Source organism: Amphiprion ocellaris, chromosome 4, assembly GCF_022539595.1.
Source record: "Amphiprion ocellaris isolate individual 3 ecotype Okinawa chromosome 4, ASM2253959v1, whole genome shotgun sequence".
Classification (NCBI taxonomy): domain Eukaryota; kingdom Metazoa; phylum Chordata; class Actinopteri; family Pomacentridae; genus Amphiprion; species Amphiprion ocellaris.
The window spans coordinates 7,731,094-7,845,149 of record NC_072769.1 but is presented as its reverse complement, the minus strand read 5'-3'; the positions used below and the strand labels follow the sequence as shown (position 1 = coordinate 7,845,149).

At 40.5% G+C, this 114,056-nt stretch overlaps 7 protein-coding genes across 12 annotated transcripts; 6 read left to right on the top strand and 1 right to left on the bottom strand.

Moving 5' to 3' along the window:
* The first annotated feature begins 6,142 nt into the window (after nt 1-6,142).
* Nucleotides 6,143-25,245, top strand: LOC111569926 (adhesion G protein-coupled receptor E5). Its single transcript, XM_023272379.3, has 18 exons — nt 6,143-6,646; nt 11,419-11,496; nt 11,948-12,100; nt 13,798-13,938; nt 14,410-14,550; nt 14,791-14,931; nt 15,379-15,422; nt 15,646-15,756; nt 15,852-16,005; nt 16,091-16,210; nt 16,289-16,488; nt 16,586-16,753; nt 17,880-18,074; nt 19,088-19,305; nt 19,506-19,664; nt 20,679-20,847; nt 21,026-21,127; nt 23,119-25,245. Exons 1-18 carry the CDS (start codon nt 6,616-6,618, stop codon nt 23,158-23,160), a joined length of 2,367 nt encoding a protein of 788 aa, XP_023128147.2. The 5' UTR covers nt 6,143-6,615; the 3' UTR covers nt 23,161-25,245.
* A 1,581-nt stretch (nt 25,246-26,826) lies between these two features.
* LOC111569925 (long-chain fatty acid transport protein 1-like) lies at nt 26,827-41,217 on the top strand. 3 transcript variants are annotated; one of them, XM_055010152.1, is made up of 14 exons: nt 26,827-26,977; nt 27,060-27,237; nt 27,360-27,498; nt 27,585-27,840; nt 28,783-28,947; nt 29,541-29,610; nt 30,725-30,816; nt 31,196-31,305; nt 31,467-31,676; nt 31,765-31,891; nt 31,991-32,128; nt 39,231-39,395; nt 39,491-39,637; nt 39,726-41,217. In XM_055010152.1, the coding sequence occupies exons 2-14, from the start codon at nt 27,065-27,067 to the stop codon at nt 39,881-39,883; spliced, it is 1,950 nt and encodes a 649-aa protein (XP_054866127.1). In that variant the 5' UTR covers nt 26,827-26,977; nt 27,060-27,064; the 3' UTR covers nt 39,884-41,217. The 3 variants fall into 3 exon arrangements, with proteins under 3 accessions (XP_054866127.1, XP_023128143.2, XP_035804986.2); XM_023272375.3 differs by having other exon boundaries at nt 28,780-28,947; XM_035949093.2 differs by having other exon boundaries at nt 26,831-26,977; nt 27,051-27,237; nt 28,780-28,947.
* On the bottom strand, nt 36,149-46,079 carry LOC111569895 (E3 ubiquitin-protein ligase TRIM35-like). Of its 3 annotated transcripts, none has more exons than XM_035949095.2 (7): nt 45,733-46,078; nt 43,700-43,795; nt 43,368-43,604; nt 43,265-43,287; nt 43,048-43,166; nt 42,755-42,969; nt 36,149-39,631 (listed from the first exon to the last, which is right to left on the bottom strand). In XM_035949095.2, exons 1-7 carry the CDS (start codon nt 45,955-45,957, stop codon nt 39,614-39,616), a joined length of 933 nt encoding a protein of 310 aa, XP_035804988.2. In that variant the 5' UTR covers nt 45,958-46,078; the 3' UTR covers nt 36,149-39,613. The 3 variants fall into 3 exon arrangements, with proteins under 3 accessions (XP_035804988.2, XP_035804987.2, XP_054866128.1); XM_035949094.2 differs by lacking the exon at nt 36,149-39,631 and adding an exon at nt 39,781-41,681; XM_055010153.1 differs by lacking the exons at nt 36,149-39,631; nt 43,700-43,795 and adding an exon at nt 39,781-41,681 and having other exon boundaries at nt 45,733-46,079.
* A 10,936-nt stretch (nt 46,080-57,015) lies between these two features.
* LOC111569912 (procollagen galactosyltransferase 1-like) lies at nt 57,016-75,637 on the top strand. Its single transcript, XM_023272355.3, has 12 exons — nt 57,016-57,484; nt 62,286-62,396; nt 62,498-62,615; nt 65,161-65,295; nt 68,878-69,082; nt 69,177-69,296; nt 70,066-70,142; nt 70,233-70,339; nt 70,725-70,857; nt 73,332-73,459; nt 73,837-74,043; nt 74,154-75,637. Exons 1-12 carry the CDS (start codon nt 57,267-57,269, stop codon nt 74,422-74,424), a joined length of 1,830 nt encoding a protein of 609 aa, XP_023128123.1. The 5' UTR covers nt 57,016-57,266; the 3' UTR covers nt 74,425-75,637.
* Nucleotides 75,638-78,753: 3,116 nt separating this feature from the next.
* On the top strand, nt 78,754-82,921 carry LOC111569888 (nucleoredoxin-like protein 1). Its single transcript, XM_023272317.3, has 4 exons — nt 78,754-78,986; nt 80,837-81,107; nt 81,206-81,295; nt 81,433-82,921. Exons 2-4 carry the CDS (start codon nt 80,872-80,874, stop codon nt 81,806-81,808), a joined length of 702 nt encoding a protein of 233 aa, XP_023128085.2. The 5' UTR covers nt 78,754-78,986; nt 80,837-80,871; the 3' UTR covers nt 81,809-82,921.
* Nucleotides 82,922-83,612: 691 nt separating this feature from the next.
* On the top strand, nt 83,613-85,155 carry LOC111569889 (nucleoredoxin-like protein 1). The gene is made up of 3 exons (XM_023272318.3): nt 83,613-83,848; nt 84,104-84,193; nt 84,302-85,155. Exons 1-3 carry the CDS (start codon nt 83,613-83,615, stop codon nt 84,657-84,659), a joined length of 684 nt encoding a protein of 227 aa, XP_023128086.1. The 3' UTR covers nt 84,660-85,155.
* A 983-nt stretch (nt 85,156-86,138) lies between these two features.
* Nucleotides 86,139-113,192, top strand: LOC111569903 (adhesion G protein-coupled receptor L1-like). 2 transcript variants are annotated; one of them, XM_023272342.3, is made up of 26 exons: nt 86,139-86,974; nt 94,089-94,202; nt 96,356-96,569; nt 97,015-97,124; nt 98,180-98,194; nt 99,598-99,805; nt 100,575-100,839; nt 100,933-101,272; nt 101,351-101,644; nt 102,954-103,057; nt 103,203-103,388; nt 103,507-103,545; nt 103,646-103,826; nt 103,929-104,051; nt 104,235-104,452; nt 104,552-104,725; nt 105,342-105,554; nt 105,726-105,946; nt 106,102-106,168; nt 106,301-106,389; nt 107,796-107,964; nt 108,061-108,210; nt 108,293-108,389; nt 108,483-108,593; nt 109,866-109,889; nt 110,225-113,192. In XM_023272342.3, the coding sequence occupies exons 2-26, from the start codon at nt 94,133-94,135 to the stop codon at nt 112,210-112,212; spliced, it is 5,670 nt and encodes a 1,889-aa protein (XP_023128110.2). In that variant the 5' UTR covers nt 86,139-86,974; nt 94,089-94,132; the 3' UTR covers nt 112,213-113,192. The 2 variants fall into 2 exon arrangements, with proteins under 2 accessions (XP_023128110.2, XP_035804978.2); XM_035949085.2 differs by having other exon boundaries at nt 86,140-86,974; nt 109,869-109,889.
* The last annotated feature ends 864 nt before the right edge of the window (nt 113,193-114,056 follow it).

Below are 114,056 nucleotides of genomic sequence, written 5' to 3'. Positions count from 1 at the left end.
TGCATTTCAAACTTCTCTGTTAAATCAGTCAACTTTTGCTGTATAAACAAAATAATTTCATAGCTTCTACACTGAAATTTAAATAACAACCATGAATAAAATTCCACAAATTTATATGAAATCTGCAACACTATCGCTGTTGCTAGGCATGGTGTTGATTTTGTGTTGTTCTTTATTTGCAAATGTGGCCACAACAGGAAACCACAGGTGCCGAGTTTGCAACGTTGCCATGGAGACGGATTTGCTCAGCCGCTGAAATGATTGTATCCGCAGCACTTTTTGAACATGAACACCATCACCTGATAAAAGAAAAAAAAATTATCTGTGGCCTCACTACTGCAGAAACGCAACATGACAGCAGGAAAAGCTGACATTATGTAAGATGTGGTTGATTATATCATTACTCAGAAAAGTTTCATTTCTGCGCTAGTTGGTTTTAATACTACGGAGAGTAATGGCTGAGAAACATAAAAACACAGCTGCAATCTGAAGTGACTATCTAAAGTGCCTATGAAGTGTCCAACCCCTTTCTTCATCATGAAACCATGGTCAATTTAATTTGGCTTTTTTTGGACAAGAATTCACAACAAAGACTATTCCATGTAAAAGTGAACACAAAATTCTACAAAGCAAAATCAATTAATTAGAATATTAAATGCAAAACAAGTGATTACGTAAGTTTCCACTCCCTTTGAAGTGAGTTACCTAATTCAACACATGTGCAACCAACTGGTGCTGGAAGTCACGCAGTTAGTTAAATGGGAGTCACCTGCAGTGAATGCATCTCAAAAGGCTGTAAGATAAAGACACCTGCATCTGGAAGGTCCATTCACTAGTGAATCAGTACTCGTGGTTCTAATTACACCATGAAGACAAAACAGCACCCCAAGCAGGTCCGTGAAAAGAATGTTCAAAACCTTGAGTCCAGGGTTGGAAGAACATCCCTTGGAGTAAAGTTAAATCTATTGTTATGAAATAGCATGTGCACATATCCTGAAGAAGTTACAAGCTTCAGCAGCTAAGTTCTTTACCAGTCAAAGCTTTATGGGAGAGAAGCAAAGAGGAAGCCACTAATTTAAAAAAAGAGCTCATGTTAAATCTGGACTACAGTTCACCAGAAGACATTTGAGTGAATTGGAAGTCAAATCGAAGAAGCTTTTTTTGGTCTGATGAGACTAAAATTTAGCTTTTTGGCCATTGGACTACAAGATGCTGTATTTGGCATGGTGCACGGTGGTGGCAGCATCATGACGTGAAGGTTCTTTGCTGTAGCAGCCCTTGGGAGACTTGTAAAGGTAGAGATTGAGATGAATTTAGCAAAACAAGGAAATTCTGAAGGACAGCTTGATGCAGAAGAATTGTTTTCCAACAAGACAACAACCTGAAGCATACATCCAAAGAGAATGGCGGAGTCAGAAACCAGACTTCAATGAAACTGAGAATTAGTGACTGGACTTGAAAAGGTCTGTTCACTCATGATCCCTGTACAAGTTGACTGAGCTTTAGCAGTTTTGCAAACCAGAACAGGGTAGAATTGCAATGAGCACTGCAGACTGAAAGCTACTCACACAGGCTAAATGCTGAAATTGCAGCCAAAGGTGCATCTACAAAATTCTGACTTAAAGGTGGTGCACACTTAGGCAATTGAACCACACTTTTTACAGACTTATTCATAAGAATCTTAACTCAGTCACTATGTGAGGCACATGTGGCGACAGTGGGGAAGGAGAGCCTCCGGAAGAACCAGTTTCTGGGAGGGTGGCCATCTGTTTTGACCAGTTGGAGTGAGGGTAAACAGGAGAGAGAACAGGATAGCAAAGAGAAACCAAACAAACAGTGCACTGGAGAACAATAAACACTGGGAGGTTGGTGAGGCGATGGCCACAGATCAGAAATGTACAGCTCCAGGGCCAGAGATACCTTCAAAGAGGACAGTGCTATACAATGGCGGCAATATAAATGTATGGAGAAACAAAAAAAAAGAAGTGAAGGTATTATATTCAAAAAATATTTATTTCTTTATTTTTTAGAATATTTTAATGTTTTATCAGGAATGTTATAATTATCTACTTTTATGGAAAACACTTTGTATTGCATTTTACACATTAATATGAATAAATTAATTAAATTTGGACATTATTAGCATTATTATTGTTACTATTATTACAGACGTTTTCACTGGCTTAGTAAAAATTTAAGCGCACAATTGATCATATTACCCCTTAAAAACAAGCCCTTGGGTACTTTTTGTACATTTTGTATTTCTAACAAATCAAGTTCTTGGAGTATATGTTGTGGCCTAACACTTTTGCCAATATAACCGTGTAACCTCCTATAATCTGCCTTATAAAACAAACATATGCAGTTCTCAAAACTTAATCATGAAAAAAACCTTACTTGCACATCAGGACAGAAACTTTGCAGAGGGAAACGGGGGAAAAAACCTTCAATTACATCATGTTTCTGCACAACATGTGTCACATGTGGTGCTGCAGATAGTGGCCTACACATGAGTATATTTAGATTTACACACTGATCTCCTACAAGCTATGTCAGGAGTGAGGAGGGTGTTTCACTGTTTTATCAAATGAAAATGTGTCACCCAGGCGATTCCCAGCAGGACACTGAAGGGTCCACATAGCTGCAACGCTTTCTCAAAACTGTCTAAGGATCGCTGCTAGCTGCTACTCCAGTATAAATAACATTCACCCTTTTGACAGATCACATTTTTCCCATACAGTTCCTCCTTTTGGATGACTGATGGTCACAACAGGCAGACGTCCATTAAGTGCATGTGGGATTAATGCTCAGCGGCTGCCAACATGAGCTCATACACTCAACCATACACTCTTTCCATAAGGGAGCACTGAAGTGTACATTAGTGCAGTTGGTTTTCATAGTCTGACACTCACTAAGACTCAGACATAAACAAACAAAAACAGGTCGAAGTATCCCACTTAGACACTGAAACACACACACAGACACACGGTACGCCTGCTTTTACTTAGCCTTTTGTTTACTAGTGATGCTGAAGGGACGTGAACTTGTATTCTCTCATCTTCTTCCTGCCTGCATGTGACTGCGATTTGTCTGTCTCCATGCGTCTGCTCATTTGTCTCCGTTTGTCTGGCTTTCTGTCTGCACCAGTGACAGGGAGTCAAGACGATGCTCCAGAAAGCCGAGCCAGAGAAAGACAATGAGGAGGAGGAAAGGAGGTCACATCAGCAAGCTTTTCTCTCTGTGAAAAAGACGGGAGAAAGGCCGAGATTACACAACCAGCCTTTCTTCAAAACTGCATGCAACAGGAACCGATAACCTTTAATCTACACCACTCATCTGCGTCACACACTGAAGGCTTTTGCACAAATCTTGCGGTAGATGTTGCTTTGGTAAACTCAACACAGTTACCATGACAACAGAGAGCATCCACTTTTATAAGTAACAAATCTGCTGCACTTACTTATTATGTTATGTTCTTAGTCCATTCACCACGCACCACACTCCTCCCAGTCTCACTTGATTAAAAATCCCCCAAACAACCTTGATGTAAAGGTTTCTGCCTCCTCCTCCACAGCTGCTGTGTTTTGCATCTTTGTTTATGTGTCTTCTGGCATCAGAAGTAGAGCAAAATTCAACTAATGATTTACTGCACCTCGCTGCTAACAGTGATTATCCCATCATAGCACAGCATGTCAATACAAATAGCAGGGCTATCTGGCTCATCCACCTGCCAAAGCAGTGTACATGGGATTGTAATATGATAATCCAGATATAGAGTTTGGAGGGCGGAGGCTTATTTTTAGACTTTCCATAATAAAAAACGGAAGAGCAATAGTTTATGGTCAGTGCTCCACATTACTTTAAGTCTACCTTCCCTCTCTCCCAATTCGACTTTCCTACACAACTAAACTGCATTCAGCATTACATTTTGAGGGAAACATAATGAAAGAAATATACTTTCTTACCAAAAATAAGGTAGGATGGGGATTGTGCAGTTGTGATGACGTGCAGTGTTTATCAAACTAGTCGGATGTCCAAAAAACCTTCTTCCACTTGACTTCAGAGTTTCCCACATACCTTCTGGTGAACTCTTTTTTGACAGTAGCTTTCTCTTTTCCACTTTCCCATGGGGTTTTCACTGGTGAAGAACAATTAAAAATGACTGTATGCAGATCAGCTCCCATCTGAGCTGCTGAGGCTTGGAATCATAGGTGTCTTGGTGGATTCTCTCGCTGGTCTCTTTCTTGCAAAGTCTCACAGTTTATTTATAGTTTGAAAAAAAATAATTAAACTTGATTCAATGTTAAAAAAAAAAAACAGTAAAAGGGGAAACTTACCAGGAGGGGAAAATACTTTTTATAGGTACAAATGGCTTCCAGTTTGTAACAGCCACAGTGAAAACGAGGCTTTGCATCCCATCTGATACTTCAGCTTTGTTTTTACTTGTTTCCTTGCAGTTCACTTGCTACTTGGTCTGGTTTAGGAACCAAAATTACGTGATTCATTTCTGGAAAATATCACACTTTGGTTAAGTTTAAACACCGAAGCTACGTGGTTAATTTTAGCAAAATAGCTGTTTGTGTTAAAATACAACCCTTTCGCATCATGTTTTAAGCTTTTCGTCTATTTTCCTCTTTACCAGGGTGATGAGTCCTGACCCATCTAATACATAAATTGTTGGCGGGAAAGGAACAACTGTAAACAGTAAAATGAATAGCAAAGATATTTTGATTTGAAATGTGTTTGTGAAACGTCACAAACAAGAGAAATCTTCCAGAAAATCTGTTTTCAAAATGTAAATGAGAATCCAGTTTGGTTGTAAATGAATGTAATTTCTCAGACAGATGACTGGTTAATACAGTTACAGGTTAAGTTACCATGATTCATGACCAGCATGTCCTTTGTGCAGTATTTCCCCTGTGTGGGTGGTGGAAGGTGATGCTGTAGGAGTAAAACTAGAGCCTCTGTTTTTCATTGGATTCGAGATGTTACACAATCGGTAATGTTAGCCAAAATAACATTACAAAACATTATCAGTGTGTTCTTAATGCTGAAATATCAGGGAAAACAATAACTAACTTTTACATGACATGGAAAACCTGATGCTACTTTTTTCCTTATCAACATTATGTAATTATAACTAAAATCTGAGTAAACAGTGATTGTATATAAAGTTGTTGCCATCTTGGCATCTCCTCCTAATTTCTGGATAATCCAAAAATGAGGATAAAGGTGAAACATGACTGGAGCTATTCCACTACTGATGGCACTCATCTGTCACTCGGAACGGCTAAATCCTTAATTATGCATAGTTTTAGGCCTTAATACAATTTAAACAGGTAAGTTATATATAAATTCACCCTCTGCACAATTGTTATGTATGGGATGATAAGCATAGAGACCAGAAACATTTTTCTACTAGGGTGTAAACATGTTTAATTCTGCTATAAAGTCTGTGATTTTAACACGGGAGTCTATTGGAAGTAGCGTTTTTTTAAGTCAGGATCAAGTGGCCATTTGAGGAACTGCAGTTCTCTGCACTCTGTTGGTTTCATTATTTAATCCCAGAGTTTGCCGCTTCTGCTCATTCATCTTCTAGTTAAAGACTCCACTTCTTTGTGTAGTTGTTATGTGTTAGAGCGTTGTAGCTCAGAGCTGCATGTTATTAGTTCATAGACTTCCTTTTAATGATATATTACCACGCTGTTTTCCCCTGAACTACATCATTGAGGCCTCATTGCAGATTTCTCTTTAATAGAGGTCATCCTGCATCCGTCTCCATTCTGTTTTCTTGCTGTCTGGGTGGGGGGTTGAGAAAATGCAGAGGGCTTGTCACTGGGACTGGGTGAAGGGCTGAAGAAGGAACGAAGGAAAAAGTGGGAGGAGATGCAGGGTAGAAGTTGGGGGAGAATGGGAACGGATATAGGATTACTTACTGGCAAAACTCAAGTACAGCAGCAGCTGTTTAGATTGAGTGTTAGTCATCGCCGTCTCTTCAGTCGCTGGTACCCCCCTCCTCTCTTTTTTGTCTCTCATGAGAGTGTTGTGAATAGCTCCTGAAATAGAGGCCACTGGGGCGTAGAGGGAAAGCTGGTGTGGACAGAGGGGGGGTTTATGTTCGCAAGCAATGCGATACGGTGCCAGTGTGAGAAATGTGTTCACATGCAAAGATATGGAGTGAAAGGAAAGAGCAAGAGAGAGTGGCATGAGGGAGACAAGGCCTAACAGATAAAGTGAAAGAGAGGAAAAGGGAGAGAGAGAAAGCAAAAGACTTAGAGAGAGAGAGAGAGAGAGAGGGGTGGGGAATCAGAGGGAGAGCGAGGCGTGCTCAGACTGAGAGACTGATTCTGAGAGGAAGAAAGCTGGTGAAGGTTCACTGTTGTTTTTCCTGCCTCACGTAGAAATAGCCTCCACAAGAAGGACACATCTTTTTAATTGTTTCACTCTGATTCATTTTTTTGTGGATTTTAATGGGCGTTGGACTACAAATCCTTCTTGAACTTTTGTGAGACTTTTGTGAACTTTTAATTCATTACTGTATCAGATTTACAGTTAATTCACAGCTCTGGTTTTTCTGAAGTCAACATCTGTGTGGGAATATTGTCTGCCTTTGACATGGGGTTTGAAAAGGACCTACTTCTTCTTGGTGAGTCTATCAATGAGAGCATAATATGTGTGCGTTTAACTGGGTGGATGTGTGACTGCTGAGGAAAAAAAAGAAGCAAAAAGTAATGGGAAGTTCAAAAACTGTTTTACACTTCAGTTGAGGTACTTCTTCATTTTGTTAGATATACTGTTAAGTAATATGTGAAACTTATAGAAATTCATACAACTTGCCAGATTAGTGGCCTCTAAGTTTGAATGTCTCACTGTCAGTCACTAAATATAATGAATTACAACTTGTGGATTTGATAGTTGAAGTGGTAGCTTGTGTAAATGTTGTGCCTAGTTGACACGGGTAAGTCCAGTCATGTTAACCCTCCCACACAGTGAGCTCTGCCCCTCAGCTGTGTTTTCTTGCGGTGGTTTTGGACTAAGGTCAGAGTGACTGCTGTGGAGTGAAAAACCTCTGTGACCAGACTTGATATTACATTGACCAGGTCAGTCAGAGTAGCTCCTCAGGTTGTCAGCTTCGCATAAACCCAGAGCATGAATGAGCTGCTGCAACACGCGAAAGTCTGATGGCGCAGTGATTCATAGCAGGAAGAATCTTCAGGCCTAGTTTGAATAAACCACACAAGCGGTGTAGATTTGTGGTGCTGCTGGTAAGAGAGAGCTTCACCACAAACAGAAGTCATTCCATTTCAAGCGGATTTCAGGAACTAAGCTAAAATATTTAAACAGTGTGCTGCTTTAGTCCACCTGCTATCTAATTCCATTGGTTGAGATGTTATACATTATACAATACAGTATGCTGATCATGTTTAACCAACACACATAGGCATACTATTGGTAGGACATGTCATATCTAAAATAAAACTTGATGTACTGACTACCAGGTAAAACGACACCTCAAGTAATCTTTTATAAAGGGATTTAAACCTATAAAGTATTATTCATCCAATATTAAGTTTATTTATTGCATTCAGTCAAATTCTATACTAAAGAAGCAAACAGTAAAAAAACGAAACCATACAAAACAAAAAAACTGTAATATATTAAACATACTGGAAAATAATAATGAGAAATAACCATCAAATAGATAGATAGATAGATAGATAGAGAGATAGATAGATAGATAGATAGATAGATAGATAGATAAACAGATAGATAGATAGATAGATAGATAGATAGATAGATAGATAGATAGATAGATAGATAAACAGATAGATAGATAGATAGATGGATGGATGGATGGATGGATGGATGGATGGATGGATGGATGGATGGATAGATAGATAGATAGATAGATAGATAGATAGATAGCACATCTATCTTGTTTTAGCGAACAAAAACAAAATTATAGACGTAATATTTGTTTTTCTTTTCATTGTAGCTAATTTGGTTTAATTGTACAAACTAACAGTTTTCCATTAAATTAAAAAGAAACATTTGTGAAACTATAATACATTTGTGAATGTAGTTTAACAATATTATATGTTATAAAATCTTCAAAACAAAGACATTTTACATATTTTTAATGTTATTTCACATTTGACAATTCTGAAAAAATACAGGAGGAAATGTATGAAATAATAAGTAAAAATTACCAAAAATGATCTAACTTTTTCCTGTGGAGGATCACGGAGGGCTGGAGTCGATTCAAACTGGCATTGGATGAGAAGTGAGATACATCCAGGACAAATCAGCAGTCAGTTTCAACCCCAACACAAAAACATATACGATGCATGCTCATATTCACACCTCGAATCACCAGTCAGCCTACCGGGAATATCTTTAGGAAGAAGTTGGAGCTCTAAGAGAAAATCTGTGCAACACAGTGTGAACTTGCGAACTCCACACAGAAAGGCTGAGCAGCAGATTCAGACTTTCTTGCTGTGAGACGACAGCACTAACCACTGCGTCAACATTTCCCCGCAATTTATTTGTTTTATTTACTGATGAAGTCGCACTTTAGCTTCCTTTTCACATTCACACTACTCTTTGCTCAGCACTCAATACAACACAAGTTATTAAAGGTGCTCTGATCAAATGTCTCATTAAAAATGATCATCAAACACTGCAGTTTCCCTCAATGCTGATGGGTGTTTTAGCTTCTTTTGTGGTTCAGCACATTTTATCTCCAGCAGTGGCCAATGTCAGCCAAATCCACTGTGATCTTATCAAATAGCACAAAGATGAAGTTAGTTAGCAGCTTGTGAATGTAATGGTACAAAACAAACCAAAAAAAATCTACTTTTTTTCAGCACCTGTCTTTCATGGGTTAGTAAACTCAAAAGTTTCCTTAATTAATGTGTTGAGCGGTAAACATGTGACTGAACAGAACTTATTAATCAGATTAAATGAGGTCTGTGGGTTATATGCGTTTCATATCCATGTGAACATTTGCCTCACATGTGACATATGGGCTAAAGAGTGTTTGCAAAAACGGAAACAGTTCACTTAGAGAGAAGTCCAAATGTAAATCAGCAAGAGGTGAGAAAGAGAGAAGTGCAACACAGTTTACAGAGAAATATGGGGCAGAAGAGACACACAGTGAGTGCAGTGTATCTGACACACAACTATTCTAATTTACTGCAGAGCTTATTGGTGAATGAAGTCAACTGTGAGCGGAGCATAAAGTTGCTCTTTGAATATATCCAGGCCGAGTTTCTGTCTACAGATGCTTCATGATATAATTAGACACAGCCACAGTGCTTCACACACTCACTGTCACTGTCTGCCTTCCCTGCGGAGTTACTATGGGAGCTCCAGCCTCATCACACAACAACAGAAGGCTCATTGTGATCCAAGGAGGGAAACGCAGACGAAGGATCTGGGAGAGTTGAACGCCATGTGTACAGGCTGCTGTTTTCTGCCTTATCAGTGACTCAATAAGTCAGAAAAATGTGACTGACGTGTGTCTGAGTGCTGGTTGTTGGAGTTTAGCAGGAGGAAGAAAACAAAATCACAATATTAACTGTGTCCTCAGTCTTAGCTGAATGTGTTAGCACTAAACACAGTACAGCTGAGGCAGACAGGAACCTTTTATGTAGATGCATGTCCATACTGTAAGTCTAGACACTGAGACCAAGTATAATCCACATTCTCACTGTTGAGTCATATTGCCATTACCCTCTGTTCCCTACATTTCGCAAATATATCATCAATTATAACCATACTAAGCTTTGGGAGCTAGAAAAGAGCAGTGTAATAGTCTGAAATGAGATTTCTGAGACGTTTCTCTACAACTTCACAGAAAATGTACAAAGAATAAAGGCTAACATTACAGTTGACATTTTCTGTGACATTTTTCAGACACATTTTTCAATCTTACAATAGTAGAAGCACAATTTAGCATTCATCTTTAGAAAACCAGAAGAAAAGAAATGCTGCAGGTACATTTTCACCTTGCAAAGCATGACTGTTAGAAAACATGGACCAACTCAGCAGTAAAACTCTGTGTGTTTTCCAGTGTTTGTGTTTGTTAAACACTCTGTTGGCATGTTATTGGTCCAGACATGTGAAAATTAATGCAGTCTAATGTGACAACACATGCAATAAACGCTTCCTTCATTAAGAAAATGTCATTCACCTTTTGATACTGTTTTGTAGTATACAGACATATTTCTGATATTTAATTCTTCCCATTCATATCAGTGATGGGACTGAATATTAGAAACACCTCCGAATGTAACTTGGAAAGTTCCCCAACACCAAAAACTGCAGCTTCCAAAATGATCATTAAGTTGAATATCTTTGTAAATCCATTTCAAATCTGAATTCAGTGACAGTTTGGAAGATATGCCACATTGCAGGATTGCTGCATTAGATTCCATTAGTTATGCATAGTTTAATTCATTTTAAGGGCCGAGTGCCCTATCAGTCTCAGAAGAATAATGGCTCTTTACAAGGGCTTCAAAGTGCAATCACCAGTTGGAGAGTGTCTTTGTTTACTGGAAACCATTCACATGTTTGTGGTTCTTTCAACTATTACAGGTTCTTCATGATTATTTTCATTATTGATTTTTCTGCAGATTATTTTCAGAATTTTTTAATCAACCATTTGGTCTGTAAAACATCAGAAAGCAGCAAGAAATGCCTGTCACAATTCCTCAAATTCTAAGTCGGTAGCTTGTAATTTCTTCTGTCTGATCAACAGTTCAGAACTGGAGATATTATAATGGAAGGGGCAGAAATTACGCAGATTCTTATATGTACAGTTCATACAAATTTTTTATTTTTTTTTTAAATCGATAAGTGTTACTTGTTTGGAAGGGGCCCACAGGTTATCATAAGGTTTTATGGATCCATGATGTCCCTCGGAGTGACTGACTGTGTTTGGCCAAATGTTTTAATTCTTTGAATCTGACATTTTTGACACCTTATGTGTCTATAATCGATTAATTTAAGTTGAAAATTACTTAAGAACCATTTAAAATACGGCATTTACTGAACCAGGCGGTTCCACAAAGTCATATGTTCCTGACAGAAACTATTTTTGTCCTTTAAAGAACCATTTTTATAAAAAGAATTGTTCAGGGATTGTTCTTTAAAAAAAAAAAAAAAAGTCATTTTTGGTTCCAGTTAGTACATTTATTATGACCCGGTGTGAGTGTTATGTTCACAGGGTTTCAAATTTTGTTTTCCCCATCATCTGTAAAGTGGCAAATCAAGAATCACAGTCAGTTCAAACGTCCCTTCAAAAGTGAACCTATTGGGGTTTAATGAAATGAGCAAAGTTTTTAAAACCTTAGTAAGATTGTAAGATTATTGAATTATTATCAAAGTTATCGGGTCTTCTTTCTTTCTCTGCAGGATTAGTGTGTCTGCTGGGAAAATGTGTCTCTGACTGTAAATTTGGCTACTCCAAGAATGAAAAAGAGGAGTGTGTGGGTAAGTCAGCCATGGTCGATCATTTTAAATAATCCTGTACACTGTCTTGTTTCTGTCCACCAAAACTCAAGACAAGAACTCTCAGACACTAATCGTGTTCGTGTTATGCAATGCAATGCCGCTTGCTGGAGTCCAGCAGGAAAAATAACTTTTTTTGATGACATTCCCCATCGTTTTTCCATTTTAGGCATTTTATCCAGAGTTGATTACAATGAAAACAGCAGTGGAAGAAGTTTAAATTGTTACATCACTGCATTTGGTAGCAACCATACAAAGAAACACAAGATACTGAGCAGTGCTCAAAGGTGAACAAAGGAGCTGAAGAAAAGCAGATAATGAGAGCGATTACATAACATTTAAATATCAGACAAAAATGAAAAAAGCACTGCCACAGGAAATGTAGTGCTTTATATGTACTGATCTCTTGATGTTTCTGTATTCAAATCTACAGATACAGATGAGTGTAAAGAAAACCTGTATCCATGTGGGAACAACTCAAACTGCTTGAACACAGCAGGCAGCTACTTCTGTCAGTGTCTTTCTGGGTTCGAACACGGTGGTGGGAGCCAAGACTTCGAACCGTTTTCTGGACTACAGTGTCAAGGTAAGTGTGTGTCTGTCTGTGTGTCAGTGAGATGTGTCTCTCCAGTCTTTTTTTTTTAACTAACCTGATTGGGAGCTACAACTGCACCTGTCATGTTGGGTACACCAACGTCAGCAACAGCAGCAGCCCTGGACACTGTGAAGGTCAGCAGTGATGTTTTCTTAGTGTTCAAAATTATTTCAAGTGAAATTTTGGCTCCACCCAGTTGGTAATAAGTGGATTCTGATGTGACGAGTTTGAACTTTGTGTTAAGCTCTTATTTTCCATGTTTTACACAACTGCTTTTTGTCAAAACTCACCGTTCAGTTCACAAATGTGCTTTGTTAGAGTGAATAACATATTGTGAAAACAGACAGGAAACTGAGTGTGCACAGTGACTGTGAGTGTGAACGAGGAAGCTCATCACACACTCATCACTCAACAACAGAAGCATTTAAAAGAAATGAAATTTTCAGCAACAGAACGAGATATTAGACTGACAGTAATGTTTTTTGCTTTAGCTTGAAAATTATGAAGTAAATGTTGATTGCACAATGCAACGTCTACAGAACAATACCACCATTCCTTCAACTGGTTTTAGACATGTTCCTTATAAGCTTCTAAAATTTGTCTGTTGCCACTTTAAAGTTTATCAAAATAACTCCTCTGCATGGTGCTTATTAAGGCAAGCCAGAGTTATTTATTTAGCACATTTGAAAAGTGGCAAAGTGCTTCACGGTTTAAAAATGTGACTGACATGCCACATAATCAAGTTTAAATACTGCTGTTCACACCCTATAGTGTTGTTTTTGGTGTGAATTTGCTTGAGTAATTTACATATACAAGGTTAAAACCCTACAAAAAAGCATATGAAAGTGCAACTTTGCCTGGTTATAAGGAATTTTAAGGCTAAGATTCTACAATATTATTAAATATAGAGATTAACCTTAGTAATGTTGAGCTGAAATGTCAACTCTACAAAAATATACTTCAAAATGCAACAAATTCAAGAATTCACTGAATCCCTGATGAGAAAGCATTGTTTTTATTTTTATTTTATAATTAGTGTTTTTAAATACATTTGTTTTACTCAGCTAGTAGAAAACCATCATACCTTTTGCCACAAATAGTCTGCACTCAGACAAACCCAAAACCCCTGAGAGCAGTGGTTCAATTTACTTCTAATAATTTTAGAGAAGCGAGAAGAAATATGTTTGTTTATTTATTTATTTATTTATTTGGCTTGCTTGTTTGTTTGTTTTGTTACAAACATAGATTGTAATGGTGATGTCAGTGCATAATGGGAACAGATGCTCTGACAACAATCTTTGGAATTTTACACCAAATAAAGTGGGGTTTTTTGTAATGAACTTTTTCTAAGTTCCTGTGATGATCTCTAAAAAGGTCATACATTCTTGTGCGTCATCATGATTATATCTGACCTAAACCGCAAAGCCATCTCCAGCCTCCTGCTAGTTTTAATTGCAGCTTTTAACTATCCTGAAATGGCAAGACAACATCTCACGGCACTGTTTGCCAGGAAAGCTCAGAAATGCCTCTAAGATCCTTTTGCCAACATTGAAAGACTCACACGGTTGTGGAGATGTTTGTTCCCTTCTGGGCTTGGGCAATGCCTTCTATATTCAGACTTGTTTCCGCCTTTCTTACCAAAGTCATCATCCCAGAGGAATGACATCTATCTTTCTGTCCTCATGCAGATAGAAATGAATGCACTGACACTAAAAATAACAAAGACATCTGTGGAAAGAAAGGAACTTGTCAGAATGTTGATGGGAGTTACTGGTGCAAGTGTGAAGAAGGTTACACCAATTCTGGAAAAAACAGCACACCATGCTCAGGTGAGTTTATGCATTCTGTTTCCCTTCATCTCCTTCGCTTATTTCAGATAAATATTATATTTCCTCATATTCCTCATATGAAGGAACTAGAGGTTCACACCTTCATTACTTAACCTTGTAAACACAGTACAGTGTCATTCACACCATATTTCTGCCATAGCAGTGAAGGGACAAAAAGTCATGTACTAGTTCCGGTTAGTCTTCTAAGTCTCATTCCTTGTATTTTTGCTTTGTTAACTTGGTTGTGAAAGCCTGCTTTACATTCTGTACTTTCTGTATTGACTAACCTCTTTCCAGGCAGCCTGTGGTTCAATCCTGATCAGATGCAGTTTAGTACTGTTGCTTTTCTGTGAAGATTTTATCACACTCTTCTGCTTACTATGCATGTCGAAGTGGATGACTTGTTTCCGCCTGTCTCACCAAAATCATCATCCCAGAGGAATGACCATCTATCTTTCTGTCCTCATGCAGATATAAATGAATGCAAAGATGCTGAAAATAATAAAGACATCTGTGGAAAGAAAGGAACTTGTCAGAATGTTGATGGGAGTTACTGGTGCAAGTGTGAAGAAGGTTACACCAATTCTGGAAACAAAAGCACACCATGCTCAGGTGAGTTTATGAATTCTGTTTCCCTTCATCTCCTTCGCTTATTTCAGATAAATTGTGTAATATGTATCTTTATCTCGTCATATTCCTCATATAAAGGAACTAGAGGGTCACACCTACATTACTTAACCTTCTAAACACAGTACAGTCGGATGCATGTCGAAGTTGATGACTTGTTTTCTCCTATCTCACCAAAGTCATCATCCCAGAGGAATGACCGTCTATCTTTCTGTCCTCATGCAGATATAAATGAATGCAGGGATGCTGAAAATAACAAAGACATCTGTGGAAAGAAAGGAACTTGTCAGAATGTTGATGGGAGTTACTGGTGCAAGTGTGAAGAAGGTTACACCACTTATGGAAATGAAAGGACTCTATGCTTAGGTGAGTGTGTGCATTCTGTTTCCCTTCATCTTCTTTGCTTATTTCAAATAAATTGTGTAATAAAGATTATATTTCCTCATATTCCTCATATAAAGGAACTAGAGGTTCACACCTTCATTACTTGACCTTCTAAACACAGTACAGTGTCATTCACACCATATATATGCCATAGCAGTGAAGGGATAAAATGTCATGTACTAGTCCCGTTTAGTCTTCTAAGTCTCATTCCTTGTATTTTTGCTTTGTTAATTTGGTTGTGAAAGCCTGCTTTACATTCTGTACTTTCTGAATTGGCTAACCTCTTTCCAGGCAGCCTGTGGTTCAATCCTGATCAGATGCAGTTTAGTACTGTTGCTTTTCTGTGAAGATTTTATCCCACTCTTTCGTTTGCTGTGCATGTCCAAGTTGATGTGATAACAGTTGAATGTTTCACTTTGTGCCATCTAGAGCTTGACTGTGACAGCTTCAGTGAGGACGGCAGGCCTTCACAGGTAAGATTTACTGCACAATTATTAGCATAATCTTGCAACAATTAAAAATACAGAAAATGCAAAAAAGCTCTTGTAGAGGATTTATCTTCAAGTTGTCCTCAATTACATTTCAGCTCATTTTCTTTATTTCAAGCACCACTCTATGGCCTTGCAGGGTTTGGTATACATGATCTTCACTATAGCTGAATAGTCTCATTATTCTCTACGTCTCTTTTTCTCGTAGTCGCTTGGAGGCCTGGCAGACATTTTGTCCATGATGAGAAACAGCTGTTTGAGTCTGTCTAACCCAAGCACTGCTGCTGTAGGGAAGGTTGATGGAGAGGCGCTACTGGAGGTCAGAAAAAAGATACAAAACACACACTCACTCTTAAACCACATGCAAATGCAGGTGGTATTCTCAATGTCCCTCCTGTCCTGCATCTTGGACAGAAACTTTTCACAGCCACTGAGGAGATCCTGTCTCCCGGGCAACTGGACAGCAGTGACGGTGTGACCGAGTTGCTCGACACAATGGAGCACTCTATTTTGCTGATCGGTCCTCAGCTCAAAGCCAACCGAACCAAGATAGAGACCACAGAGACAGGTAGCAAAATTTAATCCAAAAGCTCATTATGTGATCTGCACATCTGAAAACAACTAAGTTTACCATTTGTTATCTTATTAAATAGATGTAGAGATTGCTGTTCAAAAAGGAAACATCCGGCCAACGGGACCGATCCATCTGATGACTGAAAACGCTAGCCTCGACACTGACTGGACAACAGCAGCTGGGATGGGGACGTACCCCGGTAACTTCTCCTCTCTTCTGATAAAAAAAGTCACATTTTTCAACCACAGTATATTCATAGTCGGAATGTCTTTTACAGGTTTTGCTCTGGCTGCACTGTTGACCTACAAGAACCTGGAGATATCCATGAATGAGTCTTTTGAGGATCTCAAAGAATATAAAAAAGATGGTGTGGAACCCTCCTTTCACGTGTCCTCCAGAGTTGTGTCTGTTGTGGTCTCCAACCCATCCACTCAGAAACTGAATCGCGCTGTTAACATCACTCTCAGACATCTGCAGGTGGGCCCTTCACAGTGGTCCCACTTTATCTGACGTGTCATTTCTCTCAATCACTTTCGAGTAACAGCACATCTTTGCTGTATTGGTTTTGGTTTAGGACAAAGTGGAGTCCTCTGAGATGAGGTACATCTGTGCATACTGGAATGAAACAGGAGTCTGGTCCACAGATGGTTGCTCACCGCAGCACTCCAATGCCACACACACTCTGTGTACGTGTGAACATCTGAGCAGTTTTGCTGTTCTCATGGCCCTTTACCCCATGGAGGTAAGAAATGGTTAAACACATCTAAATAGACACCTAAATAAAATGTCAATTTCTCCAACACATTTAGCTTATTAGTTTCTTACACCATGAACATATTAGTGTTGCAAAACTTTGCAAAAAAAAAAAATGCTTTCTGGGTTGACAGCCAAAGAAATTATTGTTTTTCACTGGTAATATTGTGTCAGGAGATTATTAGGTGTGAACCCTTAAGGCAGGCAGATAGAGACAGAACTTCAATAAAATTTTTATTAACAAAGGTTAACAGGTAAAGAAACAAAAGCAGGCTGGTGAGTTGAAGAAAAAACAAAGCAACAATCCACATGATATCTAGATCACTAATCCCATCTGAACAAATCCAAAAAATGGCAAAAAAAAAAGATGAGCAGGCAGGCAACTGGCAGTTAACACAAGAAAGTAGCAAACAGGACAAATGGGCTTACACACTGAAAACGTACTGAGGAGACAAGAAATAGGTGAATGACATTCTGGGAAATCCAGAGAGGCAAGAAACAGGGTCAAAGTGGGGACAGAAAACACAAGGAACATGTAAGAGAAGGGGAATTCAAACTAAAACAGGAACAACGCAGAAAACAAAACCAAAACCCAAATACCATGACCAAGTTGCAGACTTAAGATGCGCATGAAACCTGTTTTAGAAGATAATTTTAACTAACCACTGAGCTTTTAGAGGTTTTCAGCAAACAAAAATGAATGTCTTTGTCTTCGTCGTCACTGTCTGGAAACTCGCCCAGAAGTTCTCCAGCCTCAACCCAGATCTCATTATCATTTGGGTTTGTGACCACTGATGCATTCAATAAATTTATCAATAGATAAGTAATACCATCTATCTATCTAGATATATCTGTCAGTGTATATCAATGTGAAACCATCTTTTAAAACCATTGTAAACTACCTACCAGTTAGTGACTAGCTTGTGAACACAAAGGAGCATTTAGCATGTAAAGAAAAACTTGGAGATGGTGTAGTGTGATCTACCAATGAAAGTATGACGGCCAACAAACTCGCATTTCTTTTTCCCTCATGAACTCACTCAGCTGTAGCTACGTCAGCTGAATAACCCACCCATAATGGTCTCCAATTACTCACGTCTTCTTTTCTCTTCTAGCACACCTTTGGGCTCTTGCTGGTGACCAAGATTGGGCTGACCATCTCCCTGTTGTGTCTGATGTTGTGCATCCTGACATTCCTGTTCTGCCGATCCATACAAGGCACTCGTACCACCATCCACCTGCACCTCTGCATCTGCCTTTTCTTAGCTGATCTCATCTTCCTGGCCGGCATTTCTCGAACTAAACCTGAGGTATGTTTGTAGGAACAAACTCTGAGTTCAGTTATATGGAATGCAGTGAACAAAAAATTTAATTTGATGTTTACATTTGGTTGACCCAATGGACACAGCTGGACTTGGAGCTAAATGCTACCTTTTATTTGTTAACTGCATTCGTGCTTACAGCAACATCATGTGCCAGTGAGGGATGCGGCCCGTACCTATAAATAAACTGCATTTAACGTGTAATTACATCACATGAGGCCCATCTTCCCGTATAGAAGCTACAAAGCAGAGTCTGTTTCACAGTAACAGTAACTTCAGAGCATTCATGCAGTATTAAACCTCAAACCCCATCTTCCTGCCACGCTGCTGTAGAATACCCTTGTGGTTTTCCTGAGGCACAAAAAGAGAAAAAAATATAGTTTCTCTTAAATAGTACACTTGAGTATGTTCATGATGGTGCAGAAACTCACAAAATGAGAACAGGGAAGTTTAGAATTGAGAGAGGACAACTGTCACAGAGGTGCTTGAGACTGTCAGGTTTAACCCAACATGTCGGTGTAGATTCTCAATCATCCAGGTCCTGGTAATCGTAGGAACTTCAGTTGAAAGCAGCTAGACCTTTCTTTGTTTGTTCTTGAAGACGTTTCACTTCTCATCCAAGAGGCTTCAACCCTTCTTTAGAACTGAAAAGCTTCTTCAAGAACCTAAAAGAGAAGTCTAGCCGCTTTTTTGCTGAAGCTCCTAGGATTACCGCATATGTCCTAATAAGTTGTACAGTTTGAGGAACTTGTGTTTTACTCAACTATTTGTAACTAATGTGTGTAAGTATGTATTTTTCTTCATTTGGAAAGCAGAACATATACGGGTATTTCTGCTTATGCTAAAAGGTAGTTCCACCACTTCCACCACTGGTTTCAGTTAGTATGATTTTAATCTTATTTAGATGATTAAAAATCTCTATTTGTGTGACTAGTTTCAGCTTAGAACCTTATTTTTTTGTCTGTTTTGAATGTATTGACATCCGTCTTCTCTCCATACAGGGCGCCTGCAGGTTTGTTGCAGTGATGCTTCATTTCTTCTTCATGGGCGTTTTCACATGGATGCTGCTAGAAGGGGTGCAGCTGTACCGTATGGTTGTCCTGGTGTTTAATGCCACCATCAGGCCCCTCTACCTGTACGTCACGGGTTATGGGGCACCTCTTGCTATCGTCATTATATCTGGCATCATTAGACCAACGGGATACGGCACTGAAAAGTAGTAAGTGTGTGAATAAAGGGTGAACTATGTGGAAACTGCTTGTTGTGTGAAAGAGAGAAAATTAGAGACACGAGTGTGTATCTTGTTTGCGTTAGGGTTAGGGTTAGGGTTAGGTGGATTAATCACACTTGCCGTTATCTATCTCCATGGCGTAATCAGCACCCTGTCATGAGCATGTGTTTCCTTCCTCCCATCTACAGCTGCTGGCTATCCCTGAAAGACGGCCTCATCTGGAGCTTCTATGGCCCCATTTGCCTCATCATCATCCTGAATGTCTTTTTCTTCATCGTCACTGTCTGGAAACTCGCCCAGAAGTTCACCAGCCTCAACCCAGACCTTTCCAAGCTGCGCAAAATTAAGTCAGTCTGTGTTTATTTGAACGTGTGTCAAACTGTGTGGATTTCTGCTGCTGTTGTAATGTCTTCAGTAATGTTACCCTCGCCTTCCCCACTGCGCAACCAGGCACTAAGATAAAACTTATATAGATTCAGTAGGGCAGCTTTGACATTGAGAAATGCTTTGATGGAAAGAATGTGGGAGTTTTGTGAAGAGAAAAATGTAGGAAATGTCTTCATAGTACGAACTTGCTCTCTGATGCTACTGCTACTGAGGGGCTTTACTCTCAAAACCTGTCGCTCTGCAGTCTGGTCTGTTTTTTTTTTTTTTTTTAAAACTCCACTCTGTATAAAAACGTGCAGCTGCAAAACACATCTGAGCCAAAATGAAAAAGCTTCCCCCTTTGGATGCACTGATTCATCAATCAGTGACGTGTCATTTAATCCAAGGAACTGTGAAACTTGAACTTTTTGTGCAACAAGCAGGCAAGAAGGGAGTTTATTCAGTCAAAGAAAAACTCAGAAAGCATTAGATTATACTGCAAATGTTCCTGTAGTTTGTGTCAGTGGAAAAATGTGTACCCTGTTCACATTTTGGGTCTTCTTGTTTGTTTAATGAGTCATGTGTAAGTTGGTGAATCTTTAAAAGAACCACTCACTGATTCAGCGGGATTGAAATCAAAACCTGATCCCCTTATTCGTAGGAAAAATAAGGACACATCAGTGAATAGTACAAAGGGCTCATGCAGAGGGGTTTGGCAGAGAAAGTTTTTGAAATACTGGGCCCCTTTTATGCTAATCTTTTATATTTATCAGTTGCCTTTGGCTTGTCTTCTTCCACAAGCTTGCAATTGACAGTAACCTCATAAAAAAATTCTGTTCTGTTGCTTTTCCCCCTTGTCATCATCTATTTTCTTTCCTTTCACTCTTGAGGGGTTTTCCAGATAGTGCAGTGGTAACTGAGTCATCCATGGATAATCTCTCTGTCTGTGTCTCTTTTACTGACCTCCATGTCCCATCCTCTTTTTCCTTCTGCAGAGCTTTCACAGTGACAGCTATAGCCCAGATGTGTATCCTGGGTCTGATGTGGGTGTTTGGGGCCTTCTTGTTTCAAGAGGGAACAACAATTGTGGCGTATGTCTTCACGATTCTCAACAGCCTACAGGGTGCACTGATCTTCATCATGCACTGCCTGCTGTCTAAACAGGTAGGATATATTAGTGTTGCTTAAGTGTGAAGCTTGGCGTTGACACGACACATTAACACAATAGATTAAAAGAAGAAAAAATCAACTGAAAGATAAAATGTGACAGCAGAGATCTTACATTGAGCCAGAGGTGGCAGCCACAGATTTTTTTTTTCTGATGTTCTGATGCCCTCTGCAGGTGAGAGATGAGTACGCCCATTTCCTCTCTTGTATCTGCACACCACAGAAGAAGAGATACTCGGACTTCAGCACCACCAATCCCTCTAGCAGTCAGTCACAAGTAAGTATGCGGAGATATTACTCGTCTCCATTTTCTCCGTCTATGTCACAAGCACACAGTGGTGAAAAGTATTTGAAAACAATTACTCATCGACAGCACTTCAGTGCAGTTTTAGAATGTACTCTTTATTCTACTACACTCAGTTTACATCTGTAGTTACTGGTTACTTTGCAGATTTGATTTTTACATTATAAATATATGAGCAGCTGACAAAATATGACAATTTTAAAGGACCAGTTTACGCAGCAGTATCTAAAATAATTTAGTTTGCTTAATCTTTAACAGCTGTATCGTTAACATACTGTTTACATGTTGATTCATCAGAAGCTTCATTTCAGTACAACTGTGGAAGAAATAACCTTCTCTTAAGTAGAAGTAATATATAGTTGCTATAAATAGTATTCTTCCCCCTTGAAAGTTTTACCTTTTTACTGCATTTCAGTATGGTCAATTTAATTTGTTTTTTTGGGCAAGAATTGACAAAGACTATTTCAGGTCAAAGTGAAAACTAAATTCGACAAAGTTATGTTAATTTATTAAAAATGTAAAATAAGCGATTGCATAAGTCACCCTCTTGAAAGTGACTCACATGATTAAACACAGGTGCACCTAAATATTTATAGAAGTCACACAATTAGTGAACAGGAGATCAAATGAGTGCGGTTAATGTATCCTAAGTGATTTAACTACACCATGAAGACAAAAGAACATATCAAGCAACTCTGTGAAAAGGTTCTATAAAAGCATACATCAGAGCATGGAAAAAATACAATTTCCAAGTTTCTGAATATCCTTTCGAGTACAGTTAAATCCATCATTAAGAAATGGTACATCATCATATGCACACAATCCCGACTGTGAAGCATGGTGGTGGCAGCATCATGATGTGAAGGTGCTTTAGACCTGTAAGGCTTGTAAAGGTAGAGGTTAAAATGGGAAATCTTGGAGGACAACCACATGCAGTCTGCAAAGGAACTGCAACTTGGAAGATTTGTTTTTTCAACAAGACATAGAGCATAGAGGCAGTGTATAGCCAAAACTACACAGAAGCAATTTAACGGCAACAACATGACACATCTGGTGTGGCTACATCAGAGAACTGGCCTTAGTTCAATTGAGAATTTATGACTCATGACCCCTTGATCAGTTTTGCAAAGATAAATAAGACAAACTAGCTTGACCGATTCACTCCTATCCACACAGGCTCAATGCTGTAGTTGTGGAATAAAGGTGCATCTACTAAACACTGACTTGAAGGAGGTAAAAACATATGCAAATAATGATAATAATAATAATAATAATAATAATAATAATAATAATAATAATAATAATAATAATAATAATAATAATAATAATAATAATAATAATAATTTGGCCACAATTCAATGTTGAAAAACATTGAAGAACAAAAAAAAGACGTAAAAAACAAACAAAAAAAAAGCAAAAGACGTAAACTTCCAAGAGGAGTTTAGATGTCTAAAAATGCTCATCAAAAATAAAAATAAGTCTGCAGAAAAAAAACAGCATCTTACTGTTGTAGCTGTATGAGGTGAAGCTTTTTTAAACTACTCTGTATACAGTTGGAGAATTTGGTCTATAGTGGGTCTAAATGAAGAGGAAAGAAGAAAAATATCATGAAACTTCACAACTCTGTTCTCATATGCTTGTCTTTTCTGTAAGGCAACAACTGTAAAAAACATTTAGTGCACGGTGTCATTAGCCCAAAACCACCATTTTTCAGTTTCTCAATGCGTTGTATTTTATAAGCACATCATATGTTTTTGTGTTTTTAACCTAACTGTGTCTAATAACAGCTGTCAGATAAAGGGGTAAAAAGTGCAGTACTCCCTGTAAATTGTAGTAATGCAGAATGAAGCAGCATAACAAAGACAATATGATAGACCTTTACTTGTAATGAAGTATTTTTACATTGTATTGCTACTTTGGTTAAATAATTGTTGTTTCTGATGATGTGGTTTGTCTTTCTTCAGGGTTCTCGGAGTGGGCAGCACACCGGAGAATCTCAAATATGAGGAACTTTTTTCACTAATTCTCCCCCGAAAGACAGACTATCACACCTTCAGCCTATTTTGGCCCTGATTTTAAAGGTTTGAATCACTTCACATAAAAATTCTGCCATTTATTTTATCATCTATTTGTCAGTTTAAACCACATGGAAAGCAGTGACTTTTTACCTGGGAATTTGGACCCACCATGGGGGTTGTAGAATAAGTTGACTAAATTGATTGATTTATGAGTTAGGAAAGAAGTTAACAATTGTTTTTCTGATACACAAAATTATACTACTGTTTCTGAATTTTCTCTAATGTTTTCATATCAAAATGAAAAATCCTCCTTGGTACTGTGGATCTGCAGGCAGGTATTACTTGTCTTTAAAAGTTCATCCACCAGATTGGTTGTTTACTGCTGCAGATGTAGATAAACTTCAGTCCTTTCAGAGACTAGTGAAATAATGGGACCAAACATTTTAACAACTTTAAAGCCATAAACCTAAATCCAGTAAACTGAATCACATCATCAGCCAATCAGTTATATTATGGGTCATACGGTCTGGCATTTACCTCATTTATTTAGTTATTTTCGTTACTGATGATGTTTTACAGCACTCTTTGTAGATCCTGTTGTATCGGGAATGACAGATTTTTATTTGAGTGTAGAATAATCCGATACATGTGTTACTTATGCGACAGCAGGCAAAAAAAAGGCCAGCTGTTGAAAGTGTTTTTTCAGGAGCTCCAGATGTGAAGCTCATAGGTTCAACGAAAACATATCACAATCATAAAATAAGCTGTATTCCCTTCAAAGTGATTCAAAGTGAGACTAATATAGATATATTTATTTTAAAGTGCAGACGATAAAGCCTAAATAATGTAGGCTGTAAGAAAATATGAGCAGCACAAGAAAACAGTTTGCACTCTATTTTATATAAATGTTTAATGTAAAAATAAGGGTGGGCATGCTTTTCTTGTTTATGGGATCTTCTCAGATAATATTTGTTTTCATGTACTGTATTCAACAGTATGTTGTGATGGGAAAGAAACAACTGACTGATAATGCAAATTACCCATGAAGTGCCTCTGAGTTTGCTCATGTTCCCATGTGGGCTCCTGTAGAGATTTTATATCTGTTGTTGCTTTCATTCCTAAACAAAACAAGTGATTTTTAATCACTTGTGGCTATTATTGAAGAGTCTATCTTGGTTTACAATTGAGCTGTGCCCTTTTTCCACAGGTGTATGTGAATTTTTTTTTTTTTTTTTTTATTCTTGAAATTGTAAACCAAGTAAACAAATCTGTCTGGGCAATTTGCAAAATCAGACCCACCCTTCTGATAAGCCTGCAGCTTCCTGCAATCAAACTGTTTATGGAATAAATTTCCATTTTGTTATTATGTTCTTTTTATAGCTGTTAGCCTGTGCCTGCACACATTGTTAGTTACTGTAAGATTGAAGTCACTTCCCTGAAATGCGAACTTCAGCAGTAATGGGAGCTGTACAGACCTGACTTTATTTTATTGCACTTTTCCGTTGTAAAAGACATCGATGATCCAGCACACCGCCACTCACACAGTGCATGTAATAATCATGTAATAATCAAGAAGACTTGATAACTAGCCTCACTTACTGAACCTGAACAGTTGTGAAAATATATTTTTATATTTTCAGTTTTATAGAAATTTGTAAAGCATGTTCTCTTTAGAGAAAATGGGAGCATGTCTTTGGAGTTTAAATCAGATTTTTTTTTTATTTGAAAGATTTTTTTGATTGTTAAGATTTAAGTTTCTTCTCACTTTCTTGTGTACAAATGTGATTAAAGCCACCAAGTTGCTGGTTTTAACGGCTAGATTGTTCTTCGGTTCATAAGCGTGGCTGCATTTTTTTAAAAAATGACCACCTAAACCTTTTATTCGTGCTTTACAAAATGTATTTTTATGTGAAAAAGCTACATGCATTATGCAGCGTTTTGTGAATGTAAGAACTATTGTTGTTAGAATATACTATATGAACTTATTTTTTTACTTTGTTGTTATTCGGTTATGTTTTCTTTAAGGAATATGCATCACAAAATTTATTAAAGCTTCTACTTCATCAAAAAATCTCCGAAATGTGTGGTTTATTAGCTTTGGTTGCATCAAACAAACACATAAATACATACAGTACTTACTGTAGGAACACAGACAGATAGATTCAAGCTCATCATTTGGACAGATGAATCTGAGAAGTGGGACTTTTCAAAGTTACTATAGTGGAAAATGTGAGCTACATGTGTTTGTTTATTTTAAATCTTTACATTATGCACATAATTATTGATAGTTTCATTTATAAATTCCATAGTTGGTATGTATTCACTAGTTATCTCAGATGTTATTTGGGTTGTTATGTATATCTTCTTACAGAATTTGAACTTTAGGAGTTGAATTTTTGCCATTTTGTCAGTGAGTTTGTGAGTTTTTTAAACCTTATCACTCTTTTGATTCCATTGTGTTGAGAAAGAGCTGTTGTAGTGTCAAAATAATTCTTTCAGTTGAACAGTAGAGTAAGTTTATTCCTGCTTATTCATTTCTTAGTTGAAGAGTGAGACGTGTGTAGACTGTGTAGGAAACAAATTTTTTGTTTTTACAGTATTTCATAGTTGACTCACAATTAACAGTCTGCATGAGTCTGCATTCAGAAAAAAAGCAAAACTTTCTCAAAGATTGCCTGTTGTGTAACTGCTCAAGGATAAAAGTGATGGAAGACCTGCTCACAAGGGCTTGCTGCCACGAGGAAGATCACAAAATTATACCCTTGAGTTATATTTCTTTAGGAAAAAAACAGCCCAGAATGCCAAACTTTTACTGAGCAGCAGCCACGCAAGTTACAGCAGGTGAAGATAAATGTAATGACACACAAGGAGAAAGGCACAAACTGATACGAGCACAACAATGCTTTTAAAGTTTTTAGTTTTATAGCAATTGGTCAAACAGTCAAAGATGTTATCTTTAGAGGAAATTGGAGCCAACCTTTGGATTTCAAATCAACCTTTTTATGCGACTGGTTTTGCTTTTGTGGTGTGTTTTAAGCTTTCTAGTCTACAAAACTAAGAATTGTTGTAGCAACAAAAACATTTCGTGTCTGAAGTGAACTGGGGTGCGTTTTACTGCTTGTAAGTTCAACTTTTCACCTGTAGAGGGGAAAGTGTCCTCACTTTTCTTTCATAACAATTAAACTTTTAAACTCACATTTATTTGACAGCTATTTTTCAGATTACAATATTTTACACACAAAAGAAAGTAATACAGAACCACTTCAAAAACAGTGCAGTCTGACTTTAAATCTTACATGTAAAGTGCTAATTATCTCATGACAGACGCCGTTCTGCTGTGCTTTTACTTTTTACAGGCTACAATTTAAAGACGATAACCTACTTCTCAGTTTAAATGTGGTTCTTTTACTTGTAATGGATTGTTTTTTTAGCTTCTGTGGAGTTAAAGGAATTCAACTTAACTAATGTGGCATTCTGAATGTTGCCCTTCAAAACGAACAGTTACTTCCCTACTTTCCCCATGAAATCAGGCATTTATCATGTCATAAATCAGACTCTGCATGACGTTTTGCCTCCCGGGGTGATGAATCACCCTCGGTATGGTGACGCAGGAGCTATGAGCCGCAACCTGCACTGCTCTCTGCTGTGTGCTGCCTCTTATCGGGCATTTCAACTCTGTCGACCACTCTGTAAACATCAGACAGCCCTTCTGAGCTGCCGCCGCTGCTGCATGAGCTCTTCAAAGCCCATTCCTGCTGTCAACTCGTTGTATTCTTGGTGGAGAACACTTGAAATACCTGCACAGGTAAGCCTCCTCTCACCAAGTTCTAAATCTGTGTGTTTTGATTGATTTAGTGTGTGTGAAATTGCTGTTTGAGTCCCCACAGATAATATGATGCATCTGACTAGTGGTGTCATATTGAGCCTCGTTATTCTGGGGGCCGTGTGGCTGCTGTCCCTCACATGGCTCCATATTCTGCTGGTGGGATTCGGGCTCGGCATGTTCTCGAGGGGATCCTGGAGAAGTATTCATGTAGCTGCACACACAGTCAAAAGAGATCTGACGTACGCAAGTAGTTTTTTTCTGGATGTTAATGTCTCCCCTTTATAAGATACTCATCTTCCATGCTGTCTACTCCATTCCTGTTCTCAACTTTCCTTCATTCCTCTCCTTTCCACTCCTTTAGGTGTTTGGTGATTTTGTTGCGAGTGAAGTTTTCCATGTACCGAAATCTGCGAAATAGAAGCACCATCCCTTCCCTGTTTGCTCAGATGGTGACACTGCACCCAGACAAACCTGCCTTAATCTATGAGGCCACAGGAGAGGTGAGGATTACAAGTAAATAGCATCGGCACCTTCTCTGTGACAGAAACCTAAAAGAATCAAATGTACTGCATCTATTTTCCTCCAGGTTTGGAGTTTTAGGGAGCTGCAGGAGCGATGCCATGCCGTGGCACACTGGGCTCTGGCACAGGGCTGGGCTGAGGGCGATGTAGTGGCTCTGTACCTGGAGAGTCAGCCTTTAGTGGTGGCTCTGTGGCTGGGTCTGGCTATGGTGGGTGTAGAGGCTGCACTCATCAACTACAACCTTCGACTGGACTCGCTGCTGCACTGTGTCAAAGTGTCTAGAGCTCGAGCTGTGGTGTTTGGAACAGAGACGACTGAAGGTAAGAAGCAACCACACATAATTATATTGTTTGGTTACTAAAATTACTTTATGGTGACACATTGTAAAAGAACAAATAGGTATATGTAAAAATACAGATTTTTGATGTGGATATTATGCACAATTTTGGCAATTTTTTTAACATGTAAAATTATACTTTTTTTCTCTAACTTTTTAAGATATTGTGTATAATTTAACAAAACAGCGAAAAAATCTAGAAAATATTCACCATTTTACTATCTTTAATTTGCATGATTTTTTTAAAGTAACAACAAATAACTGTACAAAATAATTACCATTATGAAAATACAGATTTTTTTTTAATGTGGATATTATTTACAGTTTTGGTTTGTTTGTGGTTGATTTTTTTTTTTTTACAGAGACTGTTAATTGAAACATTGTGATTTTACTAGTTATGATCTGTGGTTTCACTTAATATGGAAAAATCCGTAAAATAGAAGTTTAAAGACTTATTTACTATTTTTCAGATTTTAATGTATATCGTTTTTCTTTTAAATAATGGCAAATATCTGTAAAACAAGAATGTTTTTCTGATTTCAATACAATAAAAAATACTATTTTAGAGTCAAAAGTTGTACCATCTATAAAAATACACATCTTTAACGTAAATATCTCTTTTCTTTCTTTTTTTTTACAGTTGTGGCTTTTTTTTCTAGGGAGAATCATGTACATTTATACTTTTGTCTGTTATTGTCTGTAATTTTACTGTTGAAAAACCTCTTTTACTGTAAATTAAAGTGTAAAGATAAAGACAGTGGAGATATTTGCTGATCAATACTTGGTAAGCTGACAGCAGTTAAGTTGGGGACGAACTCCAACTTTAAGTGGGATTTTTGCTGATCAGTTAAAGATAATAATAATTATCCTGTGCCGATGTGCCCGCTCCACATTTCTAACATGGCTTTTCATTAACTTCCAGCAGTGTCAGAGGTGATTGAGTCCTTGCAGTCCGACATGGTTCTGTTCAGAGCTGGTGAGCAGCAGGATGAGGAGAAACTCTGCAGCGTCCAAGTTCTCAACTTGGATGCTTTGCTGTCTTGTTCACCCAAACACTCACCACAGTACAAACTGAGAAAAGAATTTAACGGTGAGGCTGTGCAGTGTTTGTGCATCGGATTATGGGTAGGATTCTATTGCAATATCAGGCTCCTCTTGTGTTACACTGAACAAAGTTTTGAGCGCAACAACTTCTTATCTATACCAAGTCTTTGCCTGCCAGAGTAAACTGCGGACTGCCAGATTTAACTCTCTCGGGTCTGTTTTTTATGGGATTCGACCTACTTGACAACACATGCAGGAACAAACACGGCTGTCAAACAAATCATCAGCTCGCTTCAACGCAGTATTCACATAAAATGATGTGCACTGAACAGTTTTCATGTTTTTATTTCATGTAATACATAAAAAATTTCACTCTTAACTTGACACTTGAGTTATTAGGTGATATATGGCCTACATTTGTTTTATTAATTTGCTTATGTATATTTATTATCACATGGCATTCTTAAGGTGATGCTCTTCAAGTCGTTGCTTGCTCAGCATGTCAGATGTAAGAAATAGAAGGAGAAACAGAAATATGTCAGGGACTGATGGGGGAGTCCGGGTGCATACCACACATGTCAAAGCACAAAGGGTTTTTGGAACATCCACTGAAGAAATGTCTCCCCTCTCTCCATGCAGACAGACTTTTCTACATCTACACTTCTGGTACAACAGGAATGCCAAAGGCAGCTATAGTGGTGCACAGTCGGTAAGTTCCTAAGTGGTGATCAGTTTATGGAGGAAACTAAAAAACACACACACATTAACAGCATTGAGTCCAGGAAAATGTAGCAACTCAAGAAGGATAGCAAAGACTTCAAATCACCAAATTGCGCTAATGTTTTACTTACGCTGAACAAAAACTATAAACACAGCACATATTATTTTATTAAATCTATCTATTCTTTTTAATATGGTGGAATATGTATTTGTTGTTGCAACACACAGCACTTCTGCGACAGAGAAGATGTCATGAAACAACAAAATAAACACTATTTAAATATACAGACAGTGGGCAGATCAAAAGTGGAATAATAAGTTAGTGTGTTCACCATTTGCGTGTCATAGGATCACACATCTGCAACACACAGAGTTAAAAAGGCTGCTGATGCTGATTGTGGAATATTGTCTCACTCTTCTTGAAGTGGTTGGTGAAGTTGGTGGACATTTGTGGGGGCTGGATCATGTTGTCAGACATGTCCATTGAGCGCATCCCACAGATGTTGGATGGGTGATATGTCTGTAGAATATGTAGGCCATTGTAGGACATTTTCTGCTGCTATAGAAGGGCAGAACATATTCTGGCAACTTGTGGACGCACTTTACCTTCAAATTCAAGTAATGGCAGTGAATAGATGGGGTAACTGTGGTTGTCTAGATTTCATCTAGATGTTGTTGGGTGTTGAGATTGCCATCAATTAAATGCAGATGTGTACTTTGTCATTGATGTATCCCTTTTCATTTAAAGGGAATAAAGTTCCACTGTCCTCTGCCAAACCTATCTGCCATCTGCTCAGTACAGCTCAAAATGAGATCCATTGGTGGAAAACATCATCCTCCACTTTGCTAGTGTCCAATAAGTGGTTGTTACAACATTCTTCTGCTATTAGATTGAGAATTTGTGAATGGAGCAGCTCAAAACCTTTTTATTTCTAATCACAACAACAGGAGTTAGATTTTCAAGTTTTATTCAGTGTCAGGAAGGACCTTTTGCATGCTTTGGTTATATTTTTGTTCATTGTACAGCAAGGACCATCAGTGTCTACTGATAAGCTGACAAGTGGTGATTTCTGTCAGACAGTTTATTCCATTTTGTCTGCCAGGTATTATCGCATTGCTGCCTTTGGTTTTCACTCCTTTGGATTACGTCATGATGACATCATCTACAACTGCCTTCCCCTCTACCATTCTGCAGGTAGGTGTTGCTCTGTTGAATCTTTTTCATTAATTTGCATGAAGAACATGCAAAAAGTGTCATCATCCAACCCTCATCCCACCATCTTACCAACATGTTTCCGTGATGCCATTATAATGACTACAATTATAATTACTGACATTAACAGCAGTTATAATTAATCATACTTGATAGTCTTTACTGTATTGTTGTACCCCCTTTGAAATGTTGCTCATTTGCAACAATGTCTTGCTGTGATGTCTTTTGCATCCCCTGGATTACATACAATGAAAAATAGACGAGACTCGATCCTAAAAATGTATTAAGTCAATGAGTATCTTGTCTTTGGAGTGAAAATACTGTATGCGCTGTATGTAAATGTTAATGTGGCTGTTTACAGGTACCATCATGGGTGTAGGACAGTGTTTGCTCTTTGGCTCGACTGTCGTAATCAGGAGAAAGTTCTCGGCCAGTCGCTTCTGGGATGACTGCGTCAAACACAACTGCACTGTGAGTACACACCGCTGCAGTAAGTGTGTCCAACCAAAGGCCAGATTCTAGTCCTATTGATTCTTTTGAGCCACTTCTGTAAACAAGAGAAGTCATTCTGTTCTGAAGTCAGGAGGTTTTGTTGTGTAACTGTGCCTCTGTGTGTGTGCGTACGTATCCAGGTAATCCAGTACATAGGTGAGATCTGCCGTTATCTGTTGGCCCAGCCTGTACGGCCTTCTGAGGCTCAGCACCGGGTCCGTGTTGCCTACGGTAACGGCCTCCGTCCGTCTGTGTGGGAAGAGTTTGTCCAGAGGTTCAGAATCCAAAGAATCGGGGAATTTTACGGTGCCACTGAGTGTAACTGCAGTCTGATCAACACAGATGGAAAGGTATGCTTATGTGCAAGTTGTGGCAAGCTGAAGGATTTCACAAATGGTATCCCATCTCATGCACCATGTTATATGTTTACACATTCAGGTAGGGGCGTGTGGCTTCAACAGCCGGATCCTGCCCAATTTTTACCCCATCAGACTGGTCAGAGTGCAGCAGGATAACAGAGAGCTGCTCAGGGATTCACAGGGACTCTGCATACCCTGTCCACCTGGTAACATCACAAAAACACATTTATAGAGCCGCAAGAGGATAAAAATGTGTTACAAGTGTTGTAAATGAATCAATAAAAGTTCTTTCTCTGTCTCAATAGGGGAGCCAGGCATGTTAGTTGGACGCATCAACCACACTGATCCACTAAGGAGATTTGACGGCTATGCTGATAAAGACTCTACTAATAAGAAAATAGCTCACAACGTATTCAAGATGGGAGACTCCGCTTACATATCAGGCATGTTTTATTCTTTCTTTTTAACATCAGTCTGAAGAATAATGATGGATGGTCTACATCTGATTTCCAGCTTTCCTGTGGTCAGACATGTTTCATCTCACTGTTTGAAGGCATCCAGTGTGAGAAAACTGTACTTCAAGCTTTAAATGGCTCATAGGTGTAACTGAAAGTGACTCACTGTCTGTGAAAATGGGAACATTTCCATGTTGTTTATTGCTGTTACTCTGTCTAGTTCATGATTAGACAGGTCTTGGCTCCCTATCGGGGGAAAAAGCACTGAAGGGTGATTAATAGAAACTACATCACCATTCATCCATTGAGAAGAACAGGAACTGATGAGGTAACAGCGATAGATTAAAACAAAACAAAAACATACGTTACACAGTTTGGATTTATGGTTCATTTATAGGCATTTCACATGAGGGGGATGTTTTAAGGTGTGGTCCTCCAGAATTTCAGCTGAAAACATACTTCTATTAAACTCCTCACGAAAAATCTTGTCCCTTTCACTGATTAAAACACATCTTAATGTATCAAAATTACATATTTCGATTTATATTTTCAATTTTTTTTCCATGAAATGCTTCTGCTGTGTCAAAAACAGACAGCAGTGAGTTACCATTATTCTATACCAGAATCAAAACTGCACTGTTAAATCATGATCACTGCAGATGCTCCCATCCATCTTGTCATTGGTTCATTAATCACCTGCTGGGATGATAATGATGATAATGATGATGTTTGCTCAGAGCTTCAGTGGAAGGCAACTGGAGTTGTCTTTGATTTTCAAAAGATGTTTCACCTCTCATTCAAGAGGCTGTCGCTGAACAAAGGGGAACCGCAGGTATATATTATCAAATCATATGACTAATGGCCTTGCATACCTCAAGGTGTTAATAGTTGTAAAATTACCCGGGGAAGGATCTCAAGACTGCATGATAAGTACCTGATAAATGGTGTTGTGGACATCCTGTGAAATGGCTGTTTCAGTTTGACATAGACGGTTTAATTAACTCCTCCTTTCAAACCATAACTCTTCTGTCGTAGTTTCTCTTAAACCTCAAGGATGTGTAGATGTTGAAGAAAACGTCCATTGACACTGTTACTTTTTTGATATAATTTATTACATAAATAAGACAGCATCTGAACAGGCACCATGGTCTGCCTGTGGAGAGTTTCCCAGCCAATATGAAAATCCCACTTGAACAAAGGGCTGCTGGTCATTTTATACCCTCTGGTAAAGGATAGAATTACAACATCTGGTTTAAACCCCTACTCAAGAACAACACCTCCTCAGACAAAAACCCCCTACTCTGCACATTTTCAAGGGTCACAGGTCAGCTATAGGTTAACAGTGGACCCCAATGTCAACACAGCATAGGGTTTCTGGAGCCGAAAACACATTCTCAGTACTTACTACCACCTGTTAGTTAAAAGTTCACTCTATGGTCAACAACTATCAGAACTCATATCAGATCAGATACTACATATTTCCCCCCTTCGAGACATTTGTCTCGCTAATTATCGTAATATTGAGTACATAAGAGCCACACACAGAATGTTTATGACTTTTCTTCTGTCCATGCTAATCATGGCACAAGCTCAGCAACATAGTAAATTTATGGAGTGTGAGAGCGAAAAACCTGCCTGGCAGCTATCTTTCCCAAATTATCCATCAAACAATCAAGACAGGAAAATTCTCCCACGGTCCCTCTGCCTAGGCGACCACATATGGTACTCCAAGCCAATCAGAAAAGAGGTTCAAAAGATTCTGTGAAATAAGTGAAAGCAAATACATTTGGGAATCACAGAAATAAAACTCAAAAAGTGTCCAAAGTCAGGCTGGTCGACCCATCGTACCCTTCAGTGGACCTCTTCCTGCCTAACATCACTGTCCCTAAACAATCGAAAAAAACAAAACACCTGAGATCCCAATGTACTCACCTCCTAGGAGAAAACATCCCCTTTTCATAAACAACTCACATCCATCATAGAGTTATAGAAACCCCCTAAACTAGACATACTAGCATTATCACAATTCAAATATTTCCCCTATGTAGGAAAATGTAAGCAAGAGTAAACCTCTCATAATAAAACAGATCATACATGATGAAACAACATCCAATCCTGTAAGCATACATAAGAACACATCAATATATCAAACTGTCGCTTTTCAGCAGCTTCATCTTCTGATGTCGTAGTATGCCACTGCAGTGTCCTCATTCAGGATTCTCCCTCCTTTCTCTTTGTCCATTCCATTGTCCACATGTGAACATCCGAGTCCACTCGGCTGCAGGAATCTCTGCACCACAGCCACTCTCTCCCCTTAGTGTTCTAGGAAGAAACAAATCATCCACCAGTATCTTGCAACCAACAACATCATACATAGGACATCTTGCAGTCCCCCCTTTGATCAAACTAAATCCCCTTAAGGTTTGGACATCTCTATTGTAAGTGACACCCCAAACATCAAACTTAACAACCAACTTAACAAAAACTTAGCAACAACTTAGCAACGGACTGAGTATCCAAGTCATCTTCCAATATATATAACAAATATGAGAACTATGTAATGTCTCCACACTTAGCGGAACACTGAAAAATCTACTACAAAATCAGGCACTATACTCTCAAATCATCTATCATACAATAAGAATCCTCTGGCTGTTTCACTGACTGTAGATATATGTTGCTCTCAGGAGTCAGACTCACTCCTCTAACCACTACTCACTACAAGCTTCTCTCCTACATTCCACCAGCTGCATCTGATGTAGTTTCCTAAGCACCTCCTCGTCCTGCTGTTTCTGAGCATGCTCCTTCTTCCTGTGTAGCTCCACCAGATGAGCCACATGATCAGTGTAGGCAGCTCTCATCATGCTCCCCAGAGAAACCACTTCTGCCAATCTACTCCTCACTGGCAGTGGCAACCCCCTCTGTATTTTACTTCGCAGAATCAACTTCTCCATCTGGTTCCCATCTGGGTCATTTCCTGTGACATTTCTCCACATCTGATGAGCCCCCGACACATAGGCCCTCGGATTCTCCTCTGGACCCAGTGGCTCAATCAAAATATTATCAGGATGTATGTTCGTTGGGAACGTATCTCTCAGTGCTCTATGTCTCCCCTGGCAGGTTGTGTTCCCACTAGAACCTCCTCAAGCTTCGAAATCCAAGGATATGCCCCATCATAAAGAGTCGGCAACTTCTCAAGTATATCTGACATATCAGTATTCTGCCAAGGCTTGTATTCCAGATTCTGGCCTCTAACAACCACTGGACACATCCTATCTGACACCTTTCCTCTCCTTCTCTCAACTTCTCTTAAAGCCCACTGTCTCTCACTCTCAGAATCTCCATCACTGTCTCCATCCTCACTCTCATCAGTCTCCTTCTCTCCTAGACCTCCTCTCTGCACTCTCTCATCACCTCTCTTCTCTGCTTTAGCCAAAATCCTTCTCACTACTGGATCATATCCTCCAACAGCCTCATCTCTGATGCAACAGTCACCCCCCTTTCATTAGGTGGGGGCTGAGGATAAACAGCAGCAAACTTCACCTCCTTCTCATTAGGTGGGGGCTTCTTCATCAAAGCCACATGTGAGAAAGGTGCATCAATCTTCTCCACTAGCTGCTCTGCTTCCTTGACCTTCTGCTCTCTCCTTTCCTTCACAGCCTTCAACAACTTCTGTCCTTCATTTTCAAACAACTTCAGCATACCCAGCTCCATCCGTCTCTTCTCCATGCGTCTCCGTCCTTTCTTCCCTTTCTTCTGGCCTGCTTTATGGGTGGACACCAGCACCTGCATCATCTCTATCACATCAGGATTGAGAGTCCCCTCTACCGGCCAAGGTCGGTCGATATCAGGCCATCGCTTGCTCCACTTCCCTGACATCTCTGCAATACCTTCAACAAGCAGATTGCTCCTTTGGACTACATCAACCGGCATAATCACTCCCCTAACTTCACGGTCCATCTTTGACATCATGCACTCAACAGCCTTCAAGCCAAATCAACCTCTCTACAAATATTCAACAATCATCTCAATCACTAATGATCTACTAATCACTTAAATGCCTCAGATGGTCAGTCTGTTGCCAAGCTTCCTCTCCAATAACTAAAACATCCCCTCTATGTATACACAGATGTGCTTCATTGACCCCAAACTAAAGGAAACACCGTGGACCGATATGTGAACAGACTAAATATGTCCCCAATATCATCAATAAACATATGCGTACATAAGCAAAACAACATCAAAAACAGTTTGTGGATAAAATCACACTAGCCTTGGTGACGTCAGACACCAGAGCCACACATGCTGTCATCCGCAAAGCTTCAGCTCATGTAGAGCACCATCAGCTGTCCTCTCATCTGTCCTCATGGAGGATCGGATTCAGACACATTCCATCTCCTCAGTCTCCTCCACAATTCTCACACATCACAGTCGAACATTGGAAAAACAAAACAAAGGGTTAATGTCATATGATCACCATCAATCTTCCACATCACCCCAAAAAACCACTCATTGCAATTTGCACTCATCTCTTCATCAACATTTAAGTCATTTAATTGTCCCCCAACTAATAAATTCCCTCAAGAGTCTCTACTTCTCCTCAGACTCAGCAAAGGCTCCCATATATTCATCAGATGTATACACATCCACTATAAGGCTCAGATATATTATCAATTCACAATAGTCCTCTCATAAGGCTCATACGGATTCAGCAACTTCATAAACGTCCCCCCTGCAGAAGGGATCATAGGTATTCAACACTGAGGAGGCAACAACCTCTCTCTATATCTATCTAATAAGAAGACTATTCTATATATATATATATCCATATCAGTTACAAAAGTCGACTCAATCAGAAATATCCCCTATATTCATCTATGTATTCATTATCTGTTTCATTTTGGCCAAAATTCTCCCACGCACACAGTCGCTGCAGCATACACACACACAGACAGACACAGACACACATCAGGGAGGAGCTGGCGTGCACTCCAGACCCACACCCAGATGCAGACATAGGCGCCGACACAAACTCACAGAATAAAGCACCCACATTCAACACACTATCAAACAAATCAACCTCACAAAATAAAACACATAGGCCTACTCAACCTCATCCACAACACTCTCAGCATCCAATCCCAGTGTCAAGTCATTCACACAAATCCTAAAAGCATGCTTAAGCCGCTCCTCCAACTCTCTCTCTCCCTTATCATCTAAATTTGTGCTACCATTCTGGGATATAAATCATCCAATCGAGAAGCTGCTTCGGACACCGTGACGTCTTCCGGTGGGAACTTGAGAGGGAACTTATTTACGATTGAATATAATCATTATATCCCCAGTTCAATGAACTGACCTGTTACATGTAGGCTATTCACATAACAGGGTTTGTGGCCAGAGCTACCTGCCTCCCAGAGGGCTTTGTCCAAATCTGCGGCTTCCCTTGTCATCCTCATTCCTCTTCTTCTCAAACTCTATTTCTTCAGGCCTCTTTTCCTCTTCTTCACTTGGTCTCTCTTCATCTCATCTCTTCCTCTCTATATTTTCACTTTGCCAATTGACCTCTGGGCCCCAAAGGTAAAATCCACTCTGTCCTCTTCTTTTTCTAAACACCAATTCGACTACTCAAAAGCCAACTTGCACTTAAAGCATCTAATTTACACATGTCTTACCCTTAACAAGATTCAGGCCTGTCTCATTAAACTTGCATGGTTATTTAGCTTGCTCCATCGCTACTAGTTCTGCTATTCTACATTTACCTCTTCAACTTCAACATTTCAACTTCTATTTCTCTTCTCTACTCTATTGCTGCAGCCTCATCTCTCTTCACTTCTGAACTCTCTCTCTTATACTCTATAAACTCTTTACTTTTTTCTCTCTTTAACACAATAAACTCTTTTTCTTGTAACTCAACTTTTATCTATCAATAAACCCCCCAATTTAGACCGAACGCTATCCTAAACCTCAACACATCCTGGCATATGCACACATGATCCTTTACAGTGCAGCCAAGCACCCTCAGCTTCCACGCACCAACCAGCACCCCACATTGTGAGAGAAACATACTCACTCTTCTCTCTCTGACCAGTCCTTTCTCTCTTCTCCTTCTCTGAAGCGGTGGAAAAGTGCGCTGGAGCTGTCGGTGACCTCAAAGGAGACCACAAACTGATCCCATCCTCGTCGCCACTTTTTGTCGTAGTTTCTCTTAAACCTCAAGGATGTGTAGATGTTGAAGAAAACGTCCATTGACACTGTTACTTTTTTGATATAATTTATTACATAAATAAGACAGCATCTGAACAGGCACCATGGTCTGCCTGTGGAGAGTTTCCCAGCCAATATGAAAATCCCACTTGAACAAAGGGCTGGTGGTCATTTTATACCCTCTGGTAAAGGATAGAATTACAACATCTGGTTTAAACCCCTACTCAAGAACAACACCTCCTCAGACAAAAACCCCCTACTCTGCACATTCCCAAGGGTCACAGGTCAGCTATAGGTTAACAGTGGACCCCAATGTCAACACAGCATAGGGTTTCTGGAGCCGAAAACACATTCTCAGTACTTACTACCACCTGTTAGTTAAAAGTTCACTCTATGGTCAACAACTATCAGAACTCATATCAGATCAGATACTACACTTCACTGGCCAGAATTCTCAGACACATTGTCGTTTCTTCTCTGTTTGATATTGTGCTGTTTTTCCCACAGCTCTTTGCTACCTTTGTGAAGACCCATTTGGAATAACCACAGATTTTAAGAGCTTTTTTTAAAAACCATGTGCTGCCTTTCTTTACCCTTTGTCTTGGTAGGGACATTCTCTGCCCGGTACTGTAAGGTTCTGATAAGCCCACCTTCTGTTTTATTGGGTTGTTGAAGTCAAACAGTAGGCATTGGTCTGTTTGTGTAGGTTTCTGGTGATTTGAGGGTGACAAAATATAACTGGGACTCCTTGTCAGTCAATTTGAAATCTTCAGTTTTCAGGAACCAAAATCATAAGTCCAGTTGCCTTCTCCTGAAGGTCTTAGGATTACCATGACCTACACAGGCGACAACAGTTGTTATTATTTCTGTTTCTGTCCATCAGGTGACGTGCTAGTGATGGATGAATATGGCTACATGTACTTTAAGGACCGCAGCGGCGACACATTTCGTTGGCGGGGGGAGAACGTTTCCACCACAGAGGTGGAAGGAGTCCTCAGCGGACTGCTGGGACACACTGATGTAGCCGTCTATGGAGTATCTGTACCAGGTACAGCTGAGATGACACAGTCAGGATGGAAAAAACATGTCTTATCCAATCTTCTATTCATTGTCGTGCTTGTCTGTCAAACTGTTTGTGTGCAGGGGTGGAGGGGAAGGCTGGTATGGCAGCAATATCTCCTGCAGGAGGCCAATTGGACCTTGATGTGTTCTTGATCGCTGTACAAAAAGCTCTACCCTCCTACGCACGCCCCATCTTCCTCCGACTCATGCCATCTGTTGACACTACAGGTGAGATGACAATGCAAGGACATTCAAAAATCAATATATTAAACAGAAAAAGTCACAAGCGAACTTGTTTTCCTATTTTCGTTCTCAGGTACTTTCAAAATTCAAAAGGCACGACTGCAGAGGGAAGGATACAAGCCACAAGAAACAAGTGAAAAGATTTATTTTCTGAATAGTCGTGCTGGGTGTTACGAGGCTGTTACTGATGAACTATATAATGCCATCATGGAGGGGAAAGCATCTTTATGAGACAAGAGGAGGAGATGAGGAAATATAGACGTTTGGTGAGGATACTGTGTGGATTTAAATGCAAAAGAAAAACAACACAAAAGTCACTGATGAATGGGATTTAGAGACAACTGCAGTGCTGTAAATACTGATACTGGAAACATGATCTGTTTTTGCAATATGTGAACTCACATGTTTGTAATATAGTAGGATTGTTCTTACATGATACGGCATCTTGGTTTGCTTCAATAATATTCCATATCCAGTAAAATACTTTTGCATTAGCTTTACATCCAATAAAATAAAATAAAATAAAAGCTAACCAAACATGACACGATTACAAAACTTCAAAAGTCTCAATTTAAAATGAAACTCAGGTTATTATCCTATGTCACAATGTAGCACATTTTCAGAAGATGTATTTTAATACAGCTCACAGCAAATACATAATTTCATATGATTCATTAGAAACAAAATCCAAGTAGTTCTTGGATGTGTTTTAAACAAGGCTAAGAATTTAATTAGTGTAATTATTAGGGCTCAGCACGTGAACGCGTTAATGTTCACGTGCCGAGCAAGCTAGTAATTATGCACTGCACTGTGTGAAAATGCTAACAAGCTGAAATTTAGCAGGTGTTATGTAATTGGTGTTCCCAATATTTTGTGTAGTTCTGTGTGTTAATATGCTATTATTTGCTAATAAGCACTAAAGACAAATGAAATAGACCATAGTTTAACAACATTTTCACCGAATAATGCTTCTAAATTAACAGTTAAAGGAACATTTTGATTATTACAGAAAGGAACATGTCTGTAAAGTTCATGGCAGAACATCTAAAAGCTGTGACATTTCATTAAAAACCACAAATGTGAACCTCATGTTGGCACTAAAGGAAACATCAGAGTGCACAGTGTTTGAGCACCATGAATGTATTTAATCAAAAGGCAATCTATCTCCAATGGCCTGGCTCAAATTGATGCACAAACAGAGCAGCATTGCAAAACCCTGGAGCCATGCTGCAGGGTTAAAAACTAAGAAGAATATTAACATGAATGTAAAAGAAGGTGTTTACTTTTAAATGTTGCATTGTAATTTTTTTTTTCAGAGTTTCTTTTTTTTATGAACAGGATAAGAATTCAGATTGTGAACATGGTTTATTTAAGTTTGTTTGTGGTTGACACACTCATTGTTGATGTTGCTTAGTGCTCTGTTCAGTGAAACATGGTAGCTCACACTGAACCTGGTCTTAGTGCATCGTTTTTTAACAGCAGGTTTATTTTTTGATTTATTTTCCTTCTTGGTTGTCTTCTCTTTTCCCACAGAATAAACTGCTGATTTCTTGTCTTCTGTCAGATGTTCAGTGCCCACTTTGCCATTTGTGATAATGTCATTTTCAGTGGTAGATTCAATTTCCACCCCCTGATCCTCCCTAAAGATAGCAATGTCTTCAACAGGGACACAGTCTGACCCCACGCTGATGTTCACTCTTTGTGCCAACACAGCAAAACTACCCCCTGTGGATATACTCTCAAAATATGGGTACACGGTTTCATCAAAGCAATGCTGAAACGTAAAAAGATGGGCGTTAGTGTCAGCATTCGTGAATTCCAGCAGCCCTCCGTCCCAGTTCAACCTCACGTGGACCCTGTTCAGGTGATGACCGACACGAATGATCTCAGAGGGGCTAGTTAGAGCTCGATACTCTTCGTCTCTCTGGCCGATGCACCAGAGTCCTGCCTCCGGACATGCCTCAAACTCTGTCCTTCTGCATATAGATTCAGCAGCTACACCCAGCGTCCAATTATCACAGCCACCAACCTGTTGGAGAAAAATGTTTAAAGCTGCCATGTCACAGAAAGTCCTTTTTTTCAAATCATAGAGGGTAACTGCCATGAAGAAAACAATGCAAAAATCGACCTTCTTTATGAATGTTTAACTCGAATACGAATGTTTCCTATGAGCCCACTACGTTTTTTTTTTTGTTTGTTTAAACTAAGCCTGTATTTGTCACAAATACATTTTTACAGTACTGTGAAATGTTTTTCGCATATCCCAATCCAGGTCAGAGTGCAGGGACAGCCATTGTACAGCACCCCTGGAACAGGAAAGGCCTTGCTCAAGGGCCCGACAGTGGCCACACTGGGGTTTGAACCTCTGACCTTCTGATCAGTAGTCTGGAAACTCAACTGTTGCACTACCACTGCCCCTACTACTGCCATTGTTTTACTAAATAACTGACACATGGACAGAAAAAGATCTGACAAATATAAGATGGTCAGGCATGAAGATTTTTTTTTAAAAATTGGTGAACTGAGGTGGAATTACCCAAATGCATGTCCCCAATGTGTTTAGAGAGGAACAAAATATGAGAAAAGATCAGATCCATAGATCAGAAAAGTTGTTCAGGTTTGTTGTGATCCTTTCTGCCACTGAAACAGAGTAGATGCAGAGAGGTGTGGACAGCAGCAGTGCACTTGGATTTAAAGCTACTGATGCTGAAAGAGCCTGACTGAAACAGAACTAAAACCAGGCATATTATAAGCATGGAACTAATAAACTATCTGCGCAGTATTTTGAGCTGACACCTAAAAGCCACATTCTGGAGACATATAAGATCTAAATAAACTTGTTATAAAGGGCTCTTGTATGGAACCTTTAACATCAGATTATAGAAAGAGTGTATGTCTAAATTTCAGAAGAGCATGTATGAAGTTGTAAAACCACAGTAGGATAAAAAATGTATAGATATTTGACAATGACGCTTATCAGAAAAAAAATCTGATATCTGGACTGATATTGATTCAAAGAAACACATAACGTGTATCCGTGCCCGTATTGACTGAAAATGTGAGCTCATAAATGCACAAGTACGCCTCTAGTACATATATTACCTCAATATCCCACCAGTGCACTCCTGTGTTAAAGCCTTCTCTTGCTAGAATGCGGGAATAAGGGTGGAAACGTTCAGGGTTGCCAGGGACAACCACAGCTTCATGCATATTCTGTTCCAGCCGCTGTAGAGATCCAGGGCAGATGTGGACACTGTTAAGCCCAGGAGACAGCCTCACAGACTGGCCAGCTGTTCTGGGGTCCAGGGTCACTGGAGCTGGAAGATACAGAGGAGCTGAGAGAAACTGAGCACAGAGGAGGTTGGAAGTGCAATCACGCATTGAAAGATACTAACTGTAGGGGGCGACACATTCCATCTTCTTCCACACAGCATATTGAAGGTTAGCTAAGTGTTTTGCCACATCTATAAGAGGTCTGGAAACCTTCCCTGGCGTCTTGTGATCCATCCATTTGCTGCAGTAAAAAAAATGTGAATAATCAAGCTGTCACTTAGTTGCACCTCTTTGTGGATGTGTTGGTTGTTAAAAGAAAAAATAAGAAAAGCCACATACCTATTCATGTTGTCTTGGTAGTTCTGTGAAAAAGAGTGCATAGGTTTAAATACACACCTATCCCCATTCATCAAATAATCATGCAACATTCCACTGATGTTACCTGTAAGAATTCCACTCCATCACCTCCTGCATCGAGCTCCTCTTCAATCAGCTGGATCCTCTCCTCCAGAGATTTTATCAGCTGATTCATATTGTCCATCCTTACTTCAAGATCCAACTTCTTCTCCTCTTTCTCCTCCCTCAGAGCTTGTAGCCTGGCTGCTTCCTCCTCTCTCAGAAACTGGTGGAGCTGCTCAAATTCTGCCTTCATGTGCTCCTCTGTCAGTTTGGCCTCAGCCTCAAAGGAGAGGGAAACATGTGTAAAAACGTGACAACAGGGGAATAAATACCGAAAATTTATTTTCAGTTGAGTCTGGGGAGGTGTTGTTGTACCTGGTTATACTTGGACGCATGTTTATAGGTCTGTGAAACTTTCTCCAAGTCAATCACTTTCTTGTTCAATCCTGTTAGAGATGTTCTGAGCTCCTCCTAGTGGCCAAAAGGAGAATTACATTGACACAGACCGTATTGTTTTAAGGATATTTTTGGGTCATTTTTATGTTTTTATTTGTTTTTACCATTTTTGAGAGAGGGGAATATGGGGAATAACAAGTAGCAAATGGGAAACCAGTTAGAGACTTGTTGTTCAGATCCTTTGCACCCGAACCACGTGGCTTTTGGGTCGGCTCGACTCTGCAATTATTAAAAAATTGTGGTCCGTTGCCCTGCAATTGTTTTATATCAGCTAGTTCAGGAGATTTAAAGTAACTAAGTACATATACTCAAGTCCTACCTCTGGACAGCAATGAGGCTACTTTTGATGTTAGCTGAAGGTCAAGGTTTTATACCTCAAACCTTTGCAAAATTTTAGAAAAGAATACGCATCATTGCGGATGATCCCAAAATGTATGCAGTAGTTAACATATTAACATTCTTCAGCATTAAAATATGATTAATGAAGATCAAACACTACAATAAATATGTGATAATAAGTCAATGGTAGGAATTATTGTGCACAATAAGGACTTTAACTTTAGATTCTATACAGTTTGACTTTAGTGACAGTGAACAGTTTTGATTAAGTAGAATTTAGAAAATTGTTGGACTATACTTGTAATAGAGTATTTTAATCAGAGCTGTGGCCACTTTAAACTCAAATTAAAACATCTGAATCTTTCATCACTGTCCACAGTTTATTAGCAGGTGTTTTCCTGTAGTCATTTACCAGGCCTTTATGCTTACTAACAGTATTCACAGTAACTCAACACAAACCACCAGCTCTTCAGATTATTCTTGGCTTTCTGGTGTGCATGCTCAAATTTCATATGCCACATGTCTCACAAGGACAGAAACAGTTATTACCAGCTTAGTTTTCAGCTTTCAAACTGGGTCTAAATTCAGCTTGAATCAACTAATCTTAGATCAACACAAGGCGGCATCTGTTCGGCAGGGAAAATTAATATTTACAGGAGAGTTTTTTCTTTTAAAGCCCGACTGCTTGCTTGTTTAAATATCCGCTTTCTGTGGCTGCAGGAAGCACGAAATGAAAAAGGACGAATCAGTCATGAGAGGGCCCCCTTAGTCTTGGCAGAAAAGTGGGCTCAGATCTTGTACGAGTCTGTGCTATTGGGAGCTCTGCTGTTATTTGAAGCCTTTGTGTTACTGTTTGGTTTGGCTTTTGTGATATAAGAGCATCTGTAACTAGAATACCAGCATTCAAGCACTCTTGTTAGCAATCATCTACCCTGCTGAAGTGTTCTTGAGGAAAACAGTAAATTCCTGCCAGCTGCTCTGACTGATCATTCAGGATGTTGCTTTATTGCTTTCAGTGGAACAAGCAAGCCTATTTCAGGTCTTTCACTTTTGATCCAAGTGGACGCAAATTAAATCTGAAAAGCATATTCTTCTGCATAAAAATATGCTAGTTTCCCCCTACTTTTTCCTATTCATTCATATTTTCTTGCAAAACGCTGCATAGTTTTAGAGGTTGGGGACTCTGAATATATTGAAATGAAACAACTTTAGAAGGGAAAAATCATTTTGGTTGCAGTGCTCACGAAATATGAACAAAAAAGAACCTTCGACAGGCGTCAAATAGCGAGGTTGCTTTGCTGTAAGTTGCAGCACGACTGTGTAAAACAGCAGCAGTCTAATTCCTGTATGCTCTGTTTTAGGTACAGCAAAAGAACATAAGAATTAGAACAAAAAAGCAGCACTTTGTCCCTTTATAGAGTCAGTTTTCTATAAACTATGCATGTTTTTACGTAAATGCTCTAGAAAAAAGCATGGGAATTATTGCATATTTGTGGTTCTATATTTTCTTCTGCACTTACTGATTGAAGTAATGCACAGAAGAAATTATATATTGTCAATGCAACTGAAATGTTTTGCAGGATTAGCTGCAGGACCAAATGCCTGATTCCTACCTTGCAATCAACTGCAGCCTCAGTTAAAAGGTAAACTCTGTGTCCTACATGGTTCACAGCTGCACATTGTTGACACAAGGGTTCCAGATCATCCAAACAGAACATAGACAGGCCCTCTTCATGTTTCCCACACCACTCTGGAGATTCAAGTGACGGGGGAGACGAGTCGAGGCCTTCAGCCTCAGATCTAAGCAGCGGTTCATGGAGAGGAGCTTCATAGCTCATGACTGAAGCCTCTACATATGACGAGTGTCAGAATTAAACTGTGAGAAAACGGATGTCAAGTGGGAACCGGAGCAGAGCAAATGGGAGGTGCGCTATGTCCGAGTGTTTCAGTATTAGTGTTGCAGTTGTGCTGCATGTCTATAAGTGAGGCTTACATCTATCTATGTGCAGCATGAGAGGAACTGAAGCTCCATACAGTAGATCTGCTTACAACATTCATCTCTAACTTGAGGTTTTGCCAACGTGCCTCCGCCACATGCAGCCCAGCCATACATCACCCTGCAGAGTCAATTTTGACTTGCACAACCCTGTGATTTATGATACATTCTCGTATCCCAGGGCCAAATTCATTCTTGTGCCTTTGCTTGTCATTTTTATTACTTCGCCCATTTCCTCCCATAGGGGTGTAGCAGTAATTAGGTTGTACTACTGTGAAGTGTGAATATTTGTGATGTGCAATTGTTTCAAACGTTCACCTCAGAGTATCAAGTGTGAAATTATTCTGTTTATTTGACCAAGTTTAAGCTCCTCAGATTTAGCGTTGAATAAAGAACAACTGAGTACATCTGCACGTTGATCAGTTGGTCGTGGAGCTACACTCTCTGTCTTTCAGTACTTCATGTACAGTTCTGTATGCCAGGTCTGAGTTATGTTAAATGGATCCTGTTTCATTGCCCTTCAGTAGTTTGACCTGCTCAGATGCTGAACATGTTCAGAAGAGATCAGTTTAAACAGATGATTCATATTTCATTGAATCGTATGTTCTAAAGTGAAATAAATTAGTGGTGTTGTCACATTATCTGTTTACTGCATTTGCAACATAGTAAATATAAAGGCTACCTTTGCAGTTAGATACATTGATAAAGAGACCCTCCGGTGAAAACAGAGTTTATGTTGTTTTGTTGTTTTTTGTGCTCGAAGTCACATCATCGACTTTCAAGACTTCAAATGGAACCAGTTTGTGGACTTTCTGTGTCGTTATTCTTCTTTAGAATTGGTTTCAAGTTCAAACATGCATGGCTGAATTATTTCAATATCACAACTTGCCAACATGTAGCACAGAGTAGTTTTACAGTGGATGTGAGCTGGTGTGCTAGGGTTGCAACAAGTTGGGAGAAGTGGGTGGAAAAGGAGGCAGAGACTTCATGCAGAGGTCTTCATGATCTGCACATCTTCAAGGAGTCAACAGTGAAGAGTGGCATCTAAGACATTTTAAATGCAGAAAGTGATTATTTTAAAGGAGGAAAACTTAAATTTGTAACTTTATACACAGAGGTGAGTTTTTTTGGAGTTTCATCACTGATGGTAGTGGGACTTTAAGGATTTTTCATGACCATATGAATGGAGGTATATTTTTTAGCTGAAGTTCAGGAGCAGGACTCAAACTTTCCCAGTCATGTCATATATCTATAAATTGCCCTGCTAACCTCTGAGATCTCATTTGGTGTGCCACACCCTGACCCTCTCTAACTCTTCCTCTCTTCTGCCTTTCCCCACATTTTTTTTTTTTTCTTTTTTACGTGGGACTAAGTCTTCCAGGCCGGGAGCTGCCACTTATCCTCAACAAAGCTTTCCTCACACCACAGCCACAACTTGTGTCCTCATCAACATCACATTTACTTTCTCATTTCATAAATAATTGTGTGCATATCACTAATGGAGTGGTCCTTGCACGTAAACTGAACAGGTCTCCTGTGTCTGAACTGTGTATACCCACAGGTCTTTTTTGGGTTTTTGAATCTATTGCTGTATCTTTAGTCTCAGGTGAGCTGGTGTGCTTGAGCTGCAGCAAGTAGCGGAGGGTTGGTAGGTAGAAAAAGAGATGTGCACTTCAAGGAGCAACAGTATAGAGTTAGATCTAAGGCAGAGAGTTTTTTTCATTGAAAAAACTTCTAAATATGTAACTTCTATGCTCTGAGATGAGTTTTGAGGAGTTTTAATGGATGGCTGGTGAAGGAATTTAATAAAATCTGCAAACTTGTTATGATTAATAGGCTTACTGGCTTAATGTTTGCATTTCAACCAAAGAAATGTGTGACTAATCACCCAGATAATGCTAATGACACACACTACAGTGATATTAGTGCAATGCCATGCCATCATGAAGATTTGCAGACAATCCAAGTCACATTCTTAAGGCAGACAGACAAACTTTAAGTGTGTCCACTAACCTCTGGTTGTATCAACTGTTTAATAAATTACATTTGAGTCATGATATCTTGTTCAAAAATTACCTACATTTTTCAAATCCTGACCTTTTCCAATGGATCCCCTCCAGGAAGCCTATAGTAAAAATACCAAGACCTGACTGAACAGAACAATATAAATTAATAACTTCCAACAGTCTGACCAACATGTCATAATAACATTTTACAATTATTATCTCACCTTTAATGAGGGAAATTTGCGAAATCATGTCATCATATTGTAAGTGGGCTTTCACTCTTAATATATCAACATTCACAACTAAATTCATAAATAAATCAGTTAAAACTAAGTTTTTATTGTTAGTCATCAAATAAGTAAAATAAGATTTTTTTTTTTTTTTACTACTATACATAAATGATTCTTCTGAAACTTCAAATACACAAGACTTCTTCAATGGCTTTGGCCAAAGATCTGAGCAGCAGGGTCTGATATTCTGGCTGAGACAAGATGAAACACATCACTCATTCAAAATGTGTTTCTGCATGTGTTTTCCATAAGGTTTTTGTGGAGCTTCATATTTCATGTTCTTCTCTGTCAGCTTCTTCTTTTCTTCATCTGCTGTCCTCCACTACAGCAGCTGAGCGTTACCTCTTTCTCTCCAGACTTAATCAGTTTCACAAAAGTGTGAAAATTGTGTTTGGTGAGATGTTTTCGCTGCATTAGACGTTCAGTAGCTGTTGCACACAATTACCCATCTCCACCGTACAGCTCTGTCATCAGTTTGCTCAGTTACGACAGCTGATTCTGGTTTGTGCCACTTCGCATTAGTCACACACATCGCCACAGGATGGATTTTGTGGCCTGACTCCAAGCTGACGAGAGGGTGATGAACTAGGGGACGGGAGATGCACTGGAAATTCCCTCTGCCCTTGTTTACTACGCCTCCATTTCAGTCATGCCAGTGATAATTCATGCAACACATATAGTCTGTTAGTTACGAACGTGCAAAATATAAAGGCGGCTGTGTGACTGTAGGGGATGTAAACTCCTTCATGCACTTGTTCGTAGTGAGAGCCTTAACCTCAGTCTGTGTTATCTGCCGCCAAAGAGGTGGGAAAAGTGGAGTTGTGAAGGTGGAAAACTGAAGGAGGTGACCGATATGAGCTGTGAAAAGAGAGCAGGAGTTTTTATGAGGTTAGCAGGATCTCTACTAACATAATGACACTTGTTATAACAATGGACTTGGTGTTTCGGAGCTTCATTATAACCTTTAATAGACTTTCAAGGGTCCTATAATGTTTGCACTAGGAGCTGATGATGTGATTAGTCACCATGTATGCACATTTCTGGGTAAAGCCCTCACTACCTCTATAATACTGCTCATTCCACTGTTTAATATTGCTGCAAATAAACTGGAGTATGAGGGCATCTGTGGGCCAAGCTGTTGTTTTGCCATGTTTGTCCCAAGTATTGACTGTCAACATAAATCAGTTTTATTGAGTGTGTCACTGTGAAATAACATGTGAGTGAAAGAAGAGGTGGAGAAAGAGGTGAGGACACACAGGGGCAGGAGATTAGGATCAGAGGCAGAGGAGAGACACTGACAAGTAGAGTGAGTTTTAATGAAAGGAAAATTGAACTGAGAATGGGAGGGAGACTTCCCTGCAACCTAAACTCCAAAGAGCACAGATACATCTCAGGTAGGAGTGTAGTATGCAGAAATAGAACAGGGTTCTCGTTATCACGTGTTCATCCTTCAAAATAATCTCAATGTTTATCTCACCGTAAATAATCATGTTAGCTGTTGGTTTTGGAGAAACATACTTAGTGTTATTGAACTCTTTATGTATGATTGTCTAGTTCCCTGTCCTTTAGTCATTCATGCTCAATAGCAGAAAATGTTGCTATTTACCAAATACTCACAAGCATATGCAGACACACCATCATGTCACTTATGTAACATGGAGATACGTGACAAATTAAAGGTGCATATGACAACCAACAAACATCGTGAAGCATCGTGTCCCAAAAATTACTTACTTAATTCTGTGCAACTAAACTGCATTGTTATCACATTTTGATATATTTTCCCCACGGAAAAGTAAAACTACGATCATGTGGTAAATGTTTCCAGTTGGAAAAAGCCACAAAGTCTGTGTTTATTGAATGCAAAAGTCTGCAATAAGATTTTTACCCAGTGGACTTGGGGTGGGTGCCATATGTGGGACCACCATTCTCAGACTTAAATTTCTTTACATTTGCTGTTTGGTTAGATTTAGGCACCAAAGCTACTTGCTTAGGTCTAGGAAAATAGCATGGTTTGGGCTAAATTACACAACATACTTGAAGCTTCACCTTTATTTTCTGGGTTACCAGGTTGTTGAAATCTAGCATATGATTGTTTGGTTGAAATGGAGCGATACGAAAACAATAAAATAAATGTCAAAAGGTAGGTCAATAAGAAACCTACTTGACTGAAATTACAATCTGGCAGAAAATACATTACTCATAAAACAGAATTTAGAATTATTTGTATAGGAGATTATAGGAAATGGCACTTATTTCGGGGTATACTTTCCAACAAATCAGCTCAAAATCTGACAAAAGTGGTCTTATAAGTTGAGATCGTGTAATTTTCATACTCATTGTGAACCCCATGGAAGCACCAGTTTAATTTCCCGCTCACTGATTTCATTTTGTCTTGCAAAACTAACTGGAACTTTGTTGTGAAAGTCAACTCTATTGATTTGTGGCCGCTCTTGATGAACAGAGCACATTGCAGACATCCTTACGAATCTGCCTCCGTTCTATCAGCATCACTACTGCTTTCAGCTGCTGACTCACCTGAGGAACAAACACACGGAGCCCACCGAAACTCGCCCTCTGATTCAGCACACTGTGAGAAAAACTGCTTTTTATTTTCAGACAAAACTATCTCATATTCTAAACTATGAATGTGTGTTAATGGCGATTCAAGTGCAAACTCTGTGATTCAGGATGCTGGGATTCTGTTGGAGGGAACTTTGCCTCAGTGCCTGGATGGGATCTGGTCACATCGCCACCTACAGGTCACCAGCAGTTTTGCAGCAGAGAGTCGCCATGCCAGAGAGGTAAAAACAGAATCCTCTGCACACTGACCTACATCTGGCTCCTCTGCTGCAGCCTGAGCTTCTGTGTGCGTTTTGTGTGTCCCAGGTATTTAAAGGAGGTTAGGGGTGCAGGACAGAGTTTATGCTCTCTGGCTGTCAGATCTGCACCTTTATACATGAGCATTGTGAATTAGTGGGTAACATGTGCCGACACATCGAAGGTATGCTTTGAGACCACGCCTGCTTCTTATTATTTATAGGCAGTCTAAATGTGTACATCGTTCTATTTTATTCAGACAAATGCACTTTAATGTGTGCATGTCTGGACTTCTGTGTGCACGCAGGTAAATCAGGTGGTAAACTGGCATGCTGGGACTGCCCTACAGCGTTTCCTGTCTTTATACAACACCCTTACAATGCCGCTGTGTGTCTGGCCACTGCATCTTACCAGGAGCAGACGCAGTGGGCCGACATTCTGCGAGCTGCAACACAACACCAGAGCTCAGGTTTATTATCTTATCACTGATCTCAATCACAAGTCAGACAAAACTTCCACAGGCTTCAAAGCTTTTTAAAAACTGTATTCTTTGGTCATCCAGTCCTTTGATTGTGCACTGTCTGCTGCACCTCCCTGCAGCTCTCTGGTGTGAAGATTCATAAATGCAAAATTCATAAATTCCCCTACTATGCCCATTTTATAACACGCTACTTTTATATTTGTTTTAATCCTAACCATTCTACTCTTCTCTTCTGAGCATCAGACAAAAGGTTTGTTGTTTTCACCTCATGCATGAGTGTTTTATTGATTTTTCTGTTTGCCTAGATTTATTGCCTGTTTCATACACCCCCCTCTATCCTCTATCTGCTCTCTTCCACGTTCTTGGCCATGTAGGTGTTGGTCGGCATGATGATGGAAGAACTGATATCTTACATCAAGGTGGAAGTGTTTCCCAGGATTACTACACATCGCCGTGGAGGAAAGAGGAAAATCTGGTTCAGTGTGAGGAAAACTGACAAATACTATGAAAATACACATGGTTGGTAAACAAGTGGTTAAATGCATCTCACACGTCTTTCTTTTAACCTCTGGTATGTGCGTATAAATGCATGTCTGTCAGTTGCTGTTGCTGAGGTCTATATAAGACAGTAAAACATCAGGTAAAAGCTGCCATGGTAGTTCTGCAGGAGGAATTGTCCCTTTATTGTTCTGACATGGAGAAGCAGATCTCTGCAGGACTCCAGCGGGCCAGTTTGCTGCAAGATCACATCGCTCACATGATGACAGGTGTGTTTGTCAGTGAAGATAAAAGATTTAAAATGAGACAGTGTTCATCATGTTGATCCACACCCATCTGCAATGGATTTGCATCAACCTGGAAATACTTCCTGGAGACGTGTGAAGACATAATAGATGTGGGAACAACGAGCACATGTGTGAAAGAGGTAGGACTTGTGAACAATTAAAAAACAGTTGGGAGTAAAATCCATTAAAGAAGTGCCATGGATACTTCTAGAATTCAAAGTTAAAAAATCTGACACGCTCCGTTTTTTAAAAGATGCTAAGCAATTAAGTACTCCACCTGTGGTTCCAAACCTGAGGATCCAGACCACCCAATGGGCTCCAAGAAAAGCCTGAGGGGTGCCATGATGATTAAAAAGATAAATCAGAAAAAGGTTGCAGAAAAAAGGTGTTTATCTTTTCTGGCTTACCTCCAATTTTTGCAATTATTTTTCTTTGATATATCTGATACTTTCAGCTCTGCACACCTTTACAAACCCTCCAAATGAATTCAACTCAGAAGAAAAAATTTGTTTTTGGGTAAACTGCCATCAATTTATGTCCATACTGAGGCTCCAATGGCATAATCTGTGAGAAGGCCTCAAAAAAAGTTGCTAGTGGTCAAATTTCTCAATCAGTGTTTGAGAATAAATACCATAAGCTGAAGATTTTGTTCATCTTGCATTAAACAACAATTGAAGATCAAAATTTCCCTCAGGTGACAGCTGGGGTGTTTTTAAAGTTTCCTCTGCCAACTCTATTGTTTGACTGGCAGCCGCAGAGGTATAATGATGTGATGGTATGTGAATTGTTGCATGTCCTGAGGCATAAAATACTTTAATGGAAGTTTAAGTAACATTTCTTTAACAATCGCAGCAATGTAGAGAAATACATGTGGATACCTTAACAATTACCTTTTGTTAAACTTATGCTTTAATTGTATATGCAGGGTAGCTCTAATGTAATGTGATAAAAATGTCAGCTCGTTTGAAATATATATAAATATATAAAAAGTGTATTGTTTCAGGTGCTGTCACCTCTGAGTGGCTTCAGAGCAGATGATCCCAGGATGTGGAAATGCCTGGACAGACTTCAGCTGAGCTCAGAGAGCCGTGTGTGGCTTCAGGACATATGGGGAGTCCACAGTGGAACTTGGAGACCTTTGGTGCTCAAAGCTCAGGGTGCTCTCTACAAAGTAAGTAAACAAGCATATTCATGTAACCAGTAAAATTAAGGTAAGCAACACCCTCTTAAAATTAATCAAATTCACACTTTCTCCTCCAGGTGGTTGACATGTGTGCTGTGATGTTTTGGAGGTTGGTCTCACGGTATCCGTGTTTCAACTCCGATTCTTCCCAGTTCACAGCAGTGCTGTGCAGAGTCAAAGACAGAGTGCTGAAGGTGTGTGATAAGATGGGCATGAGGAAAAACACAGCTCTGAACCCCTAGAGTTTGCTAAAATGTTGTCACTGACTGAACTACAAAGCAATTCCATATCTCCATGTGTCTGCCTGTTTCTGTTTGGGCATGTAGGTTTTGCACAGCACCTGGAAACAGAACTGTTGGCTCTGCAATCTCGATTAATCCGGGACACGATCCTGCAGATAGTGCTGCCAGTTTTTGCACAAGGTGTGAGTGAGCAGGTGCGGGTTTTTGCATCTTTATATGTGAATGTTGTGTTATCCATTTTCACCTCTATTTTAATGGTAGCTCAACCTGATTTTAGGATATGTCCTGCTATAATGCCATGATTGATACCCTGACACCATTTTTAACTCCATCCTGAGAGACAACCTGAGCTCTCACATCCAGTCAGGTATAATATGTAATTTTTAGTTGCTGGATAACTTGTGGAAATGTCATCAATAATTGTGACATGTTCATCCAAACATTTTAAATCTTTTACTTTGGATGTCTTGTTGAGTTGTGTGTTCCACATGCCACAATAGAGTGTTTTGTTTTGTTTTCTTCCTGCAGTGATGAGATACTCACTACCACAGCAGTTTGTGCATCTCCCCTTCAGTCCCAACAACCCCTGCAGCTCCAGCTCTGGCTTCTCCAAATCAGTATACCACAAGCTGCCGCCTCAAAGGGACTGCCAGCAGAAGTCCAGCCAAAACTCTCAAGGCTCTTCATCAGAATCTGAAACACTCACACCAAGAACCATGTCTGACTGGGAATACACTTTAGCCAACTAAGAAAACTTTGAAAAACATATGCTCTCGCTGCTTGATGTAGGCGAACACATCGATTTAACTGAGGAAGGAACAGTAGAACAGCACAGCGTGTAGTAAAGTTTAGTGCAGTCTAGTACATAACCTCAGAGATCACATCCTCTGTATTAGTTTTTTCTGTTTGCAATTTTCACATCAAATGCACAACTTGAGCATAAAAACGAACAGCTAAAAAATGGCCTCATTTACATGCGTTCAGATTCTAAAATGTACGTTTAATTAAACTACAAGGCTAAAATGAAAAAAAAAAGAATATCCAAAAACACAAATCCCATCAACTCACTACACTTCTGCTACTACGTGCCTATTCCGATGCTAAGTTTAATAGCAATGAATAAAAGATTAGTCAGGGGAAGGAAAATCAATCAGCGGCTAGTTTGATGTTCAATTAATCATTTAAGATGTTATGCTGAAGAAAAATGCCAAACATTACGTTAATTTCACATGTGAGAATTAGCTGCTTTTCTTTGCTTTCACTGAAGAATATCTAAGGACAAAAAACAATTTGAATTCTGGGGAATTATGAAAGGGATTTTTCACCAATTTCTGTCACCTTACACACTTAACAATTTATATATTAATTTGAAAAAGGACTGATTAAATTCGAATGAAAATAACTTAGTAGCAGCTCCATTCTTAGTCCTTCAGTAGAACTAAACCTGACTTATTCTTTGGTTTTTGAAGATGTTTCGCCTCTCATGTAATAGGCTCCTCAGTTCTTACTCAGTGATGGCGAGTCCCAGGTATTTATTCTCACCCTCAATTCACAGGACTCATGGTCCATTAACAACCCAAAACTCCCAGGCCTCAAGGTGTGAATGGGTGTGAAATTGCCTGGCGAGGGCTCTTGGAACTACATTATAAGCACCTGATAAGTGCTGTCATAGACCTCCTCCTCTGTTCAGAGATGGCTGGCTTCCTTAACTGCTCTCTCAAACCATCAGTCTTCTCTGTCCAGAATGTGTACATTTCTTCCAAGTTTCTCAGACACACCAGCTACATACGGGATGGCAATGTTGCTCATTCTGTTCTTCTCTGTTTAGACTTGTGTCATTTTGCTGACTTACTGAAGCCCCAGTTTGGACAGCCACGAGTTTAAAGTACTTTCCAAATATGTGTGTGCTGTTTTCGTTTCCCCTCTGCCCCTCTGGTACAAAGTTCTAATAGGCCCAGCATATGTTCCAGTGGGTGGTGGGAGTCAAATATATGGTCACTGTGTGTAAGTTTCCTGTAAACATCACTGCTGAGGCTTTTGTTCTTTTCAATGTGCACAGCGTAGTCCAAAAAAGGCAATTTGTTTTGCCAAGATAAGATAAGATAAGATAAGATAAGATAAGATAAGACCTATGGCTTTTGTCTGTGGAAACACTCACTGTTTATGAAATAGGTAGTGGTCAGGCAGAACACATATCTGACATATATAATCATAAACACACCATCCCCGCCCTGAAGCATGGTGGTGGCAGCATCATGATGTGGGGATGCTTCTTGGCAGGAGGCCCTGGAAGGCTTGTAAAGGGAGAGGGTAAAAGAATGCACATGGGCAGTAAAGATGAATCTTGCAGGACAACCTGACGCAGCCTGCAAGACAGCTGCAACTCAAGAGAAGATTTGTTTTCCAGCAAGACAAAAAACTGGGGCAAACAGCTAAGTGTTTAAAATTCAATGTGTAGAAGAAGTAAAAAGGGGAAAATCTTCAAAGGGGTAAACAGTTTTTTATAGGCCTTTTTTCTTAATTGCTTTGTGTTTTACACATAATTCTCAGCAACTGAAGTTATAGATGTCTCTGTCTTGTACAGTCTTTTCAATAACATTTTGACAGAGTTGCTTGGACTGTTCTTTTGTTCTCATTGTGTAGTTATAATCAACAACTTATTATTTTGTGTTTTAGACGTATTTTTGACTTTTTACTAGTCAAGTTATCTTTACGTAATCTGTGTCTAAATAGGTTATTCTTATTTTTATCATTATTATAGCCTGTCCCATGTATGTCAGGTACATCATCAGGAATCACAGGTGTTTCTTCGTTTTTAAGGTACAAAAAGGGCCATTGCTGTAGAGCAGTGGGTAAATCTCACCAATTTCAGAGTTTCTGGACTCCAGTCTCTCCTCCAGAGGTATGACAAGCCTGCAGTATATTCACATCGACACGCCCAAATGGCTCTTCATCTGCTTCCTATGGACTACAGCTGGATCTGTTCTTAAAGGGGAGGGCAGCAAATGACACAGGGTTCAAACCTACTAGTCAACTTTACCCTAATGGTACACAGAATGTTATTCGCGCGAAACAGGGGTCATTATAAACTAACTTGGCAGGAGCAGGAATGATGTGATTCATTTCCACCAGGCTCACAGAGGCTGGAACCCAACGGCGTTTTGAGAACACCGAGTTCCCCTAAACGCAGCCCGGACGTGCCCTTTAATTCCGCCTGCTGCGCCGCCATGTACACACTGTCGGCATAACACAAACAGCGGGGCGCTCGGCTTCTCCACATCCTCCGTCTCCTTCTCTGTCTGCCGCGTCGCTTCACGGGTCTCTCTGCCCCCCTCCACCCTGCCATGCTCCGGGTCACCTCGCTGCTGCCCGCCCTGCTGTTCGTTCTCCTGCCGGGCCCGAGCTGGGGGTATTTCCCCGAGGAGCGCTGGAGCCCCGAGTCTCCGCTCCTCGCTCCCCGGGTCGTCATCGCTCTGGTCTGCCGCAACTCTGCGCACTCTCTGCCGCTGTTCCTCGGAGCCGTCGAGCGCCTCAACTACCCGAAGGACCGCATTGCGCTGTGGTGAGTGTCACCGGCGTGAATAGTCACTAAAAATACATATTAGCTTAAGGAATGAGAGAGTTTGTTATGTTAAAACTTTTAGAAGTTTTTTATGAGTATTATTATTATGGTTCACAGTTAACTCATGAGGCAGGAGACACGTCAAAAGCTGGTGTAAGAAATAAGAGGAAACTCTGACTGCGTTTGTTAGTTTTGGCCAATTGGTGCCGCTGTGTTATCAAGATGTAGAAAAGTGTGGTTTTCTGTATTAAACTAATCACAAGTGGAAGTTAAAGCACCGGGGCTCCACACCGGGGCTGTGTGGACTCATGTGGCCGCAGGTCGGAGCACTAAGGGCGGACTCCTCCAGCAGAGTCGTGCCCATGAAAAAGTTCCATTCAGTCACACAGTGTCTCTCTCTGCTTTCTCTTCCCCCTTACCCATCTCCCTCCCTTTTCCTATCCCCTCCCTCCTCCCTTTCCACTTCTCCCCTTGCTCGGCTGCAAACAACACTAGTATTGTCTTTAACAAATATCTCAAAATTAGCACTTGTGTCAAAATCCTGTACGATCCAGGTACTAAAGAGTGTGTCTGTCTGTCTGTCTGTCAGACGCCTCTGCAGAGCTTTTACCTTCCTTTAGCTCCAGGCTGTTTTTCCTGTCACCCTGCCCCCAGCTTTCCAGATTGTCTCCAGCTCCGCTCACTTCCTCTTCTCATTTTACCCCTCTGCCAAAAGATCTGTTTTTCGTAGATTGGGTTAATCTTCCCATCAGCATTCATACCTGACAGGTTAGATTGTGTGTTTTGGCAACCCGGTGGTCGGATAAAGTGAAATGAGGGTAAAAGCCTCAAGCTGAGTTGTGTTTTATGTGACAGCGGGAGTTTGAATTAAACTAAAGCATAAATCACTCCTAGGAATTGATGAGAGAAGGTGATGTGCCTCATCTAAATGTTGAATTTAGGACTTAAGTTGCTTTAAAACAAACCAGCCTGAATGTTCAGATTTTTTTTTTTGCTGTTATATCTGAGCCAAAAATTTGTGCCTGACTCTAATCATGCCCATGTTGCCGCCAGTTTTCTGCATGGTTGCTTTCGTGTGCAGCATATTTTGTCTCTCAGTGCAAGAACTGATACAAAAAGTTTTCAAATGCAGCGTAAAAGCATAAACTACTATCTGGCCACCTGTCGATGCCTGCAGTTACCGCCGTGACAGGTTAAGATGGACTACTTGGCAAGTGGCGACACACACATACATTCATGCAGACCTCCTAATATCGAGCCTGTGTGCTCTGCAGGGACATGCAGAATGGATGTTGTCAATCCATAAATCAATTGTCTCCCTCTGCCTCCTTCTCAGCTCCCTCATAACTGTAAGGCACGAGTCTGCAATCCCAAATATTTACTCTCCATGAACCCTTCTTGATTCACTACCTCTGGCCCTTCAAAACTTCACGGCAGCTCACATATTTCTGTCGAACAGAGAGGGGGCAGACAGATGTGGAGAGCGAGGAAGAAGATGGATCGGCGAGTCGGTCTCGTGTAGGTGCTGGGACGGCACTGCTGTGTTAAAACGCCACAGACAGATGGGAGACTAACACCAGCAGCACGCTAACTGTCACTCACTGCATGACAGGGTTGGGAGTAAATCCATTTCTGTCATATTTATGCATTCTTTCCCCGTCTCTAGCTCGGTCTGTGCCGCTGCCCCTCCCTGACACACTGAGATTTGTTATGATAACACAGACAGCAGATGAATGCAGCTCCCCCTCTGCTCAGCCCCTATTGTCTGTCTTTGTTCTTCTCTGTCCACACCTGATGCGCAACTCTGCTGCTCTAATGGCAGCAAAAACTTAATAGAATTAAAAACCCAAGTGATGCTGAGTAAATAAACAGATGTTAAATTATAGGGTAAACCGGTGTAAGATTATATATCCGTACCTCTACTCCTGACCAATAGAAATAGTCCCTGTTGACATTAGTCTCGCTAATCTGGAAATAGCATTGAAAACATTTTTCTTGCGGGAGGAAATCAAAAGAAGTGGTATCGGAAAGTAACATTTTGACAGTACAAAATAACCCTCTTTGTTATTTAATATGAATGTACATGTTCATACTTTTTTTACTGTAAATATGAGAGTCCTATGCTGGGTTATCCATTAGTTTAAAAAAAATCTTTTTTTGCAGTATGTGAAAATTTAAGATTAGGGCTTTTGAGGGAATTCAGTTAAATTTTATTGATATAGCAGCACAAATTCACAGAGCATGTCATCTCAAGAATGAAGTCCTTACAGAGAAACCAAATAAAGTTTTCCTTTGGATTCCTTTTGAGGAAGCACTCGGCAACAGTGGCAATGAAGACCCCTCCTTCCAATGAACTCCTCACATATATAAGCCAAGTGTCCCGGGTGGTTGGTGATTTCGCATTTCTATGGAAGGATTTTAAATGTCATCGATAATGAAGTCAGATCTTTTGTCTTAGGTGTATAAACTTTTACTTGGCAATAATCACAACCAAAAATCATTTACATATGTGTTATTTAACATTCATGTTGCAGTTACAGTAAGAGCGACATCAGAATTTTAAAGTTAATCTTATGCATGAATATATGCATGAGTTTGCACTGATGAAAATTCCTCGAGAGGTACTATGAGTATATATGACATTCAGTAGCATCTAGAATTTGTTTAGCTATCTACTAGGAATCACCCAATAGTTTTCTTCCATGTCCATGTCATATTGATACCAATAATTAGTAATCAGGGGACTGTTCATCTATATTTAGAATTAATATGCATTTGCAGTGAAAATGAAACTCGTCAACATTTAGGCAATACAATGTCTTCGTTTACTTGTTGAATTAAAAGAGAACGTTTGTCCTTCAGTGTTGATATGTTGTTACTCATGATGTGTAACCAATCAGATCAAACCACTAAAGCTGCTATCAGCAATTGTTTCCATTGTTAGTTAATCTTTTGGTAATTTTCTTGATTAATCGATTAGCTGTTTGATCTATGAAATGTCAGAAAATGGGGGAAAACGAGGATCAGTGCCTTCCAATGTCTTACTTTTGTCCACAACCCAAAAATGTTGCGTTTACTGTCATGAAGAAGGAAAAAACTAGAAAATGTTCCAAGTTAAGAAGCTCAAATCAGAGAATTAGATGCTTTTTGTTAAAAATGTGTTAAGCAGTTGAAAATTATTCGACTAATTGTTTCAGCTCTAAAGTTAACAAAGTGGTGACAATCAATAAAGGTGGTTGCATCAGTGTCAGAGTAACACACTTTTAAATTCATTTATCAGGCACTGGTTAAACAAAAAAAAAGCAGCAATCAGTTTATTTACATTACCAATGAATCAGATCTAGATTAGAAGCATTACCACCCAATTTTCGTGCTCTATTAGATCTAGTATGGAGGATTTTTACATCTGTTGGTTCATTGTAAAGATTTCCTTCAAAGGTCGACTTTCACCAATCCTTTTTTCTCAGTCACAGGAGGAAGCTGTTTTGTGGTTTCTCTGCTCAGTACCAGACCCATAAAGTTGTGACAAGCTGGTGATTATAGTGGAGAATTGTATCAGCTATAGAGACACATTTTTTCTCAGGCATTGTGGACAAAACTGTGCTGACAGGGAGAATGTTTTGGCCCTGAACTCCAAATGAATGCTGGATATTTAACTGAACCAGAGTTTTGCCACTACAACAGCTTTGTAAGGGAATAATATATCAATTTTTTGTTCTCTCTCAAATGTCAAAAAATAGATTAATTGCAGCTGCATTTGCCTGAGTTTATTTGAGATTTTTGTTCCAGTAATACTGTTATCAAAGTGTTAATTTGAAGTCATTTAGATTGTTGATCAATCTTTAACATATTTCTGATTAATTATTTAGTCTTTTAACTGTAAGAACACATAAAACATGGCCACTACAATTTCTCAGAAAGTCTAAAATGGCAGATTCTCAAATTTTACATTTTGCTGGATTCAGATATTTTGCGTATTTGCTTGACAATTTGCTTAAACTTTTAGCTGCTTGGGCAAACGCTTGTTGATTTGTTCTACTAATGAAGTTGCTCTGCTGCTTAATTCAGTTGTTTCAGTGTTATTTTGAAATATCACAATTCAGAGTTTGTACATTGTCCAGTGCTACAAACTATTTATCATTTTACGTTGTCTAAAGATGAAGTTTGCAATTGTTGGAAAGATTTTTGTGCCATTTCCACTGTCCCATTCACCCTCTCTGCCCCCCGCTCGTCCATCTTGTGATTCTAATAACTAAACTCAGAGGATTTGCCAGTTCTGATCCAAAACTAGTGTTTAATCTGCATACATCATTGAGTGGAGCCAACTGGGATCATCCCTCTGTTAATGAGTGGAAGCTTGGAATAACTATTTATGTAGAAACATTAGCTCGCTGCAGTAAATGAAACAGAACCGAAAACAATGGGGCTCCTGCTGTGAGAATACTTTCTGAGTGGCAGAATAACAAATGCTGGCAGATATTAATAAATAAGGCAGTCTGATGCTCTGGAATTACTGTGATTGTTCAAAATTCAGTCAGTGGTCCTAAACAAAAGAACAAAAAATGCATTTTTTTGGCCTTGCTTTAATGATAATGGGATTAATGCTGTTGCATTGCATATTGAATTGGTACATATAGTATATATTGCTGTTGTAACATCAGTTTTCACTCCAAATGATAGATTAGTTTAACTCTCAAGTCAAAATAAACCTGGATCATTGAGACGAATATCTTGCATTGCTGGTGGTAATGCTACTCTTTACTCATAATTTCTGTCTTCCTGGCCTTTTGTCCTCCCACAGGGTGGCGACAGATCACAATACCGACAACACCACGGCCATCCTAAGAGACTGGCTCATTAAGGTGCAGAATTACTATCACTATGTGGAATGGAGACCTGAAGATGAACCCAGGTAATGTGCATGAATGTGTGTGTGTGTGTGTGTGTGTGTGTGAATGGAGGCTTGTGTGAGGTGAGCACATTACTTAATGGGTCTGTCTTTGCATGTGTCAGTGCCTTTGAAGACGAGGTGGGGCCTAAGCACTGGAACAACCTCCGCTATGAACACGTAATGAAGCTACGTCAGGCAGCGCTGGAAACTGCCCGTGAGATCTGGGCCGACTACCTCATGGTATGTTATCACCCTCTCAGCAGCTTCTTAAGGCTCCTCTTATTATGTGGTCTCCGTGCTGCTGTAGAAGGAGATATCGGTGCAAAGTACAATAAGCTGATTCATAGCGCTTATTACACCCACACATCCATTATCCATGCCTGCCGATGTCTAATCAGGGATATCGGGTAAAAATATTAAAGACGTACACACATTTAGGCTGCAAAGAAGGTAGGTGCTTACAAATTTGTAAAACACAACAAGTAGGTGTTTGTGTGGCACATCGTTGTAGACTTGTTAATATTTAGCTGTTTTCTTGCAGCAGATTTCTGTTAATGCTGCTAAGACAGACAACAGGGATTGGCTGATTTCTCCAAAGTGGGTTTATATGACATACTTCTCCTTTGTCAGTGGATGGTGGTTAACATGCCCCCAGTTTGGGGAAGCAGACAGAAGGTCTGGCATGGATGCTGGGTGAACAGGGTCAACAGCAAATTGAATCTTAGCTACCTACAGAAAGGTCCACCACAAACAAATCAATATTAGCTAAAGAATTCAGTACTTAATTGAGCTGTGGAGAGTCCTCTCCAACAGGGATATGGGGTTAAAAAGGGTTAGGCTGAAAAGAAGAGAAAGAAATAACAAATAAAATGGATGTTGGTGTGGGACATCTGTCTATACTTTTCATTATTGTTTGTTTGTAATGATGCTAACAAGACTGACAGCTGTAACACCTAATATGAAAGGAGTTAAACGGAGATGGAGTGATTGATTTCTTTGAAGTGGGTTTACATGAGGTGTTTATTCACAATCTGTGTCAAACCTACAGTGGATGGTGGTTGACATGCCCAGTTTTAGGAAGGAGACAGAAGGACTTACATCAAAGCTGGATGATGAAGTGCTATGGACCGGGTCAGCAGCAAAAGGAATTTTAGCTACCTACGGAAAGGTCCAGCAAAAGAAAATCAATATAAGTTTAAGGATTCTGGTCTTAAGTACGCTGCAGACAGTCTCTCCCAACAGTGAAGTGAAGCTTTTCAATTGCCTTCTTCAAAGCCACCAGACTCCACTGACAAAAACAGTAAATTTTACCCCAGACAAATCTGGCCTACCACTGCCTTGATCAGTTAGTTTGTTTTTGTTATTGTGGGACTTTGGTGTTTTAACAAGTTAGTGTGGATCCGACCTAACCCATTAAAACGCCAAAATCACACAGCGGTAGACCAGCAACACCCGCGTTTGGCAAAGTCAAATCATAGTTTATATCCACAAAGTCGTTTGGCTTTAAAGAGAGCATAGAGTGATTAAAAAAAGCTTCAGCTCTCTTTTGGAGAAATCTGTTTGATGAAAAGGTAAAGCTGTTTTGTTAAGCATCTAAAATACTGTTTGCTACTGACCCCATCCACAGCAGTTTATTGCTTAGTTTCTATGCTGGTCCTTCATTCTGCATCTCCTCACTGGGGGCAGATACTGAAAGTAAAACACTCACTGTTGAGAAGAACTTCACATAACTTCACTTCATAGAAGCCTAACCTCTGGTTGAAAGTTGGCATTACATATCAACATGACTACATTTACGAAAATATGTAATTGAAGCCTGAATTGGTACCGTGGAAGACTGACTGTTTAGTATAATAATCAGCATTTTATACAACACATGGCCTAATTTAAAAGTTTCCTCAAATAAAGCTTTGGAAAATGCAAGTTAATGGCTAAGAGATGATTCTGATTTCACATCATGATGAACAATGTGAAAACAAAATATATAGCCCAAGCAAAATGGTGTTTTTATGTTGTTTATATTGATATTTGCAAAGTAAAAGTTTTATAAGTGACAATGTATCAGCTGTTTTTGCATTAATCACTAACATAACATTACCAGAATATGTAATGAATGGGATTTTTTAATTTTAAAATTAACTTAATAAACAAGAACCAGGAGATTTTGTTGTCCTTCTTTGTTTGCCTGTAAGTATGTTGAAAGAATAAATTAGTAATGTGGCTTCACCTAAAGATGGAGTGCTTTAGTTTTTTCCTATTGTTGTCTGCACCATTTAATACAAAGCAAGACTTCCTGCATCTTGTTTTCGTTATTTGCCCTCCTAAAGAGCAGCAGTGCTCCTTCCTCGTCTGTAAACTAAAACTACACTACCTCAACTCATGTTTCTTTCATTTCTCTTGTGCAAGTTCTTGTTTTTTATTGTCAGACATAAAGGTCAATACTAGTGTATCTGCAACAAGCTATTATCAGAAGAAATATTATGGCTGTAGACAGTGTAGATTCTCATTTATTGGAGTACAGGTGTTGTTCTTTTCTCTGGACATATAACCACTCGGCATGCTACAAATACAAGTGCAATCTGCTTGTAAGGCTTGTTTAAAATTACAGGCTGCGAGATGACAGGGACTTAGAAGGAGCCTCGTACGCTTGCAGTGCTCTGTCATCAAACCATGTCACAGCGGTTCGATCAATCATTTTGTGGCAGCGGGTGACATTTTGTGTGCACTTTCACGTGTACGGTTTGGAGTGATTGTCAATATTATGCGCCGTCTCCTCCGTCTGCAGGTGGCCGACTGTGACAACCTGCTCACCAATCAGGATGTGCTGTGGAAGCTCATGAGGGAGAACAAGACCATCGTAGCTCCCATGCTGGAGTCCAGAGCGGCGTACTCCAACTACTGGTGCGGCATGACTTCACAGGTACGGCACGTTTCTTTTGTGCTGTTCATCATTCACAACTTTATATCAAAATGAGGCACAGAACCTCCACATCTTTCTCACCAGATTAATGTTTTGGGTATTGTGTAGCTCATATAGGGTGGGTGTGTCGTAAATATTCTCCTGGCAGTCTGAATGGAATTGGCTGATGTCATAACACATATGACAGCAAGATAGACAATAAAGGCATGAATGCGATAATAAAATAGCAATATTTTAAAATGTTATTACTATTTAACCCTCTAAACCCCAAAACTTGTCCGATATTTTGAAAGGTGTGTTATCTTTGTTAAGAAATGCAAAAATTGCACCATTTATCAGTCAGAAACTGTGAATGCAGAAAGAATCATCAGATTTTCAACTTTCTGATGATTATTAAACAACTTGTGCAAATAAAAGCGTAAAATCATAATGCTTCATTTCAGTAAGTTTATTCAGTTTGTTTCATTTAAAAATTCACCAAAAGTACCCTTCGCACCAACTGGTATCCATAAAAAACAAAAAATTCAGCGCTCATCTCTTCAACCATGAAACCATCACAGACTCAGCTGCAGCTAACGTTCATCTGACAATAATTCAGTGACTGTCTAAGTAATATCTGACGTTTATGGAGTCACTCTTTGTTCCAGCAACTATGTACGCTTGGAAATACATGTTAATTACAGTTTTTTTTTGTTCTATTTTGGTGAAATAAATGATTAAAGAAATTCCGACTTTCATTTTTTACCTTTTTATTGTAATTTTTTTTGCATTTTTAGCTGCTTGATACTGCACAGAAGTCATTTGCCAGTTCCCACTGCTTCTAGCCGTGGTTGTGTTGTTTCCATAGAGATGCAGGACTCAGTATTGTAGTGAAAAAAGAACCCACAGTGAGTAGAAATGTGTCAGCAAAAATGTGAGCAAAAAATGCAGAGAAGCTGGTTGAGATTCAGAGGATTAATATAATTAAGCTCATTTTGAAGCTTTTTTAAATCTGCTATTTCATATTATACATAAAAGGATTAACAAGAAGCATCTCTTGGATGTTTTTCTTTTTTCAGCGTTACATTGCAACACATAATAAAGTTTCCACCAGTATCCTGTTTCACTCACAACAGCACACAAACAGAACCATCAGATTGCAAAGATTACCGTATTTGTCACAGTTTGTCTGCGGATCCCTAAAGTCTTTAATTAACTTATGCAAAATTAACGCGGTAATTGTCCTTAAAAAATACTGTTAAGTATTTAAATCCATCTGGAAAAAAGTCTTGAGAATACTACAGATGGCAGATAAGATTTCTCTCATTATCTTGCGGTTTAAAACATTCTTACAGAATACGAGGGGAACATGGCAGCAGATGTGACCTCCACTGCAAATGTTGTTCTGTTTTCTAGTTTTTGTGAGATATTAGTGACTCCAGCGGATGGCATTAGGTTGCACCGCCTTAAGTTTGTTGTCGCCAGTCACACGAGAAAAAGAAGATAAACCTAAAGATGTACAGTACATGCAATGGATGTTAAATTTGGTTTAAGTTCCTTCACTTTAACTTTGTGAGAGTTTGCAGCTCTGTATGAGACGCTATAGATGGCTACATTTGAAATTAGTCTCTTCCAAACATTTTTGAATTGTTGAGTAAAATATGTTAGAATGAAAATACAATTTAAAATGGTTGTCCTTTATCTGTGTACCTGAGAAATGTTCTCATAGTTCTCACCTAATAGCAGCAGTGAGGAGATCTGTAGACTATAGACTACTGTATATTAACTTCAGTCTGTTAAAAGAGGAAACTTTAGTGTGAAGTTTTGACACTAAACCTGGCTAATATATCCATATCCACCAAAGGAATGCAGATTTAACCAGAATTTTTCTGAATGTCGTATAGAAATAATCAAACTAATTTCAACTTCAAACTAAATCTGTTATGCACACAGATTATGTATGTTGTAGGATGTTTCCTACAGCTACAAAAGGAATGTGCTCTGATTGACCGCATTTAAAATACATTTTTAAGATATTATATTTAGAAATATTTAACAAGGGGTAATTGTAGCATAATTTACTTCATAAGTGTCTTTTTACATGTCTGTCTTTCACCTTACAATTTAAATATAGTCTTCATTAGTGTGATATTTCATGTTAATATTCTCCTTCTAATTTTCTTGTAAGGTTCTTTTAAAGCTGAACGTTGAACTGCTGATCAGGTGAAAAAGAAGTGCTTCTTGCCATATTGTAAATGTAAAGTCTTAAATTTCATCAAAGTGATCTTAAAAAGCTCTTAGATTTAACATCCTTAAACCTGCAGATCTGGTGTTATCAAGTGTAGACTCTTTACAATGTCTCCATGAAAGCTTCTTTTTTACATCATGGATGAATAATGCAATCACTATTAAGTCTGTGGGTTACTGATAGTGAATAAAATGTCAATTTCTCTGCAGTTCTACTGAACAGCAGAACATATTTCCTGCCAGCTTTATAACACCGAAATATTCTGTAATCTACTGGGACATTTTCATTTGATTATTTTTTCTTATGCATGAGGAAATCATATTTGCACAATAAGTCACTATAGAAATGCTATAAATGAATTAATTTGAAGGTGTGGGAGAGAGGCTTTCTTGTTTTTATCAGTGTAGTGTTTCTCCTTGGATTGCTGTGCAGGTGCTGTATGCACCGGTAAATTAATTTGTAAATTAAAGTAATTTGTTTGTTTCGTCTCACAGGTGGACTGAAACATTGCTGGGCTGATATATCATAATATTTAGCTCTGATGAAGGTATATGACATCAGTAGATTGTATGGCTGGTGCACAGACATCCCACACAGTCATTATGTTTAATTTGCTCTACCTTCTCAGCTTGTTACCGTCAGCTTCACCAGACACCACTGCTGCTTGTGCTCATTAAAATGAGTTATCAAAGAAATACCTTTCCGTAATTATTAGACTGTGTGAATATGCAGATGCTGCTGATATGATTCTGACTACTCAAACTTGCAAATCTGATGCATCACGCAAGCTGTACTATATTTCTGTCTCAGCAGGTTGCCTTTAAGTAGTCATCTTAGCATCTTGGTTCCTCCAGCACTAAATCAACCAATTTCAACCAACAATCTGCCTCTCTGATTCCTGCAAAGAATATTTTCTTCAATTAACAGACCTGTGGCCAGAAGACAATAAGCAATCAGAGTCTGGCATTGTCTTTTCTTCCATGTCGATATTGTTCAGTCACTTTATGATTGTGAACTTTGGGACTTGTGCAGTCTATATATATATATATATATATATATATATATATATATATATATATATATATATATATATATATATATATTCTTATTTAGTTTGAAAATATGCAGCTATCACTTCCTCAAAACCCTTCAAAGTGCCACATTTTTATCTCTCCCATGGAAAGATAGGGCATTCAGGGATGCTGAGCCATTTGCAGCCAATCTTCTCAACTGAAATCAAGTTTCCCCTGACCTGGACTCCTCAACAACTCAATATTTTCACTTGTCAATACATTGGACACAGAGGAGAAGTGAGTGAAACTTTACCAAACAGAGTTTGTGTGCACTTTCTGCAGGGTTACTATAAGCGTACACCAGCCTACATGCCCATCCGTAAGCAAGAGCGTCGTGGCTGTTTCGCCGTGCCGATGGTTCACTCCACCTACCTGGTGGACCTCAGGAAAGAGGCGTCCCGTCAGCTGGCCTTTTATCCGCCCCACCCGGAGTATAGCTGGGCCCTGGATGATGTCATTGTCTTCGCTTACTCAGCTCGCATGGCAGGTGAGACGAATGCACCAGAGATACGGTTTTTCCTGTGGAAAGTTTGTTAAATATGTCTAAATGTGTAAGCATGTTTTCCTCTGTTTTCCCTCAGATGTGCAGATGTACATATGCAACAAAGAAACTTATGGGTATTTCCCGGTGCCAATGCGTTCCCTTGCTACTTTGCAAGATGAGGCGGAGAGCTTTTTGCATACTCACCTTGAGGTCATGGGTGAGTCAAAAAGCAAAGCACTCAGAAATACTGGACTGATATCTTTGTGTTTAAAAGTTTTAGGATTTAAGTTATCTTGTGATGAAGTACTCAAACTTCATTTATATCTCAGAACAATGGAAGTTTCAGATGCATTGATTTGTTGTTGCTCTAACCATCTTTCACTCTCCACGTCATGTTGTGCTGGTCTGCACTGTTGTGTTGCATTTAATTGATTTTTCTCATCCTGCTGCAGCCGTTTCTTTTCTGTTTAAGGCGTTGACAGATAAGCATGGAAACTGGTTGCGATGATACATACAGAACAACAGGGGAGGAAACAGAGCATACACAGAAAGGTTGTGCCATTAAAATGCAAGAGAAATGCAGTGACAGACTAAGTGTGGCTGCAGCTTTATGATTCAGGGACTTGAAAATATTTAAATCAGGATAAGGGTGGGTCCTGCTGAAAATGCCTTTTGTTAAATATTATTTTATCACAACATTATATTCCTCTATATACTCCTTGTGCAGCATTACTGTGTGCGTGCTGTGGCACCTAAATAATGAAAACTACTACTAGTCATCTTTATACGTACACTTGACTTGCTAAATTTCAGGATGTAGAGTCAAATCATAAGTTAAACTATGGCTCATTTTTTGAGATCTCCCGAGGGAATCCCCAGCAAATCACTCGTGGACCCCTGCTGTTCCTTGGACCACGTTTTGGGAACCCCTGTTCCAACACATTACTCATTCTCTTTGTAACCTTCCCTCCTTTTTTCTTTGACAGTGAAAAATTCACCGTTGGAGCCCTCCAGCTTCCTGTCTCTTCCTCCCAAGCAGCCTAACAAGATGGGCTTTGATGAGGTATAAACACACACATGCACACACACAGACAGACAGATGTGCACAACCACCGAAGCATGTGTGTGAGGTTTTGCATTTGTGTGCACCCAGGTGTTTATGATAAATCTGGTGCGGAGATCTGACCGTCGTGAGCGAATGCTAAGAACTCTGTATGAGCAGGAGCTCAGCTGTAAGGTTGTTGCTGCTGTGGATGGCAAGTACGTTTCACATCTTATTCCTCCCCCACTGCCTGTGTCGTCCTGATTTGTGCCTCTGTAACATGCGGTGTAGATTGATGTAGGAAGCCAGGGCTGAGACAAACAACCAGGTGAAAGTAGCTGGTTGCATGCTGTTTTTTAAAGATTCCCTGAACCACGTAGTTTCGGCTCATTTGTTAGACACATATCACACTAATCTCTACGTAGGCTGTCCAGAAATCAGGTTTGATTGTTTTCTTCTGTTGTCTGAAAGAAAAAGGCAGTCTTAGGACCTGCATGGTTTATTCCATTATGGTATTTTACATGTTTATTCAACCTTCACACATCCATATAGTTTCTTGATTGCATCACTAATCTCTTTATTCATCCTATTTCATTTTCTCAGAGCTCTGAACATGTCTGATATCGAGCCTATGGGGATTAAGATGCTGCCAGGGTATAAAGACCCTTATCATGGGCGACCTCTCACCAAGGGTGAACTGGGGTGTTTCCTCTCTCATTACAACATCTGGAAGGAGGTAAGACGCTTGGAGAAACGTCAAGGAAAAAGGTCTGCCTGCACCGTGTAGATAACGCATACTGTTAAAAGCAGTAATTCAGTTTGTTTGGTGGGATAAATAAACTTACCTTAGACAAACATGTAACAAACTAAAGTACCTAAATAAGAACCTGAACCCTTTGTTCCTACAGTGAGGGGATCTGGTTGCTCTGTTTCGCTGTGGGGGGAACATTTTTCTGATATGGTTTGGGTCCATTTGTCCCCTTGAAGGGAAGGGTAACTGCAAATTGGTATTAAATTGTCTCTTCCAGGATGTTAATTAAGCCTATCCATAGAGCTTGAGGAGTCACTCAATAATTTGAAAGTATGAAAATATTTTGATGGCCTTGTCAGGTCTCGACCAAACTGAATGCCATTTTGAACTCAATTTTGAACCAGCATGTTCAATAGTGCTCTCCACTACCATCATCCAAACACTAAATGCAGGAATATCCTTTGGAATAATGGTGTTCAATCACCAGTAGAGTTCCAGAGACTTTCACAATCAATGCCAAGGTGCGTTTAAGCTGTTCTGGCAGCACATGGTGGCCCAACACCTTACAAAGACACTTTATGTTGGTTTTCCTTTAATTTGTCACCCTATACAGCCTATACATACACTATATTGCCAAAAGTATTCGCTCACCCATCCAAATAATCAGAATCAGGTGTTCCAATCACTTCCATGGCCACAGGTGTATAAAATCAAGCATCTAGGCATGCAGACTGCTTTTACAAACATTTGTGAAAGAATGAGTCGCTCTCAGGAGCTCAGTGAATTCCAGCGTGGAACTGTGATAGGATGCCACCTGTGCAACAAATCCAGTCATGACATTTCCTCGCTCCTAAATATTCCATAGTCAACTGTCAGCTGTATTATAAGAAAGTGGAAGTGTGTTGGAACGACAGCAACTCAGCCACCAAGTGGTAGGTCACGTAAACTGACGGAGCGGGGTCAGCGGATGCTGAGGAGCATAGTGCCAAGAGGTCACCAACTTTCTGCAGAGTCAATCGCTACAGACCTTCAAACTTCATGTGGCCTTCAGATTAGCTCAAGAACAGTGCTTCAGCAGAGAGCTTCATGGAATGGGTTTCCATGGTCGAGCAGCTGCATCCAAGCCATACATCACCAAGTGCAATGCAAAGCGTGGGATGCAGTGGTGTAAAGCAGCCACCACTGGACTCTAGAGCAGTGGAGACGCCTTCTCTGGAGTGACCAATCACGCTTCTTCATCTGGCAATCTGATGGACGAGTCTGGGTTTGGCGGTTGCCAGGAGAACCATACTTGTCGGACTGCATTGTGCCAAGTGTAAAGTTTGGTGGAGGGGGGATTATGATGTGGGGTTGTTTTTCAGGAGCCGGGCTTGGCCCCTTAGTTCCAGTGAAAGGAACTCTGAATGCTTCAGCATACCAAGACATTTTGGACAATTCCATGCTCCCAGCTTTGTGGGAACAGTTTGGAGCTGGTCCTTCCTCTTCCAACATGACTGTGCACCAGTGCACAAAGCAAGGTCCATAAAGACATGGATGACAGAGTCTGGTGTGGATGAACTTGACTGGCCTGCACAGAGTCCTGACCTCAACCCGATAGAACACCTTTGGGATGAATTAGAGCAGAGACTGAGAGCCAGACCTTCTGGTCCAACATCAGTGTGTGACCTCACAAATGTACTTCTGGAAGAATGGTCAAAAATTCCCATAAACACACTCCTAAACCTTGTGGACAGCCTTCCCAGAAGAGTTGAAGCTGTTATAGCTGCAAAGGGTGGACCGACGTCATATTGAACCCTATGGATTAGGAATGGGATGTCACTTACGTTCATATGCAAGTCCAGGCAGGTGAGCAAATACTTTTGGCAATATAGTGTATTTCAGTAAATGCACTGCTTTTTAGAAACTGCCTTTATGAGTAACCTGCTAATAATGTAAATGGGACAAGTCTCCCTGCCCACAGTTTTTACAATCATATCTGGAAGAAGCATTTCCTTACTGTGGGTTCTATGTATAAGAGTATATTTTAAGATTATTTTGGGGCATTTATCCTTTATTTGGAGAGAATAGTAGAGCAAAGAGTGGATGAAGACATGCAGCACAGTCCAGCTGGCTATCAGGTAAAGTCAGGACTCAGTGTTGACGGGCATTTAAGTTCACGTGATATAGGCTCTAACTACTATAAAATAATGTGTTAGTGTTACCACAAATATTTCTTTATTTGTAATAATTTTACACAAAAGACAAAAAATATTATTGAGACAATGAAGAATTTAACAAACATTACACTAATCGCTGTGCTGGAACACACTGTAACTTATATGAGCAGGCTCACCAACATCTTGGCAGCTCTTTAATGATCCACATCCAATGTGTGTGTGTGTGTGTGTGTGTGTGTGTGTGTATGTGCGCGCGTGTGTGCGCCCGTGTGCGTGTGTGTGCGTGTCCGTGTGTGTGTTTAGATAGTAGACCGCGGTCTGAAGACTTCCCTGGTCATCGAGGACGACCTTCGCTTCGAGGTGTTCTTCAGACGTCGCCTCCAGACGCTGCTGCAGGAGGTGACGACACACAAGCTGGACTGGGATCTCATGTGAGTGACGCATCAGTGAGCAGAGGGAGAAATACAGTGCAGTAAACAGAGAGGATTATCATCCCCCTACAGTGAAATCCATCCATCTGTCACACATATCATCTCAGACAGCGCCAATCAGATGCTGAAAACACTTGTGGGAGTAATGCATCTTAGCATCCCACTACTGAGCGCTGTCCTCCAGCATTTTCACACAAACTGTATCAGAAAATGTTCATCAGGGAAGTTTTTGGTGTGACTCATTAACAGGTTAAAACAGATTAAAAGTTGTTGCAACAGTTCTGATGGAAATACTTGATTTAACTATGAAATTCAGCAATTTTAGCTGTTGTTAAATTTGATATTTAACATTTCTTTTATCTTAAACACTCATACAGTTATATTGGGCGAAAGCGAATGCAGGTGGACCACCCAGAGAAGTCTGTACCAAAAATCCACAATCTGGTGGAGGCAGATTACTCCTACTGGACACTCGGCTATATGTTGTCATTACAAGGAGCCCAGAAGCTCCTCAGGGCCGAACCTCTGTCCAGAATGCTTCCTGTCGATGAGTTCCTCCCTGTTATGTATAACAAACACCCAGTGTGAGTGTAACCCATCTTCTCCTCTTATATTCTTCTTCTTATTTGTCTCTTTTTGATTTCTGTCTTGTGAAACTCCTCCTAATCGCGTCCCTGCTCGTCTACCTCCTCAGCTCAGAGTACATGGACCACTTTGAGCGCCGAGACCTGCGTGCGTTTTCTGCTGAGCCGCTTCTGGTGTATCCGACCCATTACACAGGAGACGCGGGTTACATCAGTGACACGGAAACGTCGGTGGTTTGGGACAACGAGACAGTCAAAACTGACTGGGACCGAGCCAAGTCAAGGAAAACTCAAGAGCAGGGGGAGCTGAGTTTCGAAGCCCAAAACTCTGATGTACTGCAGTCTGAACTGGAGAACTGGAGCGCACGGGACGAGCTGTGATGAAGAAGCCAGGAGAAGGAGTAAGAGACAAAGAACTCTGGCATGCAGAGATTAGGATGAGGGAGATAGATCATAGCTGTGATAGAGGTGGGAGACGGCAAATGTCGATGGAACGTAACAGGAAACAGGAGCGCAAAGAAGCAAAGGCAGAGCAGACGGACACTGGGCTGATGATGAACAAATGCTTTTCCTTGTACATTTCTCTCCACAGTTGGATCTTTCTCTTGAGGGAGGAGGTTAGATGTATAGTTAACTCTTAAAGAGTCAGCTAGCAGCTTTTGTTTTATTTATTGCATCCAACACACATCCCTGGTTCTCTAACAGTTAAATATCTTTATTGGATTTTTTTTCTTCCAGACTTATGCAATAATAACATAAATTTCCCTCTGCATATTTTGTAACAAAATGGGAAGAATTGGAAGAAGATTGGGTAATAATTTCACATTAAAAGGTCTCTAAAGAATCACAATTATGCCAAAACGTCCTCTAATTACATGTTAAAGCTGAAGTATGTTCTTGGTTAAAATGGGAGCCTCTAAACTACACAAAAATTATATTACATTTCTTTTTGTACAGACTTAAATGGTCTCTTGGAAGAAATCAGAATCGTTAAAACATTGCCTTTGCTGTACTCTTAGTGGTTCCCAATCTGTTTGGCTTGTGACCCCTTAAAAACTGTTGTCACTAATTATATATGTTACAGATTAGAGAAATAAGAGGAAAGAAAACAAGCATTGTTTTCAGTCAAATATACTGATGTTTTCCTGTCAAATCATCTTGTGACGTCTGAGATTTCTCTTTGACCCCCTATAAATGTACCGAAACCCAGCTTGGGAACCACCGCTTTGTTCTTCTCAACACCTTGATTTCAATTTTTTCACCTTTTAATTTTAATTGCTATACATTTTTTTGTTACTATACGCTTAACCTTACTTACTGTTCACTGATGAATGTATGTTTGTGTTTTTTTCACTTATTAAAAAAGCAATTTCACACTTCAACAGCAGCGATTTTAATGTTTTAGGTTTTTACCCTTCACTAAATATTACAATTTTACTTGCAGCTGTTGCTGCATTTTGTTTGTTTGAAACAAATGAATATAAATTTTTAGTAACTTTTCGTTTTTCGTCTCTTCTTATTGTTTGTAAAATGTGTCTTTTTTTGGTGTTGTTTTTACCAAAGGATGAATAAAACTTTTATTATGAAAAACTTGTTTAGTAGACTGTGTTTTCTACTTGACTTGGGCTAAAAAGGGGGAAAGTTTAAGCATTTAAAGTTCAGTTAAAATCACATGGTAGCACTACTGTCATTCTACTAATTGTGGGTTCATTACAAGCCGGAGCTGGAATGGCTAGAATATCAAAATAATTGCACTGCCTCTTTTTTTTTTTGGCACACAGCAGTTTTATTTCAGTACAGACATGTACAGTCCAGTGGAGACTTCTTTTAATTAGTGCCTGCTGGTGTTTGTCTGCTCTGTAAGTACATAATGGTCAGTTTAGGCTACAGCAGGCCACCATTACTCCTGTGCACTCCTCTGTCTTTACAGTTGCATATTTGCATCCAATATTAATAGTTTCTTCCAGAATTATGAAGAAAATTCTGCTCATAATGACCTTATTAAGAACAATCTGTGCACATGTCCATCTTCTTTTCACAAGATATACTATATTGTCCCCAAAGTGAAATTTGCCTTTTACAGCTTTATACATCTACAGGCACTATGATAAAACAATAACAAGGCTCAGAATGAGTCTTTAATATGCACAATCATGTGTGAAAACATTACTATCTAATACATGCACATATATTCACACATTCACTAAAACCTTTTTGCACTTTAAAAACACTGTGTTGCACCTTTCATGAAACACATAAATGCTGCCAGTAAAACAAACAAAAAAAAAAAGACGTAGCTCCAGAGATCAACGTTGTCAATCAAAAGTGCAGCCTGACACATCAAGGGTTCGGATGGAGCTGTTGTTTGTGTGAACAACGTGACTGAAGTGGGAACAAAAAACACTTTAAAATGGGCTCTTTTGTATTTGCAGACTGTGTAGCATCTACCTGAAGGTTGTAGTTTGGATTCTGAAAATAAAATGTTTAAAGGATCTTTGGGTTCTTGTGTGGATGCCTGACAACAAGGTACTTTGTATGCAAAAATAATAATTTTGGAAATTTAATCATTGTGCAGTTGCCTAAAGCTCTGTAAAACTGTATTTTGGCACAAAATTTAAAAATGCTAATGTAATTTATGCCTATGTTTAGCTGATAATATTTACAAGGTTCACCACCATGTTACCATGCCAACATATGCTAATCAGAGAAAGTAAAACTGAGGATCACTGGGATTTTAATATTTGCTTAGTGTTTTTAGTGTTTAGCCATCATTATATTTAACATGCAAGAACTACCAAGTCCTATAAGAAACAAATATCACTGCAGAAAGATTAACTGATTTCTTAATAAAACATTGTTAGTTATAAGGATAAACTTTATTGATCCCACAGTGGGGAAAGTTCACCGTTACAGCAGCTCCAAAGAAAAAGTATAAAGGCAGTGCAGGAATAGATAAGAAAAAGAAACAGTGCAAAAGTTGCAGAAAAAAAACATTATATACAGATGATTTTTTTCTTCTTATAAATATGTAGAAGATTATATACAAGAGGAATTATTATGGAATATTTAGAGATATAAAAAAATTATCATTTTGGTAAAATTTCAATAAATGTGCATATCCTGTGAAACAAATTTTTTTCTTTAATACAGATTGCAGCTTAAGTCCCAAGTACAATCCACGTTAGTAGCTTGTTTACCATCCTTTAATTCAGGTGTAATTTCATTTTCTGTCATTTTAACTAAACATCGTTTCTGTTACGTTTCAAAATTTCAGAAATGTCAAATCTGATCAGTCTTGATATGTTTGCCATGGTTGCCTAAAAATTCAACACTAACGTCATTCAAATCTATAATATGATGCATGTAATTATGCTCTGAGGAACAGCAAACCTCCTTCAATTTTTCGCCTCCTTCTTCTTCTCCTTAAAAATGATTACATTTCTGTTTTTTTTCCCACATTCACACCACCTCCTGACTACACGTCAATCAAATGCATGACACATTATTTTAGTTTGTGTAATAGAAAATACATTTTAAATGTGACGGTTATACAACAGTTTTCATGGAATTATTTGTTATATTTCAGATTTGGAGCATCATCTGATTATACGGAGAGCAGTTTTAAAGGTTGTTAACAGAGCACAGGATTAAATCTGTCCATCACTTTCGAAATGACTGACGTGAAATGTGTGATACGTTAAAGTCAGACCCATGGTCAACATAAACAACAGATAGTTCCATGTATTGAACCTACCCAGGCAGAACTGAAAACTTTTGACTGTTGTCTTCCAGGATCACCACTTTAATTATCTTTTTAAAAATTAAAACATCTAATAGTGAAACAGAAAATAAATTATCAAGAAAAAAAGATTGCATACTTTCAGCATCTGCAGGTTCCCCTAGTCTGCATAATCCTGAACATAATACTGGAAGAATTTAAGTTTTGACTAAAATGGAGGTGAAAAGCTAACTGGTCACCAAACTTAAAACACTTCATCCTGAGAGGAACAAAGCAGTCCATCGACCCACAGACAGACTCACACTGGCACCCGTATAATAAAACCCTGCTGCCATAGGGCGGCTAAAAAGCAGCGTGTTGTGTGTGTTTGGCCACATGTCTGAAATATGTTTCTGTGCATTAATGCCACAGGAGTTTGTGTGTGTTTGCGTGCAGTGACGCATGTCTGTGTGACTCAGACTAATCCTATTAGATCACTCTCTCCCACCTCTATATTTACCTCAGCCCTCTCCCTCAGATTAACCCGGGTATTTTCTGCAAGTGCCTCTGCAGATCAGTAAGCACTTCTCTCCTGTACGACACAGGGTTCATTTTCACCAGACTCAAACTGTTTAGTTTCTCTGTGCGTTTCCTGAAATCACCTTGGTAACAGGATGCATAAGAATCAGCATTATGCTTTGAGTGTAATATTACACTCCAGCTGGCGGTGCTGGCTGTGAAAGAAAGGGTCAAACAGGTGAAGTGCCTTCACTTGATACATGCATAAAAGTTATCTCCCTCTTCTTTGTATTTTACTCTCTTCCCACCACTTGACCTACAGTGCATGTATGTCCTGTCTTTGCAATCCAATTTGTCCTCTTCCTTCATCCTTCCTATCCTCCCTCCCTTCTTCCCTTTAAGTAATAAGATTGAGCCTGATTTTTAAGGCCCAACGCTGCACACAAATACGCACAGACAGCAGCGACCTCTGACCCTCAATTACAGCACCACCACACCTCCACCGATCTGTAATCTGCCTCAGCAGACCACAGAGCGCAGGGCGAACAAATTACAGAGAGAGGCGGCGAGAGGTGTCACTAACATAACAAACTTCACAGGATTTAAAGGAAGAAAGAAAACAAATCAAACAAGCAATACAATGGCTTGAAAGGGAGGAGAAGGTCTGGATATATTTCCTTTCTTGTGGGAGTCGAGGAGTTTCAAGGTGAGGTAAATTACTTGTGTATATTCAGCTGCCACAGCATGTACAAAGATTGACAGCCTATTAAATTAGCCACTAACAAAGCACAGCAGTGTTGCTAGTGTATATCAGATGCGATCGATCAGTTTTAAAAAGTGAAACAGATGATTGTGAAATAACTTTTCCAAATGGATTTAAGTTCTGACCTTTCTAAGTCTTACAGTAAATCCTCTTTTTTTTCTCTTTTTTCCCCCCCTTTTTCTTACTGGTATAAGGTCCAATGCTGCTCAATTTCAAACATATTTCTTCAACATCAGCCCTGGAAGTTTCGGTCCCAGGATTGTAGTCTCAAATAGATCTGGCACAGCTCAGAGCCAAAGAGCCAAATCTAATTTGTGAGGTTATCGCTGTCAATTCACAGCCTGCAGTGACGGCTGCGACAGAAATACAGGCTGGCCGAGACAGATAAAGCACATTTCTCAGCTTTTAGGCCTGAACTTTATTTCTGTACCTGAAATTTATTTCTTATGTGGTTGTTTTGTTCTGAGCCATAAGTCTGCTCTTGGAAAACACCATCCGACAAAAGCTTTATTCATCCCGGTCAGGTGGTTCTAGCTGGGCTGTTGTGTTGTAATTAGATCGTGATTACTTTTGTCTACAGAACCTGTTGCAGACTGCAGACTGGATGTCCTTCAGTCAGTCACTGAAGAGGATCACTTCAAGGAAACTTCCACCTCTTACATTTCTGAACCATCTCTTTTTATGAGTGTTTTTCTGGTTCCTACAGATACTGTGACTCAGTCAGCTTGTAAAATGACGGGACAACAGGACGTCTTGAGTGCATGTATTCAGTACAAACAAAAAGAGCTAAAATTTGCTCCTTTTAACTAAACGACTCACTCAATTTCAGCTTTTTTTTAATTTCAAAGCCTCTAGATGACTTTGTTCCTTTGTAGAGCTGTCCAGCTGATTTCAGATACTGGCATCGTAATAAAACCTGCATCTGTAATGGAATCAGATGCATGTTATTAATCAATCATGATTAATAACAAACTATGGTATCAATCACTCTGACAAATTTTGCAACAATATGCAGTAATCATATTTGTGTACATAAATTACTTGTTACTATTCTGTCCAAAGATCAGGTGCAATAGTGACTCAGCTGATGCAAAGTTATGGAGGTTTTGGTCTGTTGCACTGAAAATCATGTGTCTTGTGTGAGCAAAAGTGATCCGTTTAAGATAAATATAAAGCATCAGAAGCCTGAACTTACTGACTTGGTAATCACGTAAAACACCAAGGCAGTAGGCTTTCAGGCTTTTGAAGCATTATTTTTATTCCCGAAGGCCCTTAAAACATGCTATATGTTCTCTGTCAACAAAATAATCTTGCGGTGTTAGAGCTGTTATTATTTTAAAGTTTGGTTTGGCCAACAGTCCAGCTTTGTTGCACATGTGAGAACACCTGAGTTTTTCCGTATCCTTAACTAATGCTTGTTTTGTCATCATTATTTCATTCTAAAAGAAAAAACACATAATATGGTTCAGCTATAATGGACCTTTTCACACTTTAATAACAACAACAACAACAACAGAAAAACATCCTACAGTGCTCTCGCTCTTATTGTTCTCTAATGCATATGCAGAAATCAACTGCATGCAACAGCTTCACACATTCTTTTAGTGCTGAAAATCTGGGAAAGTCTGGGAAATCATATTTACTGCAAAGTTCAACTCCATCCACTCCCTGAAAGCCAGAATCAATGCAGGCAGTAGACTGCAGAAGGCATGATAAAAGTGTTTATATGCTGCATTGTACATTTATTTTAGCACACGTGTATAGATCTTCATGTGACTATCCTTTCTCCACAGAGGGATTCTACCCTTCTCCTTTCCTGTCTGTCATCATGGTGGACCTGTTCCTAGACCGAGTTCTGGTAGAGAACAACTGGGACCAGGATGAACGCAACACAGAGCGTGAGATGATCGGACTCCTCGAGAACCGCATCCTGTTGCTGTTCTTTGCTTCTGCCGAGTGCAGAAAGTGCCAGGAGTTTGTACCTGTTCTAAATGACTTCTTTAAGAGACTGAAAGACCCGGCGTACATCGAATACCCCAAACTGCTGGCGCTCATCTACATCAGGTTCTTCTCTTTCTTTTTATTAAATATTTCTTGCATACATGCGTTTGCATAAACAATGCTGTTTTGCTAGTTGTAAGATTTCCTTCCTCTCTCTTTAGCTTGGATCAGTCAGAGGAGCAACAGGAGAGACTCCTCAAAGAGATGCACAAAAAGGTTCTATTTCTGGCCTTTGAGGACCCTTATAGGAGGTAGGCTGAAGAAAGTTTTCTTAAATAATGTGTATATGTAACCTGTGTGAGTGCTCTCCAAATGAATCTATATGACCTTTTATAAGTGTCCATACATAAATAGTGTGTATATTCACATCTGTTTGTGTGTTTTTCAGGGAGCTGCAGGCCATGTTTAAGGTGAAGGACGTACCAACAGTAGTGGTCTTGCGTCCTGACGGCTCTGTCCTCTCTCCAAACGCTGTGCAGGACATCTGTCGCTACGGTTCTGACTGTTTCCGCAACTGGCAGGAGTCGGCCGAGGTCGTCGAGAGGACCTTCATGCTCAATGAGGAATATGACAACCTGCCTCCCTTTCGAAGCGCCACCGACCCCGTGAGGAGGCTCAAGTACAAGACAGAGGACGACAAGAGGCAAAAGAATTGGTGGAACTTGTGGGGGAAAGGGAAAAATGGAAATAAAGAGGAGGAGGAAGATGGGACATGGGATACCAAGAAAAAGGAGGGAAATAAAGGAATATGGAGAAGAAGATGAGGAGAAAAAAAGCCTCCGTACTGTGTAGAAACATACTGTGTATGAAATTATCTTGCTACTATGACTGTTCTCACTGTTAGCCACTGTACACTTTAATGGAGTTTGTATGATTAAGATCATAATTTTGCTATTGTTACCATTAATATTATTACTATTACCAATATTGTTATTACTGTAAACCATTTCTGCCCATGTAAACCTCCATAAATCAATGTTTCTGTATTAACTGTGCTTTACATGACTGTGTGTAGGGAAAATGAGTCTCTTATAATGACTACTGTTCAGCTCTATAGGCATTTTCTATAGTTTTTATCCTCTTTTAGCACATTTTTTTGTTTTTGCGAGTTAATTCAAGTCCCATAAGTCCATTTCCAGCAGCATCAGGCAGCAGATTTGAAAAAAAGAGTACAGTGCAGTGAAAAGTACAGCCAAAAACCAACAGGCTATATCTTACTGCCCAGCATGGTAAAACAAACAAGGTGAAAAAAATCCAATTTGTGCAGCTAATGGCCCAGATATTCATTTTTTTTTGAGTAGTTGTTGGAGGCAGAGATGAGAGCTAAAAATAGAGCTAAAATGGGAGTGAATGGAGTTAAATTCATCAAACATCAGCTCCCAGTGGAGGATGATGTCTGCAGGATGTGTAAACAGGCAACTATTTACAATCGGGGTTTGATTTTTCAGTTTTTTGTGAAGTTTTTAGATGCCAATTGGTCAAAAAAAAAACCAAAACATAGATATGTATTATTGCAGCTTAAACTAAATCCAGGTGCTGGCACCTGCTGCGGTTGTAGCTGAAGTTAATATCTTTGTCAAGCACTGTGCAAGAGTTGTTTTTTTTAGCATTATTTTGCTATTCTTTGTTAACTGTGAAGTGTCTCTACAGATTTTAATTTTGTTACTAAATAGTTAAACATAAGTTGCACTGATCTCCACAATACCTCAATGAATTCTGTGCTCTTTTGAACCCAAACAAAGTCACCACTGTGGCTTCATGACCATACTGTGCAGTTCTCAGCAGAGTGAATCAAACTATCACTATCCAGATATTCTCTGAGGTTCTGCCTTTCCATTAGTTACTGAATAATAAAGGTCTCTCTGTGGCTCACTTCATTAGGGCCTTTTTTTTTTTTTTTATTCCTTTAAGCACGTCTCTCATTCTGTAATTTCCACTGTCTTTATTCAGACAGACATAATTGTTCAGTCACTGCTTTCACATACAGACAATTAGAGTGAGCACTTCATGTTCCTTGTCCCTCTGTCACCTTGTCTTTCAATCCCTCCCTCCCAGACAAAGGAGGGGAGGTGGAGTGCAGAGACAAAAGAAAGAGGGAGTGAGCAGCTACTGCCACCAAGGTGAAGGAGACAATGAGTTAATGTAACACAAACTGACAGACCGGGAAGTGTTTCAAGTGTGATCGAGGGAAGAGTTGAAAAAAGAGAATTTTGAAGGCTATTCTTCGTTTGGATGTGCCGCCTCGAGGGAAGATAGTATTTGTTCGAGGTAAGCAACTGTGAGGATTATCCGATTTAATTACCAAGAAAGATTATATACTGTAAGAGATGTGTGTGACTATGACTGAGGAGAAACATAAAGAAACATGCAGGGCAAAATCACCAAATTATAAAGATAAGCCCTTTTCGCATACATTCTGCTCTGGTTGTTAATCTGCACTCTCTTGTTGTTTGGCACTGATTTGCATCCAGTATGAAAACCCTTGCAGCCACTTGTTTCCTTTTACTGTGGTGCAAAGAAGCAGTTTTTCCTTCTAATTCCCAGCACGGATCACTGTGACTCTTCACCATGGTGGACCTGTTCGTGGATCAGGTTCTGGTGAAGAACAACAAGGACCAAGATGAGCTGGACACGGAACGTGAGATCGTCATGCGGCTGCAGAACCGAATCCTGATGCTGTTCTTCGCCTCTGCTGAATGCGAGACCTGCCGGCGGTTTGCTCCCACGCTCTCTGACTTCTTCAAGCAGCTGACGGATGAGTTCTACGTGGATCGCTCTGCTCAGCTGGTTCTCCTGTACATTAGGTAGAACACACATTAAGGGCGCTGTTATCACTTACACTGGAATAGATTTACAGCAAGACATTATCCCCTGCCTCAATCTGAAATGAAATCTTTCTGTGCACAGGGTATTTGTACACATGTGCACCTGCATAAAGTATACTGCATGTGTATTGTATGTATCAGTCCCACTGGAAATGCTAGAAGCACAAAGACTTGGACTCTATCTGTCCATTAATCTCCCAACAGTGTGATCCTCTTTTTGCCTTCATCCCTCAGCTTGGACCAGTCAGAGGAACAGCAGGAAAGCTTCCTCAAAGAGCTCCCTAAGAAGTGCCTATTCCTGGCCTATGAGGACCCCTACAGGAGGTGTGTGAGACTAGTTGTGTGTCCAAGCTGCTGGTGATTGATTGCAATGTAAATACACCTAACAGTATAAATCTATTAGCAGTAATACCAGTGTGTGTGCACCCACAGGGAGCTGGAGGCCATGTTTAACGTTGAGGAGCTGCCCACGGTGGTGGTGCTGCGTCCCGACTGCTCAGTCCTCGTCCCCAACGCCGTGGAGGAGATACTCCGCCTGGGAACAGACTGCTACCGCAACTGGCAGGAGGCAGCGGAGCTCATTGACAGGAACTTCATGATCAATGAGGACTTTGAGGAGAAATCCAGGCGCAGCTTGAGTGACCCAGTGAGGAGGCTGAAGTACAAGGTGGAGGATGAGAAGAAGAAAAAGAAGAAGAAGCAGCGCAGAGGGTGGGGTGGAGGTGGAGATGAAGGCATAAAGGCGGATGGAAGAGGGGATGACAAGGAAGGAGGAGGGTCACCATGGTGATTGAGGAGAGGAAGACAGTGAATTTGCTCAAAAGTTGTTGTGATTAGTGATTAAAAAGCGTTGTCACGGGCCAAACAAAAGAGAAAATGCAGTTATTCTCATCCTGATGTTATTGTGACTGACTTTGCAGTTCAGAATCAGTTAGAAGTAAAGGCACAGCTCCAGTGTAGGCCTGGGTATGCCAACAACAATTCAAGATAATGTACAACATCTAAAGGAACACTGACCGCTGCTAACCAACACTGACCTCAGCTCTATGGTGTCTTTGAATGCTGCCAAGTACAGTCAACATAATGTTTGGTCTGAGCCAAGTCGTGCCATTACGGCTCGTTTTATCACACCCAGGAGATTATTCTAACCATTCTTCCATTTTCAACAACACAGCCTCTGCAATGCACTTTTTAACATGATAATTTGCACCGTCCAATCACAGTACACCATGCATAATCTGAAATCAATGAATTATTCAGCGCCATTAAAATAATTTTGTTAGTGACTGTTTTGCTTTGAGTGTTTGTGAAGTCTAGCTGCACTTTATAGGCTGCACAAGTAGCAATCAGAGCCATTCAAAGGGGAGTCAAGTGAAATGATGGAGAAACCGGCTTTACGAAATAATCAGTGATTTCCTTTTGACTGCAGCTTGTCTTCTTTCACGACGAAAACCACGTTTAGTGTTGGAAACGCTCCCTCACACTGCACTGATGATGCTTTTATGCGATCAGTCATGATCTTCATTTGCAGCAGTTCCTCACAGCAGAGAGGAAGATGGGAGGTTTTTCGTCTATTTTCTATCCTCTAAGTGACCTGTGCTTTAACTACATGCTGCCAGTGTTTCTGAAATGCAAATACGAGGAGCTGCACAATAATCACAGTAATGACAGCAGTAGAACTGGGGCTAAAAATGCTCCCAAAGTATCATCAGGTGTCATCAAGGTTTGATTGGTATGGATTGATGTGCTTCAGAACAGGCAGCGGCTTAGTGATTTATTTCAAAGCTTATAGACAGATTGACAAATAGGTCATGTTTGCTATCAGAGCTGCAGGAAACAAAGCTCATTTCCATGGAAATATTGCACATGCCTGTGGATGCTGTGCACTGGGCAGCACAGCAAACACAATAGCTCCCCTTTTCCTCCGTGATTTGGTCGTGGAGCTGGAAACCGGAGCTGGTCAGACGTGCAAAAAGGAAAAAGACAGATTCCTAAATAAACATGAGCCACTGCATATTCCATATTCCATCGCTTTTGCCTACACAGCAGCTTATTGTTGCTCACTCAGACAAACCTTGACAATATAGTCGAAGCCCTCCATCCCTTCCTCTCGCTCTTTCTCTCTCTCTCTCTGCACACGTACACACGCGCACGCATAAACACTCACACGTGCGCACACAAGAAGCACAGACGCGTTGCGCGCTCTCGAGTGCAGAACGCGCAACAAGCGGACCAGCGGATGGAGAGAGAAGAAGAGAGAAGGACGGATGCAAGGCGAGGCCAGGAGCGGGAAACCTTATCTCTCCTGGTCGTCCAGCGGTTTTCCTCTTTTGTTGTTTTTTTAAATTAATCATTTTATAGCACGATCCTTGCCTTCTTTTTTTTTTAAAAAACAAAATAATCCGGACATATCTCCGTATCCGTCCTGATGTGCCGCTGCGCCTCATCACGATTCTTCAAGGATATGCAAAGCGGCTGTCATCACGTCGACGTTATTTTTCAGTAAGAAAAAATATGTATGCAAGGATGTACTTAATGGACGGAAACCTACGATCAACAGTGACAAATGGGCTTGGTGATGCGTAAAAAAATATCGACGGAGGGACGCAGAGCAGCTCACGGTTTGTGCGTTAATTTGCCCCTAATTACTGTTTTCGCGTATTTTCCCTGTCGTCGTCCGTCGGAGCTGTAAAGGGGCCTGTTAGCCCACAGCCCGCATCATCTCTGGGAATGAAACCCGTGGGAATTATGATACCAACGTGACGCACAGTCACAGAGCACAGCGGGGAAAGACACCGAGCCTCGACAGGACGGAGGGGAGGGTGTGAGGTCCAGCAGAGCAGAGCCTCTGCGCGCTGATCACAGGAGGGAGGACGCCCAGTTGTTGTTGGACACAACCGCGCTAATGACTGCTGTATAGTCTCTCCCTCCTCCACCAGCAGGTACCATCTCCACCTATTGAATATTATCATTTTTTTCATGCATCGGGCACAGCGAAGCGGGTGAAAGGGAGGAGAGTACAGTGGGTGAGGGCGCGGAGAGACGGGATGCGGGAGACGCAGTGAGAGAAGGAGGAGGAGGACGAGGGAAACTGGAGGATTGACGGTAAGATATGGATGTAGGCTATGAGGATGCACCCCGCCCCTCCTCTCCTCTCCTCTCCCTCCCTCCCTCCTTCACCCACCCTCCCTCCCTCCATCTTTCTGTTCACAAGCGCACATACATGATCAATGCCTGATACAACACAGCAAAGGTTCCCTGATCCTTCTTTCTCTTCTCTGCCGCTGCTCCGTTCAGGCTCCCAGCACTGGCTGCCATTAAAGCTGGGTCAGTAGTATAGGAGTGCTGTGAAATATTCATAGGCACGTGATTAGACTCCTCTGGGCCTCACAGGGGAGGAAAAAGTGGCGTAATGACTTAGGATGTCCCAAGCTGGCTCACCACAGTGGGGTCTGTGTTATGTTCTTTATCACACCTGAGGTTGCAGCATCTCGTGTGCTGCAGCGATGCACACACACACACACACATACACACAAATTAAATGCAAGGTTTGGTTTGCTGATTCACCACAGATGGGAACATGAGGAGAGAAAAGGAGGAGAGGGAGAGGAGACAGATAGAGTCCATTATCAATATTTCAGAGAGGGAAAGAGAGGACTGGGTCAGTGGAAGAGATCAGGCAGGAGTGACCGTCAAAAGGAAGAGAAACATGAATGAGGAGAAAAGGGGGATGGAGGAAGAGCTAGTGGCTGACAAGAGTCCTGCTCTTCTGTCAGGTTCGATTTTGGAGACATCTGTAACCTTGTGTGTGTGGGAGGATATCATTTGTGTCGTATTATTTGCACCGGTGTCCAATTTTTAGTAGCTAGACACTGAGGAATATGTTATGATTTTAATAAGGTGACTCGCCTAGTTGTGCCTGCGCCCACACTGTGCATGTTAGATGGGGAAGAGAAAACAAAGGTAATGAGGTTTGTGTCCATGTAGGGATCATTTACATGAACCACTCAGGAGAGAAGAAAAGCACAGTGATTTGCTTAAAGCACTCACACACTCATACATGCACACACATACAATTTGGATGGATTTTCTGTCATTTGACTTGTAAAACGCACCATATTTGTCTCGCTGTGTTCCGACCACCTCGACCAGGTTCATATCATGTCTCTTTGAATCAGTCAGACACACTGAGTCAGTCTCCCTGTTTGTGCTGTGAGCATTTTTTATGCAGACCTGTGCAGAGGAGCAAGTGGGCGGATATATATTTGTGTAACATCAGTATTGTGATATGAGACTGGACATCAGCTGGGGTTCACTTAGGATAGAAATGTAGGTGTTTGGCTAATAATTATTTCATTATCAGTTAATTAAAAGATTTTAGCTGATGCAATAATGACTGGTTTGTCAGTGGGAAGAGAATAAATACTAAAAAAAATGCCCGTCACAGTTTTCTGGAGCTGAAGGCGATGCTTTATTTGTTCTACTGACAATTACACAGTTTGATCATATGTGACAAAAAATAGCATTTATGACAAAGAAAAAGAAGGCAAATCTTCACGTAATTTTTTGGTCATTTAAATGTGTGTTCATTGTCAAAAGAGCGGCTGATTCCTTTTCTAATAATTCATATAATGTGTTGGTAATTAATGAAATGATCGCTGAGTGGTATCAGAATTTCAGGCTGTTGCACAAATAATCTTATTTCGTTGCCTCTGCGCTGGCATTCAGGTTGTCTGTCCGTCTCTTTCGCATGAACACCTGGAGAGAATTATTTCATATTTGGCACAAATTGGATTCGAGCATGAATTGAGTTCAATTTGTTGGTCAGATTTCAAGGGTCAAGGTCACTGTGACCTCACAAAAAGGCTTTTGGCAACAACTGAAGAATTTAAGGCTCTTTTTTGACAAAATCTGACATAAATGTCTAATAAGATAAAATAAGAAAGTGATGACAGTTCCTTTATCTCAAAGGGCAAAGGTCAGGGTCCCTCTTATGCAAAAACATTCAGCTGTTATCCAGTGTTATCACTCATGCACAGAAGAGAAGACTGTAGCTTGGTTTTACATTTAAGTGGATACTGAATTGCTGACAATAATTTTGCGTACCAATCTTTAAATTGCAGTAATGATTCTCTGCTCTATGTGAAGCATCAATGTTTAATATTTTTTGATGCAGCAATATCCATATTTGAAGCTTTGTCTACCGATGGTCTCAACTTTGTGTTGTGTCAGAATCAGCTTTATTGGCCAAGCATCTGAAATGCAACAAATAATTTGGCTTTTTGTACATCTAAACAATCTTACACACTTCAGTATATATAAATTATGAGTCTACATTGTCATGGATGTAAACTGCAACTTGATTGGTCAGCAGAGGTCTACAGCCATGACGAGATAATTCTGTTTCACATTATACTGAACACTGATGAGTATTTGTTAAAATCTATCATAATATTTGGCTTTGCTCATAATGTCGAGTACGTGTGGGTGATATACTGTTATACTTCAGCAATTTTTTATGCCATATGACATTTTGTTAAACTTCAGGACCATAATCCTGCTTTGTGTCCAGAGGTTTGTCTTGATGAGATGTTCCAAAAACTCATTCCATAGTAATTATTGCTTTTGTGTAACAGCAGCGTGTCATTCAGGAATAGTTTTTGAAACAGTATCAGAACGCTTACATACCTATATACATTTGAAGTTATTAGTAGATGTAATTGTGTCTCCTGCATTTCTGTGTATATGTGTGGCAGTTACATCACTGTAATGTGATATAATCAGAAACAGTTTTGACAAACCGTTAATACAGTCAGAAGACAGAGATATTTCTCCTTTTTAGTGAAACCGGATAATTAAATAGCCAACAAATCATCATTTCTTATTATCATCATTATTTTGATGCAAGAGATGCTGCTAACAATTGTTGATGCACTTAGACTATTTTCTAATTAGCAGTAATAGTTGCTAATTAGACAAATATCTACTCAGATATCAGAGATACCGCTGCAAGAACAGTATTGCAGAATAAATGACAATGACAAGATCCCATTTTAGCATGACTAATCTAAGAGATGAGAGAGTTGTAAGCAAAAATGTGCTGCGACATTCATTTGACTGTTATGCACAAAAAAGAAAAGCTTACAAACAAGAATGATTATTTGATTTTCAAAAAGCTTGATAATTTGCTGTTAATCTAGGCAGCTGTACCGAACAGCCACGTTATTACAATAATAGATGTTTCTAGAAGCTCTGATATATTTGACGCGGGACACAGTGATACAGAAGTGCCAGAAAAAAACAAATATGAGCATTTCAATCAGCCAGATTCTGCCATTCAGTGTAACTAAACCTAAATGTAATGTTGAGGATGTTATATTGTCAAAGTGCAGTATTTTAATCAACAAACTGCCAACTCTATGGATCTTTTCACATATATTATGTATCCCATATGACATGAATATGGCACAGGTCTCTTATTAAATTGCTTGTTAGGTTGACATTGATGACAGATTGCTGAGGCTTTAACTATAAAATTAATTCTATTGATTTTGTCCTTCATCACTTTAAAATTATAGCCACACTGAGTAGGAACTGCTTAATCGCCAGCACAGAGAGGACACAATGACACAACTACATCACAAATAACTCTTTCAGTGTGCATATTGATGTGCAAACATTAGTCCTTTAGGATCACTCCGTAGCCTTTTTCTTTGTTTTTCTGTAGATACGTGATAATCGTGGATTTGGGCAGCGACAGGTTCATCTACTGCGCTTCATACTGTGCGGTGTTGAGGTGAAAACAAAAGAGTGATAAATGAGCAAACACACTTAAAATCCCAGGGATCCTCTGACAGCCAGAAAATGCTTATAGTGCACAAAGGCTGGGTGTGCTTTTAACTCCAAGAACGTGTGCTTAGGGCAGGATTACGATCCTGATAAATATGTGAGGAAACTTATCAATGTTTAATCAGCCTTCCTGCAGTCTTTAGAAGAGACTCAATTCGTTAGGTGAAAGAAAGTCAAATGACTTCTCATTCAAAACTTGCTCGCAAGCAGTCTCTCCCACACGCTTTTCCATACATATGGAAAGATGTGGATGCCAGGGAGAGCTTTTAGTCTTTTTTGGTAATTTATTTGTGCTAGTATTACAGGCATGTATTCAGTTTGGTCTTCCAGCAGAGGATTATATCTGTCTGGTTGTGAATATTGAAGGCTAGCATCATAACAGAATGAATATAAAAAACATATATATATAATGAAAACACAGTGTGAATGTATCTGGAAGCAATTTACTCCCATATTATTTATCTACATTAAGCCGGCTACATGCAGCACAAACACTGATGCTGCCAGGGCTGTTGAACATGCACTGCAGGTCTTAACGCTCTGATCTCGGCTCTGATCATCGCCTGTGTTTGCCGCCTGCAATGAGCGAATGATTGACAGAGGGCGACATCTTCATTCCCCAGAGTCACACATCGACCAGACAAACATACAGCCTCTAAAACCCCGTAAGTGGCTTTGACTGCAGCGTGTGGGCTTCGGCTCCACTGGGAGCTGCAGAGGTCAACGGTCTGAAACCATCTCAGAGTCACAGAGGCCCCTGTAGTGTAGTTTTAATCCTTAAATATTATCTGCAACGACAGGGAAATTCTTGCTGCTGCTGTTATTAAAAAAAAAAAAAGTTATTTCAGCCAATAAAGCTTCCGATGTGCAGTGTCTCGCCCTTGTCTCTTGATTGCACTCCCCCTCTCTCTCCAACTCAGACACACACTGACACACACATTCATTCATCCATTAGGAACATAACATTACAAGCCTGTTTTGTCACTTTGTGCCTCATAGTGATCTACCCTCAGGCACTGATAGCTCTCTGACCAAAAGAGGGGGAGGTTACACACTCTCTTTCTAGCTCGCTCTCTGTTGATTTTATGGTCTCCACCTCTAACAGTGTGAATCTTTGTAGCTGGTGTGGCTTCCCACAGCAGGGAGTCAATCATTTTTAAAACTATAAAAATTTATTCCTTAAATTTTTAAGGAGGCAAACCGCACAGAATTTGTTCTCGCAAACTCCTGCTTTTAACCTCCCGAAACTCAGCGGAATCTGCTGCTACAAACCCATGCTGGGAAGCCGAACACCGTTTACACCCACATAGATTTATTTTATATCATACAGGAGATTGAAAGCTGTTCAAAGATGGCAAATATGACAGGCTGAAATGTGGGAATGTGGATAAAATGATGCATCTGGAATGTTTACCTTCACTGAATGCAGCAATAAAAAAGTCCTCAGTTAGGATATTGCAGTCAATCTAAACATGATAAAGCTTCAGTGGAGCATTTGGAGACATTGATAGAGACAGTTTGGATAAAGGTGGTCGAGTCAAAGTCACTGTTGATGACTTTTCTGCAGCACACCATTAAAGCTGCTACACATATTCATTGTTTTGGAATGTAAACACACTGTAAATACATTTTCCTGCACGTGAATAGTTGTGCTTATGTACATTAGTGCATGTGTGTGTGTGTGTGTGTGTGTGTGTGTGTGTGTGCGTGCGTGTGTGTGTGTGTAATTTATTTCACTCCAGGCCCTCTGCTCACACACTCTCACTTAGAGATTGCTGCTCCTCCAAGTAGGCCTAGCGGTGGCCCGGGGCTGGATTTTGGTTTGCAGGCAGAGAGCATGGTGGTGCAAACAGGGGGACTGGGTGTGTGGCTTTGTCAAGGGCCATCAGTGTCCTTGCTCTACTTACTCTGTATCAACACTTAAGGGTGTGTGTGTGTGTGTGTGTGTCTGTGAGAGAGAGAGAGAGAGAGAGAGAGAGAGAGAGAGAGTTGCAAGCAAAAGAACATGCTGCCATAAGGGTTTTGGATGGACATATTGTGTGTGTGTGCGTGTGTGTGCGTGTGTGCGTGTGTGTGTGTGTGCGTGTGAGAAAAAAATGGAAATGTTCTCTTTCTGTTGCATCTTTTGTGCACTATGCATAGTGTGTGTGTGTGTGTGTGTCTGTGTATCACAGTGGACCTGAGGCCTTTATTACAGTCTTGTTGGTTCAGTGGATTTGAAGAAGGCAGGGGTTTCTCTTCCCTTTCTTAGTTGTGCGTGTGTGCGGATGTGTGTGTGTGTGTGTGTGTGTGTGTGTGTCTGTGTGTGTGTGTGTAGGAGTCTTTGAATGCATGTCGGACATTTGTCGGGGACTGACCTAAATCTGTCTGCCATCATTACCTAACAAGAAGATGGAGAGAAAAGCGAGTCACAAATAAACACACGAGCACACATATGTTTATGAGCACACTGACACACACACACACTCACTCCAGAGGCCGTAATGTTAGATACCGAGTCTTCACTGCAGCAGCAGATTGGAATGTTAAACTGGAAAAAGAAAAAAAAAAATGCAATGTCGTGCGTGTTGTCATTCGGCCTCCATCCTTCCCTTCTGTCCAGGGCCAAGAGTTCAGTCTATATTAAGGAGTCATATTACTGTTGTTCTCCTGTCGCTCATCTGCCTGCGTCCCGTATGTTCCCTCAGGAACCTCCAGCCTGCGATCACCTGCGCCTTCAGTCAGCTGTTAACCTCGTTACGCCTGCTGGGGAAGAGATCGTCTCTGCAACATCATTTATTTAGGATTACTGAAAAGTGGCCTAAGCTGAGCCCAGCCCTCTGCCAGTGTGTGTGTGTGTGTGTATGTGTGTGTGTGTGCATGTGTGTGTGTGTGCGCGCGTGTGTGTGTGCGTGCGTGCGTGCGTGCGTGCGTGCGTGCGTGCGTGCGTGCGTGTGTGTGAGGATAGAAAGATTAAGACTCCTTTATGGGTCAGTGGCCAGTATTGCTGCTGGCTAATTACGGACTTACAACTCGAAGTCTCACGTGTGTGCTTTCACTCATAGACACACACACCCAGCACATCTCCTCACTTTTTCTCTCCTGCTCTCTGAGACTGCACTGTGCTATCACCATGGTAACAGCAGATTGAGGGACTTTTCGCTGCACCGATTGTTCAGTTGTTACCTTTATTTTCCTCCCTCCCTTTCTCTCTCTTTCTCTGTCTGTCTCTTTATTATTCTGTCTCTTCCCACCCCGCTGTGTTTTCTCACGTGCACTCTTTCATTGTCAGCGTAGGTTATTGGCCATCCACCTCACATACACACATAGATGTGCACAAAGAGGAGATGGTGTGGCGTCAGTCTCACACTTGCACTGCTTCCTTCCCCAGGCTCTGCTAACGTGGTTGGTGGTCCTAACTCTTCCTAGCCCAGCATGGATGCGTCACTGTGGTTCGTGGGGGTGTGTGCACTCGCTCTGGCTCACGTTGCCCCCTCTGGCCAAGGTAAGTGTCATGACACTAAGGTAGCGTCATGTTGAGGTGTTGATCCTGACAGCAGAATATGGCTGGATGGATCCCAAAAACAAACAAAGAAAAGCAATAAATGATGCCAGTAGATTTGTGTGACTCATTTAATTGTTGTCATGCATACACAAAAAGATTGCATTTGGACACATCTGAAGTTTGCAGTGGTTGAGCAGCTGCCTGTAGCTCACAGTCAGTAAACAATCAGTCATTCAGCACCATGGACAGTTACAGCACACCAGCTGCATCCTAATCACACCGCAGGTCTTGAGGATGGCTTTAATCCTGATGCAACAAACACCTTGTCATGTGTACATGATGCTCAAGCCGATGTGAACAACCGGATTAAGGTAATGGTAATAGGATTTTCTCCAATAACCCTGCTTTGCACAGATTTACATGGCTGTCGGGTGAGCATCTTAGTAAAATATTCAGGCGCAGCCCTCAAAGGAAAGCAAAATAAAAAAAAAAAAACCTATACTTGTCAGATTGTGTTTACCGAGCACCTGGCAGTCGGCAGTGTAAGCGTTATCCTCCCTGCTGACTTAAAACGCAAGACATTGTGATGTGCCCACGCATCGCATCACGTCATATCGCATGTAGCGCAGTGTCACCATGGAGGTGAGATGGTATTTATGTCAACAGTCAATGTGAATCTGTGAATCTTTCCAGCGTAGGCTTTCACACATGAACGTTTTAATGATTGAATCGGTTGGGTGTTCACAGCTCCAACGCACGTTTCACATCCATGTGTTAAATGTGCTATGCTTACATACAGGTATGATTTAAGTGAGAGGTGTTGACATGACATTTTGCTGGGATATCGTTAGTGCGCGTCAATATACTTGCTCATGGCACTGGATAGCCAATGGGTAGGGCAGACATGTAAAGAGAAACTTACGGGATTTAACATGTAAAGGTCTCTGTGCTTGTAGTATAACAGTTGTTTTCTATGTTCTGGAGCGATTGTTCCAAAGCCTGAAAAATTAACCCAGATAACGTCATCATGATGTTAGTCGATCCATCGCTGGTCCAGACTGAAATGACTCAATGGCTAATGGATGGACTGACATGAAATTTTGTACAGGCCCAATAATCCTACTGCCTTTAGTCATCCCCTGACTTTTCCCTTAGCAAAAACCATGAGGTTGACATTTATGGCTTTTAGTAAAATGTCTTCCTCGCTATGGGGTGTGCTGCCATGAAATCTGGTACAGGTGCTGTATCAAGAACTTTTAGTGTATCCAGAGGATGAGTCATAGTAACTATGGTGGTCTTATGACTTTAAGATAAGATAAGATAAATTTTATTGATACTTCACTGGGGAAATTTACTTGTTACACCTGCTAGGCACAAATGAGGTATTAAAAAAGCAAGTCAGGAAATACAAAAGTACAATAAGGTTAAAAATAACGACATAATAAAGACTTTACATCTTTCACATGTGCAGATGTGGAATGATGGATTTACATATGGATAATGTACCAAATTGTGGACTTGTACATACTTTTATTCACATTTATACAGAATAGTAGTGCTACATTTATACAGAATAGTAGTGCTACAATTCTGTTATTGCACTCAGAAAACTATTGAGAGAAAATTGTAGTGTTAACATGGTGTTATAGTTTGTTGTTTATCTGGAAGAGCTACAAAGCAACAAAAAAAACAAAAAACTGTTTCATTTTGGCTTCAGTGATAATTTTTTTCTTCATTGAGCTATGTGGAAATAGTGTTTTTACACTTGAAAACAGTGTTATGTGACTGGACTTTACATCTAGCACCAACAAGAGGTTTATAGCAATTGAATGGCTATGACATCTTTTAAGTAAGTGGCTTGGTAGCATTAATCTTAAAGTACAGCTCACCATGGCTTTAGATGCTTAGTCTTCTTTTATTCTGTCTCTTTTGAGTCCCTCCAATCACAGCTTTCAATACTTGCCTTGAAGACATAAAGGCAACCAGGACTAAATTAATTTCAACAAATAACTAATAACAAATTCTCCAAACAAATCAACTAAATTCTCAAACCTATTTGCTGCCTGAAGACCAAATAAATGCTAATTAAAAATATATTTTCTCTTTCTTCCTTTCCTTCCACTTCATCCTTTCATCCACCCTCTCATGTGCAGCTATGTCCCGGGCCGCCATGCCGTTCGGGCTGCTGCGCAGGGAGCTGGCATGTGAGGGTTACCCCATAGAGCTGCGCTGCCCAGGAAGTGATGTGGTTATGGTGGAGACGGCCAATTACGGACGCACCGATGACAAGATCTGTGACGCAGACCCCTTCCAAATGGAGAACACACAGTGTTACCTCCCTGACGCACTAAAGATTATGTCCCAGAGGTGCGTATGACCAAAGCCATGTCATTCTTAAGCTATATGAAGGTGTTTCGTAAACCGATCAATGAGAGCATCTAGTGTTTTGTGCATGCCACACGTGCTGTACAACATATGTGTTGAGCTTGGAAGTAACGTTAGACAAAGCCAATGTGTGTGTCATGTGTAAGTGCAGCAATCTCCCCAGCTGAGCCTGAGTGCCTGGCTGCACCATTAGCTGTGTACTCAGCAGTGTTTTCCTAGAAGAACTGATCAATATGCAGCAAGAGGGAGAGTAGACAAATAGAGTGGCCTTTGCTTCCCCTTTCCTGTCTGTTAATCACTCTGCTTCCTTTCTTTTGTCTTCTCACTCCATCATCCCGTTGACTGATCCGTCCGTCCGTCCATCCATCCATCCATCCATCCATCCATCCATCCATCCATCCATCCATCTATCCATCCATCCATGCAGGTGTAACAACAGGACACAGTGTGTGGTGGTTGCGGGGGTCGATGTCTTCCCAGACCCCTGTCCTGGAACATACAAGTACTTGGAGATCCAATATGAGTGTGTCCCTTACAGTGAGTATGCATATATGTATATATATATATATATATATATATATATATATATATATATATATATATATATATATATATATATATATATATATATATATATATATATATATATGTATATATATATATATATAAAAATAAAAATACATATATAAACATGCAAATACTGTACAAACGCACACAAACATGATTACACACAGATTTAACCTATTTTTGTCAAGATTCATTTTAGCTTTAAGGTGTTGTTTTCTGCTCTGATGTTGAATAATCCCTGAGAGATTGATGAATAGAAAAGACTGGTTTTTTTTTTCTCAGGGAGCGTGTGTATGTGTGTGTGTGTGTGTGTGTGTGTGTGTGTGTGTGTGTGTGTGTGTGTGTGTGTGTGTGTGTCTGTGTGTGTGTGTGTGTGTGTCTGTGTCTGTGTCTGTGTTTGTGTTTTTAAACTACAAAAAATAAATAAATAAAAACGAAAGTTGGATGGAGGAAGCACAGAAATAAAGAAAAAGAAAAACTGTAGGGCATTTGCAAAACTGTTTGTCTTTTGTATGTGTGTGAGTGTGTGTGCGCGCAGGAGTGTGCACTTTGCAATGCTGCGTGTGTGTGTGTTTTCTTTTCCAGATTCACGCCACAGGAGTTGCTCTCTTTTCTCCACAGGGGCCTGATTGAGGAAAGGAGAGATCGGGGAGGGAGGAAGGGAGGGAAAGGGGGAGGGAAAATAAGGAGGGTGGGAGGATGATGAAGCCTGGGGAGGGGAGGGGAAGAGGGATGAGGAGTTTGTTGGGTCTCTTTTGTGCTTCTTCTTCCTGAACAATAATGTTTGTGGTGAGAATGAGTTCCAAAGTCTTTATCTGTGCAATTCTTTTTCTTTCTTTCTTTCTTGCTTTCTTTCTTTCTTGCTTTCTTTCTTGCTTTCTTACTTGCTTTCTTTCTTTCTTGCCTGCTTTTTTCCTACTTTCCTCCGCTCTTGCTTTTGCTTTCTTGCTTCTCTTCACTCCCCTTCTTTCACCCTCTGACTTTTCTTTCTTTCTCTCCCTCTTTTTTTTCCTATGCTTGAGTAGAAGTGGACCAAAAAGGTAAAGACAATACATTGTAGCATCTTGATCTCTCCTTACTCCCGACTCCCCCTCTTTCTCTTTTCTCTCCTCCTCTTCCTCTCTCCTACCATCTCTCTCTTCCTCCTACCCTAGGACGTTGTTTCGTAGTCATGCTGGATGTTGCCCCCTTTCCCCTTTTTTCATTTCCTTCTTTCTTTTTTCCCCATTTTATCCATTTCTTGTTGTATAGAAAGCCGCCTTTTTATCCAATTTTATCCAGGTTCTGCACCTAGTCTCTCTTCTTTTCTATCGTCCTCTCTTTCTCTCTCTTCAGTTTCTCGCTCCTGGTCGATCTCTCTGTCTCTTATTTCTCTCCCTCAGACTGTCTGTGCACACAAACATAAACACAACAGCTCACACAAACAAACACAATTTTCCTTTCTGCTCTGTTTTCTTTAAACACAAGCACTCGTTTGTTCTTTCTTTCTTTCTTTCATTCTTTCTTTCGTTCTTTCTTTCTTTCTTTCTTTCTTTCTTTCTTTCTTTCTTTCTTTCTTTCTTTCTTTCTTTCTTTCTTTCTTTCTTTCTTTCTTTATCGTCCTTTCACTCTCCCTTCCCTTCTTCCTTCCTTCTTGTCCAGTCATCCTCTTCATGCTTATTTTCCCTTTTCTTCCCTTATAGGAAGAGCCCCTTATTTATCTTCATAGGAAAAATAAGACGAAACGTGTGTGATAGTGTATCCGCCTGGATGTGTGCTTACCAAGCACTGCCTATGTATGTATGTGTGGGGGTGAGAGAGACTGTGTGCGTGTGTGTGTGTGTGTGTGTGTGTGTGTGTGTGTGTGTGTGTGTGCATGCCTATTTGCATGCCAGTGTGAGACTGTACAGTATACATATGTGTCCATACAGTTGTTGACATGTGGGTGGACCGATCGTTGTGCTCGGCGTAAACTAACCTGCCCTCTCATTCACTTCAAGGCAAAATTTAGCCCCGCCTTCTGCGTCCCTGACTCTACCTCACACTCTTTTTCACTCTTTTTGCACTAACCCACACACACACATTCACACAAACATGCCACACAAAGCACATAAATACACTCACACACCTTTCATTGCAGTGTCCCTGTTGTATTACTCACCTCACACACACTAACAGTGTGTGATTTTCAACACGTTTACATCTCTTCTGTTGCTTGCCTCTCCAGTTCAGCACAGGTGTTTTAAATCCCTCTTTCTCTCTTTCTCTCTTCATTCTTTTTCTCTTAATCTCGCTGCATCGACTGCATCTAATTCGATCCATTTTTCATGCATTGATCCATTCTCTTCCCCACATCTGCCTCCACTTTCTTGCCATTCTCTGCTCACTTCCCTTCTTCCTGCTCTTTCCCTCCCTCTTCCTCACATCCTGCTCTTCAACCCCCTTCCTAACTCCCATCCTCCAGTTTTCGTGTGTCCTGGCTCGCTGCTCAGCATCCAGCCGGCCTCCTCACTCCTGGAGGCGGAGCATCAGTCGGGGGCCTGGTGTAAGGACCCCCTACAAGCTGGTGACAGGCTGTACGTGATGCCGTGGACGCCGTACAGAACAGAGGTGCTGTATGAGTACGCCTCTTGGGATGATTACCGGCAAAACAGAGTCACCACCACCTATAAGTGAGTGTTTTGTGCACTGTATATATGACTGAAACAGATGATTATCCATCCAGTTCTCTGGGGCATTTGGGATTGTTGGTTCTCTATGCTGAAAACTTGTACATCTCCATTTTTGGAAATCTGTAGATTAACAGGTTAATCGTATCATCAGAAAAATCAATCAAGTATTCTGCAATAAAAATAATGGCTGTGTGCAAGCCTTGGGGGCTAATTTCACATTCAGTTGAATCAATTTAAAATGGAAACAGAGCACTTATTTTCTCATTGAAAGATTAAGGCCCATTAAAACTTGGTTTCAGATGTTCTGTGTCTGTAATCTATGGTTAAATAAGCAGAGTTAAATAGCATTAAATCATGTTAAACACAATTTTTGATAATATTTATGAATGGGAATTACTATAAATCACTCAGTTCTCATTTAGTAGTTTGCATAGTTAATTGCAGCGTTCACTATCACTTTGGCTTCAAATAAATGCACAATCTTTACATATAGCTGCTTAAAAGCTTGTTTTCAGCTCTTACTGCCCTGCCCACTTCAATCCAATGAGAAGAGTACAGAAAAAAGATAAACAGAGGAATCTCTCATTAATTTTGGCACAATTAATTTTTTGTCTAAATACAGAAACCGATGATTAGTAATTAGAACACATTGAAAAAACTGTTGTTCAGGGTCTGAGAATCCTCGTATATAATATATAAATGTACACATATACCTTTCATATTTTCTATATTTTAGATCTTTCATCTCTTCTATCGTTCTCTGTCCCAGGTTGCCCAGCCGTGTTGACGGTACAGGCTTTGTGGTGTATGATGGTGCCGTATTTTATAACAAGGAGCGAACGCGCAACCTGGTCAAGTACGACCTGCGGACTCGCATCAAGAGCGGCGAGGCAGTGGTGGTCAATGCCAACTACCATGACACCTCGCCTTACCGCTGGGGAGGGAAGTCTGACATCGATCTGGCAGTGGACGAGAACGGCCTTTGGGTTATCTATTCCACCGAGGCCAATAATGGACGCATTGTAGTCAGCCAGGTAGGAGGAATGAACTTAGATCAATGACTGGACGGGAAAGATAAAAGAAAGGACAGGGCTTTAGACAACTTTCCCATCTTTTCTGTTTTTCAGGTGAACCCATACACTCTGCGATTTGAAGGCACTTGGGCCACCGGCTTTGACAAACGCGGGGCGAGCAACGCCTTCATGGCCTGTGGCGTGCTGTACGCCGTGCGCTCCGTCTTCCAGGACGATGAGGGACAAGCGGACGGCAGAGCCGGCAGCAACATGGTGGTTTACGCCTACGACACCAGTCGTGGACAAGAGCTGCCTGTTCAGATCCCATTCCCCAATCCCTACCAGTACATCTCCTCCATAGATTACAACCCCAGAGACAACCAGCTGTATGTGTGGAACAACTACTACGTGCTGAGATACCCGCTACAGTTCACTCCACCACCACCTACTAAAGGTCTGTTGAACACGAGCAGTTGTGCAGTTTGACTAATGTTAAATCCTGAGAATCAACTTGTGTTTTTTGTCCCTGCAGGGCCTCTATCCTCTCTGATGACAACTGTTCGCTCCTACACGGCGACGGTGGCGTTGACCCCGGTGCGACCCTCGGCCTCACACCCGATCGGCGTCATCAACAGAGGACCTTTTGACCAGCGTCCAATCACAGCCATGGTCCCTCTGACCCCTCGCCCTCCTCTGCGTGTCCCCTTGGCCCCTGGAGGTCCCGGTCAGGTGGGCGGATGTGAGAGCCGGGTGGCACGAGGGGTGCAGTGGCCCCCCACCCTGAAGGGAGAGACAGTAGAGAGGCCATGTCCTAAAGGGTCTCTGGGTAGGTGTGGCACTAATGTGTATGTGTGTGTGTGTGTGTGTGTGTGTGTGTGCAGATGTGAGCATGCCAGCATGTGTGTGTGGTATTTGCATGTGTGTGTGTGTATCTCGTTTCCCTTTGAAATGTAGTCGGATGTCCTCTCTTTGAACTTGCCTTCAGATCAGACAGAAAAGGAGAAGCGAGAGGTTACAGTGTGTTGAGAAGCTTGGGTTCGGCGATTCTTCCACTCGCTGTACAGCTGTTTCCCTCTGAGGGGAAGCTCTTATACAGATTATGTAGAAATGCCTGTGGTGCGATTTGCCTCTTGCTAATCACATTGAATAGTTTGGACATGGGGTTTAGCACAGAGGTGATGATTACATCAGGGAAAAGTCTTATCTTAAATCATGTTTAGAACTAAAATCCAGTGTGGTTTTTGTCTCATCCTTTTACCAAATTTGCAGAACCAGTGTGCAACAGATGGGCTAGTCCTGATTTCATTAACTGTCTTGTAAACAGAATTGAATTTTAATGAGTTTTTCAATGCATGCAACGGTTAAGCAGATCAGATAAAGTGTAACTCACTCAGAATAATTAGTCGACTGCTGTTATGCACCGCTTTTGAGCCTGTTTTAGCTCATAGTTTTGCTTTCATGGTATTTATCGCAAGGCTCAGCTTTGTTCCATTGTATGCTGTCTGCTTTGCACCGAAAGACAGTTTATGACAACTGTTGAAAGCGATCAAGTTAATTAACTTAAAATAGATGAGCAAACAACACTTTGTGAAAAACCTGACTTACAATACGACCGGATACGATACGATGTGATATGACACACCTTTATTAATCCCACAATGGTGAAATTTGCATTGTTACAGTTGCAACAGGGATAATATGAACATTTAAGAAATATCACCAGAACAGTAAATAATAAAAGAAAATGATTCACAAATACTAGTTGTTAATGTCCAGATTCCTCTGGATGTGGAAATAACAATGTTGCACATATCAGTGATATTGCACATATTCTTCTTCTCAGTAAAAATCCTGATGCAAAAGTATTTTTACTGCGCAGATTTTATCTATATTGCACGTTTAAGTAGAAAAATACTGATCTTGCACAGTTATATATAGTTATATACAGAGCAATGTTGTACGGTTTTTAAATGTACAAAATATTCAGAATGCAAATTGTGTCCAAAAGCAAACTCTAACCTACAATTAGAATTGATCTGCATGTGAGGGTAAAAGAAGCAGGGATGAATAAATACAATACACAAGCTGTTCTTTGTCTTTCTGACTTTCTGCGTCACCCCTGTCTGTCTCTGCAGGTATCGCCTCCTATCAATGCATGTCGTCTCCGGTGGGATGGAACTCCAGAGGGCCTGACCTTTCCAATTGCACCTCTCCCTGGGTCAGTCAAATTGCACAGAAGGTAAGTCACAAACGCCCACGTACACAATCACAAATGCACAAACACACACGCACACGCTGTGCAAATGCCCTAAAGCCAGTCAGCAAGCAGCTCTCTTTTAAATGTCAAAATATTTGACATTATAAACACCCCCGCCTCACTCCAGATTAAGAGCGGAGAGAATGCGGCCAACATCGCCGGCGAGCTGGTCAACTTGACCCGGGGGCGGATCTATGCCGGTGATGTCAGCATGTCCGTCAAGCTAATTGAACAGCTGCTGGACATCCTGGACTCTCAGCTTCAGGCCTTGAGACCCGCCAATAAAGAGCCGGCAGCACGCAATTACAACAAGGTAAATTATGGCTGTTGTCATTGTGAATGTGTACTTGACCTTTTCTGGAAAATGGAAGCAGAAATGTCAGTGAGGATGATTCTAATGGTGCACGTTTTGATGTTTTTCTTCTTTTTAGCTGCAGAAGAGAGAACGCACTTGCAAAAATTATGTGCAGGTAAGATAGATAGATAGACAGACAGACAGACAGACAGACAGACAGACAGATAGATAGATAGATGTGGAAATAAAGCACTCTGTCGATCTCTCTCGTTCAGGCGGTTGTTCAGACGGTGGATAACCTGCTGGGTCTTGAAGCTCTGGAATCCTGGGCTGACATGAGCAGCGTTGAACAGTCACACTCGGCATCACTGCTATTAGACGCAGTAGAAAAAGGAGCGTTTCTGTTGGCTAACAATCTCTACGAAGGTCGTTTCAGTGACAGGGCATCAAATGTTGGTACGTGGCCTTTCTCTTTCTTAGCAGGTTTTGCTCTGCACATTGTGCAAATTTCCAGCTCAGCCAGACTTTTGTTTTCCCTGTGTACCTGTTAATGGACAGATCTGGAGGTGTATGTGCTAAACACAGAGGCCGACATACAGGACTTGACATTCCCTCACTCCTACGACAGTGACAGCATCCTGCAGATATCAGCGCTGGCTCTGCAACAGTACAGCAACAATGGTCTGTGGCACACAACAAAACTAATGTTTTGTGCAGCTCTATACAATATGTAGGGTAGAGTTATTGGTTTATGGAAATAATATTTGCAAAACATTATAAAATTTGATATAAATATCGACCAATGTCTGAATTTTCCCTCCCCTCTTCACTAAGACATGATTCCCTCTGTGGTTTCCTCTGCAGGCCAAGTGAAGTTGGTCCTTTCACTCTATAAGAACTTGGGCTCCTTCCTGACCACTCAGAACTCGACCTTGCGACTGGGACTGGGCCTCGGTCAAGGGTCAGAGGTCAGACGTAGGAGCCTGGTGGTCAACTCTCATGTTATCTCTGCCTCAGTGCACAGAGGATCTAACAGAGTGTACCTAACCGAGCCCGTGATCTTCACTCTCAGGCACCTGAAGGTTTGTTTTCAAGTCTGTTCAGTTACGAATTAATGTATAAAGTGAACAAACTCTTAACCACATGCACAATTTGTCTCATATTTCTTTCGGTCTCCACAGCTGGAGAACCACTTTGGTCCCAACTGTTCTTTTTGGAACGCATCGGGGGTTTCTGGGAGTGGCAGGTGGTCCACACAGGGCTGCCGCCTGTTACACACAAACAACACACACACTACTTGCGCCTGCAACCATCTGTCCAGCTACGCTGTTCTCATGACGTACCAGCAACCCGCTGTAAGTAACACACAGCACACATCAGTGCATAACAGCATTTAATCCAACTATGGCTAATTCTGCCACACTGGGATTCATACTGTATAAACCTGTAGCCTTGAATCTGCGTTCTGTCACAGTCACTGGCTACAAATTCAAGCTTTTAATATATATTTTTGGGCAAATATTGAGGAAATATTTTTTTATGTGCTATATAGTATCACTGCTGTAGTTTTACATGGCCAGGTGCCAACTGAACTTCATTCAAACTAGTCCTGTCCTCAGTCTCCAGCTTTATGAACCCATATAATGTGTTCCATTTAGACTTCATTAAAATGTTGTTTAAAAATCAAACCGAGAAGGGGTGATAATTTCAGTTCATAGCTGTAAGAGACAGAACGATAATTGTTTGTCCCGCCATGAAATTCAATTAGGTGTTCTCTCTAAGATGTTCTGTTTGTTGGATGTGATTTTACTCATTTAAATAGATGTTATGTAACACTGAAGGACACACAGACACAGCAGTCCACACCACAAAATACATCCACATATACTCACACACATGCACGCTACTGCATTCATATGTGCACTCATTGCAATGACTTCACAATTATGTTGCACTTTCTTTGTCTGCCAGTTCGGGGGCGGTGTCGAAGAGATCCTGGTCTATGTGGTTTCTTGGGTCGGCATTTCCGTAGCGGTGTTGTGTTTGTCCACCTGCCTTACCACCCTGTGCTGCCAGGGGGCACCGTGGCACACAGACCACAGCACCATCCACTGCAACCTGTGGGCCAACCTGCTGGTCACTGAGCTTCTCTTCCTTGTTGGTGCCACCAAGACTCAGTACACTGTAGGTATTTAGATGCTGGATTAGAATATTATAGCATTTTAAAGCAATTAATAGGATCTACATGAATATTTGAACAGACTATGTGCTGCTCTAAATAACTTCCACAAATCTTGACATGTTGATTATATGTCATTTTTTCGCTGTTCTATTTTTTTTGGTTCCCATTCGCAGGTTCTGTGCTCCATCACTGCTGGCCTGCTGCACTTTTCGCTGCTGTCAGTGTTTTGCTGGTTGTGTCTGGAGGGCGTGGAGCTGTACCTGCTGCAGCGGGAGGTGTTCGAAGGACGCAACTCCAGGAGGAAGTATTTCTACCTGTGTGGTTACTCTGTTCCTGGGCTGGTGGTGGCCGTGTCCGCAGCCATCGACTTCAGAGGCTACGGTTCAAAAACTGCGTAAGTTGACTAATGTCTGTGTACATATGCACGTTTTTGGGAACCGTTGCTTTCCTGCAGCTTTATATTCCCGTGCCAGCCCACAAAGTTTATTTAGGAGGTTCTGTTTTTCATATTATTTGTTTGTGTGCCTGTGTGTGTGTGTGTGTGTGTAGATGTTGGTTGCGCACAGACAATTACTTCATCTGGAGTTTCCTCGGACCTGTAGCTGTCATCATTACGGTAAGAGATCATGCCCTCGTACAGAAATCACACTTTTAGCATTTTTCCACTTTAGTTGTGCCATGACATCGCATTCAGCTACTATTAATGAATATCTGTTTGACTGTCTCTGACATTTCCTTTTGGCCTCAGCTGAACCTGGTTGTTTTGGTGATGACCTTACATAAGATGCACAGCACGGCAGCTCTGAAGCCAGACTCCAGTCGCCATGACAACCTGAGGTTAGTAGTAATGTTTCATGCTGTTCAGTCATCGGTGATTACCTGCCATTGAGTAAAAACTCAAAAAATGGTCTGGATTGATAAAAACAAATGTTACTTTCACTGTAAAATAGATAAATTAATAAAAACACTTTCTAGCCTTAATTTTACATGAGGTCAGGTTTATTCTTTAGGATTTTAATATATATTGCAGGATATTTACATGTGCAAAACAATCAAATTACCTGTAATATATTCATATAATTCAGATAAATAAATAGTCAGATGTACTGATAAACACTGTATTTGACATATTAGCAAAGCTAATTGTAAGATGAAAACATTTTTGTTGTGAAAACGTCAGTAATTTTACAATACAGCTCCTATCTAACAAACAAATCTATGTAAAATGTGTTTTGTTAATTGTTAATTTCAGAAATATATTTACTTGATTGTAACAGTTTCATCTAATAAATAAGAAGAAACTATTTGTGAAATTACAATAAATTAGCAAATGCATTTTAGCAGTATTTTTCTGTCAGAAAATGTGAATTTTCTTTTAAAAAGTGGGAAAATATGGTTATTCACAGTTATGGGGTTTCAGTGTTATTTTACATTAGACAGGTAAAGTCACCGTCTATTTTTGAAATTTTTGAAAGTATTTTTAAGTATTTAAAAAATACTGGAAAAAAAACTGTAAAATGAAATGGACAAATTCCACAAAAATGCAGATTTATTATGATTATTTTTGTACCATATCTATGTTTAGTTAAAAAAAATCCTTTTATTGTGATATTATTGTTTCATTTTTGTAACTTTCAAAGTTTATGTAAAATGTTACAAAGAAAGACAACTATAAAAATGAATTTGTGAAATAATTTGTCTGCTATGGATGAAGAACCCAGTCCATCCTTTACTGTACAACATTTTGAACTCCTTCAAGTCAAGCCATTGCATCCTTTTTGCACTGCGGTGGTGCTGACAACAGTGTGACCTATGTCGTCCCTGCATCTATATGAACAGTACAGGTCAAACCTTAGAATTGCCCTGTAAATGAAAAATAGTGGAGAAAAGTCTTGCACTCAACAAGAAGTCAGATAAGGTGAGTGTTAGAAATGCCCAGCAAGTTTAAATTAGTGCAACAATAAGGCTCTTTTAATCTATTTTTTGTGTCTATTACACAACTTGCCTTCAGACAGATTTGGATGCAGAAACTTTGACACAGTCGCACACAGCCTCGCTCTCTTTCCGTTCACGGTTTATCTGGCCTGTAAAATAGAAGCACAGTTGAATACTCTCTGTTTTAATCACAAGGGAGGTGAAGAGTATAATTAAAAAGAACACCCTGATAGATTTAGGTACGTGAGCTATTTTTTAACTTGCTTGTCTGAAACATAGAAAAGTCATTGGTCTCTTGGTGTCTGCAGGGCGTGGGCGGTGGGCTCCCTGACGCTGCTCTTCCTGCAGAGCGTCACCTGGTCGTCAGGCCTGATGTTTCTGTTGTCTCCGTCCCTCCTCCTGGCGTACCTCTTCTCCTCCCTCAACACCGCCCAGGGCCTCCTCATCACCATCCTGCACTGCACCCTCGCCAGGAAGGTCAGTGTTCCCGAGATCTTTGTGTGACTGCAAGTGTGAGGCTTTAAGATCATAATTTGTGGCTACAACTCATCGTCTACGTGATTAAACATCCAGGGTCAGAAGGATTATGGCCGCTGCCTGCGCCTCTCGCAGTGCTGTGCACCTTCGTCGTCCAGCTCTCCAGACTCGGTGAAAGGTGCTGCCCTCCGATCAAACAGCCGCTACACCAGCAGCCAGAGCCGCAGAGCCACCGCCAACAGACAGGTACGCAATAATTCAGTCTTTATAGCTTCGTCTCTCGCTGTGTCTGAGTCAGTTTTGCACAAAGGCAATATTTCTGTTCCAGAGTCGCATCAGAAGGATGTGGAATGACACTGTTCGCAGACAGACTGAATCCTCTTTTATTGCAGCGGACGTTAACAACACTCCTACTCTTAACCGAGGTGAAGTGTGTTATTTTGATTATCCTTTAAGTGTCAGATTTGTTCCCTCTGTGGGTGAAGATGTTTATTTTCTCCCTCTCTCTCCATCATCAGCTGCTCTGGGGAACCACTTCCTTACAAACCAAGTGCTGCAGACTCATACTGGAGCTTCTCCTTATGACACAATGTTGGCACAGGGATACAATCAACCCTTCACCTCCACAGGTACGTCATATTACAGCTGTCAGATTATTCTCCTCTACATGTGCTCTCTTCTCTTGTTATCTTTAACTGTCTTCTTATTCATGTGTACGAACAAAACCTCGTCATCAGTGATTAGATGTTGGTGATTTACATTTTTCCTGTTAAGTAGCCTTAAACAAGAGCAGGAGCATCACACTTAAACACACTTGCATACACTGTAAAACAAAAAAATCTGAAAAAAACAGAAAAACTGCATTAAAAAATGGTGAAATACTGTAACGTTAAAAAAATAAATACAAATTGTGAAAACACTGGCAAATATCTGACAATAAAAGTTAGCTGATTTATATATCATAAAATAATAAAAATGATGAAGTTTAAACATTTTTGATGTGGATAGTATTCATAGTTTTCACCCTAACCCTGACTTTTTTGTACAGTCAACATGTAAATTGATACCTTTTCTGTGATTTTACAAATGTTATCTGTAATTTAACAAAACAAGGACAATCTGAAAAATAAAAGATAAATCAAACAATTAGATTTTTTAACTGTTTTTCAGTCTTTAATATGCCTAATTTTCTTTTCAAACAACAGCAAATGATTGTAAAACATTTAGATATTTTTAAATAAAGCAAAAAAATATTGTAATTTTGCAATCAATTGCAAAAGAAGAAACAACAATTTGTAAAAATACTGACTTTTGATGTGGACATTGTTTCCAGTTTTGAGGAGATTTGTTTCACGGTAGACATTGAAATGAATAACCTTTTCCTTGATCTTACTAGATATTACTTGTAATTTAATATGTAAAATAACCGGTTAAACAAACATTGACCATTTTGAACCTAATTTTCCTTTCAAATAACGAGCTGCTGATTTAGATATAATGAAAAAATAAATAATTTTATGATCAAATGTAAAAAAGCAAATTACCATGGACATTATTTCAAGTTTTGGGCATTCTCTTTTCGTAATTTACCAGTTATTATCTGGAATTTAACAAAACAGGGAAAATCTGTAAATAAATAAATAAATAAATAAATTGCTCAAAAAAATTAAATATATAAAAATTTCAGAAAAAGTTACTTTTTGTATAGTGTAGAACAGTTTATAATTTTCTATTTCTGTATGGTCTGGATGCTTAGGCTTAAATGTGTAAATGCTCATTGTGAGTAAGAGTGCTGAGTTTGTTTTAGTCCACTTCTAATTTTTCAGCTTTCAATAATTGTTTGTCTTTTAATTGTTTTTTGACACTCTCCCTCTCTGTCTTTCTGTCTTAACGTGGACCAGTAGGAACCTTCAGAAACAAACAGAGTATGAGCTTTCCCTCTTGTGCTCACTTGAATCATTGAGCGCCACTTCCTTGTGCACTGTGGTTCAATTCATAGACTATCTGTGCAATATTTGCACCCAGTAACTAAACCATTAAGGCATAATGCCCATCTCTCCATGTGGCTGCATAACCAAACATTTCATCAAATAGTATTGTTAATACCCAGATCTTCTTGGTAAAGCCACACCCTCAACAGGAACATGAACACCAAACTCTGCTCATTAATTCATTGGTTCATTCATATATCTCCAAATTTAAAAAAAAATTGGGGTTCTGTGCCTCTCTGTAATTGGCATCTTTTTGTTTCTCCTAACAGAGGGTGGTGTGTCACAGAGCCAGGAGTCTTGTGGTTTGGACAGTGTTTGTCTCAACGGAGGCTACACCCCCAACACCTTCACCCTGCACGGTCTGGGGACAACACCTGGGTCCCGAGCCGGAGTGGTGGGCAGCACTGACCTTCTGAGGGAGGGAGGAGTCGGGATCGGAGGTGACGACATCTCCCCAGCCCTCCTCACGCCGCACGGGACCTCAGACCTGAGCAGCGGTGCCGGGATGCGCCGTAATCTGTCCGACGCTGCGGCGCTGGAGAAGATGATCATCTCAGAACTGGTGCAGAGCAACCTGAGGCCCTCAGTTCCCATGCCCGTCCCCCCCGAGCGCTACGGAAGCTTGGCGAGGCCGCACCACCACGACAGGGTGGCCCTCACTCACACTGCCACTTTAACTCGACACGCACAACCACCCCAAGAGGGCTGGGCTGCCACCATGCAGCCGAACACACGCCACAACGCACAAGAGGGCTGGGCGCACACGAGGCACCACACACAAGACACTGAGACACATTCCACAACACGTGGGCAAGATCACGCCACGACGCCGCGCCTACAAGATGGCTGGTCACGTGTTTCAGGAGATTCAGAGTCCCGCGAGCTGCTTAAAGACGGGGACAGGTCGCAGCAGCAAGGCACTCTAGGCCGCCGTGGGCTCCAGGAGAGACAGCAGGCGAGACCCCCTGATGTCCAAGCTCGGCCCTACTCCACCCTCAGCCGAACACCTGGCACTCTGTCCCGCCACCGCAGCACAGCAGAGTCCACCGGAGGGACGGACAGAGACAGAGAGCGAGACAGGGAAAGGGAGAGGGAACGATACCGGGACAGGCCTCTACCACCTCCTCCCCCACCTCCCCCACAGGAGTCGGAGCCCCTGTACAAAGCTCTGGAGGAGCCGCTGCTGATGAAGCAGAGGGAGGCAAGCGTGGAGACGTGGAGGAGCGGCCAGGATAGAGAGAAGGACGAGACGTTTCTATTAAAGAGAGATGGAATGATGGATGAATGGAGGGGAGGAGCTGAGAGGGGGAGAGATGAGTCTTTTACCTCTCAGAAGAGAGACGGAGAGATGGATGAATGGAGGGCCGGCATTGAGAGAGGGAGGGAGGAATCTCACGTTCTGGAGAAGAGGGATGGAAGGATGGAGGTGTGGCGAGGAGGGGAGACAGAGCAGGAGGAGACTTTTATCACTCAGAAGAAAGATTTTGGGATTGACGGATGGAGAGGTGGGATGGAGAGAGAGAAAGATGAATCCTTGTTTTTGAAGGACAGAGACGGTTGGAGGGCAGGGATGGAACGAGAGAGCGAGAAACAGAAGGATCGAGTGCTGGATGTGTGGAGAGGAGGGATGGATATAGACAGGGAGGAATCCTTCCTGTTTGACAGCAAAGACGGAGGTCTAGACGGGAGGAAACGAGGGAAAGAAAGAGGGTCTCTTCGGTTTCACGACAAACGGGAGGATTCCGACAGCTTCACTCTGCCTTTGACCCCTGACCTCGACCTCGACCCTGACTCCTCGCCGATCTATGCTCGAGATTCAAACCCGTCGCCGCTCTACCCTGGAGACCGGCGCTCGCCACCGCTCAGCATCTTCCCGCGAAGCTCTCCACCGACAAACATCTTTGCTCCACGAGAGTCAAACTCGCCTCCGAACAACCTCTACTCCCGCCACTCCCCGCAGGTGTACAGCCGCAGCAGCTCCCCTCCTCGCTTCTACACCCGCACCTCCCCACCGACCCTCTCGTACCCAGACAGCAGCCCCGAAGGTCCAGAAGAAGTCAGCCCCACCAGCCAGCCCCAGAGGCCCTCTCTGGAGCTGCCCTACAGCCTGGGGCGACCCCCGCTGGGCCCGCGGCCGAATCACCTGCAGACCTTCTACCAGCCGCCACCGCTGGCGTCCAACGGAGAGGCAGGGTACACAGCAGAGCCCACCTCTGAGGGAGACGACGCACAGATGCAGCGGGTGACGAGCCTGTGACTAGGGCGGTGGTGATTGGGGCATAGAAACCAGGGAGGAGGAGGAAGATGGCGATAACAACAACACGTAGTGACCATCAAACCGATGGAAAACGGTGATGAATGCGATGAAAAAAAGAACAATGATGATGGATGATGAAGGTAACAGCGATGACAGCGATGGCTCCTCCCTGCTTCTATCTCCCGATCACCACGAGACGTCCCCCCTCTCCATGTTTTGTTACTTTTGTATGACTGTGATCCATTTATAACTCGTCCTCATCTCCTTCTCTTGTCTTTCCTGAAAACCCCTGCTGTGTTCTCCCATCTCACTGGAACTCATTCTTGCTGGCCGGACGTTTAAGTTTCTATTTGCTTCATCGGCTGGGTGTTGCCCCTACCTGTAGCAAGCAAACAGTGTGTCAAAGAAGCACTTGTGTGTTGCCAAAAAATCCTTTCAAAGAACCTGTGCATGACTTTATAGTGGCTTTACAAGGCTGCATACTGTAGGAGGACGTGCTAAGACGTGCGTGACCGTACATGAGAGGGTGTATGCGTAGCTTGAAGAGCATGTGTGTGTGAGTGTGTGTGTGTGTGTGTGTGTGTATGTGTGTGTGTCTGGGTGTGTATATAATTGTGAGGAAGAGAGTGTGTGTGTGTGTATATACATCATTCTTGTATAATTAATGTATTACAGTGAAGCATTTTATCGATACCAACTGGAGGGCCTCTTACACACACACCCCCCTCCTGCTGATTTTGAACTCTTGACCAATCCTATTTCACATCAAGACCAAAACCTCTGCCCCCGAACCTGCCACAGGCGATGGAACTTGTTGCCATGGAGTTTGTCATAGCAACCGAACTCTTGACTGCAGAGCCAGAGATCATATAAAACCTCAGAACTTTTCTGCAACCCCCTGAGATCCTTGTACATATTGACCTCAAGTGTTCTGATTGTCTTGTATTGCTATTGAAGTTCAAGTAAACATGTGAAATAAATGTTCCCGTCTTCCTGTTTGTGTGCATGTACATACAGATGGAGGCAGGCAGGAAAAGTATGATATGTCTAGAGCAGAAAATGAGCTGGAAGAGAAACTGATGGGCCGTATAATTATGCAAACTGAAAAGGACAGCAGCCAGTATGATGAAAAATAGATATAGACAGTAGGGGAATGCATCTGTTTGTTTATAGATTTACTAAAAAATATTTCAGAGGGAAATATTGCACTTTTGACACATTTGCCTGACACCTACTTTGCAGGTTTAGATTTTACAAACAAAACAGATAATCCACAAATACTTACTGCAACATTAAAAGGTTTTTTAGACATTTATCCATCAGTAAAAACGTGATTGTGGTAGGAGGTGTCTGACTGCATAGTTATAGCTTTTAATTTTGGTACATTTACTTAAGGTTGAACTGACAGAACAGAGAAGTATGACCCCCACATTAACTGAGCTGCAGCTGTATGGATTCATCCTTTGGTTTATCACAAAAACTCTAATTTTTTTAAGTAAAGTTAAAGTAAACTTTCTGCAAAAATCTGTATATTTACATAGGGTGGCACGGAGAGCCAGTGGTTGGCAAGAAGATTCTACTGACCTATTGGGGCTTTTCTGTCGGGAATTTGCATGTTCTTCGTGTGCCTGAGTGGGGTTTTTTCCACGTGTTTGATCTTCTTCAGTCCAAAGACATGCATGGTAGGTTAATTAATTGTTCTAAATTGGTTATAAGTGTGAGTATGAGCATGCACAGTTGTCTCTCTGTAAGTGTTAGCTCTATAAAGTACTTGCAGCCTGTTCAGGATGTACACCACTCCAGTCCCCTGCTTGTTGCTTGCTTGTTGTGACAAATCAACAGAC

Excerpts from the sequence above, each read along its gene's own strand:
- LOC111569926 (XM_023272379.3), top strand. The coding sequence starts at position 6,616 with ATGGGGTTTGAAAAGGACCTACTTCTTCTTG. Across the intron at positions 18,075-19,087 it reads TTTCTCGAACTAAACCTGAG|GGCGCCTGCAGGTTTGTTGC; the intron begins GTATGTTTGTAG and ends CTCTCCATACAG. Across the intron at positions 19,665-20,678 it reads TCCAAGCTGCGCAAAATTAA|AGCTTTCACAGTGACAGCTA; the intron begins GTCAGTCTGTGT and ends TTCCTTCTGCAG.
- LOC111569925 (XM_023272375.3), top strand. The coding sequence starts at position 27,065 with ATGATGCATCTGACTAGTGGTGTCATATTGAGCCTCGTTATTCTGGGG. Across the intron at positions 31,306-31,466 it reads GCGTCAAACACAACTGCACT|GTAATCCAGTACATAGGTGA; the intron begins GTGAGTACACAC and ends GTACGTATCCAG. Across the intron at positions 39,638-39,725 it reads GCCATCTGTTGACACTACAG|GTACTTTCAAAATTCAAAAG; the intron begins GTGAGATGACAA and ends TTTCGTTCTCAG.
- LOC111569895 (XM_035949094.2), bottom strand. The coding sequence starts at position 45,957 with ATGAGCTATGAAGCTCCTCTCCATGAACCGCTGCTTAGATCTGAGGCT. Across the intron at positions 43,288-43,367 it reads ATGGAGTGGAATTCTTACAG|AACTACCAAGACAACATGAA; the intron begins GTAACATCAGTG and ends TCTTTTTCACAG. Across the intron at positions 41,682-42,754 it reads TGCACTGGTGGGATATTGAG|GTTGGTGGCTGTGATAATTG; the intron begins GTAATATATGTA and ends TTTCTCCAACAG.
- LOC111569912 (XM_023272355.3), top strand. The coding sequence starts at position 57,267 with ATGCTCCGGGTCACCTCGCTGCTGCCCGCCCTGCTGTTCGTTCTCCTG. Across the intron at positions 57,485-62,285 it reads AAGGACCGCATTGCGCTGTG|GGTGGCGACAGATCACAATA; the intron begins GTGAGTGTCACC and ends GTCCTCCCACAG. Across the intron at positions 62,397-62,497 it reads AGACCTGAAGATGAACCCAG|TGCCTTTGAAGACGAGGTGG; the intron begins GTAATGTGCATG and ends TGCATGTGTCAG.
- LOC111569888 (XM_023272317.3), top strand. The coding sequence starts at position 80,872 with ATGGTGGACCTGTTCCTAGACCGAGTTCTGGTAGAGAACAACTGGGAC. Across the intron at positions 81,108-81,205 it reads CTGGCGCTCATCTACATCAG|CTTGGATCAGTCAGAGGAGC; the intron begins GTTCTTCTCTTT and ends CTCTCTCTTTAG. Across the intron at positions 81,296-81,432 it reads TTTGAGGACCCTTATAGGAG|GGAGCTGCAGGCCATGTTTA; the intron begins GTAGGCTGAAGA and ends TGTGTTTTTCAG.
- LOC111569889 (XM_023272318.3), top strand. The coding sequence starts at position 83,613 with ATGGTGGACCTGTTCGTGGATCAGGTTCTGGTGAAGAACAACAAGGAC. Across the intron at positions 83,849-84,103 it reads CTGGTTCTCCTGTACATTAG|CTTGGACCAGTCAGAGGAAC; the intron begins GTAGAACACACA and ends TTCATCCCTCAG. Across the intron at positions 84,194-84,301 it reads TATGAGGACCCCTACAGGAG|GGAGCTGGAGGCCATGTTTA; the intron begins GTGTGTGAGACT and ends GTGCACCCACAG.
- LOC111569903 (XM_023272342.3), top strand. The coding sequence starts at position 94,133 with ATGGATGCGTCACTGTGGTTCGTGGGGGTGTGTGCACTCGCTCTGGCT. Across the intron at positions 104,726-105,341 it reads TGACGTACCAGCAACCCGCT|TTCGGGGGCGGTGTCGAAGA; the intron begins GTAAGTAACACA and ends TTTGTCTGCCAG. Across the intron at positions 106,169-106,300 it reads CTGTAGCTGTCATCATTACG|CTGAACCTGGTTGTTTTGGT; the intron begins GTAAGAGATCAT and ends TTTTGGCCTCAG.